The sequence below is a fragment of the Maylandia zebra genome, linkage group LG20 (assembly GCF_041146795.1).
Source record: "Maylandia zebra isolate NMK-2024a linkage group LG20, Mzebra_GT3a, whole genome shotgun sequence".
Lineage (NCBI taxonomy): Eukaryota > Metazoa > Chordata > Actinopteri > Cichliformes > Cichlidae > Maylandia > Maylandia zebra.
Window position 1 is genome coordinate 23634253 of NC_135186.1, and position 102019 is coordinate 23736271.

Sequence of the window (102019 nt, forward strand, 5' to 3'; positions counted from 1 at the left end):
TTTCTACTGTAATGTGTCAGGTATAAAATGACTTTGTTCACCAATCAAACCTGATAATTCTCACAATTTTCCTCTTAGTCCTGTTCATTTTTAAATTTGTATCTCTGTTTTCACACAACTCATCCTGATTCCTTCGTTTAATTCCCTCACTTTGTTGCATAAAGGTGCTGGAAACATTCCTCAGAGATTTTGGATGATGAGGACAATACACTGTGAAGACCATTTGAGTACAGTGAACTCATTATCATGTTCCAGAAACATGTTTGAGTTGATTTGAGCTTTGGGACATGGTGCGTTGTCCTGCTGGAAGCAGTCATCATAAGATGGGCACACTGTGGTCATAAAGGGATGAATGCGGTCAGCAACAACACTCGGGTAAGTTGTGGAGTTTACACAATGAGGTGGTACTACGAGCCCCAAAGTGTGCCGGTAAAATGTCTCTCACTCTATTACACCGCCAGCAGCCTGAACCTTTGATAAAAGGCAGACTGTATCCTTGCTTTCATGTTGTTTATGCCAAATTGTGATCCTAACATCCGAATGTCACAGCAGAACTCGAGACTCATCAGACCAGGCGATGTTTTTCCAGTGCTCTGCTGCCCAATTTCGGTGACCCTGCGTGAACTGCAGCCTGTTCTTCGCTGACAGGAGAGGCACCTGGTGTGTTTTTGTTGTTTGTTTGTTTTTACTGCTGTAGCCCATCTAGCTCAGTGTGTTTTGTGTTGAGAGATACTTTACTGCATATCTTGGTCGTAACAAGAGGTTACTGTAGTTACTATTGTCTATTGTTCCTGTCGGCTTAAAGCAGTCTGGCCATTCTCCTTTGACCTCTGGCATTAAAAACACGCATTTTCAGCTAGAGAATTGCTGCTTACTGGATATTTTTTCTTTTTCGTACCATTGTCTGTAAACCCTAGAGATGGTTGTGTGGGAAAATCCCAGTAGTTTTGCAGTTTCAGAAATAATCGGACGAGTCTGTCTGGCACCAACAAATATATTATGTTCAAAGCTCCTTTCTTTCCCATTTTAATGCTCAGTTTGAATTTCAGCAGGTCGCCTTGCCATGTTTGCGGCCACTGATTTGCTGCCATGTGATTGGCTGATTAAATATTTGCGTTCATGATCAGTTAAACAGATGTATCCAAATAAGTGGCAAGATCATGAATGGCATACACAAATAACAGCTGTCTTTCCAAAGGTTTCTCCCTGAATGACATTCTTGTTTCTCGTTGTCATTCAGTCTGATTGTGAAAGCCATACCATACTTTATTTTTACCACAGTTTTGATAAAAACATTGGGCAGTTCCTGTCTGCCTAGCTTGTGCATGCATTTGGATCCTTGTTAACATTTTCAGAGCACGCAGTAAATCATGTGACACTGTAAGGGTTTAAAATGTGCTCAAGCCCAGCAGTTCCCTAGGACATAATTGCCATCATACCTTAGGGAAATAAATTCTTAATAACCTTAAAAGCTGTTTGAATGTATCTGCTGGAAATATCTTTTCCCACAAGTCTTATTTACTTTCTGAACCATAGCTGCTCTGTTCCTTTTTGACTCCCAGCCAGGACGAAATGTCACCATCAAACGATGAAACAAAATGTAACAGCGTGCAGAGACATTGGTTTTAAAAAAAAAAAGCCAAGCAGTAATGAATAACAGTCTGTTATTTAGAAATAAAAATACAAGTTCACATCCATCCTGTTCTCATTCTTTGGCATGAATGAGAGCCACCTGAGATAATTTGTGAAATAGATGGAGATGTCATGCTCAAATTACCCAGACGGTTCCTCCTTCATTCAGGAGCGGTGGGAGCTGTCTGGATGTCTTGCTCTAGTGTTTTTAAATTAATGAGCTGTTTCTCGTGAAGTGAAATTCGCTGTAGGTGTCTTTTGCTTGGTGTGAAACAGACAAATTTTCTTCCTTCTGCCACTTTAACGTTGTTAATTTCACATTTCTTAGAAGGGAATGCCAAGACTTATGAAAAATCAGGGTAATTTAAAGTCATCACAGTCCCAGCCCTTCACAGGATAAGTGACTTCAGAAAGAGTATATACTGCGAATTATTTAAAATGATACACAGTTTATTACTGTGCCCCTCACCTTTGCAGAAACGCTTAAAACAACAGCAATATCAAGACATAGACACTAGATGGCGCCATGTGAGAGAAAGTTGCTGGTTTAAAACTTCAAAAGAAAGCTTAAATTTAAGCCCTGCGCCACCAACTTTGCTGGAGCCAGTGAATTTTGATCTGCACATTTTATAAATTGACTAAATATTTGCATTATTAAGATTACCGTTATCATTGATATGTAAAGCCTAAAGCCTGAAACTGTACTCAAAGATGGGTAATCTGCCTTGCACTCAGCGGGATAATGTTTAAGGTGGTTAATTAAAATCAGTTGTAATGTAATATTTTGTGATTTATTTATTTATTTATTTTTTAAACTAGGTTAAGTTGGCATACCCTTCAGGTATGAAACTTCTCCCGATCATTGTGCATTTCTCCATCTGATTCCGTTTTATGACTGAGACAAGTTGGTGTACAGTGAGACCGAGCAAGCACTCGTGATCTTGAGTGTGTCAATCTGCGGTGCGACGCACAGGGCGAAGAGGCGCGGCACGCTCTCAGCAGAGGTCCTGTGAGGACTGGAAGGATCACAAAAGCAGCACACCGACCGAGGCAGGGATGAAGAGATATCAGACACTTGGAAGCAGCTGAACCGGAGGATTTTTACCCAAAGAACACTCGGCTCTGTCCCACGGGCTGCCTCGGTTACTGGCTATCAGGGTGAGCGGGGTGGTCGCTGCCTGCATCTCTCTCTCTCTGTGTGTGTCTCTCCTCAGCGCACAGGCGCTCTGCACTCCAGTCTGCTGACACTCCGGGAGGACAGTCCGCACTACACCTCCGTGTCATTGGACTCTATGTGGATACAAAGCCCGGCCAACACAGATCCATGGGGATAGTTTAGAGGGAACTGCTGACTGCGACCTTTGCATGAAATCAGGTAAGTGTCGGTTTATTTGGAAAGGCACATTTTTGGACAGCTAGTTCCCTATTCTCCAACTTAAAACACCTCTTATCCAATACGTGACATTCTTGCTCGCTGTCGGCTTCAAATATAGTGTCTTATTTCTCGAATTAGGCCTACATCAAGCCATATATTTACAATTTAGCTTACACATTCGTCTCAACAACCACAATCAGGCCCTTTAACTGCCGCCGTAATTCCTGCCGTCGTTCTAAATTACTACAGTCCCTAATGTTTTTACTCGTGCGCACTCATGTGAGAACAGTGTAGGATGAAATCATTTGTGTGTGGAGCTGAATTAATGAAGCCGTAAAATGACTGGGTTGTTAAATCCAGCATATGGCAGAAAGTCCCCAGATGAGCAGGGGACAGCAGTAAGAGCGGGGAGACAATTGGGCTCTTGTGTGTGTGCACGGTTTTATGATAATGAAAGTGGACCCCGTTGGCCAGGCCCGTCCTGAAACACAAAGATCATTCTCAACAAGTCCCGTACTGTGGGCGCCCGCTTGGTGCTGAGGCAGCGAGTGTATGTGACAGCACCATTATTCACCAAGATGCCTAAGTGCACTTGTATTGCACCGCATGGAAGAACTATCATAACAAGCTGACCCCTACGTAGGGGTATATATTGTGCAAACGCATTTTGTCTGGAAATGTTTATAATTTACCCTAAATGTATGAATCCGTCCACATTTGCTCAACTGTAAGTTTCTAAACAATAACACAAATGACACTCTTTGACTTTCCTCTCAATTGTGCACACACTGTTCCTAAACAGTACTCCTTACAGGATTATTCTCATTTAGCTGTTGCTTCCAAATATATTGGCTCTGGTATTTCAGTTTTCACTTGCAGTTTCATTTACATTTTGCAATAATCTGAGCATATTGTTTAGGCTCCTTAGTACAATAGAATCAATTAAAAAACATCTGAGAGTGGACCTTCTCATCGATTTAGGAAATCATCATCCTTGCTGCCTGGAGATGCTCATGAATCTTGCATGTTCACATCCGGAGAGAAATGGGGGCACAATTAGAGGATTGCACATTACTTAGAGTATAGATGTTTGGCTCGGATGCAGTGCGTTGTATGGCGGTTCTACTGAAGGAGCAGAACATGATTTAGATATGTGTTCTGAAAGGACAAAGGCGAGATCAATAAGAAACTGATTTTTCATCTGTGTGTAGTGAACGGGGCATCTGCTTGAGTGCAAACACTATTTATTTCTGGGAAGGGAGTAGGACATACAATTTGTCTGATATAAGAGGCACACGTATCTTTTAAAAACACTCTGGGGGGCAAAGAGGTGGGCCATCATGTATTGCTGATTCTCTGTCCAGCTGCAATTCCTTAATGCACTCTGAGAGTCAGAGATCTAATAAGAAGTGGAAGAACATCTTCAATAATGAAACCCCACCTGCATCTCTGCTGCAGAGTGAGGGCTGGGGCTGCGAGGCCTCATAAATAACAGAAGCCAGACCTGACACGTGCTGCTCCAACGTCTGGGAACTGCCAATAATCCCTCAGCAGGAGGGAGTAAAAAAAGGCACAATGCTTAGTTTTGCTTTGCAGTCATCAAGTAAATGTAGCTCAGCACAGCAGCTTTACTCTAATAAAGAGTTCTGCAGAGTGATATGAGGGGATATTCAATCACTTTTTACTCATAAGGAGAATACGGGAAAAGCATTCCTGTAGTGAAAGCAGCGCATGGGACAGCAAACAGCTTAAATTGCATGCAGATTTCAATATTATTCTATTGATTTTATCGCATCACAGACTTATCTTTGTCTTATTTTTTTCTGCTTTTCAGCAGTAATTTAATTGTAATACCTTGCAGTGTTTGAAGCTTAGAAGTATCATCGCCTTCTTTCAGGCTTTAATTTAGATGTTGTATCACAGGAGCATTTTTTCAATACATATCAATTTCCTCTCTAATACTTGAGATAAATCCCCTGTAGCAATTAACCTGCTTTTGAGTGATTAACCTGTGCTTGTCACTATCTAATAACTACAGACACTTGAGGCTGTACTCCTATTGTGATCATTATTATTCTCATGCTTTACCATGAGACACAAGAAAGCTATGGAACAACATTACATGAGTACTTGTTGATTTGTGATCTGGCGCCCTCCCTGCATATAAACAGCACAGAGAGCCTTTTTTGGATCTTCTTGTATTGCTATGAAGAGACCCTTTCTTCTCTAACACAATGTGACCCTCACTGCTGTTCTTTAAACAGACCCAGTGGCTGACAGAGCTTCGGGCTGTCCCTGCTATGAAAAGATAGCTCTGTGCTGAGCTCCAAAGATTGACCAAGCAAGCCTCATGACTCTCCTGTTGTGTCTCACAAAGAGTCTCATGAGCATGATTTATTTAGTCCAGAAGTTACCGTCAAAGAGGACCTTTTATGCTGTCTTTACAGAGCGCCTTAAGAAGTAATGATAGGTGTATTCTAAACACTCAAATCCAGTAAGTCCTGTATGTCGTGCGAATAAGCTAAAAGACTGCCTTCATGAAAGTAATCCGCTCTGCCCTACAGAACACTAAATGGAGGTTTTTCTTTCAATTGGCCATCTGCATCTATGTGTGTGTGTGTTTGTATGCGACAGAGAAGGAGAGAAGCTTTTTATCCCCCCTTCAGCTGCCTAGCGCGTGAAATATTTAACAGGGACCGCACTATTTTTGGGTTTGTGCTCAGTTTGTTTTGAAGCTTATGTAATCCGTAGTTTCAGCTCAACGCGCGGTAATGTTTTATGTCAAATAATACACCATTGAGTCAGCCAACTTAAGCGTAGTGATGCTGCAAGCAGTATAATCCTGCAGACGAACTGTGCGAAACTATAAAGGACATTGCACAGCTGAGAATTATGATGAGGATTCCTGCACCATCTGTGCACTGATGGATTTGCCATGTTTAATGCAGCGTCTTGTACCTCAAGGAAGCGGGGGCCACTCCAGATCGTCTCAGGTTCCTTGTTTCTGCGAGATATTGATCAACTTGTCTCTCTTCCCTCCAACTGTCTCCATCTCTGCTTGTTTTCTTCCTCAGTTTGTCTCCCATCTCGCTCACTTTCTCCTCCCTCTACTCTCCTCTCCTGTGAGGTGTCAGATTCTCTGACTCATGCCCTGGTGTGGAGGATGGGAGGAAAGCAGGGATGAAAGAGAAGAGAGAAAAGTCATTTTGCAGATAGAGGGAGTGACCTTCATCCAGTAAGAAGGATGGGATAAAAGCTGGAGTTAATACCCTGCCAAAGTGTATTCTCCACCATGCCAAAAAGCCATTCAAAATGATATATGGTCCTAGTAGGAGCTCTCTGATAATAAGAGACACGCCATTGTAAGGAGAGGCAAGGCAAATGATTAGAAAATTTCAATGTTGTATCCAGAAGGATAAACACTCGGGGACAGCATATGAAATATGCTGAAGATTTTTGTTTGAAACCAGATTTTTATTTATTTGTTTATTTTTTGTTGGGGGATTTGACAGTTAAATGACAGTTGTACAATATGTATGCCTGGGCCCCACTGTCCCTATGCTAACTAAAGCCAGTGTAAATACAGGCTCAGACAGTGGCACGCTGTGCCTGGGTCCAACAGCCACATGGCATATATGCATATATATATATATATATGCATATATATAACAATTGACAGCCCACAAACATCTCCTTATAAGGTCATTATCTGCATGTTTGTGTTGTTGTTGTTTTTTTCCCCCCACTGGCAATAATGAGAAGAAGGGAGGGATTGGGGTTTACCTAATGAGGGGATGTGTTTCTTTGTAAAAAACAACTGCATCTAGAACTGATCAATCGCAGAGTGGCCACATTCCTTCAAGGGTATATGCTTATTAATCCCCATTGAGCCAGAACTAAATAAATACTGCTCCACCCTGACAGTGAGAGAAACTGATGGCATTTTATAGACTCCCGTGCTAGTATGTCAATTACACTGCTGTTCATTAGCTGCCGGGTTCCCTTGTAAGTATGCAGATTCTGCCACAGAAAGCTGTCTGTGTCTAAGCTGTATAGACAAACTGACATGACTGTAAGTTGCAATGACAAGAAGAAGCCTTGACAGTAACGATTCCTGCCACTTTTAAAATGCAGCCGTTTCCAATATCAGTGATGTAAATAAACAGTGGCTCTACAGCTTGTGTGAATAAGATTATTGTGTGTATAAATGGCTACAAATGTATTACCCCGCACCACCACCCAGCTGACAAACCCACAAAGTTTCAGAAGGCGTGTTATCGCAGGATTTTCAATTAGGCGCGTTCATTGTGAAGACAGCTTTTCAGCGGCTTTGTTTATAAAATCAGAAATCAGAAATCTTGTAGTTTTACTGAATGTTTTAAAAACACACCGCCCTGGGGTAATCTTATCAGCGTCAGCCCACATTTACGCGCGGTGGCCGTAGTGAATGTGACCGCTGGCCGTTCTCTCTGCTGCAGGAGCAGCCGACAGCTCGGGGGCCTGATAACCCTCTCTGGAGCCCTGCGGTTGACAGGCGACTTGAACTGCAGGCTTACACGGTTATGCTTTAACGCTAGATGAAGCGGTGGGCTGATAGCAGAGGACAGTCCCCTCTGTGCCAAGGGCTGACCCCTCCCATTATATGTGACAGAGCTGAGACAGACATGCCGAGAGATGAAACACTACTCTTTAATTTCAAGCCTCTCCTATTTCACAACTAAAGCCCTCTTCTCCTCTCTCTTTTTTTGCCTCTCGACCCTGGAGAGGTTATGGAAGTGCAGCTGTATTGGTGTAACCGTTTAATTCTTCAATCGAGTGCTCATTATTCTTGCAATATATGTTGCTGAACTATACTGAAAGGAATTTACTGTCAATTTATTGTAGTTTTTCTTCTTTTTTTTTCTTCATAATCTAACGTGGGTGATGCAAAATGTTTCTTTGGTCTGATCAGGATTTAGCAGCTCCTCACTGAAGACTAGAAGAAAGTTTTTCTTGAGTCACCACACAACGCTGTAGCGCTAAAGCAGAGGTTTAAACTTTAATGATGTTTTTACTATTAGCTGCAGCTTAAAGAGAATTTGAAAGCATTCATGAGATAGTACGCTTTATTTGTACAAAGGCAAAAATTTCACTTAAAAATTCCACAGTCACATAGATGTGTTGACATCACTGTGGCGCTGCTCAAAAAGCGGTACAAGTGCTGCATCTTGGAATGACCATTTGCTGTGATGTGGTTAAAGCTAATCCAAGCAAGCACTTCCACTTTGAAAATTTCAATTACAAGGAATAGAGTTTATTTGATCAAGAGGCCTTTGCATCATTTCTATTCAGTATGCAGTCATTAGCTATGTTAGTGCTTTCACACACCCTCTCCTCTGCTGTAAGTAATCAGATTTACAGACAGACGCTTAAAATGGCCGAACGTTTGTTTAGACGTAAGTCGAGCAGACGTGTGCATTTCATGTAAGTTTGGAGACCGACTAACCAGTAGCAAAGAGGAGCCTGGAGATTTATTGCTTTTGTCTGTTGTATTTTTTCATCATTGTCTGAGGAGATGACGCTTTCATTGTGTCACCCCGTGTACTCAAACATCGCAGCAGTTTGAGTTTGTCGTGACAGATGGGTGTATAAAGTCTTCCTGTGGAAGTTCTGAGTAGATCAAAGCCTGTCCGCTGTTGTGCTTCCACTGGACACTGTCTGTATGTGTGTGTCTTGTGTGGATTGTTGACTCCTTTCATCCCAGCAGCTGTGTGTGTGTCTTGTTTTGAGTTTTGTTTTGGGGCACATAGGCATATGAATGTTGGGGTGGGGGGGTATACATATGTGTAAATGGTCTTTCACCTCTTGGTACTCTCACTGTGCGTGTGTACACACATTGACACCCTCCCACTTACTGCTCCATATGTGCCCACCCGAGGGACACCCTGTCCTCTTCGCCTATGCGTGTTGATGGAGCAGACACACAATACCCCCGGTCCCACATATGGAGAGGCGGGGGCATACCCTGTTTCTGTTGTTCACCATGGAGACCAGGCACCTCCTTCTTCATTTCCTCTAAGCCAGCCCAGAATCGCCTATTTGCCAGGATTGTGTGAGGGATACGGTTGTCTCAGAACAGGTGCCCAGTCCTCCAAACAAGCCCGCTGTAAAACATTCTTTTCATCTTGACAGACTCTCTGTAGTGGAAGCACCTGAAAATCTGGCAAGGAAAAGAAAAAAAACTGTGGTTGCTGTCAGGGGATGTATGCCGATTGCTTTTATCCATGATATCTTTGAGGTTATGGACGGTTGACAAAAAAACACCAACTCTGGATTCTTGCTCGATTTAACTTTAAGGATAATTTTACATTGTTACATCTTTTTAATAACAAGCGTGGTGTTGGGATTTTCTGTCGATTTTTTATTCGTTGTCATGTTGTCTATGCTATATGTTCTCAGTTAATGACTGTGGGAAAGATTTACAAGTATTTTGAAGACACCAACTTTCATAAAGACAACAAGGCTAAAATTGTTCCTTTGAGCAAAAAACTTCAACTTAATCTTACATATTGATAGTGAAAATACTGAAAGGACGCAGATTGTCCTACTGCAATGATCTACTTTAGCCATAGACTGTATATAAATGGTGGAATAGGCCACAAAACATCGACGATTAGTAAATTCTATTTAAGTGGTTTTGAGCTGAGCATTAGTAATTTGTCAGTCACAAGAAGCGACCACTCTAAAACATAATCTGCTTTGCCACTGCTGTTTTTTTACACTAATGGAAACAGTTATTTGACCATTTTGTTGTATTCACTAATTTGAACCTAGCTAATAACATGAATAACTTAGCAAAATTAGCAACTGACAGTCATAAATTCATCAGGAATACCGAGGTGAAATATAAAGGGTCATTTTCCATTGACTTCCATTCAAACGTAACTAATTTTTTAAAACCAGAGGAGGTTTAATACGCTTCCACATTGGCCTCCATTTTGGGGCTCGTCAGCTCTGTTCTTCTCGTGTGAATTTAGCATGCTGACATGATCATTTGCATTAATCCAAAAGGACAGCTAAGGCTAATGAGAATGTGATTAGTTTAAGTATTTTTCACACAAATGTCCATAGAATCACAAATGTTAATGCAAAAGCTCCATCCAACAGTTCAGCAGTATAGCGATACTAGTAAGCAAAAAGTGACAGAGACACAAGCGAGAAGGAAAGTCTGTATCTGTGCAAAAATGATTTCAGTAAAATCCATAAAAGTCAGCCTAGTGATGTCGTAAAAACAAGTCAGAATAACCAAAATTAGGAGAATACATGACCACTAGAATTATTTGTTGAGATATTTTGGTGTAGGCATTGCCTTCCCAAAGCCAAGCTGCTAGCAAGGCTAAAATTATCTCTTCTTATGCCCCCAACATCTTTTCTTTCCCCTCTCCCCTCAACCGATACGGCAGATGGCTGCCCCTTCCTGAGCCCAGTTCTGCTGGAGGTTTCTTCCTGGCAAATAGGAGTTTTCCCTTCCCACTGTTGCCAAGTGCTTGCTGATAAGGGTTTGGGGTTCTTACCTTTAATATTGGAAAGTCTTTATCTTACAGTGTAAAGTGCCCTGAGGTGACTGTTGCTGTGAATTGGTGCTGTATAGATACAATTGAATTGAATCAGTTATTACCCAAACTGCTTTTTGTAAACATCCAGATGAACTAATAAAGTGGTGACCTTTGCTATTACATACTCGGTCAGTTTAGCATAGCAGCCCCCAAATCACAACCCCCCCCCCCCCCAAAAAAAAAATTATTTGAACCTGGCTACTTTTACTTAGTCAACAGTAACCAAGGACTCTTATGGTCATTTGTTTTCAGTCTTTGTGTTACAAAGTCATGCCTAATCCGGTGTATATAAGGCTGGATAAAAGCAGTGACTCATAACTGAAGCTCTTTCATGCTTTATGCAGTCAAGCAGAGCAAGACCCAGGTCACATTATAAGTGACATAGGAGCAGAACAGTAGGTGGACTCTTCACCTTTCTTTCCTAGTCTGACTGCAGTTTGGCAGCCTAGTGCTGCAGTCTGCGCTTTGCTAATTCCGTGTTCTCTGTTACCAGGTCTAATTTAGAACAGAGGGGCTCTGTTCATCCTGCAACAGTGCTGCTTGGGATTCTGGAAATGAAGAGTTCAGAGACTCACCGCCCTCACACAGACACAGAGCACATGCCTTGTTATCAACCCACAGAGATGCACATAATGATCCCTCTAACCATTAACTCCTAATGCAATAAGTGCTAACATTTTAGCCATGCCTCTCAGTGCCTAAAGATAATGAAGTTAGCCTACGGGTTGCATAAATGTGCTCTGTGATAACACATGTGTTCAGGATGCATCGATCAACTTTAAAGTCATGATTACTTAGCCTTAAATTTGTAGCTGATGGCAAGTAAAATGCTCCAGTTTTTGTTTATCTCCAGCCCCTTTGGCTCTGTTTGATATTTATGGAAATTGTATGTAGATGAGCTCCTAACTGATAGCTTTGTAAGTCAATCCAATGCGCATCACTTTCAAAAAAAAGCAGATGAAGGCTGATTGATTTGATGCAACTGAATCCAGCACAAAGGCACTCCGCTCCACTTCCTGCCACATTTTGATGGGCTAGCATGTTAGACGTGCCATGGCCACGGTGGGAATATAAAGCTCACAGAGACAGTCAACCTCTGCGACATCTTAAGAAGGTTGTGTGCAAGTATTTGAACATGTCTTTGCAGGCATCCAGTGCATTAATAAATCAAACAAACAGCGATGTCCTTGCACGTTAAGTAAAAGCAATAAATCTGCCTACAACAAGTCACTGCGGAATAGGATCTACTCTAAAATAACAGCCATTTATTAAACATGATCTCCTCTTATAGCTCACCAAATGTATAGACAGAATGTAGATTTATAAACGCACACACATAAGTCAGGCATTGTCAGAAGGACTGCAGCAGTAGGCTGGTATGCATTAGCACTGTAGGCTGGTTGGAATGTGTTTGGCAGACAAGTGGCCTTGATGAGTCAAAGGGGAGACGTTAATTACTAGCTGCAAAAACGTAGCTGTTGTTGTTTTCGCCCTCTGAGTGCATGTGTGTCATGGTTCAAAAATGTAGTCCCCAAGACACTGAAGAACCACCATAAAGCTGCTGGACAGGCGTTTGTCTGCCTGTTTGTGGACAAATGTTGTCACAGCTTCAGAACTACTTAAGATACAGTAGCAAAAGTTTAATTTCAACTTTTTTAACCCTTTGGAGTCAATGAACATGCTTGACTCCAAAGATGCAGCAGTCTCAGAGAGTCTCCATTTCAACTTGTATTGAAAGTGCAGAGTTTAAACTATATTCCAGTTTAATCCCAACAGTTCAGTTATGTGGATTTTATTGACGGTTTGATACGTTTAAGAAAATAGGTTGAAGCCAACAAATTAATCATGCTTATATTTTTCTATGCTGTGTGGATACATTTTACTGTAAATGTCACAGAAGGGTTTTAGATTGTATATGATGTCATACTGGTACCTTTAAACTATGTAAAATAATACCTAAAAAAGCTCAAATGTTCTGAATTACATTTAGTGTTACACTTTAGATCACCTCAGTAGATATTTTAGGATTCAGGTGTTTGTTTTTCTTTGATATTGCAAAGCACCATTTTGCTAGCAATGGTTGATACTGACATGCCAAAGTGCAGGGTTAGGGTTATGATGGCGTAGACCTTAGATGGTTAGCTATCAGTCATATGAAAGTGCATACTGCTAAATTATTATTAAATTATATAAAACTCTCAAACATCATTATTTATAAATTTATGCATTGCTTTTTTCTTCATTTGTTTTTCAAAACTTAGTTGAGCTAATGGGTCCATGTAGCCTCCCCTGGGCTGTTTTAGAGGCAATGCTCACTCAGTTAAACTTAGTTATTTAAACACTTAACAATTGTTTGCCTCCTTGCAATAAAGAAAGATAACAAAAGCAAAATAGAAAACAACAGATTTACAGTGCATGGAAATTAAGGTGTCTATATAAAGCACAAGTTGTTTACACCTAAGCAATAATCAGTGAAGAAAAGAAAACACTCTGTAATATATATATTCTTAAGTGAAACATAAACAGAGTATCTCACCTTCTTCATTTCAGAGCAGGTCATGACTTCATTGATCCACTGAATGGGGACAGGCAGCCTTCCATCTCATTCGAGTTAAGCACTGGGCTAAAAGTGCATTACATCCCAAATCATTTGATCTGCGTGACACAGCAGTTGTTGCCATACAAGTGTTAGGATCACTGTTGTTGTGTAGCTCAAAGACTGAAGTCTAAATATTTATTTTAATGAAATTAGATTACCTTAACTTATGGCCCATTGTTGCTTGTGATTGGTGTCATCTTGGATGACTTGAATTACAGATTCAGAACTTTTTTTGGCAGTTAATACTCAGAGAAACTAGTGAAGTTGGCATGTAAATGTAGCTAATAATGCGATCCCAAGCGGCATTGTTTTCAGGCATCTTTTATCTTAGTTAGTATTGCATGATTAATGTGTTGGATTTTGTCTTACAGGTTTAAAAAAGGAACTTTAAGGTTTTTGGTTTGATCTTTAGCAACTGTATACAGGACTGCTTTAAAGGGACATTTGAATTTTTCATAGCAAATTTTATACTTTTCAAATAAAGAGTCAAAGGAGATAATTTTGTTATTCTTAATGACATTCTTAAAGAAAATGATAACAATTTCTGAACCACAGAATAAATGCTCACTCTGCCGCTGAAAAGGTTTTCTACTGTAGGGTCAAAGGTATCGAATTTTTTTAGTCCACTGGACCAAAGAAGTAGTTATATAATTTCTAAGGAAGATAGGAGCACAGATATATTGATATGGGTGAAATTGGTAAGCACAAATGTAGCTCTATAGTAGATCACAGAATAGAGAAAATAATATTTACACTTTGGAAATATCATGTAGGAATAGTGTTTTTAAAAAACTCTTTATTATAAATTTGAGCTTTAATTGTTATGTGCTATGAAGCCCCACAAAGAATCATTTGATGCAGCTGGTTGTGGTTTAAGCCTACTTTATTATCCAAGGGGTCGATTGTTGCTATTACCGTCTGTTGGTTATTGCTTCCATTTGCCACCATCACCAAGCTTGTTTTTGGGAGTTTCTGCTCAGCAATACTCGCTGTTTTGCAGGATGCTTGGGAAGCATTGTTTTTATGTATTTTTTCTGTAGAGATTAGGGGAAGATGGTGATATGTTAATTAAGCTAACTCTACTCCTTCACAGAGGAGGCAGAGACATTGTAAAACAGAGAGTAAAGCAGAGCAGTAAAACCCTAGTGAAGACTCTCAAGACTCTCTGAGCTGAGATAAAACAAGTGCACTTAAGTTGGGTGATATATAAATACATTAATTAAAATTTTCTCTGTTATCAGTTTTTATGGGGTCTGAGTTGACTGAATGCTTTGAACTGTGCTCCACCTTTCCGCCTTTATTACCACTTTTCTCTTAAAACAAAACAAAACAAAACACAGGGATGGTTTAACAGCAGGGCTCCTGGTTTCAAATGGCGCTCACTGCAGAGCCAAATGGGTCTGTGTGGTTAGAGTTAGGGTGGGGATGGGGCTTGAGCCAGTGTCATGTGCAGTGAGCAGCCTCTCGCTGAAGTAGCCTCTTTATAAATGTGACTTCACTATTTGCTAAGAGATCATTATTTTACTAATTCATATCTACATAGCAAAGAGCCATGTGCTGTTGTATCAATATTCATAATCTCATTTATTGAACCTTTAAGAATACTGCAGTAACAATAATGACATCAGCCTCAGCTGTAGCTTGGGATTAGTGCTAATTAGTATATAGCCTGCTAACACATCAATCTAAGATGATTAACTTGGAAACATTAAAGCCTGCCATTTTGCTCTTGACGATGCTCACTAATTGACATTAGCTTTTAGCCAAAGCGTTATTATTCTAATCAACAAGGATAAAATAAAATAAAATGATCCAATTTCTTCTTGCTGTGATATTGTGATCAACATTTTTCACAAATGTTCAACATTTATACACCAATTATTAATTTATTGATTGGTACGTGATGCCAACCTTAGCTAGTTAGTTTAGACTAAAAAAATATTGTTGCTCACTTTGTTAAAAAATTGGAAACTGGAAAGTTCTAAAACTAATAAGAAACAGTTTTATTTAGATGCAGCAATCCACATCTTTCACCCTTGTACATGCACTTCTGCTCTCCATGCTGACAAATGTAAGGCAATATAAAAAAAAAAATAACAAGAGGAAGCAAAAATGACTCAGTGAACTAATTATGCACGTCATGCTAAGACTGTAAGCATCCAGGTGACTCAGGCATTAATCATCATTCGGTTTGTCAAATAACTGGCATGCACAAAGCTGCTGCCACAATGTCATCCTGGGATGACTACAGATGCATCTAATTTGCTGTCTGTGTATAAATTCTGCTCCGCTTCGCCATAACACTTTTTTTTTCCCTCCATCCGAGTGTGATGGAGCAGATAAAATCAGATCCCCAAAGAAGCCCCAAACATTTTCCATTTTATGAATTTGATTAACTTTGCATGAATCTCCTGCTACACTCTTTTTTTTTTTTTTTTCTTTGTTACATCCAATTTTAAAAGTCACTCAGCTTGCTGTGAGAGAAACTGCTTGTCAGGTAATGAAGACACAGTTAGTCATCGATGGCCACCCACAGTCTCTTCCAATCCCAAAGCTATGATGAGATGCAGCATCGCTGACACTGCTGGTGCTCCTGGTCAATACCCTGCATGCACAGTGGTGTTCATTAGGACTTTGTTATGAATTTCGCCATCGATATTACATCGACTTGAACTAATGAACAACTTTCTCACCGAGATGCTCACAATTACATTCTGCCTGCCTGAAAGCTCTTCCGTGTCACAAATGTGTTTGATTTCCGCTTTGATTTGTCCTCATTTATCTGAATTTTTTTGATCTTCCAGAATTATCGTTTAGTAAACAATAGAGTTAGATACAGCACAAGCATCCAATTTCCCAGAAATGAATGAGAACACCATTAGTTATAATAGTGCCACATAGTGCTCAGTGAATGATGTTGCTGAATTAATTTTTCTCTTCAAGTATTTATAATGTTTGTTCAGAAATCCATGAGCTAGAAACAATAGTGTATGCGTGAGCATATGTGTGGTAGGGAGGAAATGTTACAGACACAAAAATAATTAAGAATCATATTTTCTGAATTCTGTTCTCTCCCAGAGCAGCACTGAACGATCTCGGACAACCACAGAACGAGTGCTGGCCTTCGCTTGACTGTGTGACCAGCGAATGAGCCTTGTTCATGCGTCTCCCTGAGTGCCACTCCCACATCACCATGAACTGTGAGCAGGACTTTGGCGACGGGGGCTTGGGAGTGACCCTCACACTACGACTGCTCATGCATGGAAAGGTTGTTTATGAATGAATGCACGCATGCTTCAGCACTCAAGGCATTTTCAAGCACAAGATTTGTCACAGCCTCACACATCACAGTCATGTGAAAAATAAAAAGCTTTCACGGGATTATGTGATAGGCAGGCCTGCGAAAAACTAAGCACACCCTCACTGTTTCCACCGGAATTAAGAGGGCAAACAGCAGCCAGGCACTGATAATCAAATGCATTTGATTAATTGATTATGACAAAGAGTGAGCACCTCTGTAAAAGCACAAGTTCTGGCAGCTTGCTGGCCTCCAGGATTCAGCTGCGTGTTAACACAATACCACAGTCTTTACAGGAGTGGGCATCCCAGCAAATTCACCCTAAAGTCAGACCGTGCGATGCTTAGAGAAACTCCAAGCCACATGTGTCAAGAACCAAACAAAGCCTATGAGCACAAACATGATGAACGGGTCCTGCAGTCACAGGAACTGGCCATCTCGGAGTCACTGACAGTCAAGATGGTTTCAAAGAGTGAAACAGAGGCCGTCAAACCTTGGCCAAAAAAGGGTCACAACCAAATGGCTGTAAAAAAAATCAAGGTGTTTCAATGAAAATAATGGCAAAAATCCTAAACAAATAAAGTCACACAGAAAACGATTACTTTAAGTTATTGCTGCTAAAGGTGATTCTACAAGGTACTGAATGATGGGGTGTACTTAGTTTTTCACAGGTGCACAGAGTCCTGTGAAAATGTTTTTTTTTTTTCATAATCATACATGCTAAAAATAAACAGTTACTATGAGGGTGATCAGTTTTTGCCTTTTCCCTGGTTTCTATTTATGCTCTATCATCTTCATCCCTTTGCATTCAGGAGGTTGGCAGCATCATAGGAAAGGTGAGAATTCCTATTTTTAATTCTACTCGTAAACATATCTGCATATATAAAGGGAATAATCATTAAAAAAACAGTGATTTAAAATATATGGGTGATGTTTTGCTCTTATATAACTCAGTAGCCATTTTCCATCATTCAAAGCATCTGCAGAATAATTTCCCTCTGCCTTGATTTTGTTTTGAATCACCAGAACACAAAGCTCTGTAACAAAGACTTGCTGTTCTGAATATTCCCATCCTAAATGTAATTGTCTTCAACCAACCCTCTTAAGACCTCCCCCACCTTTCACAAAGCGCCATAGTAATCCATCAAACAAAAACATTAGAGCACCGACTGCAAGCCTCCTGTTGAAACTGAGCTCCAAAGACATACTGCATTACAGTTGGCCCCTTGTGGGCACTTTTAGTGTCTGCTAGGAAATGCCTATTGAGACTGTGTTGCTTCAGTAGCCCCTACTATCGAGCCTTCTGCACCTACAAAAGGCATCACAATGGATGAAAGAAGAAAAATAGAGGAATATAGAAAACTGTGAAGTGCTGGAAAGAATGATTTTGCAATGGATGTGGACAACAGAAAATGTAAAAAAGGAAGCGGGTGAAAGCATTTGAATATGGGGCATACTGTGCAGCTTGACAGAGTGGGAGGCACTTTGTCTGAAGTACTCGAGCTAATAAGTTGTCTAAATAATAACTGCTCCACCCTCCAGCCTTTTTTCCCCTTCCTATCTCTTTGGGAAAACCTCTCATCCTTTCCCCATCAATAGAACACCAGCAGCACAGTCACAATAGACTCCAAGTAATACGTTTCCCGAGATCATAAACAACAGTGTTTGCCGAGGTGTGAGATGACATTGCTTTTGGTACTGGTGAAAGAAAGTGGTCGTCAGTTGCTGCACGAAAGTGTGAACAGAGGTATGACAGGTTGGATGAAGTTGAGCCAAAATAAAATAGCAGAGGGGAGACGAAGCAATCAAAAAATCAGCGGAGGATGTGCTGCAGTGTGACACAAGTCTGACAAAATGTTATTGTCGCTGGCAGGAGCTCTTCACACGCGCTGCGAGCACAGCCGTTACAGCAGGTGTACATTTCCTTCATATGCTCAGATGCTGTATATTTGATATGTTTTTGCAAAGTTAGTGCAAATGACAACATCGCTGCATACACTGCAGACTGAAGCCTTATCGATGCTTTTTTTTTTTTTCTGAGCAATTTCCATCTAACGTGGTTAGAAATGGCAGATTTTGCCTAACAATGTGTTGTAACTGTTTGGTGAACTGAAGCACATTTGCATCTGTTTAAAGCTGTCCTTCGTTTTATCTTTTTTCAGAAAGGAGAGACTGTGAAACGAATACGGGAAGAGGTACAGTGTCCATGATTTCGATCACCATTCCGACACCATTCAATAGAATTGTTTAGCATTCTGCTGTGTTAATTATTATGTTTTTGTGTCATTTGAGACTAGTGAATGCAGCTTCTCTGATGTGACTAGCTGTTACCGTGCACCACTTTGTCCCTATCTTTTACATCAAGACATGAAGTCACTAGATCTCTGTTATTTTAGGCCCTCAGTATGTTCATCTCCAGAGAAAACATAATTTAATCTCAAGAGGCCGTCTAATACTGGTCAGGCTTTCTGGCAGTTGCATGTAATAATAATAATACAGCTCAGTTCTCTCTTCTTGTTTTGGAGGTTTGAGTCTGAAAAGCATACAGAACAGGTGCATTGTCCGAATTGCCTTTTGGGCAATAACAGCACCTTTTTCAATTTAAGTCCTCCCTCTCTTCTCTTCACTGCACCTCATCTAGCTGCTCTCTCTCTCAATTTTCTTTTCTATTTCTTTTTCCTGCTTAAAACAACTTCCTCTTTTCTATGTCTGCTCCTCGATTCCCTCTTTATAAATCTCAAGGGTGCAGCCAAACTAATGCGGCTTGGATAACTCTTTGTATTAGAAAGTAATTAGGCTGACACTTTACAGCACATTTGATTCTTTCTCTTGCTGCTAAGGTTTTATGTCGTATTTTATGAGGTATACGGATAAACAGAAGAATAGTTAGGTCATGGGACAAGGGACAAACCTCTCACTAGTGGTAGTCATCCATTCATCCAATCCATCTAGCTTGGCAGTTCTGGCCTTTTGTTACTTCCCAATTATATGAGCTTCATCCTGTCAGTCCTCACTGGGCCTTACAGTCACAGTGGGGGGAATGAGTCAGTGGGCTGCCTGGAGAAAATGTCCCAGAGGTCAGAACACAGTCCTGTGTCTGCTCACTTTACCCAGAAATGCCAGCATACAAAATGGAAGAAGACGAGGGCAGAAACAGCGTCACCTTCTCATGTCAATGTTATGTCATTATCACTCTACTTTCTCTAAAATTATGAGCTGTACTGCCACTTTAGAACAGACCAAGAAGAACGAGCTGAAATTTGGGGAAATGTGTATCATATTTTTAGTTGTCAAGAGTAAGAAAACAGGACGGATATGTTATTTGTGTTTGTATGTTAACTATGGGGCTACAGCAACCAAAGGTAAAAAGTTCAGCATTTTTCACACTTTATGTTATGTATTGCATAAATGGGACACAGTGTGTTAAAGGCATCCACTAGGCCAGCTCTATCTTCCCTGTTTCCAATAAATTTGTGAGAAGATTAGCTAAAAAAGTGGAAATGGGGCAATCACTGAAGTGTCTCCAGGCTGTCCAAAAAGCTGGAACAGGCCTGTTCCTCTTCACAAGTTACACTACGCTAAGTTCGTACGCTAAGTATATAACCTTAAATATAGCATCACACCTCCAACTGTTATACAGAACAAATGCTAAAGGACTTATTTTCCAACTATTCCTTTACTGAAATTTAAATAACCTGCTGACTTCTGGTTCAACAGAGCAGCGCACGAGTCAACATTTCAGAGGGATCCTGTCCTGAAAGGATCATCACCATCACGGGCTCCACAGACAGCGTCTTCAGAGCTTTTACCATGATCACATACAAACTGGAGGAGGTATTTTTACTTCACTTTTATTTATATACTGCTGAGTTATAGCAATCATTTTCTTAAGGAGTTTTAGTATATAATATATTACAAGTGAGCAAGCTGTTGGCAAAACAGGAAGAAACCTCTGGGAGAACCACTCAAAGGGACAGCCATAACTGGTTGGAGTGAGGGCAAAGAAACGATCTGAAGAAGCGCAAAGAGAAAAAACAAAAAACTGGACAAAACATAAACTATGGGAGAGAGAAGACAAAGTTATGATATGCAGTTGCAGCCTATAGTCACAGGGGGTGAGACGAAGGGAGAGGAGGAGAATCTTCAGTGCATCATGGGAAGTCTCCCAGCAGTCTTAGCAGCAGGGAGTTTTACAGACAATGAGCCTGCTCTCTGACAGCCAAGTGCTCTGTTGGGGTAATACAGCACTATGTATATATTAAGAGGTTTGTAAGCTAAAATGAGGCCTGTTATTCATTGCTGTGACACTCAGATGAAATGAGTTCATGTATTTATTTTACAATAGTTGCATGCATATGAAGGTTTGTCATGTAGGAGACCAACCTGAAATCAGAAAATGTGTGCAGTTTGCCTTTTGAAGTTGTCTAATTCTTAGTGAAGCCATAACATCTTGTTTGCTGAACCTGGAAAAAGTGAAAGAAGCCATTTCGTCACATTAGTACAAGAAATCATTTCCTGTGCTTCATCTCTGCTTTACCACTAATGTGCTTTTATCGCTATTGATTATACTCTAAACTGCAGTGATGGAGGGGGAAAAAAAACTGACTATATTGCATAGCTCTTGATGTGCTTTCATATTAGATTACTCTGCAGATGAAAATCTTGAATAGGTGGATGTAACTGCTGTTGCGAAACCATTCAGACCTTTGCAAGAATGTCGTTATAAATGACGTGCAGCAAGCTGTTGGATTACATCTATCATTTATATTTTCTTCCTGTTATTTTCTTTATGCTTTTCTGGAGTGCTATGAACCGTCCGGGTACTAAAAGAGGAAAATGTTGCTAATTTGTACTCATTAATGAGAATGTGTCGTACACTTCTCGTCATCTATAGGTGAAGTACGGCAGTTTCTTCATGCTATTAATCCCCAAGGTGGCTGTCTATCACAGTGCTAATTAATATGGTGGAATGAGAGCCGCCTTCGCTGTGATTTAGCGTCGCAGCAGATACGAGCAACGGAACAGGTGCTCTCTGCTCAGGTCGGCAGCCTTCAGTAAACATACTCTGGCTGGGAGCACAGTGCAGTATTCATTAAAGATCTTTCACACTCACCCTGAAACGCCTGAGTTTCCATGGCAACATGTTGGCTGACCCACTGTGCACTGCTTCCACCATAGCTGAGTTATTGTATGTCTGACACTTTTAATTAAAACCAAAAGGGAAATAGTATAAATTTGGGCCACTGACTATTAGTATACGCTTTTGTTTCTGTCTCAACAGTTTGTGATTACAGAGCGGCTCGACCTCACTCATTTCCAGTTTGGCTGTTGATCAGTTGTGTGAGTTTTATGCTCACGTGATTTATAGCTCATGTTTTCCCCAGCTGCTGCCACATTTGTGCAAATGCAGTGATCTAATGATCAGGAAATTCGCTACACTTTCATACATGTAATTTGTTTTCAGGTGTTGAAGCACAGCATGCATAAAAGCCACATAATCTCTCTGTATTAGAGCCCTTACCCCACCAGCAGCACAATATGCTTTGGGGATTTAAGCTGAGGAACCCTTTGTGTGAGCAGCGCTTGTATAACCAGCCATCTTAATTCCACCAATTTTGCTTTAAGAGCCTCTCTTCTCTATGGAAAGTATCAAAACGTTCACACTTGTTAAGATGTGGCTCGTATTTTTAGATCAAATCAAGAGAATGACGCCGAGAGTCTTGTGATTGTACAGATGAGCCGTGTGTGCATCTTCTAATGAGACGAGACGTCAGAGAGCCCGATCTGCCTTGATAAATATAGACGCGGAGCAGAGATTCACAAGAGGCACACCAGAATATGCTTTTCAAATTTTAAAGTTGAGCGATATTAGACATATTATACAGTTTTCTTCATGAGTAAAATCCCATAAGGCTACACACACATGCTGTCCCCTTTTATGGCAAACTGCTGATTTTACAGACTGGCCCGAGTGCAAACCATTCAAGTCAAGCTGCATGTTTTGCATTCTGTCAGATTTGCTGTTGGTTGAACTCTGATGGGAAGCATATTTACATTTCAAAGCTTCACAGAGAGACACTGTTCATTAATTAAAACCTCGATCTCCACCCACAGCAGATCAGATGGATGTTTTGCTACCTGCACTATAAAAACACTCATCAACTCAGTCTCAAAATCCAGTTTCTGCTCACTTTCAAAGCAGCGTATGTTGATAAGAAAGGCATATGAACGCATTTACTCTAAAAGTTTGAATGTTTAACTTTGGCTAAGGCTTGTTATTCAGGTGATATTGTTTCCTTAAGGAAACAACTGAGCTGTCATCTACAGCAAGGAAAGGAAATGGGGATGAATGGAAGGAAAGAAATTTTTTTGCAAGACCAGATTTTGGGTTATTGCCTCAAAATTTCAAGTTATTAACTCAAAATGTTAAAATAATAACCTGAACTATGTTGAGTGAAGTCCTGAGGTAAATAAGGATATTTCTCAAGGAATCATAGATTTATTTTAAAAAATGTATTTTAAAACACGAGTTTCAAGAATGCTAACTGAACAAAAAAAAGAAAAACATATCCTCACATTACATTTCCCTTAAACATGGAGCCTTTTATTAAATCTACAAAAGAAAAAACTTTTTCATGCCTAATCTAACGATTTAACTCCAGGACTTTGCTCCACCCCAATACAGGAACATAGAGATGCAGAGACGGAGGTTAATAAGGTGCAGATGATGGATTGCTCTTTACTCTATCTGCCTCACACCTGACACTTCCTGTGTGGATCCCACTGGCTTTTTCTGTTGTTGGATTCCTGTTGATGCAGCAGTAATTACGTTTGGCTGCACTATATCTGGTCCAGCCCAAACCATGATTATATTGTCTTCACTGGTGTCATAGTTTTAGACTGGGATGTAATGCTAATGATGCTATGAATCCAAAACTGACTGGTAAAATGAGCTGCGTTCAGTCTCTGTCTTCCTTGACCCATACTCCTAGATCCTCTCTTCCTTCTTGTGCTTTATTGTTGACTCTCAAAACCATTTTTGCTTTTTTTCTAAATCTCCCTCCAGGACTTAACTGCACTGGTGGCCAACGGCACCATCAGCTCCAAGCCACCGGTTACCCTCCGGCTGGTCATCCCTGCCAGCCAGTGTGGCTCCCTCATCGGGAAGGGAGGGGCCAAGATAAAGGAGATCAGGGAGGTGAGCACCCAGAACACAAATCCAGTCCATGCTCCATGCCCACACTTCACAGAAAGGTTCATATTTGAAATATTGACAGAATGAATCTCCTAGAAAAGAAGCTGTACCTAGAAGGGAGTGATATTTTTTTCTACATTTTTTTTCTGGTTTTTAGCAGGCTGCATAATTGCCCACATGCATTTTATATAGTAGAAACTCTAATTTAGAATTGCTGCATTTACAGTTCAAGTATGCTACTTCAATAAGAACAGTGTAATTAGCTGCAACTAGTGATAACAGGTTGGCATATTTAATGAAAAAAACATTATAGTTGGAATTTCTATTTTATCTATTTTCTGCTAATTAGCAATAAACACAGAGCAACTGAGGCTGATAAGAATCTGAGGACCTGTCAGGCAAAGGCAAACAGCCAAAAGCTATAAATTATTGGCAATTTCTTTAAATAATTAAACATTTTTTTAATAATTGTTTCTGCTACTTTATCATTTTCTTAAATAAGGTGTAAAAATTTGTGGCGTTTACACAAATAATAAATTAGAATGGTTGTTACACTTACCAGCTGTTGCAGTTCACACAATAAACTTATTTTCTTTATTTTTGTATGCAGATCAATTTTAAATAACACAGTGTGGCTATCATCTTGGAAAAGTAATGTATTTCTCAATCTGACATATAATTGAGTAAAACATATCAAAATGTTTCTCTTTCATGCATATTAATGTGTTGTGTATAAGCCACATGATGTAAAAATTCAGGCATACCATGCATATGATATTATGCCTGCAGTAATATCATATGCATGGTATATGTTGAAGTTATAAATAATTCAGTGTGGTAAAGAAATTGTTATTTGCTGGACACTAGTTTTTATGAAAAGTTTACAACTTCAGACAAATTATTGTAGTTGATTATTTTCAGTTACAGTTTTCATACATGTATTCATAAAAGGTATGTTCAGGTATTACAAACCTTAAAAAAAATCTGAATCCTCAAAAAAAAACTGTTTTGTTTTGTTTTTTACATAAAATCTAAAAAAAAGCATTAAATATGTAGCATTTCTAAACTGTTATCAGAGGAATTGCAAATGTTTTTCATCTTGATTTGGAGGGTAAATGCATTCATATGTCAAATAAACAGCAATTTATATTCAGTTATTACAACTAACACCTGTGTTAACTTCACTGTGAGGATCAATTTGATATCATAAACACCAACTCAGAGAAAATGATATTAGTTACTGAAAACATGAACCCCGTTTTGCCATTTGAATGTAGCCGAGCCAATTAGTTTTATTTGTATTCGATCATAAAACATAATATTAGAGATATGAAATGTTCACCTTAAAATGTTCTGTGAAAACGAAGGAAGTCACCGAAGTGACATTTTTTCTGTAGTTTAATAGCAATGTATCTGATAGCTCTTGGTGCGTTTCACCTAAAAACACAAGTGAACACTGTTAATATGAACTATTTACTTTTCGGGTTGTGAAGTTTGTCCATAAGTGCAGAAAATTGATGAAACAGTCAAGCCCAGATATATTTACTTAACACGACATAGGCCGTGACTCAGCAGTGACAACAGGAAAAACTCCTGACTGCATTCAGGCCCAGTTGAAACGTTAGGATTAAACGTATCAGATCCATTGCCAGAGACATCTGACTCCTTAACTGTAGCTCTGTACCAATCTACAAATAGAATGTCGCTCATTTTAGCTTAACCTTCCCCAGTAATGGCATCCAGGTGATTTTCTGCGGTTAGATGGATTCCGCTGTCTTGTTCATCTCCTAAACTTGTTTCTGTTGTTTTGTTTGGTTGCCACAGGACCCATCAGTTACAAAGACAATGGTGATTTGTGTGTTTCAACGATCGCCTCCAGAAATGGGTCGATATCAGCAAGTGTAGATAAAGCTTAAAAAGTTTTAACTCAACCGGCACTCTTTGCCGTCAGGCATGCTGTATTAGTGATACATCAGCTACAATTAGGAGTGTGGCATCTTGTAATTGTAGAAGTGGATGTTTTTTTGTCGCAATTTGACGTTTAGCACGTCACAGTGCAGCTGGTTTTCAGTAGGGGTGGAAAAATATAATGTCAGCAAATCCAGCTCAGAGGGGGACAAAAAGAAGCTGTGGCAGTGTAATCGCAACTCACCTTATCTTTAGGATCAAGCTATGTTTTTTTTCTAAAAACCCTATCATTTGCAGAGCACCGGAGCTCAGATACAGGTAGCAGGGGATTTGCTACCCAACTCAACTGAGCGAGGTGTGACGATATCTGGGAATCAGGACTCGGTAATCCAGTGTGTCAAGCTCATCTGCACAGTAATCCTGGAGGTAGGAAGTATACCATTCCTCTCCTTCCTCCATGCACCAACACATTGCTGATATTTTGTCATTGCGCTGCTCCTGCAGCTCACATGCATGCTTTTATTTCATCAGCATGCTGTCTGTTATTGTCTGTTTCACTGGAGCAGAAATGAATGCCTTTTTAAGCAGGGTAAATCCTTAAATGCAGCACAGAAAATGCTCAGTTTCTCTATTGTTTGAACCTTCTGTAATTCGCCTTGCAAGACATTGGATAAAGTCGAAAGGTGCCTGTCTCAGGTCAGAGGACAGCGTTCTCGCAGAGGGCACTAGTCAGCTAACAGAAAACTAACAGGCCTGCAGCAAAATCTGTCCACCTTTAGACAACAGCTCTCTTGAGAAAACCGAGGAGGAGATGAGAGGAAAACAACCCCAAGCACAGTTTCACCCTGTGTGTTCATGGGAGTGCACAAGTCCTTTTTGTTTTAGCATCGCAGCTGGACCTGACTGACTAATTGCTAGTTTGATCCAGTTTTCCAGGGCTTTCTTCAAAGGCTTGCGAGTTTCATTAGGATTCTGTACCAGTGGCGCCTTGCTTTTGGCTCAAAGATTTAAATTATGCAAAGTTATACAAAAAAAAAAATTGCTGTGACTGCTCTACATTTTCAACCCCAAAACAGTATTGCCAACACTGCAGTTACTTGATAAGATATACAGTGTCATGTTCAGTGCATAATCTCCTTTTCTTTTTAGTGTTTGAAGAATTTTATCTTCAAATGTCAGTGGATGGTTGATTTATCCAGAGGGCGAACCTTAGCAAAGCCTTGAGCTCTGACACACACTAAAGCTCAAAGCTATTATCCACAAAAAGTGCTCACTAGACTACTTCATTTATTCAATGAATGACTAATATTATCAAAAGAAAAATAAGGCTGGGAATAATGTCACTGTCATTAGCAGTTTAGCTCATCATTAACTGTTATTGTGTTTTAATGTTGCAGGGAGTTTAACACCATTTGCACTTCATTTTTCAGGCTTCGGCGCCATCGCTGATTTTATTTCAGACTAGCTGTGTAAAGCTTATCCACGTCTAAAAGATTTATTCATGGTAAAAAGCTTATCTTGCTTTCTCTGACCTCATGGCCTATTTTTGACTCCTTAGTCTCCCCCAAAGGGTGCAACCATCCCCTATCGACCAAGCCCCTCACCAGCTGCTCTCCTCATTGCAGGAAACCAGGTGAGAAAATAAGATTTTACCTCACGCACTGATTAACTTATCTGTGATAGAGTAGCACAGTGATTCTCAAAAGATGGGGTGAATCCACCTTTACAGATATAGTGGGTTTACTGGGGGTTACACCAGGAGTTGAATTAGCAAAAAGTTAATCAATTTGTTTCTATGGGAACAGAAAACACATTTTCATGACTAGCAAGGTTGTCACAATGCAGGGTAGCAAGATTCAGTGCGACAGATCCTTTTATCCTCTCAGTTTAACATGCTAAAATGTCCAATTTAGTCTAAAACACTCGTGATATTTGAGGGGGAGGAACTGAGGGTCTAGAAGTACTAGACCAGAATAAAATGTGACCTGATGGTGAGAAACCAGGCACAGTCTTCCATGATTCCTCGTAAATGAAAGAATTGTTGTCAAGATATTTTGCTATGAGGGGGAAAATGTCATCACTGTGGTGCAAGAGGAAAATTCAAGTTACTAGGATGTGTGGAAAATGAACCAAAGTGGTGAACATCTGCTTTTATGACTGCTAATAAATACAATTTTTAAATAAAGAATAGATAATTGGGGAAACACCCTTCAACCATATTATGAGTGTTGACGTTACATAGTTTATCCACCAGAGGCGACTCTGCAAGTTTGAAGCACCGCAAACAACCAGCAGCCCAGGCGAGTAAATAAATACTCACAACACAAACCGATTTCCCTAACATTTGTTAGGGAAATCGGTTTGTGTTGGATAAAAATATCATATTTATAAATCACCAGGTATCGCTATCGGTCTTGAAATTCCTATATCGGTAACCCTCATTAACCCTACCACAAAGGGAAACGCTCTTTTTTTGGCACCTAGATGCTGGCTTTGTTTGTTAATCTTAAAGGCTGCCACTCTCTCTGTGCCATTATAGTCTAAGAACAGCTGAATTAGCATTCGAGTCTGCGTTGCATTGAAATATATGATTGTTTAAAGCATAATGGTTATTGGAAAGTGTGTGGAGGAGGTGTTTCCATTCACTGCATTGTTCTTCACTTGGACGTCTTGGATCTCAGACAACCTTGGACGCTAACCCGGGTGTTGAAACAAGACTCATGCAGAGGGTCCTCAGTGGGGGATCAGTTCTTTTATGTGTGTGCATGAGGGTGGGATTGAGAAGTACTGTATATATGCTGCTGTTTGAGAAGGGACAGATATCTACCCTCCCATGGAGCGAGTCACAAGATTAGCAAGTGAGACTGGAGACCTGCCGTCTCCTCTGGCTACAGCAGCCAGATATTCTGCATAGCTGTCAGCAGTTCCTACACAGTTTGTGCAGCCACAGACTACGGTCAATTTATGGAATGGCTTTGTGTTTTTGATATTCTTCATAATAGGCTATCAAATTAAACCCGGGGCGTGATCCTGGTCGCTCGGAGATATCTTTAATGAAGGCAGTACGGTGATAAGGGATGTTTGTATAATTTGTCAGAGGAGAAAATGAAGTGGAATGGGAAAGGGTCTGTGGATGAGTCATAGCCTATAAGCCTGTTAGGTGTGGCAAGGTGTCAGAAATGGAGCCTTGAGAGCCCATCTCAGGCCTAATTCTATAGCTAAAGCCAAAGGCAAAAAAAGAAATGTGTTGTTTTTTTTTTCCTACTCATTATTTTTGCATCATATTTACCAGTAAAGGTTTCAGCTGGTGAGCACAGACACCCACGAGTCATCACTGTCAATTCAAAAACAATGGCAGAACTTGCAAAACATGAAATATTTGGGTAATAAGCTCCAGGACATATTTTTATTTTTTGCTCGTCTCCTTTTCTCTTGTGTTTTTGTAGGTGTTTGAGGCATCAGAATTTGCACCCCACCCTCTGTACTCAGTCGCACAGGGTGGCCTGGACCTCCAGCAGGTAACTGGGCAATAATACAAACAGAAAAAAAAATCTCTCCAGGATTCAAACGCTGGTCTTGGATTCCAATGTGGAGCGCACAAATTAGTGTCAGGGCTGCGATGGTTTGCGTGGTGAGTGAGCAGAGGGGTTGTGTGGTATGCCCAGAGTTACACACTCCATCATATGGCATGAGGTATTAAAAACAACAGCTGAGTGTAAGCTGCAGCTATTGTTCTGGCCTGTCATAAGAGCTATAACCCCTCCTGAAACACGATACCATCACACTCAGCACCACCACCACCTCCACCACAGCTCTGCCATCTCTCTGCTCCAGAAACATTGCGGCTTTAGGAATATTCTTCCCATGACAGCAGTAGCAGATACTGTCATGCCAGAAAGGAAACAATAACCTTTGACAAAAAAGCCCTAGACTTAAACAAAATCTAACTGTGGCTCATGAAATATAAAGAGTTCCCAATTGAAATGACTTGTGCTCTAGCTGGTAGGATTATTGCAGTGAATTTGTGGTTTGTGTATGCTTTCCTATATAAATAGAGCCTCCAATGTATTGATGCATTGTAAAGATGAGCTCGCCTCTCCAGTTTATGACCTTATAGGATGAACTGGTAATAGCAGCCAGACCGCTGGCGTCAGGCAGAATCGAGTTAGCTAAGTGCTGTCTGGTCGAGCTGTAACTATACTGAGGGAGGGCTGCACAGCACCCCATAGATAGATGGATGGATAGATGGATGAAAATGGGAAGAAGAAAGCTTTACACTAATATTAATGATCATATGCTATTATTTCAGTTTGTTAGGGTTAGAATGAGACAGCAAGTACAATGACTTTTACATTTAGTATTGTTAGGATTTCACAAAAAATATTTCTATAAGAAATACTTGGGTTTAGCTAATTGTCTAAAGGATCACTTCACACAAATCAAGTAAAAAAATAATTTTAATTTTGACTTTCAGTGGTTATCTTCCATATATGTTTTCTTGCCCTGGTTTTAAGACATTTCAGGTTTCGGGTGCCTGTTATCAGACTGCTGCAATGTAGAGAAAAGGAATCTTTGTGCAGTTTAAAGCAGTTAAACCGTTGCCTTTAACCCTAATCTTCTATTTGAGGTCCCAGAGCTCGAAAACACACTTAATTTTAAAAGCTTTTCTGACATGTCTCAGTAGTGTTGCTAAAAAAAATAAAATAATAATGCCGTACTTCTGTTTCTCAGAGAGCCCCGCTGTAAAATCTAGTTATAATGCAGATTTCGTTTAAAACTTTATTGGAGTTGACATGAGTGTTTACGACGTAATCTTTCCTCAAAATTAAACTACTCTGTTTAAATTTCCTGTTATATGCAATCGCTAGTTCATGAGACTTTGCTGGAGGTTTGCCAGCACGTCGGGATACTGTCGTTTTTTTGTCTGTAAATGGCTTTTTGGCAACCAAAGTAGATTACATTTTAGATTGCATTTGTTTAGAAATGTCCTCTCATAATGAGTAAAACATTCATTCGTATTCCTTTTTTGTTTATAATAATGCCCACTGGTCATTTTGTCCCTTTCACAAAATGTGCAAGCCAAGTTTGTGGCAATGAGAAGGTTCCACTTCAGTATTTTTGCTTCATATACATTCAAAAGAGAGGGTGGAAAACTAGTTTTATTAGGAGAGCAGTGGAGGCCAAACAATGAAGAGGTAAAGGCAATCTCAGCTAGGTCCAAGGCTTTAGAAGTCTTGTATTTTTTAACTCTGTGTCAGTTTCTCACAATAGTCAACCACAATTTTTAATATAAATGTTTAAAACTGATGAAGTAGTCCTTATGTAATCCTGTGGACTACCAAGAGTAAAGGTACACTGCCCATATAGATATGTCCTGATGAATGTTTTATAAGTCATCTTAATGCACTGAGCACCACAAGTCAAATTCTGACGTCTCAGGAGTAGATATTTCTAAACGTGGGCAAACAAAACAAAAATCAGAAAGTCCCCAAAGGAAAGCACTGCACTGTCATCCACCAAGGTCAGTGGCTGGTATCCTACATTTAATGGCTTCTTTGTGTGTTCATTCTTCACCATCTTTCAGGATCTTTGGCCGAGCATTTTTATGTGATTTCCTTGACAAACAGACAAATTATATTGCTCATGATGGATGCAGAGTGTTTGCATTGCTTGAATCAATACAAGTGAATTTAGTTTTTATTTATTTATTTATTTTTGGTAAAAGTGCGATCAGTTGGTTCTCTTATTATCATTTAATTTTACTTATCAGAAAAAGGCACGCATTGACAGCGAAGCACTTCCATTAAGCGGCTGCAGATTTATTGCTTGTGTGCGACGTTTTTATTGCTGTAATTTACCTAATGTACGATGCTCTTTTTCAGGCCTACACTTTGCAAAACCAATATGGCATTCCACACTCAGAGGTATGACCATTTGATGGATGTGTTAAAATTTTAATATTACATGAATGGTTTGTGGTTTTGTGTACAATCAAGTTCTTCCTCTTTGTTTTAAAGCTGGCCAAGCTACATCAGCTCTCAGTGCAGCAAGGCCTGAGTCCTATTGCCCAGCCTGCTTCAGCTGTCATACCCGGTGTGTATTGCAGGCATTTTAATCATTGCTTTCTTAATTTCAGATTGCTAACCTGTGTTTAGACATCAGAAATAAATGCCAGCTGTTTTTATCTGCGTTGATTGTGAGCTTTTGTCAGTCAGAAGCGAGGAGAGGGGGGGCTTTGTAGCTTTCTTATATCTCCTAGTGTGAGAGAGAAACTATTAAGTGAAACGATACGTTGTGCGCAGTCAGAGAACTAGGGGAAAGAAAAGAATGAGTGCTGTGTTAAACATCAGCCCATTAAAATGGAAATTAAATGCTTTACTATATCTGGCAGTTTGCAGCTGAAAGGGTTTCTTCTCTATCTCAATGGTGTTTTTGTATGGCTCTGCTAACTAAAAGAGCCGAATGATATTTCAATTCAGTTGTATTCAGTTGATGCGTGTATTTTCTCTCTTATCAGGCATGGACTCAAACTCTCAGACGTCTCAGGAGCTGCTTATTCCCAATGATGTAAGGAAAAGCAAGTCGATCTTTGTGTTTTTGTTCTTTATGCTGTTTATATTGTCCCATTTGAGCGACAGCAAAAACAACAGGAAGCCGACGCTCAGCTCACATGTACGCAGCACCGAAGCAGGTGACTGGCTGCGACTGCAAAGACATCTGGCGTGACTTCAAAAGAGACGAGAGACATGCTTACGACTTACTAATTATCCGCGTTATTTTAACCTCGGACTAACCCAAGGTTAAAGGGATTTTGAGCTGATATGGATCCTTTCGCATTATTGTCTGGGCTGCAGTTGCAATGTCTTAGAGGGACTCCCGTGAGTGTTCAGTAAATCCTCTCATGTTCCCTGACCTACTTAGAAGCTGTCTGCTGTCAAAACAGCCAATAAGGAAACAGACAAAGATCCTTTCCCTCTCCACTTAGCCTCCACCAGGGTTTGATGAAATGCCTCTCCAATCTGAGAGATGAAAATGCAAGACACACATTTATCTTTAAATTCACTATTAGTTTGGTCATTTTGGTCAGATGGCCTGCTCTGGGATATTTGTGTGCGCGTGTGTGTGTGTGTGTGTGTGTGTGTGTGTGTGTGTGTGTGTGTGTAGGTAGGTGGGTGGGTGGGGTGGGGTTGAAAGTTGAAATTGTAATGAGGTCATTTATAATTGAACATTTAATTATCCTGAAGCATGATTATTCACAATAATGAAATGTTGCTCTGAAAATTCAACCATAAGGCTGGAGTTTAAATTTCTTTTAAAAAAAAAAGGTGCTGATGAAGTGACTGAAGCAGGAATAAAACAGTCTTTGGACCATAGAGTAATAAAAGCTACTGAGTATCTAACCACATGGCGGTGTCGAAATACTCCTCTAGGTGTGTGTTTTGGCAATAAAAAAGGGAATAAAAATAACTTTAACTCTGCTGTCTTTGTTGAAAACAAGAAAAAAGGAAGAACTGGACTGGTTACTCAAGGGTTCGCTTAACTGTATAGGATAAAGCCACATCCCTGAAACAACATTTCTAAAATGCCTGAAGGCATTTCTTCCCCCATGTAAACCCCCCGCATGGCGAGCAGCACAACGCATCAGAGGTATGAGGGAGTCCAGTGCTATACGTGACAGGGACAGCTGTAAGCTCCAACCATTGTTCCAGAAGAGAGGACTTACAGCTATGACTGAGCCTCTTCAGCCCAGGCCGGCCACACTCCGGCCTCACAATCCTGCTCTGTGCTCGCACACTGAAAGCCGAAGGAGAGTTGCACGCACACACAGATGTATTCAGAAACTGCTTACACCCAGTCAGCAGTATACAGTAGTTCTGCGGTGGAAGGAAGATTTAGCCAGAAGAAAAATGGCTGCACCTTTGCCATCCCATCCCTCTTCTTGTGTCCTTTCAAACGACTGCCTCAGCAGTAAACCAACAAAATATAGGCCACTTACAAGTGAGGACGACAAGCATTGTATTAAAATAACAGCTTTTTAAAAAGCCCAAAAGTTTAATTATCCGATTTTTTTTTTTTGTTCTTTTTTCCCAGTTTGTTCACACAAAGATGTGTGTGGGCAAGCTGGTGTAAAAGGCCCATGATTTTTAGTCTCAGTGGGGTAGAGATGTAATCTGTGATTTGAGCTCTGTAGGGAGCATTGTTTCTAGAGTTGCTCTCTAGGCTGGCCACTCTCTGTGTATCTCTCCCCTTCTAAATAAACTGCGGAGCCAATAATAGCCAGGCAGAGCAACCAGGTCGCTGTGTGACAGATCAGACATTGTGGAACAGGCTGCTTACTTCTCAGGAAAGGAATGTAAAATGGAGGGAGGACATTGTGTTAGTGTGTGTGTGTGCGCGCGTGTGTGTTGTGTACTTCTGCCTATACGTCAGCCACTGTTAAACTTCCTGCACACTCACTTACTACAAGTACTTCATCACTGTCTGGCCCACTCGCAATATATTTGGCAGCATAACCCTGTCGCCTGAGCCTTGACACCCTGCACTTGAGCTGTTGCCCCGAGCTTTGGCTCTGCTGAATATTGTCACTAATGGCCAAGGGTGCAGGTAATGAAAGCAAAACAAAAGTGATAATGTATTTTGGAATGCAATAAAACTCGTGTCATTGTCTAATCTGCTCTCAGCAGAGAGAACACTCAAGCCAATGGGACTGTATATTATATATTTGAGTTATTTTCCCATTATGTTTTCCATTAGTGCAGAGATGCATCTAGCTGGCGTGTGTTTGGGAAGTGATTTGTTTGGGAAGTCATCACCACTCTGAGGAATCAATAACCTTTTAGCCACTCAGATTAATGAGAGGCAAATGTGCCTTCTCTCGTCTCTTTTACCGGTGCGCACACAGTAGCAATTAAGGGAGACCCGCCAGAGGGGGGGAGGAGGTTTGACATGCATGATCCAGTGAAGACAAACAATGTAATTGCAATATTTGAAGTGGGCTGCATTAAGTCAGCTCAACAGCAGTGCAGTTTTCATAGTGTTCCCTCTCCTTTGCCCCCTTTGTCAGAATCACTTTGATCAGCACAACAGAGCCGACAGTGGGAAAACGCTGCGTTCAGTCAAATGATTTATTAAACCCCCCAGATTCTGTATATCTACGTAGTAATTAATTTTTCCATCAAACTGACCTGATCTGTCTCAACTCTGTCCTCCCGCAGCTGATTGGCTCAATCATTGGTCGTCAGGGCACTAAGATCAACGAGATCAGGCAGGTGTCAGGAGCTCAGATTAAAATCGGGAGCCAGCTGGACGGGACAAGCGATCGCCATGTCACTATCACAGGAACACCAGTGAGCATCAACCTGGCCCAGTACCTCATTACCTCCTGGTAAGGCCCAGTGACACACACAGCCATCTAATGAATCATTGCAAGCACAGGCCTGACAGAAAAGCACCGACTTAAAAGGGTCAAAGGCTGTGCTATAAGTGGTAATGAGGTGCTGCTGGTATGAAGAATGAGTAAGAGCAGGTCTGTGTTGTGTGCTGGATAGTAATGTCTTGTTGGAATTCAGGCATTGCTATGCTCTGACATGTTTTTTTTAAATTAGCTTTTCTTCTATATAAGACCATAAGGAAGGAAATTAATCTGCATTAAATGTAGTTATCAGTTCTTGCTTTTAACAATTCAAAAAAAAAAAAGAGGAAAAAATACAAAAACATTCCCACTTTAATTCTTGTAACTGATTCAGATCAGCTTTGCCTCATTATTTTTTGGTGTTCCTCAAACCGCATTTCTTTCTGTGTAAAACATATGCTAGCAGTGACAAAAAGGTGTCAACAATGATAAAAAAAAAAAGTTTATATACAGTATGTACTCGATTGCACCTGATAACCAACTACAATACATAGAGGGAGTCAAATGACAGGTAGCCAGGAGATTTTTCTGGATACCAGTAACGGGGGCAAAAGATATTCCAGCAAAGTTGAACAAGTGTTGAAGAAAATTTGGGCCATATACTGGTGATCGTACTCACTTATGTTTGTCACGTCATAAACAAATACTATATTGAGGGTGAGATATTAAAGAATACTGCTAACAGCTACTGCAGCAATAAAGTGGATCACAGTGAAGTCGCTCAAACCTGTAAAACAACTAGTTCAAAAAGTTATGGGAGACAAATCAAATGGAACAAATGATACACTCCCTGACAAAGATTTTTTTTATCAAATGGTGGAGGCCGCCTTATAGACTTGCAATATTAACATCTTCATTCATCCATTTCCTTCCACTTCATGGTCACAGGAGCTTGGAGCCTTCCCCAGCTGACATAGGGCAAGAGGCAGGGTTTTAAGAGGGCAGTGGGTATTTCCAACACTTGGTTTTCATGCCCTCTGATTCTTCTTATTTTCACATTTGCGTTCTTTAACCTCTAACGGACGCTGACTTAAAAGGCATCACTTCCAGTAAATCTGTTATAATGTAACGTAGTTCCCTCTGGAGCCACAAAAAGCTTTTCTTTTTTTTCCACACATGCATTAATGCTCTCCAAGACCTGCAAACAAACTACAATAAGTAACTTTGGTGGAGTTCCCCTTTAATGATTTTCCAGAAACTTCCCCCAGTGTTGCAGCAACAGAATAATCCTCTAATCTTCACGACTCTCTTTTCTTTTCTTTTTTTCCTATCATAGTTTAGAGACAGCCAAATCTACAGCCCAGGCAGCCAGCATGGGAAGTCCAGTTGACCTCAACATGGCCTTCACCCAGCCAGCCTCCCCAGCTGCTTCTCCTGCACCCACCCTGGCTGCCGTGAGCACCCTGACCCCAGCTCATGTTCTGGGAGCTCCGTACGGTGCCATGCCCCTCTCCGGGCTGCTGGGGGTGAAGTCCGTCCCCTTTCTGACTTTGTCCAGCCCGGCCCCAGCCGTAGCCGTCACTGCAGCACCCTCCCACACCACTCTGGCTGCCTACACAGCCAAAATCTCTTCAGCCAACTGCATCAAAAAGCCAGAGAGACAGAAGTTCGCTCCCTACTGATGAAGCCTCTGAGCTCCGTGCGCAGAGTCAGATGAAGGACAGCTGCAGTGTTCTTTCACAAACCCCTGATGTAGCCATATCCGCTGGCAGAGATGCTCTTGCCTTTTATTCTATGACACACCAACAGAGACGAGACCAATGGAGATGTGGATAAAGCTATTAAAAGTTATTTACGACTATAGATAATTTGTGAGTTACCCATGAATTGATGGACAGCTTTCATTGTCACCTCATCACTGTTATTGATCACAAAAAAACAATAAAAAAAAAAAAGGGCTGAGGTCTCACCTGAGACACACATGTTTACCAGTGTTTACATGTGTGTCTCAAGTTAGAGATCAGCTAAGTATTTATCCTCAATAAATTTGTAAATTATACTCAGATGACAGATGCTCTACTGTATGATGCTTTTATACAATGTCTACGTTTGCCTCTTGAAGTTTTTAAGAAAATTTGTAAATGTCTGGGGGGTGTTTTGTTTTTGTTTTTTTGTTTTTTTTTTAATAATCTGTGCTATATTACTGTACTTTACGTTGTTCAGTGTTATGTCTTTTTTGTTGGAATTTATTTTGAATGTGCAACTTGGTTAATCTTTATTTATTAGTATTGTTTCACTTATTAAAAGTCTTTGGTTCCTGTTAATGGTGGCTTTATCTATTTCCTTCACAGGCATTCAAAGAGCAATGATGCAGCTTTGCAGAAACTCATTTTCAGGAGGAAACAGTACACACACACACACACACACACACACACACACACACACAAAAACAAGACAACGCCACATTTAGGTTTTCTCTCAAATAACAACAAGATGGGAGGTTCTCATTTTAGCTGCAAGAACTGATGAGAGATTCGTTTCACACTATTGTGCTCATGTGCCCCAAAACAATAACTGCAGAATGAGACGGTGCAACCTCAGAGGAGAAAAGAGCTCTGCTGGCATGATGGGCAATGTGCTCACATGTAAGTGTGCATGTATAAAAGCGCACAATCGCATGGCGTTCTGTGCAGAGAAAATGCGCTCTGTAAGTCCCTTGAGACAAAGTGTAGAGAGACTGTAAGGCAGAGGGGTTTGTGTGGGGGGAAAAAGGGGCACTAACATGGCTAGGAGCTAGAAAAGATCTGAGGATTCACAGCGATGCTGTGGAAAAAAAAATCTGTATCTGCATCAGCATGCACCACAGCATCATCATCCTCAGGAGAGGCAGCTACAATCCTTTCATCCTAACTATTTCTGTTTTGGGTTTTTTTCTGTCACTGCATCATGGATATGCGAGACACTATGAATGCGCAGTTCTCACTGTTACCAAACGCATTCACTTTTCAGAGGCAAACAAAAAAAGAGCCAGTGCCTCAGTTTCATAGACTTTCTGCTGAAGTCCAGCAAACAGTGAAGCTAAATTATGACACAAAGAAAACTTGATCTTTGAGGTCCTTGAATTTCTCTTCTGTCTCTATGGTAACATCATTTGTGAGTTTATATATTATTCTTTCTAGGACCTCCTAAAATCCAAGTACATGCCAAGATATAATGCTTGTAAAATCACCTTCAAATGACAAATCAGAGCACCTTTTTCAGCAGTAACTCAAAAAAACAATTTTCTGTATGATCAGTCTCTGACATGATTGTAGAGGAATTTTGGGCCACTCTTCTTTGCTTCAGTTCAATGGGGTTTGCAGGCATTCGTGTAGGCACAGCTCTCTTAAGGGCCCACCACCTCATTTCAGGCAGGTTGACTTTGACCATTACAACACTTTCTTTTCTTTTCCAGCTGTTCTGTTTGTTCTTGTACTTGAAATCTTTGTCCTCTTACATGACCCAGTATTGGGTTTTAGCTGCCTGACAGATGACCCACCATTTGACTCCAAAATACTTTAAGTACGGAGGAGTTTGTGGTCAGCGCAACAACAGCAAGGTGTCCAGCTCCTGTTCTAAGCCCAGAAGATCATCACTTCACCACCATGCTGGACAGCTTGTATGAGGTGTTTGTGTTGATGTGCAGTATTTGTTTTTCACCAAATATGGTGCTGTCCCTTGTGGTCAAACACGTCAACTTTAGCCTCTGACTGCAGTCTATTTCTAACTAACCCATTCCCTTTGACCCTTAGTATACTATAAAAACCTATCATGTGATTATGTTACAGTTTTATAGCATTTATAGTCTGAAACAGATCAAAGTCCATAGTATTTAAAGGTTTGCCAATAGCTTACTGTGAAATATGCTTTCTTTACACGAACAGATAAACTCCACTGATATTCCAGCTCCATTACCACACACCAGATACGTTGCATTAGAATATCAAAGCATGAAGTTTGAGCTGGTGACAGCTGGGACCCTAGCTGTCACTTAGCTGTCACATTTTCTTTTTTCTTCTTCTTCTTTCAGTTGTGGTGGACTCGGGGGATGTGTGGCATGCCGTTATCTATGCACAGACACTCGCAAAACTGAAAATAGCACAAATATCTGCATTCTTACCACTGTAGCGCTCAGCCTCAGTAATTCAGTGACAAACAGCACCCTCCACTGTCGACTCAATATTCTGCGTGACCCTTCACGGTACAGAAAAAGGTAGCGAGGAAGAGTTAGAGCTGATAAAAGATTGTCTTTAATGTTTGGCATTGTTAATGAATTCCATACCACAGCAGTTATGGGAGTAGGAAAACCACTTTTACAACCAAACACTGTTTGATCATGCTAACACCATATGTACAGGAAAGCACATTGAAAAGTGTATAAAGTATTTATATGAGAGGACTCAAGTCAAGAACGGTGGAGACGGCCACAGTCTAATGGATTCGTCCTTTTCCAAACACTGATTATAGATATTTATCAATTACATTGATCTCTGGAGTACATGTATATACACAAAACAACAATAAACCTTTTGGGGGTTTCTGCAATAATTCTCAAAAATATTTCACAATACTGCTGTATGTACAATAACAGAATTTACATTGAAAAATTCTATTGTACCTATATTTTGAGTATCACTTCAGTCACCAGTTATCCTCAACGCCATCAAGCTCACAAGAGATACTCACGTGCCGTTACAGATCTAATGACCTCATGTTCAACTCCATACAAAGTACAGCAGCCTATTCAGTGCCTTCTGTCTCGGTACGGTTTCTGAAATATGTTCACACAACTGATGATCTCACATACAAAAATAGATGTTGTCTAGTCAGCTGACAACTTGATGTACAGTAACACAAAGCATCCACCTGCAAAAAACAACCAGGAAAACAAGTAATTGTTAAAATATTAGCTATATCCTTCCAACCCCCACGGGACGATAAAGAGCGCTGTTCCTTCTGCCCCACAGTAAAAGTAAACCTTTCTGCCAGTCCGGGCTTCAGCATTCTTGTGTAACATGTCATCAGTTTTGAAACAACAGAAGGTAATTGAGAAAGAGCCGCAGGCAGAATAAGAAATATTAGCGCTACAAACCAAACAACAATCTGAAACCAAAGCGGGACAAAACCATACAAAAACATCACTAGGTAGATATCTTCTTTTTTTCTATTTTTTTTTCCTTCAGGGAGTTTACAGTGAAGAAAGTGAAAAGGAGAATGGCTGTTACTACATGAGCTCCCCACAGTCCGGATGAGAGGTCAAACTGCATTTGAGTGCACTTAAGGCAGGTAGGCGATTCCAATGCTGTCTGTGTGGGCTCCTCGACCGGTCACTGAGCAGTTGGGGCGGATGGGTGGGGGGCGTGTGGGCTCGACAGTGTCGTCAGGCGCAACAAAAATTGCCACTGCAGCTGTCCAGGTTCAGCCCTCACTGCTCAACATGGTCTGACAACCATACACAGAGAAGGAAAATGACGGCGAGAGAGTGGTGTTGGTGTTAGTTTGGAGTCCAGCAGGTGTGAAGTGGACAGTTCTTCATTCTCCGTGAACATGAAAGCTGACAGGTGTGGGGCCTGTCTGTCAACTGTCCTCAGTTTGCCTTCAGACTCCCAAACACCTTCATTCCTCTCGAGATATCTTTGTCACACAGAAGAAACAAATAGAGACGTCTTCAACAAAGACTCAACTTAAAGCACTTAAACATTAGCCAGGATTGCAGCTGGTGCAATACAAGTAGGAACATCTCATCTGAATACATTCACGTGGGTTTCCATACGCATGGTACGGATGGGAAATCATCAGTGACTTAAGTTCGTGTCCCTTGAGATGCTGGTCCAAGAGGAGAGCTGCAAGTACACCAGCGATTTGCGACAGCCCAGCAGCAACACGTATTACAGTGCGCATTTGATATGATTCACTATTAAGGAGCACTTAACAGTGTTTTGAAAAAACATAATGGACGTAAGCCTTTGAAAACACTATAATGTAGCAAATTTATCAAAATAAGAATTCATATATATGAAGCATTTAAAGCAGAGAAGTCACCTCGCTGTGACTAATAACCTTCTGTAGTTTCCTCGTGTTGTGAAATGACATGAAAAGCAAAATTAAGGGAGTTCACAGCTTATACTGCACCTGGGATCATGTTGGTTATGATCGTGGTCGTCATGTTTCACAAAACCGTTTTCATATTATTCTCAAGTGGAAAAAAAAACATGCTCACAGACGAGTTGTACAATTGTGTACAATCAATATCAATTTTTGAACAGAAGTTAATTGATCCCATTGTTCAAGAGATATTTTTCTTTTAATTCTAAGAGGCCACACGAAGCAGCGGCAGCGGTTGTGCCTCAAACCGTAGCTTCAACCGTCTTCGCTCCTTCGTTCCTTTCCTTCATGTGCACTGAAGTTAAACCGCAGAACATGACAATCGAGCATGCTCCATTGCGTCACATTAGACTTGTTCTACTACCGCTTCCTTTTACTCAGTGCAAATGAAGGGAAGAAGAAAAGGAGAAGAAAGCTCTAACGTAAACTGAGCTGGAGTTTCAGATCACTGTGTCTCCTCGTGCTCCTCGCTGATGCACTGCTCCCAGGCATGTTTGCCCTGGTCCTCTCTGTGGCCATGAGGGGAATGGAAGATCCTGCGGGGGAGCGGGATGGGTTGAGGTGGCAGGTCCTCCTCAGGAATGCAGCCCTCTCTCAAGTAGGGTTTGGGGGGAACAGCTGGAGGCTGAGGTCTGCGGTAAGGGATGTGATGAGGGCCATGAGTAGGGGCGTGGTGGTGAGTTGGTGGCCCATGTGAGTGGCTGTCCAGCCCTGGGTGGGCATGAGCGTGAGGGTGCGGGTGGTTGTGCGGGTGTGACGCAGGGCTGCGGTAGTGGAAAGGGCGAACCGGGTCCATGGAGTCGATTTCTCCTCCGCCGTAGTGGATGTGCATGTAGGGAGACGCCATGTACTCGTCAGGTGGGGACCACAGGTGACTTGGAAGAGGCTCCAAGGCATCGTTCCTGATGGGTCCAGGATCAGGATACTGACCCCCAAAGTTACTCTCACTCAGGGAGGAGACACCGCTGCTGGCGCTGCCTGATAGAGTGGAGTTACTGCCTCCCAAAGCAGACTGAGGACTGGTAGGAGAGCCAGGGATTGGGTGGAGAGGAGACTAGAGAAAGAGAAAGAGAAAGAGAGAGGATGTCATGGGTGTCTTTTTTTAAAGTAATGTTGTTTACATTTAACGTTTACATTTCGGCTTGATATCTCTTTTAACTTTTTCCCTCTTGGGTGCTTTTTAGAGCTGTTGTCAAATTTCATCTTAATGGGGAAAAGAGTAAAGATGATATCTAAAAGTGGATCGAGGATAGGAGAAACCTCAAATAATCAAAAGATCAAAATAAACAAAGTAAACATTTGCCAGTGTTGAAAGTCATGCGTCCTGAACAAAGCAGGTGTGGTAGCAGGGTGTGGTCTTTGGCTCAGATGCAGGGGAGGGGTGGAGTAGAAGGTTTAGAAGACCGTGCCAAGAGAGGCTGGCTGGAAACTGTCAGTCCTTATCTAATCATGTCTCTTCTACTTATGCAGTAGCGCACTGAGACTGAGGTGACTGCACAGAACTTGGTTTGGCAGCCAGAAATCTACAGCGGCTGGCGCCCTGAAAAAGCTCCGGCTCTGTCTGAAAAGACGGTGATAAAAGTGTGTAAATAATAAAGAAACCAAGCACACTAGTCACCATATCTGACAGTGTGTGCGTTAATGTCCCTAATGTGGCAGGGTTTTTGCTACAACAGGCAAATACAAAATTATAAATTCAAAGTGGATGATGTTTTTCTTAAGCTTGTACCTTTCGGAGGGAACGGACAGGCAGGGCAGGAGGAGGGTCGCTGTTCTGTTGGTGAAATGCATCACAGTGCATCAGGAAATGTCCTGTGAAGAGAAGTTCAAGTCAGGAAAAGGAATAAAAAAATAAAAGCCCACAAAGTCCAGATCATTATAGACAATGAGGAGTAGTACCCTAACCAAACAGATTCCCTGAAATCCTCGATAAGCATAACTGTGAAGTAAAATGAAACAGTACCTGGTGGGAAGGACCTGGGTGGGACAGGGGGCATTATTACCCCTCCGGTAGAAGCTGGCATGTAGGTCATCTGCTCCCTGTTCTCCCCATCCAGACTCCAGCTACTGGGAGTGTTGGGAAAGACTGAAAGGGAATACAAAAACTTTTTTTTTAAGACAGCACAAACATCTTATGCACCAAAATAGCTAGTTTGCTGCTCATATATGTTACCTTTCTCTGGTAGCGTCATATGAACATCAGTACAAGGCTTACAGGGGCTAACTTGCTGAAGTAAGGCACGCTGCATGTGGTTGTTCTGGAAAAAATAAAATGAAGCAAAAGAACAAAATGAATCAGAAACACAGAAACAGAACACATTTTTGTTTGTATATTCATTCAGCATTACGGGACTGCAGATTTCCCCCACCTGCCCATTCTCTGCCATGTTGTAGTACATGGAGTTGTTGGCTCTCTCGCGATGAGACGGCAACAGAATCATCACTTCTCGGTTGTGTTTGGCCTTATCGGGTAAGGATGGAGAGCCTGGACAAAAGAAAAGACGCGCAAGTAAACGATTTCTATTTGCAAATAAGTAAGAGACAAAGATGTTTGTTGTCATAAAAGTGCAGAATTTTGCAGCCTTGTTACTTTCTAGTGTTGCTTATTTATGTGAGCATCTTATTACAGGATGGTTAGTATGGGTAATATACAGTAGTAACTATCAGATGTGACTTTCTGCTTTGTTCCTCACCTCTGGCGCTTGAGGGGGCAGAGTTAATAATCTGGGAAGAGTTGGAGCGGATTGAGCTCAGGCTGGAGGACGAAGGGCTTGGCTGCAAAACAAAACTTTTATTTGTCTTTTGTGCTTTTGTACTCTGTAGAATAAACCAATGATTAATGCTGTGAAAAGAAAAGTTCATCAAAACAATAACAATTAAGTGAAAGAGTTAGATTATAGTTTACATCCTCAAAAGATCGGATCTCATGTGAGTTGCACTCTGTAAAGAACGCAAATTATTACAAGCTGAAGCACATTCCCACCAGTATTTGTTCGTTTTTACGTCATCCAACTCCTACCTGCATGTGTAATGCCTCCTCAGGGTGCTCCCCCATCAGGCCGTCGGTCATGATGACGAGGTTTCCTGCCTCACTCGACGTGTGAGAGGACAGGGAGGAGGACGAGTGTCGGATCGAGCCCTGCAGGTTTAGAGGACTGCAGGACAGACATAACGGTTGAGATCACTGAAACATTTATCTCTGTGTTTGTTTAATCATTTTGCATTTTTATGCCTCTTTTACAGCCTGTACAGATTTATTTCAGAGGGCATTTGGTGTTAATTTCAAGAGTTTGGCTCATACTGCATTGTAGATTCACATCACGGTCATAACATAGCGCATAAATTCATACAGCTGCCCTGGGTATTGTTTTGAAGGTTTGGAAATTATGAGGCTAAAACACCAAATGAATCTCTAAGCTAGCTTAGAAGAGCACCACGACTGACCTGTGTCTGTGCATGAGCCGCACGCTCTCAGGGCTCATGTGGCTGTGGGAGGAGAGGATGCCTCTGGGAGAATTAACCCCTGGGCACCCCGCAGGTCCAAATCGATCCACGCCAGGCAGACCCTGCTGGGACCCAACCATATACTGCTCTGAATATTTACACTGCTCACGCATACACTTACTTATAAACTTAATGCACTGAAACACACTTGGCGTATAGTTTGAGTCACGTGTCACTCTACTCACGTGGTGTAAGCCTGTTCTCATCATGTGGAACTGGTCCACAAGCTTTTTGTGCAGAGGACGCATCTCTGGATGCACCAGTTTCTCGTGAACAGCCAGCCCTACTCCGAGAATGTGCACCTGATGATGAAATCAGAGGAATCAATAGTGACCTGAAGGTTTCATAACCATATGTTATGGTTAACATACAGTTAACGTATATTTTGAACTTTTTAAACCCAGCCTGACTTGTTCCTGCATTAGATCCTTCAGATGTGAGATCCTCTCTGTATCCTCTGGGTGACTGCTGATGTAGTCTTTATCAAAGAACGCCTGTGGTAGAGGGTGAGGCAAAAAATAAAGATCTCTCTCACAACGCCAATTCATCATTCATCATTTCTGCCATCCTCTCTCCCCTCTCCCTCAGCCCTACAGCAGTACCTCCTGATATCTGGCAATGCCTCCATTCACAGCAGCATCTATGACCCCATTGAGGCACATGCTGAGCGGGTTGATGTTCCCATGATGCTGCCTGTGCTGGTACTGGCTAATCAAAGTCCGCAGCTCCTGGGTCTTATTCTCCACCACGTAAATAGCGTTCTCCAGAGGGCTGACCTCCACCTTGAAATAAATACAGATATTTACTCTGAGCTTTGATGAAAGAGGAGATGGCCTTTAAATGTTAACAGAAAACTGGCCTTTAGGTAATGTGTACGATACAAGGTGAGTGAGAGAACGTTTGAGCTCCTTACCACTTCTCTCCTTTCGACCTCTGCCCAACGGGAGATACCAGGGAGAGGACGCAAGAGGATCAAGGTTGTTCTCTCAATCCACAGACTCTGTTAAACATGTGGACAAAGAAGCCATCTCATATTAGCCACATCTGCTAGACTAATATAAAAGAAAACCGAGTGGAGACCCGACAGTGTATAAGAGATACTGGGCTGGCAAACTATTCAGCACCGTGTTGTAGAGTACGATATAGGTCATTTCAGACTAGTGAGAATTCCTGTGTGGTGTGGTTCTGAATTTGGGTTACTGTGTCAGGACAAACAGCATCATACCTACAAGTCTCTTAAGCCCTGAAGGTTGTAGGGATTTGAGCATTGTTAGCATCGAGATAGAAATGGCAGGTAAAATAACAACAATAAAAACAACAGCAGCAAAAGTTAAACAACTGTATTAATTTACTGACTGTTAAAGTTATAATTTAAGGGAAATTGATTTCTTCTTTTCTTTTTATCTTACCTTATGTACATGTAGTATCCAGTATTACAGTACTCACAGTCAGAGTATTCTGGTTGTGTTATGCACATGTAAACATCTTATTTTGAGAAAACAGAATTTTGCAGTATAGAAAATACCTTCTTTAAATTCCTTTTTTGGTACAGATAGCCTCTTATAATCTGATACTGTTATGATCCTGTTTGGTGATAATAAGATCCCGAATGTTGTGTTTCAAACTTAGTTGAAATAAATCTGAAAGATTAAGTGAAATAAGATTAAGTGGTTAGGACTTTAAATATATCATGAAATTATTAACTTGATACAATGAATGCTTTTCACCACCTGTCAAGATGACTTTCTTCTTTTATTATTGTTGTATTAAGCCAATACATAGGCTGAACGGCCACTTTGTTAGGCACACATGCTAAAGTGTTCATTTAAGCAAAATGAGCTACTGAAGTTTAAACCGAGCATCAGGATGGGGGAGAAAGATGATTTAAGTGACTTTGTAATAGTCTTTGGTGCCAAATGGGTTGGCCTGACTATTTCAGAAACTGCCGATCTAAATATCAGACCATTATTCATCACTGACTTTTTTTTACCACGGCCTCTGTGCGCTGTTACATTTCGCTTCATCGTTTGATGGTGACATTTCGCCCTGGCTGGGAGTCAAAAAGGAACAGAGCAGCTATGGTTCAGAAAGTAAATAAGACTGGCGTGGGAAAAGACATTTCCAGCAGATACATTCAAACAGATTTTGAGGTTATTAAGAATTTATTTCCCAAATGTATGAAGAGAATTATATCCAAAGGAGCTGCTGGGTTTCAGCACATTTTAAACCGTTACTGTGTCACATGCTGCACTGAGTGATCTGAAAATGTTAAGAAGGAACCAAATTCATACATAAGATAGGCAGGCAGTTTCATCGTTGTATCATTTGCTGTATATCATTCAGGAAAGGCTATCATGTCAAGGTGGGTCAACATCTCTGAGGTATGTTATTGAATTTATGCCACAAAGAATTAAAGCAGCTCTGAAGGCCTGGTACTAACGAGATGTACTTAATAAAGTGGCTGATGAGTGTATATTTATTTGTATCTATATATGTTATGTGCCTATAATTATTTCATGCTAGTGCAGTTTTGCTTTTCCTCTTCACGCATTATTCAATTTTGCAGTGATTACGACTGATGTGGTCACATTTTATTCAGTGACTGTTGCTACACAAGCGAGTCATATTTGAATGAAAACCTGATATTACAAACTCAATTTACTCCACACAGAAGAACTATTAAACCAGAATGTGTCTCAAATAATAATGCGGCAAATGTGACAATATTGACTTTAGCTGACCAGATTTAATACTAAAAATCTTATTAACACTTGGTTTAACTTTGTTGCAATTTTTTCTCATAGCTCATAATAAAGTAAATCTAATTATATTTATCTTCAATTACGTAGCAGAGAAATTTAAAGGCATTAAAGGGCTTTAAAGGCGTTATTGTCTAAGAGCTGTAGGCACTCCCCTGTGGCCACCTTAAGTGTTGCACTTGCTTACGTCACCTATACCTGCTTATGTCTCTTAAATGAAAAAATGTCTGCATAATTACACTGCAATTTCCACAGAGTTGGATCCGTTTCATTGTTTTATAATAGCGTTTTATAATAGCGTTACAGCCATATTCAGTATTTTCATGTAAAAAAAACTAAACAGTGAGTCAGAAATGGGCTGAGCTGGCACTGCGGGCTCAACGTACCCTGAACTCATTCTCGCGGTCCTTGGGCCCCTTGTGGAAAGGTCTGTCATAGTGGAAGCGGCTGACATTGTTTATGCGGTAGAAACTCTTGATCCTCTCAGGCACACGTTCCAGCTGAGGCACATCAGAAATGTCTGACACTGGAGTCACCGCATAGATCTGCAAGTCTAGAAGCCAAGTGTCAAGGAAGTGACAGACAAAGTCCGACATACATGCATATTCACTGAGGAGGAAGAGCAGAGGGGATGTTCAAAAGAAATACTTAGACAGAGCTTTAGTTTTTCCTGTGTGACCCTGGAAATCAACTTCAGTGTTTAGTTCAGTATTTAATCTGTAATAATCTCTAATAACAACACTCAAATGCTTAGCAGAGTAATCAAAAGCCAATAAAATGCACAACACGTGGAGCAATCGCTCTGCTTTTCAAGTCATTAAATCTACCAGGCAAAAATGCAAAATAAATCTGGTTACTGCTTTTCGAATGACTCAATGCAATATGAACATCTGCGGACTGATGTTGTAATGGTCTCTCACTCTAAAGAAAAAATAATGAAGTTGTTTTAGCCATAGTGAAACTGCCAGGATACACTGAGCGTCACTTTGCAGGATGGTGTCGTCTGGAATGTTTGGATGCTGCATGGCGATGGCTTGCGGAAATTCCCCCAGCATCCTTTGCTGAAAGTCCTCCAGCCGTTCATAGTCATACCCACGACAGACAAACTCCTTGTTCTGGAGAAAGAGAAAAGACATAAGACCGAAATGTTGCTGAGAATCTGCTGCAAATGATTCTCAGAGTTTAAGTGAGGCATTCCTCTGGACATTGTTTAATTCTTTCAAGTACTGTCTGATTTACTATTAAATTTAGGTGGTATTGCACAAATAAATTACATTTCAAGAAAGGGCGTATGGTTGGATTTCCAGTGCATTCGTCAGACTATACAGTGGGGCAAAAAAGTATTTAGTCAGCCACCGATTGTGCAAGTTCCCCCACCTAAAATGATGACAGAGGTCAGTAATTTGCACCAGAGGTACACTTCAACTGTGAGAGACAGAATGTGAAAAAAAAATCCATGAATTCACATGGTAGGATTTGTAAAGAATTTATTCGTAAATTAGGGTGGAAAATAAGTATTTGGTCACCTCAAACAAGGAAAATCTCTGGCTCTCACAGACCTGTAACGTCTTCTGTAAGAAGCTTTTCTGTCCCCCACTCATTACCTGTATGAATGGCACCTGTTTGAACTCATCTGTATAAAAGACACCTGTCCACAGCCTCAAACAGTCAGACTCCAAACTCTGCCATGGCCAAGACCAAAGAGCTTTCGAAGGACACCAGGAAAAGTATTGTAGACCTGCACCAGACTGGGAAGAGTGAATCTACAATAGGCAAGCAGCTTGGTGTGAAAAAAATCAACTGTGGGAGCAATCATCAGAAAATGGAAGACATACAAGACCACTGATAATCTCCCTCGATCTGGGGCTCCACGCAAGATCTCATCCCGTGGGGTCAAAATGATCATGAGAACGGTGAGCAAAGATCCCAGAACCACACGGGGGGACCTGGTGAATGACCTGCAGAGAGCTGGGACCAAAGTAACAAAGGTCACCATCAGTAACACACTACAACGGCAGGGAATCAAATCCCGCAGTGCCAGACGTGTTCCGCTGCTGAAGCCAGTGCATGTCCAGGCCCGTCTGAAGTTTGCCAGAGAGCACATGGATGATACAGCAGAGGATTGGGAGAATGTCATGTGGTCAGATGAAACCAAAGTAGAACTTTTTGGTATAAACTCAACTCGTCGTGTTTGGAGGAAGAAGAATACTGAGTTGCATCCCAAGAACACCATACCTACTGTGAAGCATGGGGGTGGAAACATCATGCTATGGGGCTGTTTTTCTGCCAAGGGGACAGGACGACTGATCCGTGTTAAGGACAGAATGAATGGGGCCATGTATCGTGAGATTTTGAGCCAAAACCTCCTTCCATCAGTGAGAACTTTGAAGATGAAACGAGGCTGGGTCTTCCAACATGACAATGATCCAAAACACACCGCCCGGGCAACAAAGGAGTGGCTCCGTAAGAAGCATTTGAAAGTCCTGGAGTGGCCTAGCCAGTCTCCAGACCTCAACCCCATAGAAAATCTGTGGCGGGAGTTGAAAGTCCGTGTTGCTCGGCGACAGCCCCAAAACATCACTGCTCTCGAGAAGATCTGCATGGAGGAATGGGCCAAAATACCAGCTACTGTGTGTGCAAACCTGGTAAAGACCTATAGTAAACGTTTGACCTCTGTTATTGCCAACAAAGGTTATGTTACAAAGTATTGAGTTGTATTTTTGTTATTGACCAAATACTTATTTTCCACCCTGATTTACGAATAAATTCTTTACAAATCCTACCATGTGGATTCATGGATTTTTTTTTCACATTCTGTCTCTCACAGTTGAAGTGTACCTCTGGTGCAAATTACTGACCTCTGTCATCATTTTAAGTGGGGGAACTTGCACAATCGGTGGCTGACTAAATACTTTTTTGCCCCACTGTAAATATATAATCTGAAGTTTGTAGAGTCAAACTGAATGGATAGATGCTTCATTTTATACATCAGTGACAAGTGGACTGAGAACGTCTTAATTTAAAGATTAAGAGGCTGAATACTTGTGTCCGTATAGTTTATGTGCAGCAGTAGATAGGCGACTAACTGAAAAGAATACAGTGGTTTTTCAGTTAGTGGACTATCTACTAACTAAAACCAAGCGCAGACCTAACTCTTTATAGCTACTGAACATTGAAGTAAGCAAATTACAAAATTAACCACATTTGTGGAAGAATGGGTTGTTCTAATGAACTCACTGAATTTGAGTGAGTGTGGTACAATAATAGGACGTCGCTGGTAAGACAAGTGAGTTTGTGAAATGCCTTCCTTCGTAGATATTCCCCAATAAACTGTAAGTGGAAGCATTTAGGAACCACAGCAACTCAGCAAAGTTGCAGGCAACATAGTGGGGTCACCAAGTGTGTAAAATTCACCAGTGCTCTGCTGAGCTCCACACCTCGTCTGGCATTGATATTAACACAAAAACTGTGCATGGGAGTTTCATGCATGGATTTCAAGCTCCTGTAGGTGTAATGAATGAGTAGCCCAATACTTATGGTCTTTGTAGTGTATGAAAGAAGTGACAGGGAGCAAAGTAATAGGACAGACAACTAAACAAGCCTCTGTAAAGCCCTCAGGAATGAGAGATTTAGGTGATAATTCTAGGATAATTTTCACAGTGTTCTTTAATACATTCACAAAAAAACAAACAAAACAAAACAAAAAGATTATAGCTACTTTAACTAAGCGTAATAGGCAAGGCAATGAGTGCAAATAAATCTGTTGTCAGAGGACCGCACTGGGCAGACTTACTTAGATTAGAAGAAATTAATGCATCACCCTAAAATCTGTCAGGATGGCCATGACATATTTGGTAGTAATGGTTGGTAAACAATCTTACTTTTTAACTTCTCATCTTGCACAGCCTACTGCAGTTAAAACAATGGTGGAAGTGCACATCTGAACACATGGGCAGGATTATATCTGTGTCAGACTGGATTTGGAAAGTCCTACCCTGAGGAAGAAAGGAAACTTCCTGCCATAGAAGCCCATTCGAAAGAACTCCGGTTCAATCCTCTGCTGTTCAATGATGTTGTCATAGTATGCTGCCTCCATTTTCTGTCACCGAATGAAAAAAATGCAAAAGAGTCAAGATGAATAATCGAGCAATCACACACATTACTGAGCTGACTCCATTTTCTTGGGAGTGTGGGCGTGCACAGGTAATTAGGACATTGTGTTTGCCGCTGTGCACGCGTCACACCAAATAACAGAGCATGATGATAACGGAGGAAGCTGTCAACACTACCACCTTCTTCATCACAAAGGATGCTTGTTTGTTAATAAAAGCAGAAATGAGGAACATGCGGGACTTACCCGTATCCAGCTGAGGCTCTGATAATCATATAGAGTCTCATACTGGAAAGCTAGCTCCCGGCAAAGAGAGATTCCATATTCCCAGCACTGCAAAGTCATAAAATGAAGCTGAATGAGAATAAATCTTGATTTATCCTTAATAATCAAGAGAAATGTCATAACATTAAAAGTGTGTTTTGGGAAGGTTGTAGGTTATTAAGATTTTAAATGGAACAATTTCAGCATCTAAATTGTCAGATTAGTGCAAAGAGACCATTATGATTTCAGGTTTTCTTTTTCTTTTATTAATATTATTTTTCCATTTCTCCATATAAGAGAGTTAATTGGTATGTGTGATAGAACGTGTTGCTGAGTCTGCTATCTACTGGCAGTTTTACCTTACATTCATCATTTTTCATTACCAGCAGCAGGAGCAGCTTTACTGAGATCTACACTGAAAAAAATTATCTGGTGGATTAAAAGAAATATGAAAAAAAAAGTATGAGTATTAGTTTTATGCAGTAAAGTTAGGATTAGTCAACTCTTATTTTCTATGTTATTATTGCAAAACTGTATTCGGTTAATTGAACTTTTTTATGTTTTTCATTCATGTGAAGACTTTTGAGTCATCTCATGTTAGACAATTCAAATTGCAATGATGTAAAAGCTGAAACTCTTACCGGGAGAACTGAACTGCAGCAAACTGCATATAATTTTAAACCACTTCGCCAAACTCTATTAAATCTGCTTTTTTCCTCATCTATCATTTTTTTTATTTCTTCATTTAACCTGTCATATTATTCCCACTGTTTCTTCAATTTCCTAATCCTTGTTTTATTTGTGTTTTTTAAGCTATTTATTTAATTATAATCTATTTGCTTTGCAAAGCCCTTTCTATTATTGTGTTATTGTAATTATGCTATGAATGTTTAATAGATACAATTTGTTGCTGCTAAATAAACTAGCATTATTAGTCACATTTCTTTTCAGAGCGGTGTATGAAAGTGAAGGTGGTTAGCATAGTTTATTTTAAATGTGTTACAAAATACATTTAAAATGTGTTAAAATTGTGCTTAAACGAGAGGAAAAGACGAGCATAGTATTAAAGATCTAAAAACGTAACCTCGCTTAGCTGTTTTCTCTCTGATTCATACACAGTAGAAACATTTTTCTAAGTCTCATCATTTATTTCACAAGCTTTCCTTTAAACAGATACAGATTTCTGTTCGCCGTGTATGAACTGTAACAAATGCAGCAGCAGGTAAAGAACAGCTTCCCTTTTTAAACGAGAGCAGCAATAACACTGATTTAATGAAGGAGGCCACTTTTATTTCTTTCTCAGCTGCTCCCAGAGTCCAGAGGGCATTGTCCTCTCCAAAGCAGCAACACCAGTCAACTAATTCAATTTGGTGGATGAATACCAGCCAGGGAGGAATGATTCTGGGAAGCAAATCACATTTGAACAGAAATCTGACCCTCGCTGCTGCGTGCAAAGGCAGCATGTTTGTATTTGTATTATGATAGTCTGTGTTTACTTTAGCACAGAGAACTCTTAACTTAATTTAACTGGTTTTAGTTGCAATGATTTTCCACATATGATGATTGGGTTGCACAGTAAACAGTAAAAAGATGTAACAACTGAAGATTGCATAGAATAGTAGAACAGTAGCTCCACTACCCACCTAACACAGCATTAATGCTCTACAGAAATATTCATAAAGAGCCTATACTGGTAATAATAACACAATTACAGTTTAAAATGCTAATAAGTAATGAAATTACATTTTAAAGCTTTTATACAGCATGGTTTTACACTGCAGGGTTGGGTGAAGGGTTAGTGCTTCTTTCGCCCCTCTGAATTCTAGTTTAAAAGAAGCATGCAGGACTAACTTATGAAAAATAAGAGGAGATATGCAATTACTGGGGCTGGCAAAAGATGTAAAACACACTAAAAACTTGGGAAAAACATTGAATAGAAGCACTACAAGACTCTGACTCACTCCCAGATTTAATGAGGGAGAAATCTGATTATACTTGGGAGCAGCTGCACTGCAGATGAGAACAAACAGCCCTTTGAACAAAAAGCAAAAAAAAAAAGCTATAAAATTGAATGTCGCCTTCATTTATCTAAGTTGATTTAGCTTCAAATGTGACTTGTCCAGCACGACCTAGTAATATCAATCCATCACTATAAAGTTAACTCAGCCTTTACTTCATTTCCTCATTTGACTCGCTGCTGGAGGCTCCGCTGCAGTGCAGTCAGAGGTTAGCACAGGTCAGAAATTACAGGCCTTTAACATTTGCATGAAACACTGGATTTAAGTCAGCGGAAACAGGAGCAGGAGACAAAGGAAAGGTATAAAAAATATTCACTTGCCTTGCCCTTGTTGAAGTAGTGGAGGATTTTACGACTCAGGTTCTCTTTACGTTGCCATTCGCTCTGACAGGGATAGTGAAGAAAATCCCTTAGGGGCCGGTCCTCCCACTGTAACAGCTCCCAGTACAGCAGGAGGGTGAAGGCTGCCTCTGTTGTCAAGAGGGTATGAAAAAAAATTGAGATTACCTTCTATAAAAGTAAAAACCCAAAGGCTTTAGGCACAGTTACATTTTTTTGTCCAGTTTTTGTGAACAGATGATGTATGACATAAAACAGTCGGATGAACCTAAGCTCCCCTGATAATCATGGTTTTGTTTAAAAGCAGTCAGACTACAGGGAGCATCTGCACAGTTAACACCATATCAGACCTATAATATAGTTTTGACTGAAGCTGACTAATCATGGGCATGGATGTCATGGCAACTTTGGGATTTAATGGTTTCTTTGAATCATTCTTTTTTCCAGGGTTTACTAATTGCGCAGCATACAACATGTTTAATGAGTTTAAAAAAAACAAAACAAGAATTGTGTGCACAAGTTTGAATTCATTTTGGATTTTCTCTAATTCAAGCAAGACCAAAAGTATATTCATAGGCTGAAATACACCTCTGCTAATATTTGGTAAATGTAATTCTAGTTGGACCCTTCTTCTTGGCAGAATGGCAGAGACCATTTAAATTGGTTGGCTTCCTGGCACAGATCTGGCTTTTAAGGGTAATCAATTAATTTTTTAGGAAGTTTAATGTTAGCCTGCTTTATCCATTCCAAAACCAATACTCATGTGTGTTTGGGATCATTGTCCTGTTGGAATAACCAATTATGTCCAAGTTGATTTGAGGTGAGGTTGCTATTTCATTCATTTTGTCTAATGTAACAGTACCACTGGCAGTAAAACAGCCTCAGAGCATGATGCCACCACAACCATGCTTGGCGTTGTAGTGTTCTTAGGTCTGAAGCCTCACCTTTACTTGTCCAAACATGTCTCTTGTCATTGTAGCCAATTGTAGCTTGTAGATTGGAGATCAATCTTTGTCTCAACTGACCATAAACCTTTTCTCTAGAAGGCGTTTGGCCTCTCCGTGTGGGCAGTTTCAGATTTCGGCTGCATATTGAATTGTTTAGTCGTGTCCAATAAGTCAATTGTGATCACTGAGGAGAAGTTAATAGGCCTCGGTCTTGTTGAGTTAAAAGACATCGTAGAATCTTCTGCATCACTTATTAAATAACTAAGTCTGTACATATATATCTATATCTATATATCTCTCTCTCTCTCTCTATATATATATATATATATATATATATACATATACATATATATATATATATGTAGGCGAGTGGCTCCAGCAGGTCCCGGGAATAACATCGGAGATCTCTGTCCAGAAGAGCGCAGTCCTGGGAACAGCTAAGATACTGCGTAGGACCCTCAAGCTCCCAGGCCTCTGGTAGAGGACCCGAGCTTGAAGGATAAACCGCCCGCAGGGGCGTGCTGGGTGTTTTTATATATATATATATATATATATATATATATATATATATATATATATATATATATATATATATACATATATATATATATATATATATATATATACATATATATATATATATATTAGCCAGTATTTATACTTTTTTAAGTATGAAATGAACAACTCTCTGTTTATTTTTCTGACCGTGAGGAGTATAAAAAAATTTTATTAAACTAAACAAATAGATAGTGAGTTGTCTCCACTATGGACTCTTTGTTAATTGTGAAAAAGTCAACACACTTTGGTAGGTGTAATGTCACATAAAGTACAACTGAAATTATTAGTTCAAAAAGATTTTCAGTTGTTACAATTTGCTGATTTTTGTCTTATGAAATGATAAACTAAGTTTCCTTGAGTTTCTGAGTGTTGGTTGGACTATTTGAATTTTCAACCAACACTAGACTTCCACTAAAATCCATTTTATGCTGATTATCCTTTGTGTCCAAAGAAGACTTTTTACATAATGAATGATTAATCTGGTAAACACATAAATTGGCAGATTAACTGATAATAAAAAAAAAAAAGTAAGTGTTCCAGCACTACGAACCCACTGTACCCGCTGATCCCACCTTCTGAATTGAATCATATTTTGGAAAAAAAAAAGCAAAGTTTTTTAATGTTGGTTCTGATTCACACAATAACCACATGTGCAATCACACCCAACTCTGCTGGACACTTAAATGTGTTTTGGTCATTTTCCCAGCTGCCTGTTGTTTGTTTTACGTAAGCGGCAATGAATAAGATTGAATTCAATTAGTCACATTTGGCTACATTTATGCGCACACAATAACACCACTGCTGATAATGTGAGATAATGTGAGTAAAGCTTTACTCACACAAGCCATTTACACAGTAAGATTACGCGACAACTTCCCCTGATTTCTGCTTTATGTGACTAAAGTGACATTACCGCATCGTAAATGTACTGTAAAGCCCCTTCTTCTCCAAATAAAATGGATAAATGTGATATAAATCTCACATTTACAACTTACATAAAAAAGCTGGCTGTACAACCGCCATGCAATAGTTTGACTTCTTAATGTTAAGCTAACAGCACATAATTATCTCTACCTGATATTAAGCTATCTATTTAACCATGGGTGTCGTTACACTTGTGTGATGTCTCTGTTTTTAGCACACCATTAGTTTCTCTATTATCTTCTTCATCTGCAGCCCAACAAAGAATCCAGTCAGCTGTAGTGAAGTTTCCCCCAGTTTGAATAGGACGATCCCCGAGTGTCAGATGCTGAAAGCTGACTTACTGCAGCTACCTGCTCAATAGCTCATTCTTCTTAGGCAACAAAAAACCCCAACTATGTGAAGCAAAGCTAGTAAGTATGTAAAGTCTCATGTGCAGGAGTAATAAATCAACTGGAGCATGAAGGAGACGTCCATCAAAGGGTATGCACGTGTACACGCTCTCCTGAACATGAAGTCAAACTGAATTTCACCAGGAACAATTCACTTGTGTGTGTGGCTAAAAACTGTGGGGGTAGTGCTAGCAGGCTAATAACAACAGTCCACAAAGTTGCAAATTATGACTACACAGCAATAGCATCCTCCCTTCTGCTGCTTGCATCATTGTCCTGTGCAGTCATAAAACAGCAATATGAAAGGTCAGTATCTCAGACTGGCATAAAAGAGACTTTTTTGCACTCCAGTTGAATTAAAATCTGCACAGAGGCAAAGAGAGAAGGTCAAATCTTGCATTTTTTTGTTGCATTTATTTAATTCTCATGTGCAAACTCTAAAGGATATTCCATTAAATATCTCAGGTACCTGTGAAGTCCTCTGCTTGGAGATGCAGGTCACACAGCTTGTGGATATAACGGATGTACATGTCTTCTTTGTTGACCTCTGATTTGTAGAAGTTCTGATTTTCAAAATAAACACGAATGGTGAATTTGTCTCCCCAATTTTGAAAATATTAATATATGCTTTTATAAAATCCAGAATAAAAACTCATGAAACTTCTCACCATAAGATTGACAGAGCCACCAATTTTCTTGTTCTCCATCTCATCTCCTTTCATGCAGTCCCTATAAATATGACGTGTTTACTTCTTATTGCTCTGCGATTTATTATTAGAAAGCAACATAGTTAAGATGACAACTACATTTTAGCCTACCTGTAATCTAGTATTCGCTCAACAAGTCTTGTGACTGATGTGACAAATGAGATTCCTGTTTCTCTCCAGGTCTCCTGCTCAATCTTCTCCAGCAGGCTGCACAGAAAATACATTAAAGCATTTTTACCAAAGGCGATGAGCACAGAAATGCAACACATATGAATAAATATGTCTGCCAGTCCATTCACCTTGGATACGGACCAAACAGTTGGGTCCTCGGGTGACGACAAAACAAAAAAGAAGCGTGTTAGAAGGAAATACTAATAGAGTGGCATTATCCTGAATATCACTACACAGGCTCGCTAAACACGGGTTTGATGCTTACAACAGGCTGAAGAGCTCTCTGTGATTGTCATCGCCTTTCCCATCCGACACCATGCTGTCCAGCTTATCCATCAGCTCTGCCTCCACCTACACAAGCACAAACACATTCAGCCAAAAGATGTTATGTGACAAAGAGCCTGTCCATCGCTGCAAGCTAACAATGGGTTCATTTCATAGTGCAATGTCATAATTATGCTACCTGTTTGAAGTTTCCATTTTTCCTCTGCTCCCAATCCATCATGTCATGAAAAATTGGGATCATAATATTTCGAACCTCGGTCTGTGGAACCAGCGTAACACCAAGGAAGGGACCCATCATTCCTGGGATGAAGTGTGGCTTATTGTCTCCTGGATTAAGAAGATTCATACAGACAGACCAGTTTGTTTGCACTAATTTCATGGATATACGTAGTACTGTGAAAAGTCTTGAGCCACCTTTTATTTCTTTATACTTTGCTATGAAGTAGCCGAACTTATTTTACTTTTTTAAAGTGGTCTTGAGCAATAGTTCTCCAGGTTTTCTGAGGGTGTTTAATAGTTCTTCTTTGGGCATCAGCTGCTCTGTCATTCATGTTTTTTCCAGTCACTGTACTTGTACATTTTCAAAAAACATTCTGAGAAATCCCTTTTTTTTCTGGGTGGCATGGTGGTTAGCCTGGTTGCTTCCTAGCAAGGAGGTCCTGGGTTTAAATCTACCAATCACCTGCTGGATTTTGTGGAATTTGAATATTTCCCCTGTATCTGTGTGGGATCTCTCCTGGTACTTCGGCTTCCGCCCACAGTCCAAAGACATGTGGTTAGTGGGGTTACATTAATTGGTCATTGAATGGTTGTCTGTGTCTGTGTTATCCCTGCCACAGCCTGGTGACCTCTTCAAGGTGTACACAGCCTCTTACCCTATGTTAGCTAGCATAGGCTCCAGCAACCCCCCAACTCTAAATTGGATGCAGGGTTGCAGGGATGTAAACAGATGTTAAGTAACTTAACACTTGGTTTTTCAAGCATAAAAAAACATGCCTGATTCAAAGAATGAACCTCTGTTGTTTCTACACAACAACAACTTAGCATACAATCAGTTCTAAACTGTATTTTTATGCATGTTGTTGCTAGAAGCATGTCACAAAAACACACTTGTTCTAATTTCTTTTGTTAGCTACAAAAAATACCACAGTTTGATGGGCCTAAACTATATTCTTTTGCAAGCAAGGTGAATCCCAAAGAGCTATTAGCTGCAAACTTGGTATATGAGAAAATGGTGAGTTTTTTAGTGGAATTTGAGGAAATTGGTCAAGTGGAGGACACCTGACATCAATGCATCAGTGGCCACAAGTTTCATGGAGTGCTTAATCCAAATGAAACTTCTGGTTCAAATTGCTTTCAATATGTACAGAGGAGGTCAGGAGAAAGGTAGAACAGCAAGTGTCTACAGGCAATTCTAAAACACATGGAGAATCTGTCATGATTTGGGACCGCATTTCAGCTGGTGGTGCAGCCAGAAAAGTGCAGTCAAGTTTTATTCCACCACACAATACCATCTAAAATGCTTCTGATTGCCTTAGGCTTCATTTTTCAACTTGAAAATGATCCCAAACACACTGTCAATGAAGTAAAAGTGTACATTATCAGTCATGGACTGGCCTCCCCAGAGCCCTGACCTCAATATTACTGAAGCAGTGTGGGATCATCGTGACAAAGAATGGAACAAAAACCAGCCAACATCCAAAGAAGAGCTTTGAACGTCCTTCAAAAAGCCTGGAGAACTATTCTCAGGAGCTCAGGCTGTGCTGAAGAGTAAAGGTGGTCATACCAAATACTGCCTTTCAAGCACATTGTAACTATAAAACTCTGTTTTTGCCTTATAGTCACTATTTTTCATGGATTTTTGCACGTTTCAATAAGTCGTTCCACCCAATTCCCAGTTTTCCTATCAAAATAAACAGAAATGAGGAATGGCTTGAGAATTTTGTACAGTAGTGTAATTGTTAGTGATACATGTATGTGTCTGTGCTAAAAGTGGGCATCACAAACCTAATTTTTGCCACATGCTGAAGAGCTCATATGCCATCATAACTCTCATGTCACCATACCTACAAATAGAACAGCAAAAAGAGATCAAATGTCGAAAATGACATAATTAACACGATGCTTGGAAGAAAGCACACATAATTAAAAAACTCTTACTTATCTAGGACTTTCTTTCTCTTTGCAGGACCTAATGACTCCAGCTGCAGGCTGGGCTGGTTGATGTACAGCACAGTGAGGCTGAAAAAGGAGTTCCACACCTGACAGACAAAGAATTATAAACAAAAGTAAAGAAACGCAACACTGAATGACATTTAAATTGCGCTAGTTAGCTGCTGTGTGGCTTCATGGTGTAGTGAGCACTAGCTGCTCTCCTAACACGCACCTTGAAATCAAAATCTGCATCTGAGAAGTTCTTGTGCAGTGCCGGAGACAGAAACTGTGTTGTCACTACGATGATACTGCAGAAAGCAAACATTACCCTGTCAGCTTACAAAATGAGCTAGGTGCCAAAAATAGATGAAACATTTTGCAACACAAGCGTCACCTTCAGAGTAGGATTATCTGAAGAAAGCCTGATCTAATGGTTGGCTGTATTCCCTTACCATCTCTGGGACAAAGACTGCATGATAGAAATGGAAAAAGCAGACTCACTGACTGGTTAGGAGCCGCATGACACTCCAGTCACGGGGGAAGATAGTCAGTTTCATCAGATTGCGAAACACGCAGAAGATCTTCAACAGGAACTCCTGCAGAGGAATATATTAAGAAAGAGTATGCAGTTCTGAAATGTAGTAAATAGGCCACTGCACAAAGCTTTGAGACTCAGAGAGTTTCCCACCTTTAGTTCCTCCTTGCTGTGGAAGTTGTTGAGTAGATGGTGAAAATGGATCTCCGTCATCTGCCGGAGCAGGGACAGAAGACAGGAAACATACTCCCCCTGCATGCAAGAACATCGCAGGCACAGAAAGGTTAATGAAGAAAAAGATGAACTAAATGGAATTTATTTTTACTGTCCATCAAAGATGCCGCTTGCGCGACAGTTTACCGTTATCTCAGCAGTGCACTGGGGGCATCTTTGTCCTCTGGATGTCTCCACAGAGTGAGATTTGCTCATGATGGACAGAAGAGTTTGCAGCAGCACATCCAGTAAGCTCTCCACCATCATCTCCACCTCCTCCTGAACAGAAGACTCCTGAAAACAAAAACCAAAGGAGTAAACTGACGGATGCAGCGCAACTAAAAAACATTAGCATACAATACGTCAGTATGTGTTAAGTATGCACAGAGAACAGGGATCTGTACCATTGAGCTTGTCTTGATTATTGAAAAAATGCTGCCCAGGATCCCAGAACAAATGAGCAGCTCCCTCTGCTGGCGTAGATGCAGGTGGATGTGATGTAAAACCACTGGCAACAATATACTACGAGATTCTGGCAAAAGGGGAAAGAAAAGAAGGAAGCAAACTGAATATAAAACGAAAAACACACTTTACGCACATTAGATTTGCATGGGCTGAAACTGTCAGACCATGCTGTTCTGTCATCTTCAGAGAAAAACATTTTCTTAAAACCTTCACAATTGTCTCACCGGGGAAGAAAAAGAGGCGGCTCTCGACTGTGCGAGCAATAGACTGCAGCTTGACCACATCCATAGACTGGCCAATGTCCACTGTGCTGGGCATGCTCCCTAGGGTGCCCCTGACATATTCAGCTACCTCCTGAACAGTGAACATCTGCAGCAGCTCATCAAAGATATCAGGGAAGCTGTTCAACAGCGCTGCCTTGAGAGGGAAACAAAACACAGAGCTGCAATTAGTAGAATACATAGGGAACAAAAATTCAGTTTCAAAGATGCTACAAATAAACTGAAAGTCATAATACAAATGAATGAAAAGGCCTTTCTCCATGACATACACACATAAAAGGAAAAAACAAATTAAGCCGAAACTCAAAGGAATCCAGCAAATGTGTTGATGCACAAAACGGTTTAGTTAATTTTATATTTACTCTCAAATTAAAACATCTAATCTTTCAGATCCAGGGTCAGGTTGTGCAGCATCTGCTGCATTGTGGAACAAACACAAGGGGGCGCTGTCACTTACTGAGGAGGACGAGAGCCCAGGAGCATGAACACAGAGAGGCATGCAGCTGATGAAAGCCCTAGACTGTCCAAAAATCAAGCCAAGGAGGGCTCAACAGTGGCAGTGAAGGATGGAAGCATCAATCAAAAAAACACAACAAATAAAAGTCACAGGAATAAAAGAAGTTAACAAACTCAAGCAATGAAATATGAATGCAAACTGAGAGTGAATAAAACTGAAAATTACAAAAAATTTTTTTAACAAAAGATAAAAATGGCTGGTGAGCAGGTGACATAAGGGGGATTTTGAGAGTAGTTTGAAGCGTGAAGCGTCTGACCTGTGTGAACACCAGATTCTCTGAGCTGCGGCTATCCAGACTCAGGACAAAGCGGATCGACTGGAAAAGCTCTTGGATGCTGGCTCGGAACTGCTCCTCCTCCATCCCACAGGTGGCTCTTGAGTACAGGATACGAGACTGGACGATGAACTTGAACAGATACTCTAACGCCTGAGTTGATTGTTGGGGAGATGTAGATAGGGAGTCAGTTGGTGCTCACTTCATCAGTTTCCAAACAAAGAATGAAACTTGCATGCTGGATGAGTTGAATATTGAAAATCAATACATAAAACAAATGCTTTTTAATCAGGCCCTGTGACAAAGTATCTGTTTAAGAGATTCAATCACAAAGGAAATTCAAAGAGCACATGGAAATGCTGCACTCTGTATGTCATTTTTAATAACTTCCTTTCATTAGCTTTTCTTTCAGAAGGACATCCGCTTCCTGAGGCCTCATACGATGTCACATTATTCCTTATCAGCACATCTGTTTGACCATTTCCTCATGCCATGCTAATTAATCGCTGCAGAATGAGCCAAGGAAGAACCAGAAGCGAATGAGTGCGAGACTTTACCCTCATGGCTTCCTGTATGTGGTCCTGTCGGACGACCTCGGCTGAACGGTCCATGTACCACTTTAGACATCGAACCAGCTCTCTGCAGACAAATTGTCTCAAAGTAAGACACTTTGCGCAAAACCAGAACCTGAGCTTCTTCTTTATTTGTGCTACAGACGAACTTCAAAGAATTTGGTAAATGTTTTTATACTTGTATGCCAAAGCTCCTGCAAAGTGGTTTTGTATGTAGGAGTCCATGACGGGTCTGAAGTGGTAGAAACGGCTGTCCCTGAGCAGGTTAATGATGAAGACCTGAGCACACAAATACATATAAGTTGTAAAACACTTCCTCTACCTAAAAGTCACAATACATATTTTAATTTGTGAGTACAGCTCCTTTCATTTTCTTACCAAAGACTGGAAAACCAGCGGCCCGTATTTATCAGTGTTGTCATCTAAAAGACAGAAGAGCGTATCCAGGACATCTCGCAAGAACTGCAAAGAGAGGGGAACAAAAAGAGCACGTCTCAAAACAAGCATCGCATTAAAGGCTTTACTGCTAACTAAAATAGAAACAAGGACAAAAGAAAAAAGGATAGCCCCGTCATCACAAACATTTTAAAAACATTTCTGTTTTTTTCCTGACACGCTAATGTGACCGCTCGACAGACCAGCTCAACGCAATTTCTCTAAATACTACAAAAACTTTACGTGTATTTTGGATGCACACAAAGAAATCCTACTCCTTAATCACAACAACACAATATTTAGCAAATAAACAAAATAAAATCATAACAGGATAATAAAACAAATGATCTTCAGATATTGTCAAAAAAACTGAACTCAGTAAAGCTACAGTTACAGAAATAATAACCTTGACAATCTCCTCCCCGCTGATTTGGCGTAGTCGACCGAGGATGTCCAACACCCTGTCTGGGTGGGCCTTCCAGTTAAGAAGAGCCAGAAGGTCCACTGAAAGAAAGAAAGCCAAATAAGCTGACCAGGAAGACACAGCATGGAAGAGCAGCATGTATAAGGTGGTAGATTACCATTTTGTGTTAGTTTGGTGGAGCAGAGTATCGTAGAGACCCAGAAGGTTTCTTTGGGGCTTCTCTGGAAGGGCAGGTTAGCAGGTAGGTTGGGGCAGCTGTTAAAGTCCTCCTTACAGCAGGGCAGGCTCAGATAAAGGCCCTGGTTGCTGAAGGTGGCGTTTTCATCACACTAGAGGATTGAAATGGAACAGTAAGAGCTGGACACACACATGTGGACAATTAATATTTAATGAAAGAATACTGCAGCAAAAAGAGCTGCAGTTCTAGTCAATAACAGGGTGGCTGTAGCTGTGGCTTCTGGCAGCTGTTGCTCAGAAGGTCGAGCGGGTTTTACACTAAACATAAGGTACCCAGCTCCTCCAACTTCCATGTCCTTGTGTCCTTGGGCAAGGTACCAAACCCCCCAAACTGCCCCAGATTTATCCATCAGAATACGTGCATGTTAGGAGAAGCCCTGCGTGTATAGTATAAAAGCTCTATGTGAATGTGCCTTGTATATGTAGCGTATTTAGCAAAATATCAGTCAAAAATGGTAAATGGGAAAATGAATTTGGCTCTTCTCTCTGGGAGCAGTAAAAAAAAAACCCAGCCAAGTGCCACACTAGACCTCGGTGTTTCGCTCAGTTATTTATATAATTATGTTTTAATGTGCTAAGTACACATGCATGATCACATATCAAAAACTGACGACATGTCAGGCAGCTAACAAGGATGAGATATTGCATAAAGGCAGGACTTTCACTCGTGTATGAGTCACCTTCTACAGCTGCTGCAGAGCACCACATGTCTGCAGCATCTTACCTTGTACACATACAGCTCATGACTCTCATCTGAGAGTGTGGTCCCATCCTCTCTCATCAGAGGAGTGAAGGCAAAACCAAACAGTTTTTTCTCCCCTTTGTCTTTAGCTGAAAGGAAACACATCACAGTATCCTGAATCATATACTTAACTATGCTGCATAAACCTTGCATACTGTGAGCAATCATCCGAATAAACGTGTGTACTGGGGGTGCCACTGGGTTGCATTACTGACTCACTGGAGCAGTGTCTGAATTCAAATCGTAGGTGGGAGCCTCTGAAACGGTCTATAGGAATGGGCAGCTTGACCATCTCACTCCAGCGAGGACTGTTGTTGTGATACAGGACAAACGAGCGATATTCAGAGGTGTTAGGCTCCCCACTGCCTAAACTGATGCAATCCTGCAAAAAAAGCAGACTTGCTGTAGTTCATATACTGACGATATGGCACGTATTAACTCATGTGCACATGCGTCATACTTTGAGTGTGTCGCCGTCGGCGTAGAGCACATAGAGCGTGACTTCGATGTTCTTCTGGACACTTTTGCCGCCCCTCTCAAACTCCCCCCGCTCCAGGGTCAGATACAGGTCGTTGCGTGTGTCACCTAGGAAAATTAAACAGCCCGAATTTTACTTAGAGGGGAAATGATTTCACAGATTTGTCAGAGAGAACGCTGCTGTTCGTGAGAGAGAGAAAAATGATGAAGCCTTTTGTGGCTCCAGAGGGACTTTTGAAAATGTGACTGCCTCAAGTAAGATCACTTTGAGGTCAGCTGAGTATGAAAAAATAATCTGGAAGTTTGGAGTTGGAAAACAATTAATCTGCATTAGGAAGGCAAAGACATCTCTGAAATTCCCCAACTACGACAACAACCCTGTCTCCAGCCATGTTCATGCGAGCCTCTGCTCCACAGAGGAAGTGTGAGCGGTCAACATAAATTAAGCCTTCATGTGGACTTGAATGTGCACTGTATGTCGCATTCTCCTCAATGCAAAGTGACCCCACTGAGTTGCAATAAACCAGCTCATGACTGCCTCAGCACCTTTTGTTCGGTCAGAGTTTAATGAAAGAAATATCAGTAGCAACAGTGCATGCAGATATTGCAGTTATTTATAAAATCAGATTATAGTTATTTATATCAAGTCATTTCCTTGGGGACAGATGACTCACAAGGAGTGATATTGGGAGGTATTTCAGGCTAACTGGAAATAAGCTGGAGAGGGGAGGAGAGGACAGGATTATGCATTCTCAGTAGACACAAAGCACTGCAATGTCAGCTGATGAAATATTCCGAAATAAACACACTTCTCCCTTTTCTCTTTCTTTGAGTTATCTTTAAAGACCTCTGCTCTTTAAAATCTGCTCTGCACCTGACCTACATGCTGATCTCGCGCAGAGAGAGCGAAGAACGTAGAGTCTACAAAACACCAGGAGTGGAAAAAGTACTTTGCAGTGGCAACAACATAGCATAACGCCATTTCAATTAAAAGTTTTACTTACTTATTATGTAAGTTCAAGTACACAGAGAACACAAGCTGAATGTACTTGGTATAAAAGGGAAAGTCTTTTTCCTGCAAAAAATTGTTTTTGTGTGTCACGCGTATAGACTCACTGGCCACTTCATTAGGTATACCTTACTAGTACTGTACATTACCCATTTTTACCTTTAAAAGAGTCTGAATTCTCAATGGCCAGGTTTTCCACAATCCAGCGTTGTGGAAAACGTTCTTCAGAGAAAACGTTCTTCAGAGATTTTGGTCCATATTGACATGACAGCATCACACAGTTGCTGCAGATTTGTCAGCTGCACAATGATGTAAATCTTGCATTTAAGCACACTTCAAAGGGGCTTTATTAGACTGAGATCTGGTGACTTTGGATGCCATTGAAGTACAGTCAACTCATTGTCATGCTTGGAAAAACAGTTTATGATGATTGATGTTTTGTAAAATGGTGCTTCATCCTGCTGGAAGCAGTCAACAGAAGATAGTATACACAGTGGTGATAAATGGATGGACATGGTCAGCAACAATACACAGGCAGGTGGCGTTTAAATGATGTTCAGCTGGTGCTAATGGCCCAGAGTGTGCCAGGAAAATATCCCCTACGCCATTATGTCACCACCACCACCATCAGCTTCAACTGTTGATACAGAACAGCACGGATCCGTGCCTTCATGTTGTTTTGGCCAAATTATAAGAAATTGACTCTCATTAAAACAAACAACATTTTTTGTGATCTTCAATTGCTTGTTTTTGGTGTGCTTGTGTGAATTGTTGCCTCAGTTTACTGTTCTCAGCTGACAGGAGTGGCATGTGTGGTCTTCTGCTCCTGTAGCCCATCTGCTTCAAGTTTCATTATGTTGTGGGTTCAAAGATGATCTTCTGGATACCTTGGTTGTAGCATGTGCTAATTTGAGTTACAGGTGCTCTCCTGTAAGTTCAAACCAGCCTGGCATCAACAAGTCTGAAGAAGAATAAGGTTATCCTCGTTCTCTGTAAAAAGTGGGCATGGCTTTGTGGGAAAACCTCCGTAGACTGGCAGTTTCTGAAATACTCAAAAACAACCATGCCATCTTCACCTAAATCACATTTCTCACCCATTCTGATACGGAGTTTTTCAGCAGATCATTATGACCATGTCTGTACACTGGGTTGTCGTTACATGATTGGCTGATTAGATATTTCCATTAACATGAAGCAGAACAGGTGTACCCAACAAAGTGGCCGTGGAGTATATAACATTAGATTTGTAATCCGCTGGTTTTAACTATTTTATACAGAGAGCTTCAAACTCTCTAAGCAGGGAGGGCTACAGTAGAATCATCTCTAAACAAAGATTACTTAAAGACTCCTGAAATGTGATGCAAGCTCACTGATTTCATACACTTTGTACAAGCGCTATGCTTTATAAATTGTACCATATTCTAAAGTAAAGTCCTGATAAATAGTACAGTCATTCTTCTGTCAGCTAAACCACCTACAGACATCAGCAGGAAAAAGTACAATGATATGTAGGGGTACCAAGCAGTATCAAATGAAAATGTTCTACCGTAGTGCAAGTACCTTAGTGGAGTACTGGAGTAAATGTACTTACTGTGTTATTTTCCACTAGTGCAATATGCTACTCACACCTACATGTTTTCCAGTCTCTATCCAGATTGGAATAGCTATAATAACATGCCTGTAAACCGAGCAACATGACCATTCACGTTTATTGGCATTCATTTGCCGGTGTACACACAAAGCAAAGGGTTGGTTTTTGGTCTAATAGTAAGACTGGAGAGTTCTTTGCTTGGACCAGTAATGAGGTGGAACTGTTCCTGTATATTTGGAAAACAAAGATAATCAATTGCCAGAGAAGGACAAGACAAGAATTACCCATAAAGGATTAAACAACTGAAGGTGTGTGAGCCAAGCTAAAACCTTTTGGATTAATTTATGTGACTTATAACATCCAATCAGGAGGCGAATGTCAAGTTTTCTTTGCTACCTGCTCAGATGATTTTCGCTTTTTGATGCTCTAGTGGATGCCAGGCATTAAAACAGTAAAGGTTGCATGTAGTTAGATGTTTTAACAGTTTAAAGCTGAGGCTGTACACTGAACTTCTCTTTGTCCATTATAGCCCTCTACTTTTTGCCTCCTTACCTGGCAAGATGACATCTGGGAAACCCAGTTTGCGTGTAAGTGCCAAAGCCCTGTTGAACACAGCCTGGTTCTCCCGTCTGATTTGCTCCAGCTCACCTCGCAGCAGCTGCAGGGAAATGATGAGGCCTGGAGGCAGGGGCAAAGGGATGGTGGGCATAAATGATCGTGTGTAAATTGGGAAAAGGGCAAATGAAGAGGTGTGAGGTCGTGGGTGGAAATCAGAATCGAATAAAAGACAGCACAGGGACAAAGAAGAAGAGAGATGTAAGAAGGGAGGGACAGAGGGGTATTTAAAGGACATTAGTCAGAATGTGCGGGAGGAGAAGACAGACAGAAGAGTGAATGGAGAGACGTGATCAGAGCCAGAACATAAGGAGGGAGGGAAAAATTGGGTTCTGGAATTACACAAAGAATCGAGGGAAAATATGGGTTTTGCACAAATCCGGGGACGTATTATTGTGAGGCTTGAGTCTTAAATAACCTATGAGATACTCATAGGGAGAGATGTAACAGTGAATTATGAAAGATCAACCCTTACAGTCTCTCCACTTTTCAATATTTCACAAAGCAAGACGGTTTAACGAGACTCGAGGCGATCTTTTGAAAGCAGAAAACAAATTGGCTGAGTTGCATGTGCTGCATGTGTTGCATACAGTTGAATATAAAGGTCTTTTGTTTTCATTAAGAAGTTTATAGTTAAACAGACCCATTTTTAAGTACAGTTGTAAAAAAGTTACAGATAAAATTGTCCAAAAAACCCCCATAAAACTAAGTTTAAATAAAACTGGGACACCAGAGCCCATTTAGAACAGACCGAGGAGTCCTGTGAGCCGAATCACAGGACAGTTTTCCACTGCCCACTAAATTGTGGACAACTCTGGGTGTCTGTTTTAAGAGGAATGGGTATTAGCAAGCTTGTTATCAGTGCACAATTAGATAGCCAGAATATGTGGAGGTATATTTGTGCACACTGGAAGGCTATAGACAGCATGCCATTCAGTTGTTATCGTTAAGGAAAAGCCTTCTTGATTCAGCAATACAATGCCAACATAGATTCTTCTCCACAATGAAAGATTCCCAGCGCTAAACTGGCCTCCTTGTAGCAGTTGACCTGTCAACTACTGAAAATATTTAAAATATCACAAATCAGAAATACAACAAATGAAGTCCCTGAAAAGCTGAAATATAATATCAACAGTCTGCTTTCAAAACACCAGCAATTTGTCTTGTCAGTTCCCAAACACTTACAGAGTTTTGTTGAAAAAAAGAAGTGATGCAACGTGGTGGTAAACATGCCCCTGTCCCAGCTTCAGAAATGTGTTGTTGGCTTCGAGATGAGCTTAATGTTCTTTTTTTTTCTCTTTTTTAAAAAAATGTGTGCTGTTTGTTTACAATTTTGAATTAAATATGGGAAGTTTTGTTATTGTTTACATCTAACTAGCTTTTTTTGGAAACAAGGCTATATTTGTATTTTTAATTTAAAGAAGAAAAGAAAAGAAAAGAAAAACAGAGGTGGAAATTTAATGGGAGATCAGCAGAAACAGCATATTTACCATAGTTGGTGCTGGGGGCTGAATACTTGGTGTTAGACTTGCGGATGATGTTCTCATGTACCTGGTACCATTCGTTCTCATTGTTACATCTGGAGAGAAAGACAGTTGGGGAAGGCTGTTAACAACACACCCATCAGAGGGTCCAGATGGATGGTTCAGGACTGTGTGTATGGGGACTGCACGAGCAGCATGAGTCCCAGAGCCGATTTCCTCCTGAAGAAAAGGTAGCAGCAGGGGGAGGTGCTATCAAGCAGCACATTAGCCGAAATGCACAGCGCACTAAGCAAACCTGACAGTCAGCTCTCTACCAGCCTTTTTCATTACTGTGGGCCCAAAGGCCCCTGGGAAAGGCATGGGGAAATGCACATACTAGAGCGATATAAGAGCCGACAGTTTGGAGGCAGCTCAGCACTGAATCACTGCTTCCTTTTTAAAGGGAAGGGATCTTTGTGTCCACCGAGAAAGCCAATAAAAACGGCGGTTTTCTATTTGAGAAATCTTTATTTCACACTGAGCTGCTGTATGGTACTCCACAAGAAAAACAGAACGTAACTGGATGGCAAAGTGTAAAGACGATCACTGACCGGGAGCGAGCTCAGAGAAGGACAGTGCAGATACGAGGAGACACTCTAACTGTTGACTGACAAGAAAATATGCTGAGCGTGGCGTTATTTTTGCTTTGTCCTCTATCTTTGCTCAATTATCTATGTGTCATCTCTCTCGGCCTCTTCCCCTCTCCTTCTCTGTGTCTCCTTCCTTCGCTGGGCTGGCTGGTGTACAGGAGTGTCTTTCTGTGGCAAAGCCTAACAGAAGCAGCCAGATTCACAACATGCCAAGTGCCCTATCTCAGGCCCAGGGTGAGAAGCTATTGATTTTCCAGAGGACGCTTCATTATCATTCTGGTCAAAAACACACCAAGCATCAGCAGTGTAACACTAGGTTGTCATGCTCAACATTTCGAGAACATTTACAGATTCCTGCTGCTCCTCACAGACTCGTTAACCCTATATTCACAAAAGCAAGAAGTCTTACAGCAATGAAAAGGCTAAGCAGAAGGAGAAGAAAAAGAAAAAGAAGAATAGCTTCAGTGGTATATTTACGTATAAACTTTGAGCACAAAGTCCTTCTCCTCTTTGAGGTCGGTGATGGTGTGGAAAACATCACTCATGGCAAGTACAGCGCAGCCATAAGGTCGCCTATACTGCACATGCGGTGGGCCTTTCTTTGAGTCATTCAGCAGCATTCGGCCTGTAAAACAAACAGAGAAATAATTTGCTAAGAAGAACCACTAAAAAGTTATAACCATGAGTAAGACGTCATCATACACTTGTTATTTACCCGTTCTTATGACATGTGCAACAATGTACAGGTCTCTCTTCAAGTCTTTGCTGCTTAGGTCCTACAGAGAGGCAGGAAAACAAATGTTAACAGATTCAAGAAGGAACAAAAAAGTAAAAAAAAGTACAAATATCTTACCGTGAAGAGAGCACACAGGCGATCAACCTTCTCTGGATTCTTTGGTCCTCCATTTTTGTTCAGTTTCACCATGAACTTTTCGCTGCAAACGAAGCCAAATCACAGTTTCAGAGTGTCTGACAACCACAGAATGCCTCAATCTGCTGGGCAGAGACTGTGTGTAGATGTGTATGTATGTTTGTGCTCTTGAACAGCTACAGTTTGTACTTTACTGTAAGCCCATTCAAGGCTGTTATGTGCGCGCTGAGGCTCCTCGGTGTACCTGATCTGTTTGGCCTCGCGACTGTCGTACAGAGAAAAGAAGACGTCTGCATCCTCGCTGATGCTGTTGTAAGTGAAGCTCTTCAGGTTGATGAAGAGGTGGTGCGACACAGGGACACGGCAACCGTCACCATGGCGCTGTCTTATGCTATCACCCTGAGAACGAAAAAGAAAGTGACCGCTCACAAGACCACACTGCAAGCGAGGCCAAATACCTGCCACTCTGTATATAGATATGTTTATTAAACAGATCAATGGAAGTATTGAAACTGTTGAAAAATTCATAAATAAGCTTTACAGTGTTGTAACTAGAGTCTATTTATAGTGGAGTCAGTAGAGATGAACGATTTCATCCCAATTAGGATGTGAAAAGATGAACAGAGTGATGGAAAATTGGTGGCTTTGCTATAAGGGAGGGTGCAATATCCTGTGTTTATATAATGTATAAGTTTAACAATGAAAAGATGCATATGTGAATGCACAAAATCCACAAAGTTTATAAGACCTCTGAAACTCACATATTTACTTGTTAAGCTAAAGTGCGCTTACAAGAAGACACTGTGCTTTTACTGTGCTAACAGCAGTTTATGCTTATGTAAATCTTTATAGCTATCGCACTAGTTTCGCTCTTCTTGGGCCCAAAGCCAGACAGACTTTACAGCGCATCCTCAAACAAAATGCAACGTGTCTTTAAAATAGTGTTCCCACACGAGAGAAAGCTATGATATGGCCTACAGCACCATTTGTGCATGCACTGGGACATATGTGATTCCAGTGGGAACCAGTCCTCACACCCTGGCAGTGTTGGTGTCAGTTGGTGTCAGGTTCTCACCAGTATTATAGGCACCGAACACCAAAGAGTCTAAATGTGATAGCCTTAGTGCCAGAGCAGTGGCCTGACTTCAGGACGCTCATTTGCGACAGAGTGTTTGGAAAAGAAATGAAAAATGAGATGTGCTGATGAAAAATGAGCTGTGACGTGTTCGTGATCACCACTGAAATGGCCGTACCTGGTTTGTGCTTTGCTGACCACAATGTCTGCTGGATACATGCTAAAAAAAGTTCAGAGGAAAAGATGTCAGATCAGTGAGTCCATTGTTGTTTTTTCATCCCACACAGCTTTGAACTTATTTACCTTACAGGAGCTTCAGACAAACACCACCTGAGCGATGCCCTGGTTGATGCTTCAAATCTGACAAAATTTCACCTACGTACATTGCCGAGTGGCTACGCTAGTGTTCCTGTAGCGCTAAAAGAAGCCCACATGAGGCAAAACGTGAGCATGTGGGAGAGAAGAGGACAAAGCCAGTATCGCCCACACACCCCCCTTCTCTGCTCAGCAGCCTAAAAGAACTCCCCTACTCCCATCCTTCAGGAGGTGCCAAGGTCTTGTGCCCTGCCAAAGACAAGCTCACTTTCATCGACAGAGTCAGGAGGCTTTCTGGCAAGGAAGACCTGCGCTGTTGTTTCTGGACAGAGCATTTAGTGCACAAACATTCAGCGTGCAAAGCTGAGAAACATGGCAAGGGGATAATGGGAGGCTGCAGGGCAGTTGGAGAGTGTTTTCATCAGCATATGGTGCTTCAGCCACTGAAAAGAAAGGATCTCCCTCCCAGATAGCAGTCTCCAGCAGCATTACATTAGATTTCGTAACATCTGTGCTGTAATCACACATTTCTAAAATTGGATCTGCTTCAGCAAGTCTCCTCTGTGTGTATAGATTTGGAAGTCCCACATCACTACAACTAAAGCACATTTGAGACATGACTTATTCATGGAAATGTGTCTCTGGTCTGGTTCTTGGCTTAAAGCAAGCAAGACTTAAATCTGCAATTTATTTTTCAAAAATAACAATTAAATATTCATTTGCATGTACTGTACTTTTCCCACAGCCTCACCTGGGCCTGTCACTTTGCATTATGTATGCATTACTAGTTAGATTACAGCATTACAGTCACGTGCATGTAAGAAAAGGGACACATTCAATATGGCTGTAAAATAAGCATAAAGAAGAAGTCACATGACGCAGCTCCAACAACTGAATCGTGCAGTCTCTGGTGAGTCACCTTGCTATGGATGATTTGATAATCGGTACATTCACACATCACTACAATAACACAATCCTATCCTATATGGAAAAACAGCGTGTGCAATGGCAAAAAAAAAAAAAAAAAAAAAAAAAGCGCTCGGTAGGTAAAAAAGGATAGAGTGCAAAACAGTGAGTCATGCCTACATATATAGTTTATCCATGCTGCAGGGACACATTTAATTGCATTTTATCATCCAAAGAATACAAATGCACTGCACTGACTTATTCTGTTTAATAATTAAAGGGATGTGTTTGTACAGCGTGAATTGGTTCAACAATATTTCCAGCCAACATACCAGTTTGTATAGCTCTGATACGCTGATCTGATCCGGATCCACCATTTCAAACTCTTTTCTGGGAACAAGGTCTAAGCCAAGGTGTCTGATGGGAGAGGGATTTGGTGTGAGTAAAGAAAAACAGAGGGGGAAAAGACATTAGAGGTTTTAGCTCAAATGAAACAAAGGTGTCATATCACCATAATAAAATCTGCAAACATTCCTTAATAACAGTGGTTCTGAGTGCACACCACTTACTCCACAATTTTCATCAAGTTGAAATTTACCTGAAACTTAGCATAATAATAGTCACTATAAATCCATATAAAGCTCACGAATAAATCCAAACAAAACATACTCGGGAACATTAAATAGCAATTGCTAAGATTGCTAAGCGATTGCCTGATTTGTTACAGATTTAGCAGCTAATTTTCCTCACGTGAATCTTGGTTAGCTGACATAAATATATACAGTACGGAGCAGAAATACACAAGAGAAACACCTGCCCTTAACCATTTTAACCCAAATAAACCATATACTGTGTACAGGTTGGTGTATCACCCACACAGAATAAAAAAAAGTTAATTTTTTTAAGGCTACAGCACCACATCCAGCAGACAATATTAGATCATTTTATTCCAGCAGTTCAGTAAGACATTTCTGTCATCCCTGGAAACCCGTAGTAGAACGAGGATTTATGGGTTTGAATGGTACTTAACCACTCAACATGAGTTTGCATTATAGTAACCCACTAAAGGGGTTAAGAACAGTACTGGAATAATTGTGCTCTGTTGCCAGGTACAGTTGTCTCATGTGGTTGCATCTCATACTGTAACTCTTGACTTAAGCAAAACTGTGCAGCCTTAACTCGTGAAGCACTCTGCGCGGACCATGAAATTAGATCACTGCAGCTCTCAGATCAGCATGCACCACACACTGACCTCAACTCGCATGATAAACGACTCCATACTTTAAGAGTTTGTATATTTGATTCCAAGCACGATATGCACAAATATTGACCAAGTAAAGTTGTTTAAAGTGAATTTTATGACCAAAAATCTCTAAATCTGTTTTTAAACTGACAGATTTTCCCTCCACCTAGAGCTCTTCCTTGGCTGAACTGAAACCCTCGCATCATTATTTCTGTTATGGATGCCTGTCACAGCTCAGTTGGAAGGGGTTTGAAACTGGCAACAGCAAGAATATGGCTTTACAGTTCCTCCGGGGGGATTTGCATTGACTTTAAGCTGCTTCAGATTCACTCATCTGCTAAATGACCATAAAATTACATCACAGCAATGCTCTTACACACCCACTCATCCACTGTGGCAGATCTCTCCAGTGTCATTTGTATTTATTTTTTTATTCTTTGGTGGCCAGTAGTTTGAAACAAATGTTTGCTTTATAGCATGACTTCGCTTAACCCACTCTCTTAATCTCAGTGCACTCAGTGCGAGTGTTACTCACTCATTGCCCCAGTCAAGCCGTACGGTGATGTGGCGCTTGATCTCGCGAGTCTGGTCTTGGGCGAGGTGACCCTGGATCAGCTGCCGACGAAGGTCAATGAGCTCATTCATCACATGGCGCAGTTTATGGAATAGATCTACCTTGTGTTTCTGTATTTAAAGAAGGCAAAAAAGTTAGGTTTGGGATATACAAATTCACCAAAAAAAACAAGAGATTAAAAACTCTCTCTCCATGGGTCTGAAATAAGAATTCAGTGATTTCATTTTACATTCAGGCCAAACAGGAGATCAAGACAAAATCATGCTTTGAATCCAGGCCTCTGCCAGCCCGTGCAGGCTGCAGAACAATATGTGTTGCAACTGAGTTTCAAGCCCACTGGTTTTGTTAATGAAACGGGAAAAAAAATACAGTTCCCTCACAAATCTGCTTTGACCTCATCACAGTAATGAATTTCATCACCATCTCTCACGGACCAAGAACAACAGTTTTAATTCAGGCATTCTCTGTTCTCCCTAATGGTATGACAAGCCCACATAACCACCCAGGTTTGTTTACATAAACGCAAAGATTAAACACCACTACGATGCCAATATAAATTTAATGAGGATAAACACTACATGCTTTCAAAGGCTGGTAGCTGCTGAAAACAAAGATTTTTGTCAGGGTTGATGAGCCCTTTCAGACTGCTATTTACGTGCATTATAATGGATACACAGCTATGCTTAGGCCATTGCTCCCGGAAGTAATACCATGAATTCTAATTGGCAACAATAAGGTGAAATGTATCAACATCTAGCCAATGCCGCATCCTACAGGGGGGTGAGCACCAAAACCAGCACTGTTAAATCAGGGCTTCATATTAGTCGAGCTTCAGAGGAAGTTACATCACCACTCCAATGCCGGAGGCTGCTTAGTTGCTCAGAGCATGAGCAGTCCTCAGTGAGAGGTTATGTAAAAACTCGTTGCCTGTTCTGCAACATAGCCGCTCAGCTCCCGAACTCAAAACCCTACCAACCACTTCTGCCTGCCCCCTCGACACTTAGCAGGATTAAGGATGCTTTAGGTTTCCAGTAATCACTTTTTGCCCGGCAAAGTAAAGGCTGAGTGAAGGTGGTGGATCTTAAGAAAGGCAGGCCAAGATCAATAAATGGCAGAATGACACAGCATGAAATTGCATACGACAGGTCTGTAGGCCATTATCTGTGTCCAACCACCATGTCTGTTCTACATAGATAGTACATGAAAATACAGGGTGACAGTCAGAACGACATGGAGTGGAGAAATATCTTAAGGAGATGTCGCAGGACTATATTTCTAGCGAATCACTACTTCTGTCGGCAAAACCTTATTTTACCAGGTGTTGAATTGTGAGCAGGAAAGAAAACATGATTCCATCAAACCACTTAGGGGAATGCAAATGAAGCAACGGTGGATGCATTTTCTTTGCGAAAGCTGTTTTGTCAAATCCCTTGGAAATCTTAGTAATCTCAGGTCCACACGCACATTTATTGCTTGGTGGTTTGTTTTGATATAAGCAAGATGTACTGTAATATACCGCTACTGACCACATAGAGCTGCTTCCACAAAACGCCCCATTCCTGCAGTGTGGAGGTGGTCTCTGTGATAATAGGGTCCTCGAGGGGTACCACCGTCTCGCACAGCCTACAGCGAAAAAACATGAATTTCAAATCAATCCCTGAAGCATCAATACAACTGGTACAAAAAAATATTCATACTACACAATATGAAGACTCGTCTTAAAATTGCAGCATTTGCCTCTTTATTTTAGAAAAGCTGCATAATGAAAATGTTGTATTTAGCATGAAACTGTGTTTTCAACATATAGTTTTCTTTTTCAGCTGTTCTTTTGTAGGTTTGCTGCTGTGCTTGGGATCATTGTCCTGCTGCATGAGCCCTAGACTCTAAAATACTTTGGTATACAGAGGAGTTCGTGGTCAACTCAACGACTGCAACATACTCAGATTTTGTGGCAAATTCGGTGCGTAATGGCCAAACATCTCCACTTTGGTCTCGTCTGTCCAAATGACATTCTTCCAGAAGTCTTGTGGTTTGCTAAGATGCAGCTTTGCAAACATAAGCCGTGCTGCCATGTCCTTTTTAGAGAGAAGAGACTTTCTCCTGGAAACCCTTCTAAGCAAGCCATACTTAAATATGGTCTGACACTAGGGTGAATTTGCTTGGACTTTCACTCCTGAGACAATGAGCAGCTTTCATGAATGCTTTCTTATTCCTCACTGTACCATGATGGACTCTGTATTGCTTGGAAATGGCCTTATAACCCTGCCCACACTGATGAGTAGCAACGGTTACTTCTTTAAGATCATTGCTGATACCTTTCCTCCTTGGCACTGTGTTAATACACACCTGAATGCCCCAAACCATAAAACTGCAAAAACTTCTGCTTTTACACATTTGCTGATGATTAGTGAATAAAATGCATTTGAGTAGCTGCACCTAGCTGCTACTTAACCTACCAGTAAGGGAGTACTTAGTTTTGACATGCTCTTTATGGATTTTGACTCAATTTTTTGTTGGAATAAATAATAACACAATATAAGATGTCATGTTTTTCTAGCTCATCTCAGATTATATTTATTGTAAGACCCGCCAAGGACCACGTGATTTTTATTATGTTCTGATATGTAAAATCTTAGAGTTGAAAGAGGGTTCACTTTGTTTTACCATGACTGTACATATGATAAATGATTAATAGAGAACAATAAAAAGAAATGCCTCTCTTTTAATAAATTCTTTGGTGTTATCTAAAACATATTCTGAAGTAGGTCACATCAAAGAACATACACTATTTCTATTGTACACTATCAGATTTAAATTATAATATCAGTATGAATACTGGAGATCCTGGTGTTGGTATCACACTGAAACTTAATTTAATGGTATTTCCCACTCCCAGCTGTCTCCAGATTAGCTTAGAAATGGGTGAAGTCACAATTACACATCAATATAACTGTTTCAATGAGGAATTATGTAATTATTCTCTGAATGCAGTTAGGAAACAGGGTGGAGCTAGCCAATAAAAACCATAACACTCATCCTTCTTGTGTGACCACATTCATGGGGAAATATTAAAGCAAAGGTTAGATGCTTGTGAAGCTCTGGCTTCCAACTTTTATACTGTATAACATTTTAGAACAACGCAGGCATCTCCATTCGTTGCACAGTGAGTGGGGGTGATTGTCTGTGGTGGGGATGCTTTGGGAGAACTACACAGATGCAGTAGGTGTGTCAGCTCATTAACTCCATGAGACAGCAAAGCAGATTTCCCAAACTGCAGCTCCTGGAGCGAGGAAGTATAATAATGTCAATTTTGAAGCCTGTACTTTTAATTGTTTCGGTGAAAATGAGAGTTTTCCTGCTATGTGGTAACTCAAATGGAGGATGGTGATATAAGAGCAAACTCCTGATTCACACTGAGCTACAGAGCTCTTCTGCCTGTTTTTCTCTGTTCCGTTCTGGCCCCGCACACCCATGGCCGGCTATTGTTACCAGATGCATGTAGAGGACTGCAGTGTACAGTGTGTGTGTGTGTGTGTGTGTGTGTGTGTGTGTGTGTGTGTGTGTGTGTGTGTGTGTGTGTGTGTGTGTGTGTGTGTGTGTGTGTGTGTGTGTGTGTGTGCGTGCATGTCAGCAGCTGTCAGGTGGTAATTCTCCAGACGATGGCATTGTCACTAATCAGTGGTGAAGCAAAATTAGATGGCAAAGGAGGGAGGGATCTGCATCCACTGACATTGATCAGTTGATTAATCAGTATCACACTGGCTGTGTAATGAGAGAAAGAAAGCTCCATCAACTCTATCAGCGCCAATAGATCTGACCAGTAAAAACAAACATATCACCCTCTTGTCATCCAGCAGTATGTCTCAATAAAGGCCTGATTTTGATGGTGATGGATCACTGCTGCTGAAGTTGTACATAACATCATTGGCAGTGTATTTCGAGCAGCACACGCCCTTCTAAATGAAATTCTCAGTACTGCAAAGGATTTTACTTTAACTGTGTCAACTTAAACATAAAAAAGTCATTTACACATGATGACATGTTTCTTTTATGCAAAAGGTGTTCCTTCACCCTAATTTTAGTGAAGCTATTGGGATTGACGCTGGCAGAAGGGCTTGCCAATATAAATCTGTCAGTCTCTGACACGCTATGCATACCTTTAGAAATGCTCCAAATTAGGCTGAATGAGAGTAAAAAGCACCATAATTATCATAGTGATTGTTTCCAAAACAATACACTTTATCTCTTACTGATGGAGAAAACTCTATAAATCCAATTATGCCACAAAACAGTCCAAAAAACATAATTAGTTTTATTTACTAGCAGATCAACTCCTTAAAGCCACCCGCTGTTAATAAAAAGACTAAATTGGACTCTCAATTGGACTCTTACAGTGAAAATTGTGCAGGGATTCAAGATCACGTGCAAAGACAAGCAAACAGCAAAGGGAAAAAATAGTTATGCTGTTATAGTTTGATATGTATGCATCCTAATTACAAAGTAGGGAACTTTTTTGCAACTGCAGCTGTTGCTAACAATATTGCTGTGGTCTGGGTATCTTAAAATGGTTTACAGCATTCGTGTCTTGAGGGGCTCGAGGGCCTCGAGGGCCTGTGCTATTACAAGATGTATAATTTAGCTCCGCTAATCTTGCTTAACAGGACTGTTTGGGTGTGATTTGATCACATTTATTTAACAGCTCAGGGAAAATGTGCAAAACACTGCACTACTATTGATGTACACTCAGTGAAATGTTGCTAAACTTTGATTTGGGAAATATGTGGCATTGCTTTATTTCTAACCTCTGCTGGCTGTGAAAAAAATGCATAAAAAGTACTTAAGACAACCACATCAGTTCTACTTTTGTCACAAACATGTCTGCTTTTCTAAAGAGTTGATCAGGAAAATACGCTCACTTGTGTTATGCCTGTATTAACTCCTTGTTAAGCCAATGGTATCAACATAATGCATTTAGACATATAGACATGGTCAAGATGAAGAATGGGGAAAAGGGGATTTAAGTGGCTTTCCACGTGACATGGCTGTTGGTGCTAGACAGGCCGCTCTGAGTATTCCAGAAAGTGCTGATCTACTGCAACTTTCCCAAACACCCATCTCTGAGGTTTACAGAGAATGATCTGAAAAAGATAAAATATGGCAGTTTTCTGGGAGAAAATGCCTGGTGGATGCCAGAGGTCAGAGGCGAATGACCAGACTGCTTGGAGCTGATAGGAAGGCAACAGTAACTCACATAATCACTTGTGTTACAACCAAAGCAGAAGAGCATCTCTCGAATGCACAACACATCACACGTTGAAGCAAATAGGTTACAGCAGAAGAAGAACACCACATCGGGTGCCACTCCTGTCAGCTAGGAACAGGAAACTGAAGCTGCAATTCGCACAGGCGCACCAAAATTGGACATCATTGGAAAACTGTTGCCTGGTCTGTTGAATTATTTCTGCTGTGATGTTCAGATCACCTAAATATGTGAAAGCATGTTGTACCTTGTATCAACAACTCAGGTTGTTGTTGGGGGCGTTATGGTCATGGGTATATTCTCTTGGTACACCTCAGTACCAAGCTGAGTAACGTTTAAATGTCACATAACACCTGAGATACTTTGTTACCTTTTTGCCTTCCACACCCATAGTGCAGCCATCTTCTGATGGCTGATCCAGCAGGATAACGTGTCATGTCAAGTTCAGATAATCTACAACCATTTTCTTAAACTGACATTGAGTTCACTGTACTCAAATGACCTCCACAGTCACCAAACCTCAATCAAGCAGAGAGGTGGTGAAACAGGAGATGCACATCATGGGTGTGCAGCTGAAAAATCTCCATTAAGTGCGTGACGCTATCATGTCAACATGGATCAAAATCTCAGAGAAATGTCTCCAGCTGAGATATTTACGGCCTTTACATAAAGTAAAGTTATGTTTCTGATATCAGTTATAATGCTTCATTCTGTTTCATTTGCAAGGGAAAGTCGTCCTGATGAGTTCCTATTTTGGGACAAGAATGCTATCAGCTAGAGTGGACACCCTGTGGTGCAGTTTGAAAATCAGATTTGAGACTGACATTCTGTGCTCTACTTAGGATGCTGCACATGCTTGAATAAAAACACTCAATCATACAGCTTACCCTCTGTTTGTCACTGTAGATTTCTTCAAGTGGACATAGCTGACTGGGAAAATACCCTGTGGATGGAGGACAGAGCAACGATGTTATTGGGTGTGACAGGATTACATGTCTAATTCTCCAGCACCATGTGACCAAACCTATTGTGTTATGTTTGTGTTATTAGGTAGTCTATCCTAAACCGTGTTAGCTGCAGCAACTGGACATTTTTTAATTCATTTTGTTGCTGGCAAAACATTATATGCTGAGAGAAGTGTAATAATTGCTTTACATGTATTTTTACATTTTCTGCTGTGTGTTTAGAATTCCTGTAAAAAGGTGCAGAGACAGGAGGCAGAGCAAAGTGCAGGATACCTATTGTGTGTTGGCTTAGCGGCAGAAGGGCACGAGAGACTGAGTGGTGCTGGCTGCCACCCTTGCAGTTCATATTTCTTATTCTAATCTACCAGATGTGAAGAATTGGCCAGAGTGAGCACAAGTAATTCTCTCAGCTCGGAGAGAGTATGGGGGCGAATAAACGTGGGCAGCGGAGTACATAACAAAATGGAGGGGTGTTAGTAAGAACTGTAAATAGCTGATGAGAGTAGAGAAGGACAGCATGTAGCCACTAACACCTACATTTACCAGGACTGGACAGCATTTGTGTTTTCTTTAAAACACTCCAGCAACACTGCATATTACTTAAGCTTCTGACACTTCATTTTTAAGCAAACTGAGACACAATGAATTGCAAAAATTACCCTCAGCTTTTATCTTTCTAACAGCAGATTTGGTATTTTGCTTCTGATGGCATTGCTTTTATTATGAACATGCAACATTTAGGCAACATTTAGATATCTGCTGTTAGCACAATGAGTTTCCACACTGCTGTGCTGTGGTGAGCAATGATGCTTGCTGAACACTTCCATACTCTATGGGAGGCAGATATATGTTAACCATGTAGTATTGAATTAGTGCAGCTATTGATCTCTCTTAGCTGTGATGGCGCTAACTGTGGTGCATCTACAGCCTCTTCCCACTGAGCAGATAGCAGAGGATTTATCTTAATAATGACGCCGCATGAACAGACTCTCAACAGAGAACTAAGACTTTTAGATTTGGCCTCTCCGTCTCGCCTTTCAGCTGAACTTTCTTTCTATTTGCACTTCTCCCGTGTAAACTATCTGTGATATGGATTAGAATTAAACTGAAGTTATTAGGATTTTTTAAATAGCTTGTTTTGGTAAAATGAAGTTAATAACTGCACCATCTGCTGGTTGAAAGGAAAAAACAATTTGAATCGTCCACAGAATTCTGCTCATGGAAGCCAGAAGCGGTACATATTTTACTACAGCACAGCATATGCATAGAACATATCTCTATTGCACTTTTTCTTTTCTCATCATCATATATTCTTTATTTGTGAATAAAACATTAAAGCTGTCATATATCTGCACCATAAAGTCAGAACATCTTGGTTAAAATGTGTCTTTTTAAAAGCACCTCTGGAAAATACAGGTCAGGAATCTTCTATTTTTGTCAAATCAAAGCCATATTCGATAAGTTCATCAGCCATTAAGGTCTTTGTTGTCTAGACACGGTTATTTCTGGTGGTGCACATCTCTCATATCGCATTATCATTCACAAAAAAACGATTAAGGCTTTGATAAAAGCTTCGTGTGGAGCTCACATTCTATTGCAGGGCAGCCATTTTTATAAACGTGTTCATGACACTTGATTTGTCTGCTATAATCTTAACTTTACTAGTCTGCAGTCTTTGAAAAGTGCTGAATTATTAAAGGAGCCCACACTTGCAGAGATATAACACATCGACTGCTAACAGTGTCTTTTTGCCTTTGCATGCAAATAAAAATATGAGTCTTACAATGCCTTATGCTGACCTAATTTCAATGCAGAATAGTGAAGGTATGGAAATTATCACACTATTAAAAGTGATTAAAGATGCTCTAATTACCTTGATAGAAGGCTTCTTGGTAGAGAACCCTCTGTACCAGCCTAAAGAAAGAGGGGAATTCACATGAGAAAGGTTCACCCTCACAAAAAATAACAATAATATAATAAAATGTTAATCTTTCAAGTCTCCATTCTGCTGTGTCTCCATTGGTTTGAAGAGTTTCAAAGTGAAATGTTTTAACTCATGGTCTGGATACTAAATAGTCAATGTAATTACATGAAATAAACAAATCTATGACAATAATATCTAAACTATCAGGCTAGTTCAGCATTATATGCTTTGTAGACTCAAACAATATCAGTTATACAACCGTCTTTCAAAAAATGGTAATAAGGTGTTTAATGTAAATAAGAACAAAATGCAGAGATTTGTGAATCATTTAAAAGCTAACATGCCAGTTTACAAACTGAGACAGTTTATTGGTTTTCACAGTGTATTGAATGTTTTCCAATGACAGATTTGGAGTCACTGAATATTGGTTTTCAGCCTTTTTCATTTTAATGTAAAGAGATTTCTTCAGAGTCACAGAATCTGTTACTAGTAATAGAAATAATCTGGCTATGATACAGTTTTTACATTTGATGTTATCGTAGTTAATGGTTTGCAAGTCAGTCTGTTCAAATGTACTAGTGTTTTTAAGATTTACACAGGGTGCTAACTCTTTTTTATCATTTAAGCCTTTATAGGGCACTAACTGTAAACTGTAAACAGCTGTAAATTCAAACTGTCAGCACCAGAGTTTTTGGAAGGTATTATAAGAAGCTTTTTGTACTGTTTTGCAAATTTTTTTCACTGTTTTGTGGAAAATCAAGCTACCATATCTGGTTAATCACCCAATTAACCAGACTAAGGGTTAAAACCGCATCAATGGTATGAGTCAAATTCCTGTTATCTATGTCACTACAGTCTCTAAAAGATAAGCCTCAGAGTTATTATTTTTACTGTTTTTAATTTGAAAAGAACAATTGTTCAGGGAGACAGGAAATCCGTCTGGAACCAAACAACTCTTTATAAAAAGACAAAGTAAAGTGTGCTTCACAACCTTTAGACAGTTAGCATCTTCTTTTAAATTTATTTTGGCAGTATAATGTTCTTTTCTTTCTTACCATCAGATAGTGCTTTGTTTTTTGTTTATTTGGCCCAAAAAGTAGTGACATTACTCATTCTAAAAAGTAAACAGCAAACCCAATAAAAGCACGTAATAATAAACTAGTTTAGATAACTGAAAAGGAATAAGCTCCATTATACATTCAGTGTTGACATAAGAGACCGGGCTGATTTTACCTTCACTCTTTTCCAGGATCTGTACAGTTTCCCCAATCTCCAGGACCAACGCCTGGCATATTGGTGACCGGAAGTTGCAGATTACTGTGCAGAAGGGAAAAAAAACGAATCAAATGATTAGATATCAAGTCATGAAAAAGCATTTAGCCATACAGCACTTTTTAATGTAACTGCTGTTAACAAAAGTCACATCACAGATTTAAGATCTATGCTTGCTTTCATCTTTGTGGCCTCTGATTGAGCAGGGAACATCCCTCTTCACTGTCATGTCTTCACACGGCATGTGTTTTGGGTTTGTATCGGGGCAGTCAATGCATCGCTTTAATAAGCTGTTTAATGCAAACATCTAAACACAGTGTCACACAGGAAGCACAGCTTAGCGAACTGTAAACAAGCTCCCACCCTGAAGTGGGTAGTCATTTTAATAAGCAATTAATTCTTAAGCGACCTGATTTTTTCTTATGTTAAGTTAATTGAACTATCCCAAAAATAGAGCCCACACAAACTGCTAAGTAATACTGCTAAACGGTGATTTATCACAAGTTCTTATTAGCAGAAATCTTTCATGCCACCTGCTTTTTTTTTTGCTGTACCAGCTTCAGTAACAGCCACTGACTCAAACGCTGATGACATGATTATTCTTTGGGGAGAAGAAGCCACAGTGAAGGCCTTAAAAATTGCATCAGCTCTGGAGCTGGATTTTGTCTCTGCAGCACTGCAGCTCGGCAACATGAGCCACGGAACAAACAGTATACAAGCCCCAGTAAAGACAAACTTGTTTAATAATGACGGCACTCCGCTGATGATTTTAAAAACCTACAAATGGTGGCCCTTCAAGGAGAGTTTGGCGTGAATCATTATGCTAATGTACTAGCCAGGGGAACCAGTGAGGGGGAGGAAGGGAAGGAGGAGCCTGAGCTCAGCTCCGTTGCCTGTTTGAGGATAGCGAGCGCTCAGTTCCTGTGCTGGGGTAACTATGGCAACAGATCATCACAAACTGGAGGGCTTTCTTCACTGTAACTGCTGCAGGATCAGGGCATTTTAAAATGGCAAGCTTATGGATGCTGCATTGCACTAGAGTTCAGATGTATTAGGAAGAGAGATGGGCAGACTCAAAGAGCATCCTTGTCACCTTTTCCGTTCTGCCTCCAGTCAGGGCTAAGTATTTCCTATTTCAGAGTCCTATTCTTTAATGGACTCGATTTCATTTGAATTGCAAAACCTGCACTCACAGCATCTGAAAACTCTTCAGCGGAGGCCACGTCAGAACAAGATGAGATTGTCATGTTAGACAGAGTTGGGCACAGAACGCAGGCTCATATTTTCAAAGTCCTCCCTCACAAAACCTCCAAGCTGTGTAAACACACAGACACACACTTGTTTCATTGTGCCTAAGAGCTGCGGAGCATTAGCATATCTTCAAAACATAACCAACAAAATTCAGCTTCAGACTTCGACATGTTGAACGTAGGATGTTGGAAGGAATGACGGGACAGGGAGTAGAAAATGTTGGCAAAAAGCAAACATTTTCCACTCCGCAACAGTATACCAGCCCAGACTGTCCCTCTATTTAGTTGAATTCATGATCCACATGGCATCTGAGGGCTGCTATTGTGTAACCAGTAAATCATTGGAAGGAATTATGGGGATTGAGCACAGCAGGAGACTCCTGCTGTCCTCTCACCTACATTGTTCCATGTATGACATAAATACATGTCGATTCTTCCATAAGAGCCACCTGGTTTCATTTATTTGTCAGCTATTAAACACATCTTTCTGAAAGTTTAGCTTTGGGAGTCTAGCTTCTAGGTTGTGACTTTCAGAGCTGAGTGAAAGCACAAAAAGGATTTTCATAAATAATTTATAATCAGCAGCAAATGAGTGAAAATGAGCTCATGGCTTTATCATTCTTTCAGAAAGTGTAAGCGCAGCAATTTTCCAGAATAATGAATTCAATCTAAGTTAGAAAGAGAACCGCACAGACAAACGTACATGCTTACTGTATTGCATCAACAGGCGAAAATACAAACGCAAAGCTTTTAAGAGTTCAGTATTCTGTGTTGGCACAGAGAATGAAGACAAGCTGCAGTTGGGTTTCTATGACAGCACTCAGCCTTCATCATAAACACCTCACATGTGACAAAAGAGGCACAATCCTTGGATTATCTTATGCGAAACGTTCCAGCGTTATAGCCGTCAAGCATCACACTGGTCACCTACTACAGAGAATCACCGAGGGGGAGTAGACTCAAATTGGAGAATGTGAATCACGCCATCGTGAGAATCGTGAGACTCGCTCACACTTTTCCTCTGTCGGGCCATTACTTTCTAACTCACTTCTTTTCACCAGCAGTGCTGTCACCAATGGTGTGTAGGAAAAAGGCTAATATAATCAGAAAATGTGGGAACAGACTCAGCGTGGTTTTTGAAATAGTAAGCTGACTGCATGAGTGAACACCAAAGTCCCCCTTGACTCAATCCTGTAGTGATGAAGTGTAAAAGGGTCTTTCAAGCAATGATTGCAGATAAATGTGGCAATTGAGAACCCCAAACTTACAACCCATCCACATCTCCACAGTGTTAAAAGAGAGAATTGTAGCACCACAAACACTTTGCCGAAGTCAAAGCGTTTGTCACGTATCAGATTTGGATCAGCTAAGCAAACACCAATACTAATGAAGAGGTGTAAATCCAGATTAAAAGAAAGGATAGACTCTTTTAAAGCAAACGTATTTAACTCTTGCTGTTTTAAATTCATTGTAATACACTGAATTAAATGAACAATTTTCCACTGAGTCTGAAACTTCAGGGAGGTTAAAATACCCAAATCCATTTCTACTAGTTGTGTAGAAAACCGAGAATTATGATAAAAATGACTAAACATTAACAGACCATTAAACATGAAAGAAAAACGTGCTGTGAAACAATGCAATAGAAACAGTAGAAACAATGATTAAAAGTTAAATATCAACAGATATTTTTATGTGAAATTGGCACATTCCAGAAATATGGATGCTGTGTTTGGAATTTATTCGTTTCTCGGTGATGCTGTTTGCTTGTCCATTTGCGTTAAAAAACAGTAAGTCACATTTAGAGTTTATCTGCTATCAGTGACATTACTAGCTGAGATGACAGGATATGCACTCCGTCCATAAAAATATTTTACTCTACACGCTTGTTTAGCATCAGTCTATTGTGTGTTTGTTTAAGTCTCATCTTTGACCTGTTTTCCTTGTCTACCCTTCTCTTTCCTGTTACTCCTGAGACATGTCTATCTCTGAAATAAAATCAATTCTCCCTTTGTACAACAGACGAAGGAGATGTTTGTATTGCTTCCAGTGTAAACACTGACTGTTGCTGTCATGTGCTGAAAAATGTTTCACTGCTATATGTAATAGAGTGACGTTTTAAACAGAGCCATATGGCCTTGCTTGAGAAGTAGTGATAGACACATACAGTGCCTAACTGCATGATGGCCCGCAGGGGAGAAATATTCTGCAGAGAAGGTGGTAATGCCATCAAAAACCTGCCAGTACAACAGTAAACACTGTTATGGATTATAAATTGTCTGCTGTATTTTCAAACAACTGAGTGCTAATGGCACCACTGTAGTGAGAAATGCTTTATCAAAGAGGACACTGTGCTCATCTATGCTGCAGTGATGGCGTGAACTTATTTACATGTGTTTCCTTTTGCCTTTTAGTTCCAGTGAGCCATAACAGGTAGAACGTATGCACACTATGGAAGTCCTGCTTTCCTGGATTGAATAGTCCTGTCCCAGATCTCTGGTAAGTTAAAAATTACACAATGGTCTTTGGGCTTCGCCCACTGAGTCATGGAGTTCAGCACGACTTGAATGCACACTCACTTGCTGAGACACATTACTGCACCGAAGTCTTGCCAACCAAGCGATTTCTGCCACAGAGGCAGAGGAGCATTTCACTATATCTGCTTCCAAATTAGTGTCCCAGAAATCTAGCCATGCCACCCAACTGCAGGAGTGTGTGTAACTTTTAAATTCCTGTGTACACAACTGTCACACCATTAACACTACCTATTTTTATTGTTTTATTGCTAGTGACAAGTTAGCAAAGCGACAAGACAGGAAACGTAATAATGATAAGCTGATCCTGTGGCCGTGATGAAACGAGCTTGCTAAACTTTCCACTGCAGATATAGGAAGGATGGATGAAACTGGAGAAATGCTACTTTGGGCGGATGTCTGTAATCCCACTGTCAGCTGAACATTATCTCTGTCTTTTATTCTGTCATGAAAACATTTTATCCTAAACTTGTCTGTTTCAGACGACGGCCTTGACTGCTTGATTATTTGGTGCTTTGCATCTGAGCCACATCCATGTAGCCACAGATGAAGACATCTGATTCATTTCTCATGTGGGCAGGTACTGACTTGCAGTCTGAGCTCTTTCCAATTAAAATGTAAAGGAATATTGCTGCCTATATGAGAAAAATCCATCAGTGACTCATTTGTGCACAAGAAAAAGGAACATTTTCAGCTTGTAGGAAGAAAAGATTTCAAGAAAACTAATTTTAGGCTTGTGATTTAACAGTAATCATTTCAATATTATGTTATTGTGTTATTTTTAACTCCTGGCATCCTCAGAGTTATGTTATATCACAATGTTTTAGCATAATGGCTTGTATTTTTAGCTACTTTTGACAAACTGAGAACTAATTCCTATCTGAAAAACAAGGCAAATTATTATAAACGTAACTGTGCATTAGGATAAACTACACTGGCCATTTTAAAGTTAGGGTAAACAGCACTAGCAGATATAGAAACAAATATTTCCGACATAAACACAAACAAAAACCAAACAATGCGGAGGCCAGGATTGTAAGAAAGCCATTAACGTTTCATGAGGGGTCTTCAGCTGCCTCCTTTTAAATGGAGCCTGTGAAGATAACAGAAAAAAGAAAGGCCCGGTTGGCTGCTGACGGACCACATCTCTGTTTCATATCTGCGCATGGTAATTTGGGTAATATGAGAAAATATTACACGCAGTGACATAATAAGGCAAGAAGATAGGGGGAAAATGCAAAATGGTGCCACTAACACCACAGATGAGGCAGGAGAGGGACTGATAGCAGGCTTTTGGGGCTGTATTACCATTTATCGCAACAGTTCAGCAGCGTGGGCTTCATCTGCAGTGATGCCGGAGAAATACTGAACCTCGCGAGCCAGCATGTTGTCTGAGGCAGAGGGGGGATATTCACCGGAGCGATGTGTTCAGCTTTCACAAGGTACAGTGTGTACCGAGTAGGTATACGGTGGCTCTGCTTCCCCGCATTTCAGCACCGTGGACAGCGTCATCTCCAGATTCCAGCACCACGGACAGCGCCAGGTCACTCCGCACTGACTGGCGCGTTGGCTGCGCCGAACTGTTGCTTCCACCCCCCCCCCCCACCAACACAAAACTACCTTCTCCTCCCCTGTTAAAACACCCCCCACCCCTAGATGTTTGCGCTTGGAAAAGTACTGCAGTGATTTCTGCGATGGACGGAAGGATGGAAGAACACGGGGACGATTAGATGCAGCAGCTGGAAGTGGTGATGTTATGGTAGGGCTGCCGCTTGGGGTTCTCCGCCTGCGGTCTTTCTGAAACCATCATGACCAACGCAATGCCTCCAAAAAAGTGTATATGTGTGGGCGTGTGTATGAAGAGGGGGGGGGGGGGGTATCATGTGCGACTCAGTACGAGTAGCCCTACAAGTATAAGAAGCAGCAGAGCATCTGGACATGACTCATTCCCCTAATGAAAACCCTCTGTAGTGTATTCTCGCCATAGTCACTTCGGGACTCAACAGTCAATTTATAAACACCTTCCGGGATCTTGTGACGGCATTTTTTGCATCCACTGGTTATTAAATCGTGTACAGCTCGCTTTTGTTCTCCATAAAATGTTGTCATGAGCCCAGGATGCTGCTCAAAGTACACGCGCACACACACACACACACACACACAGAAAATGTAAAGAGTGGTACTTTGCAGTCCCTGCTGCTGCGGCACCAAGCACGTCAGTTTTATTGTTTTTGGGGGGGTTGTGGGTTTTTTTGTTTGTTTGTTTGTTTTTTTGTCTACAGGTAGACTTCAGCTTCACTCCAGCCTACACCTGTTGGAGGGACGCAGTCACGATGCCCCCTCGTGGTTTCAAAACAAATTGCGCCCTCCCCCCATTACACGCGCTCGGAAGAAGAAAAGGCTAAACCGCTACATTGACGCATTTTTATATATGTGTGAATAAAACCACCAAACTAAAGACTGGGAGCGCATTTAACGGGCCGCCTGCGGTTGTGTAAAGACCGTGATGGCATCTTTAAGGTGGCTGGTTGTAGGCTGTATCATCCCACGCAATTTCCCCTCTCTATGCAGGCACTGTGCGTGTATATCAGCCATTATAAGTCTGTGTTTTTCATTTGATGTAATGGGCTTAATAGTATGGGGGGGAAATCAGGCTGCATAGCCAATGCGGGATTTCGAAGAACAAAATTTGGGTGTTTTCTCTTGTAAAAACTGTCATCGAGAGGCTGAATGAATAAAGTCAAGTTAAAAAAAAACAGACAACAAAACTAGAAACCAAGCATCGTTAATTAGCATTAAAAAGGTGTTGTCGACTCACCAACTCCGATTTTCTCCTCTTCAGTAGGTATCCACATATTTGGTTATTTTCCCTTCGGTAGAGCAAGCCACATTATGTCGATATCGTGAGATGATGCTGCTAAAAATGAGAGCTCAAGGCTACAAATTATCCTGGTTGCTGATACATGGGACTACATGTCTCGACCGGAATCAGAATCCTGACGTTCGTGTGTAGAAGGGGGGAGGAAGGACCATCAAAGCCTCGATGTCTCAGCTCTATTATGTCCCGGCGTGTGTCTCTAGCCTGATGCAGTCTCTGTGTCCACCTAATGTAACGCACACACGCATATACGCACGCGCACGCGGTGAGCGGTTTTTTGTTCTCCACAAAAGAAATTTTTTTCTCTTTTTTTTTTTTATTGCAGACGCATTTCAGCTGGAACTGAGAGATTCGTTTTCCTCGAAGCTTATTTATTTATTTTCTTTGTGCTTCTCTTCTTTCCTCGGATTTCATCCGCTCAAGTCTGTCTCGTCCACAGAGGGCTACCCAGCGTGAACGCGCGGGATCGCTCGATAATTAGTAGGTAATAGGTCGCGATATTTGATCACCGGTCCAAACTGCCGAGTTGGTGCAAGAAAATACTGAGAAAACTGCAATATACCCAAAGCTGCGCCATCTTCGCGGTCGTCACATGACTTGTTTTGTCAACACTGATGTGTCAAGCATTTGCAAATATATGCACGATCTCTCTCTCTCTCTCTCTCTGTATGGTACTTTCATCCATCAAAAACACAAACTGCATTTTCTCCTGCTAGGACGCTCATGCTGACTGGCTGGCAGTCTGCCTCTCTTTGTGTGTGTATGTGTGTGTGTGAATGTTTTATTTTAGTGGAGCTGTTGGGCATAAAGAAAAGCTCCCAGTGATGCACATCAGGCCTGACCGTGTGGGGAAGTACCTCCTGGTTGAGTCATTTCAAAGAAACGGACCCACTACCCGCGATGCTTTGTCATAGTGCAGTCATGCTCCCACAAAGGAGAGATGGAACTTTGATCCTTTGAATTTGACTGATGGGTTTGGCAAGCTGGGTTTCCCAAATGACCTGCATCCCAACACCTCTGTCTGGTTTATGGATGGCTTTCACGGTCTGATATTTGACTTTCCATTATTTATTCACAAGCGTGGATTATAAAATCAAAGATTACTGGACATTAGTAGAGACTTAATTTTGGACATAGACTTAAGACTGCTGCACTCGAGAGCAGTTTGTGTTTTTCTTCTTTTTCCAGTCCACACATTGTTGAAATAAATTCCCAGGACTGAATATTAGCAGTTTAAGTGTTCAGTTACATTTTCATTTTCACACCTGGATGTTCAAATTATGTTTCAAAGCTTCCAGGCTGCTGGGAAAAAACTAGTGATCCAGTTCAATTCAGTTCAGTTTTATTTATATAGCACCAAATCACAACAATGGTCGCCTCAAAGTAAAGACCCTACAATAATACAGAGAAAAAGACAACAATCAAATGTTCCAAGTGCAAGCATGTGCTTTGGTGACAGTGGGAATGAAAAACTCCCTTTTAACAGGAAGAAGCCTTTGGCAGAACAAGACTTACAGAGGACCAGCCATCTGTAGTCATTAACGATATATTTGCCCATTAATATCCTCAAGGCTTAAAAAACCCTCACATTTAAATAAGTCAAAGCATGTACGTGTGCAAATAATATAAAATACCCAGGCCACACAGTAATTTTCCTTCAGGTTGCCAAAACCATAGCTCTTTAACAAATGAATGTGATCAACACTCAGCCGTGTAGATTTAAACAGCTTTTAGAGCAAACAGCTCGACTGTAAGCCCATTAATTTGGATTTTAGGGACATGTATATGATGCAGTGAATTTAGCTGAAACACTGGGTGTCACAGTATGACTCACTGCTTTTAAAATGCTGTGTGGGGTAATGAGTAACTCTATGAACATCAGTTTTCTGTGAAACTTCAAGGCCGTGGAGTTTGTTCATGAGGTATAAAAATCCCTGCAACCTAATGCCAGTAAATGCATTCATCCTAGAACTCCATCAATGCTTTTTCTCAAAATATTTGCTTTTCATCCACCGAGCAGACCGACATTGATTGAAATGTTCTCATATATGCAGGAAAATAATACACAACCAGAGAACTGATGTTTGAAATCAGATGAATGTGCAGCGGCGACTCATAAAATTTGTCATACAGTATCTCAGCCACTGCTCAAATCACATGTGGTCATTTCAGTGCATTAAGCTGTCTTGTCCTATAGACAAGGCAGTCATGACTAGAAAAATAGAGTGATTTGGTGAATATTGAGCGTCCAGTGAGTTTGATGTAGTGTGGGAGGGAGGGCAGCATTCAGCAGGGTAATTTCTCTCCATCATAGCGATGCTGTGACTGACTCCCATCTGTCTATTACTTCAAGTGGAACACTGTGGGCGGTGTTCCAATCACATACATAAAGCTGCAGGAGTGCGGGGCATTTTGTAAGCCAAATATGCATCCCAGCTAATAAACATTTAAGGAAATAAACTCAGCAAAAAACATGTTCAACGGACACTAATTCATGCAAATGGTTAAAAAAAAAGGACGTTTTATGTAATGCTAGATCTGAGAAATGGCTTAAACACCGTGTTTTACTCTTTCATTTAGGCATTAATATGTAGCTCCTTCAGATGCAGCAGCACTGCGAGGACGAGCCACGGGTCCACTGCAAACGTGGACTGACTGATACGGTGAGAGCTGCTATCTGTTTCAGCACTCCCAAAACCAGCAGACAATAAGAGGCAGCAGAGGAGGTAATAAGAAGCATGTGCTACACTCTAATAAATAAAACATTGGTTCAAATAAAAAAAACATGTTAACGTTTTCCACTAGAATTTTTGAGTTAAGCCAACTTCTGGCAGAATAGCATTAATTCAAAGCAATATTTTTGAGTATGGTGAAGTAGCTTTTTTGGCCACAATTAAAAACATTCTTAAGTAAAATTAACTTAATAATTTTCGACTAGAACACAAAAATTTAAGTTCATCCAACGTGAATTTTATGTATAGTGAAGTTACTTTTTGGCCACAAAAAAAAACAAATTCTGAGTAACATGAACTTAATAATTGTCAACAAATACACAGGAATTTAAGTTGATCCAAGATTATATTTATGTATGGTGAAGTAACTTTTTGAACAAAATAAAACACATTTATAATTAAAATGAACTTAACTGTCGGCATAAATAGTATTTATATTGGTCAAATATGATATTTTGGTTACAGTGTAGTAATGTTTTGGTCCTACAGGAGATTCTATAAGGGCATTTACCTGTTTCCCAGCAGGCTAAGTCGCTCCAAAATACAACCTTGATCAAAAGCTGTGTCTTATAACCATGACTACCGCGTGGGCAGGCTCATGCATGGTGGTGCCTGCCCACAAAGAAGTCAAGGTTCTAAGACCTTAGAAACTTGTCGATCACTTTTTTCCCCAAACGAAGGTCAGCCTTAACATGCGCTCTGTGTGCTCTTGTGTCATGACCTTCAGAAAAAGAAATGGATGTTGTGTGTATTTGTTTGAATGCGGCAGATGTGATGCCAAATACCTGGACATCAGCTAAGGGACTCGTACCTGGTGCTTAGAAAGAATAGAAATTCAGACAGATGTATTCCAATGAGTTAGACCCATTTAATTACAATAACAAACATCACAATTCTTTAACGTGTGTGCGAAGTGCAAGATTTGTGGGCTTCAGTTTCCTAGAACACAAATTGCCCGCTGAAACTTAAGGAACTGTTTATTGAAATTGTAATACAACCTACTACTTGAATCCTCTTTTTTTTTTTTTTACTTTAACATGTGACAGTGAATCAAAACAAAAGATGACAGGCTGCTATACATTAAATGCACTAATTTAAACATAAAATGATCAAAGCTTCTTTCATTCAACTTTGTCAGCACTCTTACAAAGTATTCTTGATTCTCTTCTATATTTGACTTTTCACCCTCAAGATTAAGGCCAGCTAAAGAGGGTATTACACAAACTTTAAAACACACCAGTACCCTCAGAACACAGGTCATGGGAGAAATTAAACGCATTCCTTAAAAATGTGCAAATAACAGCATTTAAGACACGGCAAAACATTAACTCAGAAGACTTAAGAACAGCGCTTTAAAATTTAGTAAAACACATTCAAGTAGTGCCAGAAATGCAGGAATAAGGATTTGTGAAACTCACTCACGAATGGTCTATCAAGTCTGCTCTAGAAAATACCAAACTTAAGATTCATTACTTTAGAGCTGGCTTTTTGTCCATCAAGCTCAAGGCATAGTTTTTGAAATACCTCAAAGGTAAATTTCAGCTGCTTGGGATAGGTAAGGTTCAGAGCGTAGATTACTCCCATCATCAAAGCACAGGATCTGGCAACATCAATCCTCTCCAGGATCTTGGATCCCTCAACGATGATGGTTGCAGGCCCATCACCAATGATAGCAATCTTCATGATTTGCATTGCAAGGTCTGCGTTGAGCTCCTCCTCATCCTTGTAGGAGAAATTAAATGTTAGGATGTATAAAATACATAGCTCAAGCACTTCAGGATGACGTGCATAAGGGAATGAACCACTACAGGTAGGAAAATAAGCTAAAACAGGTTGTCTTTTGTGTTTTTCAGTGATTTTACTTTGTCATTCTGTAAGTTTTAAAAGCTAAATTAAACCATAATCCAACGTTTAAAATAAAAAATGTCTTGTTTTTCACAGTTTTGTTTTTCCACTTTGAAAAGAAAATCTAATAAATCATTTTTAAGGGTTATTCCACTTCTAAGTGAAATTTTATCTATTGCCATATTGTCACAGTTAGAAAGTGAGAAACATGCCTTTTGTAAACAGCACACTAATTCTCCTGATCCGGAAGCAATCCATTTGCTTTAGCAGAGCATAAACAATGTAAGTGAATAGCAGGTGCTAGCATGTTGTGTGCAAAAGTGATTAAAATGACTCAGTAATGAAAACAAATATTTCTTGGGAGCTCAGTAATCATGTTCACGGCAAATGAAAAGTGCAAAAGTAACACAGAAGATTTGCAGAAGCTGATTTAGACTTGAGACTACATTGCAGTTACGACAAACACTGCTGTAAACATCCACTGCATGGTGCATGGATATAACGCAACAGTTGAAAAAGCCTCCAGCTTCCATAAACAAACACACACAGCCACTACTATACAAGCATAGTAAGCTGCAGTAACAATGGATGGGTCTTTGATTTGTTGAAGAAATATTGCACAAATAGCATGTTGGTTTATAGACACTGGTCGGCAGTGGCTTCAACTGCTGTGTTATAACCATGTGGAGGCTTACAGCAGTGCTCTGTCGTAATGTAGTCCCAAGTCTAAATCGGCTCCTGAAAATCCTTCATGTCAATTCATACTTTTCATTTGCAGTCAGCATGATTGTTGAGCTCCCCAGGAATACTTGGTATCATTATTGAGTGATTTTAATCACTTTTGCACACAAAATGCTAGTACCTGCCATTCACTTCCATTGTTTATGCTCTGCTAAAGCTGCTGCCAGATCAGGAAAATGACTGCGCTGGCTACAAAATTTTTTATCCTGTGTGTTTATGTTGCACCTTATCACGGAAACAGGTTTCTATTCAGCAAATTATGTTCAATGACAATGGCAATAAACATCTTTGGATTGTAATTCTGAAATGCTTTTTTCTCACTTATACATGGCAATAGACATATCTTCACTTAGGGTTGGAATGTCCCTTAACTCATTCAGTGCCAGCCACTCTCAGATTTCATACCCCCCTCAGTGCCAGAGATATTTAGCATTTTCGCTGATTTTGAAGGCTCACAGAATATTTTGTTCTATGACTATGTGAATTCTGAAACCACCATGACAAAAATGAGTCTCTCTTCCCCACCCCACCTCCGAAGTGGCCCGAGTGAGCCCCAGGCTCCAGGCCCCGATAAGCAGCCGCCAACGAGTGAGCCGGTGTGTACCCGGACGCCCACCCCCAGATACAAAGAACCACCAACGCACCGACACCTGAGGGAGTCCGCCACCGGCAGGGGAAGTGGTGGTGGGTGGAGATAGGCCTCCAAACCTTGGAGGGCCCGAGATGTCCCCAGAGAGGTGGCGTCTGATACCCAACCTGACATATAGACACAAACATACAGGCACACACAGACACAAACATCCATTCCCACCCTCATGCTCTCATGTGCACTTCACACTCAATCGACGTGGAGACAGACATAAAGAGACGCTGTACACACGATCACACTCCCCAAGCGTACTCTACAAACCGGGTCTAGGTACCCTTGCCCCTGGAGGGGGGAATTGCACCCAGACCCAGGTGGTGTTACCCTTTTCCCTGCGGTGGGGAGAGGCAGACCGCCCCGACTCCGCAGCAGCAGGGAGGCCCCACACCCCAGACCGCAGTCGGACGGCCAACTCCTCCTAGCCCCCCCGCTCCAGCAGGCCGCAGAGAATGGGGGTGAGAGAAGACTCCAAACCTCCCTCCACCCGCTCATTGTAGTGTTGATGCATGTGTGTTCTAAGGTGCAATTAAAACCCAGGAGGGCATGGAGCTACCTGCCAGAGAGCAGCAGGTAAGCGCATAGTCCCTCCTGCTAGCCCTCAATGTCTACGTGTATTTAAAATTGAGAGGTGGGCAACGACGCCAGGGGTGAGGTGTACACCCTGATGATAACTTGGACTCCGTGTATCGTGCCCACCCCCAAGATCCTATATGTATGTGTAATGAGGGTGTGAGTAATGTGAATGTCTAAGTTGTGGGATAAAATTGAGGCAGAGGCAGCCAGAAGGGGACAGAGGGGGGGGTAGCCTCCTCTGCACCCTAGTGACATACCCCTACTCCAAGGCCCTGCATGTGTGGGTGGTTGTGGTGGAGCGGGAAGAGGGAGGCAGCCGGAGATGGGGAGGGAAGGAAGGGAGGGGCAGGTGACCCCTCCCTGGGGCCAGCTCCCCCGCTGACCCCAGTAGGCACCCCCATACTCCGCGACCCGCCAGGGAAAGGGGGCCCAGGCCCATCCAGACCGGGGCCCAGCGCAGCAGCGCCCCCCGGCCCCACAGAGCCCGGGACAGTCCACCCAACCCCACCACAGAGAAAACTGCACCCACCCCACCATCCACTCATCTTCCAGACTACATGAGACAATAGACGCCCAGGCTGAGATCTTCCTCCACCTCTCCTGTATCTCCCCCTCCTGCAGAGAGTTCCTGAGTGGAGGAAAGCTCCTGCAAGGTGTGGCAATCTCCCCCACCGGTTGAAGAGCCCCACAGGCGGCTCGACACACCGGCGGCACCCTGCGCCAGGGATGGGCCCCCATGCACCCACCCGCCCACAACCCCGGCAACACACAAACCAGGACCCAAGGCCCGGCCAGGGCCCCGGCCCAGAGACGGATCGCCCCCAGAACCTCACGCCTTCAGAAGTTTCTAACAGGAGATACTGGTCAGATAAATCCGGTTCATGTTCACTGGAATTGCTAGAAAAACCATGACGTCAGGCTGCAGACACCTCAAGCTCGAAATGACGAGCTGGATCAAAAATCGTGCCACAATACTCGTTCTCAGTAGAGCCGACTGTCACGCTGGTGGGATTTTATCCATGTAATCAACTCCACCACCTTCTCAATTCAATAAAAAGCTCAAGAGGCGTCTATGGCACTGAGCGTTCGGATTCATTTTGACGTCTAAAGACGTCTATGGCACTGAATGACTTAAATACTCAACCCTGAACAGAAAATCCAATGAACAAAACACAAAGACCCTACAGAGACATGCATTCAAAACTAAACAAAAAATTAAAAACCAACTCAAGTACTTACGCTGTATTGTTTGAAAAGATCATCCTCCTTCTCTCCAAGATAGACTATGAGGCAGCGAATAGCAATTTCTCTGCGCTTTTCAACTGTGTTGTCCTGATTGATAGAAAAAAATAGATGTGTTAAAAAAAAATCAGATGTAAGTAGCTTACTTCATATACTGAAAATTATATCCATAATGATATAGCATTTTTTTTAATTAAATAATAAAAAAGTTCATTTGGAATAAGGTGGAAAAGGTGATCTGGCTATTCTCCTGAGTTTCTTATTGTTTGGGACCTGCTTACTCCGCACACAGTGGGGGCATGGCTGTCTCACTCTGCGGAGACCTGAGAAACGCTGCGCTTGTAACCTGGACATTCCTTCTTCATAAGTAAAAACACTAAAATAAAGATACATTTTGTTGTACTTGTGCTCTGAACTTGTATAATAACAATAAATATCCATTCATTCAATTACAACGTAACTGGCACAGATACAGTCTTCCTCCATGTTATGTATTGTTAACGTTCTTGCGCGTGTGAAACACTTTATGTAAATCATAGAGCTTTATTTTAAAATAATAAAAAGTTTATATTGTACAGACGACATATTTTCTTCTTTTGCCCTGCCCTAGATGCAAGTGTAACCAAAATATGAACAATTTTGGAAAAAAATAGTGTTAGTATACAATGGACCTTCTTCAAAGCAGCCATATCAACATTTGAGATGGTAAATGGTAAATGGCTAGCGCTTTTCTAGTCCATAGGACCCCAAAGCGCTTCACACTACATTCAGTCATTCACCCATTCACACACACATTCACACACTGGCGATAGCAAGCTACATTGTAGCCACAGCTGCCCTGGGGCGCACTGACAGAGGCGAGGCTGCCGGACACAGGCGCCACTGGGCCCTCTGACCACCACCAGTAGGCAAACATGGGGTTAGTATCTTGCCCAAGGATATTTGGCATGCAGCCAGGATGCAGCCTGGGATCGAACCACCGACCTTCTGATTAGTGGCTGACCTGCTCTGCCACCTGAGCTACAGCCACCCACATGAAAAAAGTAAGGCAGATGCAAATAAAGGTCTATTCATAAAGTTATTCATTATACCTGCAGAAGCATGTCCTTAATCTGCCTCATCCTCAGACCTGCAGCTCCTCCTTTTGACAGGGTCAAGGCCATCAGTTTTGGGGTGCATTGGTCAAGCCTGGCCAGAAAGGTTGATTCAAGGCTGACTGTTGTTATCCTCTTAAATTCTTCACATATCTGCAGGGCACACCAGAATAAAATACAACAAGAGACATAAGCATAAATAATTCCAAATCCAAATGTGCATTTGTAAACATTTAAATGTATTAGGTGTAAATATATGCATTTCTAAATTTTTTATTTATCTGACTTCTAGTTGTAATTTCATCAATCCCCAACACAAAAACACTGGTTTAATAAACATTTTATCTCACCTGTACTTTGCTAAAAAGAGCAGGCCAGCGCTTCATGAAGTCACTGATGGCAGGGGCCTCTTTCACTATTTCCTCCCGACGAAGGCTGAACGTCTTGTCCATTTTCTGAGCTACCATTCTGGAGTTGTCCCTTTTCATCACTTCACTCAGTAGCTCGATACTATCTTTTTCCAAACTTTCACTAGTTTCACCTTGAGCATGAGGGGGTAGGTAGTTCACCTCAGCCTTCTTTGGTTTTTTGACATTCTTTGCCGGGTATTGGTCACATGTCATTTTCCTCTTAAGTGAGTTTACTTCAACTTCAGGGCAGCCGAGACCTCTAAGCTTGCTTCTGAAATTGTTCATCTTGTACTTTAGACGCTGCGCCCACCCATAGCATCCATTGAAGGACCCTGGTTCTTTCAGGCAGGGATGATTTAGAGTCAGGGCCTCTGCAACCTCACTGATCTGCAGACTGGATGGATAAGCAGTATACTTATAAATAGCTTCTGCTAGTTTTCTAAGTATGTCAGGAAGCAGTGGAATTAAATCTTTTGTAGGGAGAAGAGTCCCATCTTTTTGGAAGCGCTCGTTGGCTGACCGAATTTGGATCTCTGTGAGGTCAGAAAACCTGGGAATCTGAAATTGAACAGGCCAGCGCTGGTAACGGTGCCCTGGACTATCTTCAGATGTGGAAAGAATCAGAGTGTCATTAGTTGACACAGATGAGGTGTCAACAGAGTCCTCCTCAGATGGATTATCAGTCACGTTGGTCACATCACTTAAGGTCAAGGTTATTGTAGGCTCCTGGTCCTGGAGAAACACAATCTTGATTGTGTCCTTGTCCTTAAGGTCAGTTGTCGAAACAAGGGTAAAAAACTCATCACCAAAATCAGCATCTTTATAGTGAAGACAGAAGTCTTTTGTAATGGAAAAGGTATCACGGATGGCTGAATAAAGGTCATCCACCGTTTCTGGGATTCCAGATGGTAGTACAACTTTACGGACATCATGATCTGCAAG

The 102019-nt window shown here is 40.9% G+C and overlaps 3 protein-coding genes across 11 annotated transcripts in view; 1 reads left to right on the top strand and 2 right to left on the bottom strand.

Annotated features, from left to right (window-relative positions):
- Nucleotides 1–205: 205 nt before the first annotated feature.
- LOC101485878 (poly(rC)-binding protein 4) lies at nucleotides 206–37278 on the top strand. 3 transcript variants are annotated; one of them, XM_024806525.2, is made up of 16 exons: nucleotides 206–375; nucleotides 553–660; nucleotides 2606–3007; nucleotides 16280–16469; nucleotides 17312–17335; nucleotides 18662–18694; nucleotides 20217–20333; nucleotides 23566–23697; nucleotides 25900–26028; nucleotides 27161–27235; nucleotides 29049–29120; nucleotides 31485–31526; nucleotides 31620–31695; nucleotides 32120–32169; nucleotides 34818–34987; nucleotides 36291–37278. In XM_024806525.2, the coding sequence occupies exons 4-16, from the start codon at nucleotides 16362–16364 to the stop codon at nucleotides 36634–36636; spliced, it is 1374 nt and encodes a 457-aa protein (XP_024662293.1). In that variant the 5' UTR covers nucleotides 206–375; nucleotides 553–660; nucleotides 2606–3007; nucleotides 16280–16361; the 3' UTR covers nucleotides 36637–37278. The 3 variants fall into 3 exon arrangements, with proteins under 3 accessions (XP_024662293.1, XP_024662294.1, XP_004546090.1); XM_024806526.2 differs by lacking the exons at nucleotides 206–375; nucleotides 553–660 and having other exon boundaries at nucleotides 2484–3007; nucleotides 16285–16469; XM_004546033.6 differs by lacking the exons at nucleotides 206–375; nucleotides 553–660 and having other exon boundaries at nucleotides 2486–3007.
- A 1942-nt stretch (nucleotides 37279–39220) lies between these two features.
- LOC101466595 (dedicator of cytokinesis protein 3) lies at nucleotides 39221–92483 on the bottom strand. 3 transcript variants are annotated; one of them, XM_012917856.3, is made up of 54 exons: nucleotides 91735–92483; nucleotides 85094–85177; nucleotides 83810–83850; nucleotides 81859–81914; nucleotides 77238–77334; nucleotides 75673–75821; nucleotides 74227–74311; nucleotides 72852–72893; nucleotides 71843–71997; nucleotides 71581–71662; nucleotides 71443–71503; nucleotides 71205–71352; nucleotides 70105–70193; nucleotides 68552–68677; nucleotides 65383–65507; nucleotides 65142–65304; nucleotides 64905–65011; nucleotides 64101–64272; nucleotides 63926–64023; nucleotides 63463–63546; nucleotides 63263–63363; nucleotides 63070–63151; nucleotides 62495–62665; nucleotides 61665–61857; nucleotides 61380–61507; nucleotides 61123–61269; nucleotides 60916–61014; nucleotides 60729–60823; nucleotides 60460–60535; nucleotides 60234–60334; nucleotides 60081–60139; nucleotides 58252–58400; nucleotides 58054–58139; nucleotides 57917–57943; nucleotides 57729–57824; nucleotides 57579–57639; nucleotides 57380–57473; nucleotides 54075–54223; nucleotides 51719–51805; nucleotides 51356–51460; nucleotides 48335–48476; nucleotides 47748–47914; nucleotides 45516–45602; nucleotides 45205–45384; nucleotides 45013–45096; nucleotides 44788–44904; nucleotides 44543–44664; nucleotides 44118–44253; nucleotides 43792–43873; nucleotides 43468–43583; nucleotides 43272–43356; nucleotides 43062–43184; nucleotides 42828–42910; nucleotides 39221–42152 (listed from the first exon to the last, which is right to left on the bottom strand). In XM_012917856.3, exons 1-54 carry the CDS (start codon nucleotides 91769–91771, stop codon nucleotides 41544–41546), a joined length of 6240 nt encoding a protein of 2079 aa, XP_012773310.1. In that variant the 5' UTR covers nucleotides 91772–92483; the 3' UTR covers nucleotides 39221–41543. The 3 variants fall into 3 exon arrangements, with proteins under 3 accessions (XP_012773310.1, XP_023010696.1, XP_012773309.1); XM_023154928.2 differs by having other exon boundaries at nucleotides 44543–44667; XM_012917855.4 differs by having other exon boundaries at nucleotides 44543–44685; nucleotides 91735–92482.
- Nucleotides 92484–95380: 2897 nt separating this feature from the next.
- Nucleotides 95381–102019, bottom strand: part of LOC143412305 (uncharacterized) — an 11730-nt gene continuing 5091 nt past the window's right edge. For all 5 annotated transcript variants that reach the window (XM_076878480.1, XM_076878481.1, XM_076878482.1 and 2 more), the window contains 4 exons: nucleotides 101018–102019; nucleotides 100665–100820; nucleotides 99571–99663; nucleotides 95381–96248 (listed from right to left, as the gene is read on the bottom strand). The exon at nucleotides 101018–102019 is cut by the window's right edge. In XM_076878480.1, coding sequence (XP_076734595.1) covers nucleotides 95970–96248; nucleotides 99571–99663; nucleotides 100665–100820; nucleotides 101018–102019 — 1530 coding nt within the window. In that variant the 3' untranslated portion in view covers nucleotides 95381–95969. The remainder of the gene's footprint in view (nucleotides 96249–99570; nucleotides 99664–100664; nucleotides 100821–101017) is intronic.

What these genes read in the sequence shown, in the direction of transcription:
- LOC101466595 (XM_012917855.4), bottom strand. Translation starts at nt 91,771, where the DNA reads ATGTGGATACCTACTGAAGAGGAGAAAATCGGAGTTG. An exon ending in CGCGAGGCCAAACAGATCAG is followed by an intron (nt 71,663 to 71,842) that starts GTACACCGAGGA and finishes CTTCGTTTGCAG; the next exon opens with CGAAAAGTTCATGGTGAAAC. An exon ending in CCCAGATGTCATCTTGCCAG is followed by an intron (nt 65,508 to 68,551) that starts GTAAGGAGGCAA and finishes TAATTTTCCTAG; the next exon opens with GTGACACACGCAACGACCTG.
- LOC101485878 (XM_024806525.2), top strand. Translation starts at nt 16,362, where the DNA reads ATGCGTCTCCCTGAGTGCCACTCCCACATCACCATGAACTGTGAGCAG. An exon ending in TCTGCACAGTAATCCTGGAG is followed by an intron (nt 26,029 to 27,160) that starts GTAGGAAGTATA and finishes TTGACTCCTTAG; the next exon opens with TCTCCCCCAAAGGGTGCAAC. An exon ending in TGCTTCAGCTGTCATACCCG is followed by an intron (nt 31,696 to 32,119) that starts GTGTGTATTGCA and finishes CTCTCTTATCAG; the next exon opens with GCATGGACTCAAACTCTCAG.